Source organism: Oncorhynchus gorbuscha, linkage group LG04 (assembly GCF_021184085.1).
Source record: "Oncorhynchus gorbuscha isolate QuinsamMale2020 ecotype Even-year linkage group LG04, OgorEven_v1.0, whole genome shotgun sequence".
Taxonomy (NCBI): Eukaryota; Metazoa; Chordata; class Actinopteri; order Salmoniformes; family Salmonidae; genus Oncorhynchus; species Oncorhynchus gorbuscha.
The window spans coordinates 56,169,226-56,313,404 of NC_060176.1; the positions used below are offsets into that span (position 1 = coordinate 56,169,226).

A 144,179-nucleotide genomic window follows, 5' to 3' on the forward strand; every position below is an offset into this window, starting at 1 on the left:
CTATCAAATTCTTACAACACTATTTTTGTGGCGTCAAAGCGGGAGACCCTTTTTACAGTAAAACTTCTACTGCAGACTGATAAGCGTAAAGAACACAGCGGGAGTTGTCAGACTGGCAAAAGTAAAAGCAATTGCTCTCGTATCTCAATGAACAACTTCCCCTTGGCTCCAATGAACCCATTACATTTTTCTGTGCTATTTGGCATCATTACGATATGCATTTAAAGGGACCAGCTTCCTGGTGACCCTCTGTGTAATCTATCATCACACAACTGGTGCAGCAATGGGAAATGGCTGCAGCGTACAGACAGAAGGACTGATTGGGCATCAAGCCCACAGAGGATGGAGCCTTGAGAAAAAACAGTCTGCTAAAGATTTTTGACACTCTCTCTGTCTGATTTTATGCCACAGCTAGTATGACAAACAGTAAGGATAATGTAGGTCGACAGCATTACAAAAATGAGCTGTGTACGAATGTTTCTTCTCACTTAGTAATGAGAGGACATAATGCTAAGACCCTTATCTTAACAGCCTTGGTGCATATTATGAGCACTCACATTTCCATCTCTGGTTCATTCAATACCCTAGGCTACCAGCTGACCTGTATTAAGCCCACCTGTCTGCATTGTCATTAGTCTGCTGCTGATAAGACCTTGATTAGACAAAGCGATAAAGGTTTTAGTGACATATAATTGAATTACTACTTTGCAACCATTGGTGTTCTTACCCCTAATGAACATTGGGAAATCCTAGATTGTTCCATGAAGCCAGTTCCAAATCCCAGTGCACCAATTTGTGCCGGGCTCCAATGTCATCACTTGCGTCACCCCAATTGGATAGGAAGGAAAATTGTTTAGCTGGACAAATTACATATTGTTTGCTCCATCTGCATATGAGGGTCTGAATGACAGAACAATGTCAGGGAATCGATCAAATCAACTCATCCTGAAATGTGATTACTGGCAATTCAACCTTGGGATTCCAACCCCATTCTCTCCCGGCTGGAATTTGGACTTGATCTGCATAGAGGACCAGCTCACTGCTTCTGTGTCACTCTGTATTCTGAAAGAAATACTCTCTATTTATTACGGTTTCTTTTTAGAAATGGTCACTTTCTATTCTTTCTGGTTCAGTGGACCTCTCTGTACTGTATGTAGTAATGACTGATGAATGGAGTGGCATGTTTCTGTAGTGCTGTTGTTGTTTCCAGATAATGAGGACCTTTCCCCTGTGCTGCACTGAGATGTCCTGTTTGTATTTTTGGGCTGGCATGCTGTCTGCTCTGCTTTGCTAGCCTCTATAAGGGCTGGGTCAACCACAGGCGCAGAGACTAGCTGTTCTATTTTAGAAGTCAGAAGAACAGGTCTGAGCTCGCCGCCAGCCTTTATATACCATTAGCAATGTGAGTAATGTTCCAAAGCAAAGGGAAGCGGGCTGCAGAGATGCTATCACAGGCCAAGATCTCATGTTTTCGCTCCCCTCTCTCTCACCCCCTCCTGTCTCAACACACAGTAGGCTATAAACCTGGCTGTCTCTTCCTCCTCTGCCATGTCTGAAAACTCCCCACCCCCAGACAACCCAACCTTATGACACCCTCCTCTGTCTCCATTTTACTCTCTCTGTCTCCTCGGTGCAACTCAAGCATTAACTGGCCAGGCCAGATTCTTCCGTGCTTGGAGGTTAACATGTTGTTACACACAGCTCTTTATCAGTCTGACCCATGTTAAAATGCTATAGACAGCATCCTATATATATATATATATATATATAGTATATACAGTGGGGCAAAAAAAGTATTTAGTCAGCCACCAATTGTGCAAGTTCTCCCACTTAAAAATATGAGAGAGTCCTATAATTTTCATCATAGGTACACTTCAACTATGTAAGACAAAATGAAAAAAAAATCCAGAATATCACATTGTAGGATTTTCAATGAATTTATTTTCAAATTATGGTGGAAAATAAGTATTTGGTCAATAACAAAAGTTTCTCAATACTTTGTTATATACCCTTTGTTGGCAATGACAGAGGTCAAACGTTTTCTGTAAGTCTTCACAAGGTTTTCACAAACTGTTGCTGGTATTTTGGCCCATTCCTCCATGCAGATCTCCTCTAGAGCAGTGATGTTTTGGAACTGTTTCTGGGCAACACAGACTTTCAACTCCCTCCAAAGATTTTCTAATGGGGTTGAGATCTGGAGACTGGCTAGGCCACCCCAGGACCTTGAAATGCTTCTTACGAAGCCACTCCTTCGTTGCCCGAGCGGTGTGCTTGGGATCATTGTCATGCTGAAAGACCCAGCCACGTTTCATCTTCAATGCCCTTGCTGATGGAAGGAGGTTTCCACTCAAAATCTCACGATACATGGCCCCATTCATTCTTTCCTTTACACGGATCAGTCGTCCTGGTCCCTTTGCAGAAAAACAGCCCCAAAGCATGATGTTTCCACCCCCATGCTTCACAGTAGGTATGGTGTTCTTTGGATGCAACTCAGCATTCTTTGTCCTCCAAACACGACGAGTTGAGTTTTTACCAAAAAGTTATATTTTGGTTTCATCTGACCATATGACATTCTCCCAATCTTCTTCTGGATCATCCAAATGCTCTCTAGAAAACTTCAGACGGGCCTAGACATGTACTGGCTTAAGCAGGGACACACACACTACGCCGCCAGGGACTCAAATCCTGCAGTGCCAGACGTCCCTGGTGGCGTAGTGTGTTACTGATGGTAGGCTTTGTTACTTTGGTCCCAGCTCTCTACAGGTCATTCACTAGGTGGTTCTTGTGATCATTTTGACCCCACGGGGTGAGATCTTGCGTGGAGCCCCAGATCGAGGGAGATTATCAGTGGTCTTGTATGTCTTACATTTCCTAATAATTGCTCCCACAGTTGATTTATTCAAACCAAGCTGCTTACCTATTGCAGATTCAGTCTTCCCAGCCTGGTGCAGGTCTACAATGTTGTTTCTGGTGTCCTTTGACAGCTCTTTGGTCTTGGCCATAGTGGAATTTGGAGTGTGACTGTTTGAGGTTGTGGACAGGTGTCTTTTATACTGATAACAAGTTCAAACAGGTGCCATTAATACAGGTAACAAGTGGAGGACAGAGGAGCCTCTTAAAGAAGAAGTTACAGGTCTGTGAGAGCCAGAAATCTTGCTTGTTTGTAGGTGACCAAATACTTATTTTCCACCATAATTTGCAAATTAATTAATTAAAAATCCTATAATGTGATTTTCTGGATTTTTTTCTCATTTTGTCTGTCATAGTTGAAGTGTACCTATGATTAAAATTACAGTCCTCTCTTATATTTTTAAGTGGGAGAACTTGCACAATTGGTGGCTGACTAAAAACATTTTTGCCCCACTGTATATATGTGTGTGTGTGTGTGTGTGTGTGTGTGTGTGTGTGTGTGTGTGTGTGTGTGTGTGTGTGTGTGTGTGTGTGTGTGTGTGTGTGTGTGTGTGTGTGTGTGTGTGTGTGTGTGTGTGTGTGTGTGTGTGTGTGTGTGTGTGTGTGTGTGTGTATCTGCTGGGAGGATGTAATGTCATTGGAGGAGTGGATGAGTGACCGACCTTTTATCCTCATATCGTTTTTCGGTGACTACAGCTAGAGATGCAGGTGTCATTTGGTTAACTACCAAGAAATGTGAATCGCTTTTCTAGCTAGCGGCAACGGTTATCCATAGTTAGCATATCTCTTAGTTGTCAATCAAATGTATTTAACGTCGATCAAATAGGGCGGGGCAGGCAGTAAGTTCCCAATCTGTTGTCAAAACGTGGGTTGGGACAAGCATCCATTGTCAGGCAAGCTGCAGAAGGATGAGCAGGCTACTATTGTAGCCTGCCCCTTGTTTCAGTGCAATTTTGACTGCCAAATAGCTTAAAAAGCTTGAGAGGGTTTATCTAATTTTCCCTCATTAGATGTAGCTTATCTCGCTCTGGCTATCATTAGTTGTTGATCTTGTTGTTGTTGATGTGCATAGGCAACTGAGGGAGAACAAGAGTACCTTTTCAAGGTTGTTTGATCACTGTAAAGGACTGTAAAGTTCCCAAATGCAAGAGGACACCAATTGTATTTACATATTTGCAGAAATCTATTCAGGTGTATTTTGTGGCTTTTGAAAGCGTTCTAATGATCTAAAGTTGTGCTTTTGCTACTGCTTATAAACACACATTCCAGTTCAAAGTGAATGATGGCAAGCCCGTGTGACAAATGGCTTATTTGCATATAGGCCTACTGTAACTCTGATAGGCTATGGCATTCCTGTCTGCATAGACTCCAGTCCTGGACAAGTCAGATGTTTTTTTTAGGTTTTATTTACTGCAGTGTCTATTAATTGTCCAAACGCACGGCCGCTTTCCCACTCTATATTGCTATAGAATTTTCACAAATGCCTTACTATACATCATTCCCAAACATTCTATGAATTCATGAAAATGTGAAAAGGACCATTTCTAAGTGCTTTCTTGTCTGATTTTTTAAAGGTGTAATATTCATCCTGGGGTGTGAACAGATTTGAATAAGATGTCATGTTGCTAAAATGCTGTCAGTTCACTTTAAGCAAACACTGTGACCGATATGTATGTTAGATGGGGAGTATTGGTCTCTGTACCAGACAGTTACATAATGTAATGTCCTCCTCTATTCACTCCATGTAGTGGTTAGCTGCAGGCGAGAGCTGAAATCTTACAGGTTCCTGACCAATTCTGCTATTTTTGTGTGTGTGTGTGTGTGTGTGTGTGTGTGTGTGTGTGTGTGTGTGTGTGTGTGTGTGTGTGTGTGTGTGTGTGTGTGTGTTTTTTAACACAGCCATCATTTCCTATGACCTAAAACAGCTTCTGGACATCAGGACAGCAATCACTGATGTTGATTTGGGTGAAAATGTATATTTCAACGAGTCGGGAGCTCTGTATGTTATACTTACCCAGGATCAGGCCCTGATCCCCAGGATCCAAAAGAGGAAGCAGCGGCGAAAGAGAGGCAAGTGAGGCAGCATCATGAATAGACTACGTCGGCGAGCATCTAGACCGCCACTGCCTCTGTTTTGTTGGCAAACATACAATCACTAGAGAACAAACTGGACAAGCTCCAGTCGAGACTATCCTATCAAAAGGACCCTATGTTTTTCGGAGTCGTGGCTGAACAAGGACATGGATAATATACATCTCGCTGGCTTTTCCATGCATCGTCATCATTGGACTGCAGCCTCAGGTAATCTGAGAGGGGCTCTCTAATGTTAAGGAACCTGAGTTAGAATATCTCATTATAAGCTGCAGACCATACTATTTACCAAGAGTTTTCAACTATATTTTTCGTAGCCATCTATTTACCATCACAAACCGATGCTGGTACTTAGACCCCATTCAACGAACTGTATAGAGCCATAAGCAAACAAGAAAATGCACACCCAGAGGTGGTACTTCTCGTGGCCAGTGATTTTAATATAGGGAAATTGAAATCCGTTTTACCTCATTTTTACCAAGCAGGTCACCTGTGCAACTAGAGGCAACAAAACTCTAGATCACCTTTACTCCATGCACAGAAATGCATACACCCTCCCTTTGGAAAATCTGACCATAACTTGATCCTCCAGATTCCTGCTTACAAGCAAAAACTCGAACAGGAAGTAAAAGTGACTCTCTCAATATGGAAGTGGTCCGATAAAGCGGATGCTAAGCTACAAGAGTGCTTCGCAAGCACAGACTGGAATATGTACCGGGATTCATCCGATAACATTGAGTAGTTCATCACATCAGTCACCGGCTTCATTCATAAGTGCATCGACGAAGTGTTCCCCACAGTGACCTTAAGGACATATCCCAACCAAAAGCCATGGATTACAGGTAACATCTGCACTGATCTAAAGACTAGAGCTGCTTCTTTCAAGGAGCAGGACACTATTCCGGACTCGTTGATCAGCATGTCCAGCCCTTATATTTAGCCTCACAATGAAGTGTTTTACCATTTTCTTTTCAGGATAACCAGGGCTACAGGTAGAACACAAAATAATTTGACATAAACAATTGCATTTATGAGTTATATTGACAAAGGTACATGTTTTTAAAGACTGATAAAAAAAATGAATTCATATGAATGCTGTATAAATTGTTTGCTCAGTGGGAAATTAATATCTAACTAGTCAGTAACAACTGTGTGGAGTTTGGAGTTTGTGCTAGTTACTATGTGATCTTATTACAGTAGACACTATGTCCTGGGATTTCCTATGGCCTTCCACAGTATGTAGAAGAACCCCTTACCTTCTAACAAAGCAACCAAAAAAAAACATGTTACTGTGTGTGAGAGTCTCAGCTTAGATAGCTTTGAATAGTTTGTAGCACTACAGACATTTTGTAAAACAAAACTCCGGCCCTGGGCCCCTTTGGGATCCGCCCTCGTCTCACAAACACTGCTCAAGCTCATCCCTTAATCACACAGACTAAATAGATGAATCCAATGGTACATCCAAGAAGTCTGTAGCTCAAACACACCATGTTCAACAATCCTAATTCACGCCAGTGTAGCGGTGGGACTCATTGGATTAAACAGGTTAACATTCAAAAGGCTGCAGGGCCAGACGGATTACCAGGACCCTTACTCAGAGCATACACTGACCAGTTGGCGGGTGTCTTCACTGACTGACATTTTCAATCTCTCCCTGACCCAGTCTGTAATACCTACATGTTTCAAGCAGACCACTATAGTTCCTGTGCCCAAGAACGGCAAGGTAACCTGTCTAAATGACTATCTCCCCGTAGCACTCTGTAGCCATTAAATTCTATGAAAGGTTGGTCATGGCTCACATCAACACCATCATCCCAGACTCCCTGGACCCACTCCAATTTGGATACCGCCCCAACAGATCCACAGATGACGCAATCTCTATTGCACTCCATACTGCCCTCTCCCACCAAAATTGTCAAAGACTCTGGCTACCCAACTCATAGGCTATTCTCTCTTCTACCTTATGGCAAGCTATTTGGTTAGTTAAACCAAATAGCTACCCGGAATATCTGCATTGACCCTTTTTGCACTAACTCTTTTGACTCATCACATACGCTGCTGCTACTTTTAATTAGCTATCCTGATGCCTATTCACTTTATCCCTACCTACTGTATATGTACAGTGCATTCAGAAAGTATTCAGACCCCTTCCCTTTATCGACATCTTGTTACGTTACAGTCTTATTCTAAAATGTATTAAAAATAATAATAATTCTGATTTTAAAAATATCCAATACCCCATAATGACAAAGCGAAAATAGGTTTTACATTTTTCTGCACATGTATAAAAAATAAAAAACTCATAACACATTTACATAAGTATTCAGACCGTTTGCTATGAGACTCGAAATTGAGCTCAGGTGCATCCTGTTTCTATTGATCATCCTTGAGATGTTTCTACAACTTCATTAAAGACCACCTGTGATAAATTAAATTGATTGGACATGATTTGGAAAGGCGCACACATGTCTATATAAGGTCCCACAGTTGACAGTGCAAAAACCAGGCCATGAGGTCGAAATGATTGTCCGTAGAGTTCCGAGACAGGATTGTGTCGAGGAACATATCTGGGGAAGAGTACCAAAACATTTCTGCTGAATTGAAGGTCCCCAAGAACACAGTGGCCTCCACATTCTTAAATGGAAGAAGTTTGGAACCACCAAGACTTATCCTAGAGCTGGCCGCCCGGCCAAACTGAGCAATAGGGGAGAAGGGCCTTGGTTAGAGAGGTGACCAGAGTTTCTTTGTGTAGATGGGAGAACCTTCCAGAAGGACAGCCATCCTCTGCAGCACTCCGGGATTCGTGACACCTAATGGACTTTCAGATCATGAGAAAAAAGATTATTTGGTCTGAATACCAAGCAAGAATACCATCTGAAGGAATCCTGGCAACATCCCTATGCTGAAGCATGGTGGTGGCAGCATCATGCTGTGGAGATGTTTTTCAGTGGCAGAGACTGAGAGACTAGTCAGGATCGAGGGGAAGATGAACGGAGCAAAGTACATAGATCCTTGATGAAAACCTGCTTCAGAGTACTCAGGACCTCAGACTGGGGCGAAGGTTCACCTTCCAACAGGACAATGACCCTAAGCACACAGCCAAGACAAAGTAGGACTGGCTTTGGAAGAAGTCGTCAAAATGTCCTTGAGTGGCCCAGTCAGAGCCCGGACTTGAATCATATCGAACATCTCTGGAGAGACCTGAAAATAGCTGTGCAGCGATGCTCCCCATCCATCCTGAGCTTGAAAGGATCTGCAGAGAAGATTGGGAGAAACTACCTGAATACAGGTGTGCCAAGCATGTAGCATCATACCCAAGAAGACACGGGGATGTAATCGCTGTCAAAGGTGCTTCAACAAAGTACAGAGTAAAGAGTCTCGTTACTTATTGTGTATTTATTCCCATGTTATTTCTCTATTTTTCTCTCTGCATTGCAGTAAGCATTTCACGGTTTTTTAAAATGATGTTTTATTTATTTAACCTGGCAAGTCAGTTAAGAACAAATTCTTATTTACAATGACGGCCTACCCCGGACGACACTGGGCCAATTGTGCGCCACCTTATGGGACTCTCAATCAAGGCCGGATGTGATACAGCCTGGATTCGAACCAGGGACTGTAGTGACGCCTCTTACACTGAGATGCAGTGCCTTAGACCGCTGCGCCACTTGAGAGCCCAGGAGTATATGAGAATATGGTTAATTGACTACAGCTCAGCATTCAACACCATAGTGCCCTCCAAGCTCATCACTAAGCTCAGGACACTGGGACTGAACACCTCCCTCTGCAACTGGATCCTGGACTTCCTGACGGGCTGCCCCCAAGTGGTGTTGGTAGGCAACAACACATCTGCCACACTGACCCTCAACACAGGGGCCCATCAGGGGTGTGTTCTTAGTCATATCCTGTACTCCCTGTTCACTCACGACTCAGTGGCCGCGCAAGACTCCGCGCCATCATTAAGTTTGCTGTCAACACGATGGTGGTAGGCCTGATCACCAACAACAATGAGATTGCCTATAGAGAGGAGGTCAGTGACCTGGCAGTGTGATGATGGACTACAGGAAACGGAGGGCCAACCATGCCCCATCCACATCAAAGGGGCTGTAGTGGAGCGGGTTGAGAGTGGCGAGTTCCTCGGTGTCCACATCACTAAGGAATTCAAATGGTCCACACCCCAACACAGTTGTGAAGAAGGCACGACAACGTCTCTTCCCTCTCAGGAGCATGAATAGATTTAGAATAGGCTGTCAGATCCTCAAAATGTTCTACAGCTGTACCATTGAGCGCATATTGACTACACCGTGCATATAGCCAAGTTATTGTTACTCATTGTGTATTTAGTCCTTGTGTTATTATATATATATTTAAATCGCTCTGAATTGTTGGGAAAGGCCCTTAAGCATTTCACTGTTAGTCTACACCTGTTGTTTATGAAGCATGTGACAAATGAAATTAGATTTGATTTAAATGCCAAATCCCTTCAAAACACTTTGTCTCGCTGCAGCTGCATGTAATTATCATTCCATCGATAACACAATTATGTAAGTGTAACTCTTTTACAGTTTCCTTAACTTAGATTAGTGAGGGACACTTCACCCTATGAATTCCTCAGTATGAACAGAACATTCCCACATACGTTAGAAAAAAGATCTAGCCAACAACCATGCATACTGAAATCTTAGTTCAGTGTTATGAGATCTGTTGAAGTGGGGGTCTCAGTTACAGGCTAGAACACAGTGCCAATGCTAGCCTTATATTATACACCCCCTTAATGAAGACACACATTCATACTGTATGTCTGCAATGGCATGGGACGACTGTACAGGAAACGTAGTTCATCTCACGCAGGGTACCATCATGTGTGAAGTAATTGTCTCTGAATTGATCACTTTTCCCCTGCAGGGCCTTGTCTCCAGTCTAGCCTGGGAGACTGTGGTGGTAAGTCATGACCATAGAGTCAGGTCTGTGGTCTTTTAACACAGCTTAGCATTTATTGTGTGGGTTCCTTTTGGCAGGAGGTCATGTTATCTTTTTGGCTCTTGTCGAATGATCGTGTTGCTCTTTGCTATTTTGGTTCTGTGCTGGGCCGGTTGTGCTATCAGTCTCTGTCAATGCCCCTCGCACTGTCCCTTAATTGGATTTCTCTTTTATCTGAATACATAATCACACTTCCTGCTTCTGCTGCCTCCCGGAGGCTCCTGGAAACTTAGTGTTTGGCCTTTTCCAGCATTCCCTTATCCTGCATGGCCCAATCCCAGCCCCCTCTCCTCTGCCAGGTACAACAGGTCCAGGCTTGGGCTGCAGCCATGAGGTGGTGCAGATAGGGTTTAATGTTATCCAGCATTCAATCATAGAAGAACTACAGTGGTTTCCCACTATCTGGGTGCTAACAGTAGTGGGTGTATAATCCAATGTCTGTCAGGAAGAGCTCTCTAGAGACTATGATTAATGGACTGGCTCTGGGCTTGGAGAAGCGTGTATGATGGTCATCAGCAGGTCTGGAGCTCCAGGTCTATCTATCAGTCATGTGAGGAATTTAAGCCATCAGGACATCAGGCCACGGCTGGACTGTGAGTCAGGATGTTGCTGACTTCACCTTGACCTTCTGTCTGTCTACTGACTCCAGCATGTTTTACATTGATCTACAGGTGTGTTTGTGACAGTTGATCCAATCATATATTGGGAGTCATCTCCCTTCCACATACCTCACAATTTGAGCATTGGTCATGTTGTGCACTGTACCTGGTTGCTTTTTAGAGAGCTTTTATTTTTTGGGTGATTCATTTTTCAATGTATAGAAAAATCATTTTAACGGCCGTTTGAACAGGACGCAAACAAACAGTTATTGTAGTTGTGCAAAGATAAACACGGTCTTAAATGAATGGCTTTGAAATACTTTGAAATGATCCCACATACAATATTTCTATATTCAGGAAATGGACAAGTAGCTGCATCCAGGCCCGGCGGCAGGATTAACTCCGCAAGGGGGCATCAGAAATGACTAAGGGGGCACAACTATCTTCGCTTGCTGCCACCACACGATGGATAATAATTAATAGTACAATTACACACATTGTATTTGCAGCCACGCACGGCTGTCTTGACGCAAGAATACAGGCTACTGCACCGCTTTACAAACATGGACAATTAATAATGTCACAACTTCCGCCGAAGTCGGCCCCTCTCTTTGTTCTGGTGGTGTTCGGCGGTGACGTCACCGGCTTTCTAGTCAACACCAATCCATGTTGCATTTTCGTTTTGTTTTGTCTGTATTACACACACACCTGGTTTCAATTCTCATATCATGTTCCTTATTTAACCCTCTGGCATAAATTTCTGTTCTGTCCGTGATTGTTGGTGTCTTAGTGGTTGTTGTAGGTGTTAGTGTAGTGTATATATTTTCCTATTTGGAATATTGCTTGAATTTTTGTGAGTAAACTCAGTTGTGTTGCTCAAACCTGTGTCCTGCGCCTGACTCCGCTACATCTCTGCACCCAATCGCTGACACATAACCAGCTCGAGAAATTGCAAGTTATGACAACGCTACACAGCTACATGCACAATACCCAACAATGCAATGCAAAACAGTTGCTAAGTACCATAATACACTTCCCCATGCCAATACAATGCATGTCCCATCGCGGAAAGCAAACAATAATGTACAATGCACTACCATGAATTACAATGTAGCTTGGACGCAGTTACCAAGCTGTCTTCCCACAAGAGTGCCATACTACTCCATATGATAACAGAGAAATTTGTATTCCATAGCAATGATTTGTTTATGGCAACACTATAGCTACATTGTTACTCAACCATTGTTCAAGGTTTGCCTACCCTCATCAATGTAATGCAAAGCACCTCTTCTACGATATAGAACAACATCAATCTGATTATGCTGTTAACCAAACATTTCCAATCACATCGCAGAAAACAAGCAGTAGACTTGGCAGCAATGCCAATAAAGAAAATCATGTCTATGCCTATTTCTGACATTTGCCACGCATTCCCAAAAGCTAGCAAATAACAAAATAATACAAGCCCAGGCAGGCTGTATCAGGTATGAAGATAAGACCCAGATGAAGACCACATCGAATAAACAATAGTTTAATATAACAACAGGGGCAGGCAATAGACAGGTCAAGGCAGGCAGGGGTCAGTAACCAGAGGCGGGACAACGGTACCGGGCGACAGGCAGGGTCAGGGTAGAGGCCGCTGGCCTTGTTGAAGGCGGTCTTCCACTTGTCCCCCTCTCGTATCCGCACCAGGTGGTAGGCGTTACGTAGATCCAGATTGGAGAACACAGTGGCCCCCTGGAGCGGCTCGAAGGCTAAGGAGATGAGTGGTAGCAGATGTCATTGAGTCATCTGCACGGGCAGGGTTCTTCTTTGTGGAGGAGAAGGAGTGGACCCTGCGCCAGCGGGAGAGGAAGAGGGGCAGATAAATCCAGTAGCTAGGGAGTCCCCAATGTAGCCCTCCATAGTCTTGGTTTTAGGTCCCGACAGAGAGTACAGACGCCCCCGGGGTGGCGTGGTGCTAGGGAGAAGGTCAATCCAGCAGTCATAGGGGCGGGGTGGTGAAAGGAAAATGGCCTGGGACTTGCTGAACACCTCCCGGAGATCCTGGTACTCCGCGGGAATGGCGGAGAGATACGAAACTACCTCTGAGGACCCAGGAAGATGTCCCGGGGCAGGTTGCGCCGACATCAGACAATGGGCGTGGCAGAACGGACTCCAGCCCATGATGGCACCTGTAGACTAGTTGATGAGTGGGCTGTGTTGCTGGAGCCAGGAGATTCCCAAAACCAAGTCTGGGGGGACTTGATGAGCAGGAACTGACTGGTCTCGCTGTGATTCCCTGACACCCGTAGGTTGATGGGAGTGTTGTTATGGGTGACCCGACCTATAGAGCGTCCGTCCAATGCTCTCACAGCCACAACAAAGGAGAGGGGCTGAGAGGGGATGTCCAGATCGGAAGCCAGTGTGGCGTCCAAAAAGCTCTCATCGGCCCCAGAGTCAATGAGGACCCGGAGTGATTTGGACTGGTTTCCCCATAGCAGAATGACACGAAAGGGGTGCGAGTAAGGGAAGCAGAAAAGTTCCCCATATGGCTCACCAGAGTATTTGCTCTTTTACCAGGCATGAGGACACAAAATTCTCACAATACAGACAGCTCCTTGAGCTGATCCGGTGTTGCCGTTCCACTGGTGACAGCCCAGACCTGCCTAGATCTATGAGCTCGGGAAACAGTGTCTAGTCCCTCCTCGGTGATTCTCGAGGAAGGTCGGGAAATCTCGGGTGCTCTCGGCTACGGGACCGTCGGGGACTTCCAGGATGAATCGGAGGCGAGGTGGAATCCCTGGACATGCGAGTGAAATCCAATTTCCTCTCCATTCGTCATTCCCGCAATCGGCCATCGATGCTAATGGTCAAATCGATCAGGGAATCAAAATCTGTGGGTAACTCCCAAGTCGCAAGCTCGTCCTTAACCTCAGAGACATTTGGAATCCCTCCATCTGCCCAAAAAACAATTCCTCGTGCCTACCAATGGAGGCTCCTTGGTAGGAGATGGTGTTGAGCAGCTGGTCCGTCTCTGCTGGGTCAGTCATGGCCAGTTTGTACTACCAGGGAATCAAAATTTGTGGGTAACTCCCGAGCCGCAAGCTCGTCCTTAACCTCCTCCGAGATGTCGTGCAGGAACATGTCGAACAGCGCATCCGGGTTCCACGCACTCTCCGCTGCCAACGTATGGAAATCCACCACATAGTCGGCCACCGTGCGGGTGTCCTGCCGGAGCTGGATTATCTTCCGGGCACCTTCTCTCCAGGAGAACGGGGAATCAAAGACCTTCCTCACCTCTCCCACGAACCCCTCCAGGCTCGCGTATATGGCCGGCTGCTGTTCCCATAAAGCGGTGGGCTGAATCTCAAAAATGAGGGCACACTGAGCTACAAATGCCCGGCAGGTGCTTAGCTCTCTATTAAATCGTTCCAGAGGAGGTAGCCGGGACTCCCCGGAAGGTGGAGTGGCTGGTGGGGAGGCGGTGCTGGCCGGTGGGGCGACGGTGCTAACCGCCGAGTTTCTGATGGGCATTGGGGTTACCATCGTGGCAGCTGCCCCCCCAAACGACCCACGGAATTCCTCCAGCAGCATGTCCAACGCCCGGTCATGGTGCTCAGCCAACATTTGGAGCCCCTCCATCAGCCCACAAAGCAATTCCTCATGCCTACCAATGGAGGCTCCTTGGTAGGAGATGGCGTTGAGCAGCTGGTCCGGCTCTGCTGGGTCAGACATGGCCAGTTCGTACTATCGGGTATGAAGGTAAGACCCAGATGCAGACCACATCAAATAAACAATAGTTTAATATACCAACAGGGCCAGGCAATAGACAGGTCAAGGCAGGAAGAATCAGTAACCAGAGGGGGGCAATGGTACAGGTCAGCAGGCTGGCTCTGGGTCAGGGGCAGGCAGAGTGGTCAGGCAGGCGGGCTCGGTGTCAAGACATGCAAGGGTCAAAACCAGAAGGGCGAGTAAAGAGAGACTGGAAAGAGCAGGAGCTGAGATACAAAACGCTGGTTGACTTGAACAAACAAGACGAACTGGCAACAGACAAACAGAGAACACAAGTATAAATACACAGGGGATAATGGGGAAGAGGCAACACCTGGAGGGGGGTGGAGACAATCACAAAGACAGGTGAAACAGATCAGGGTGTGACAGGCTGACTCTTCTTACCCAGATTCAAAAGCGTTGCAGCCACCTTGATGCTGTGTTGAACATCCTCAGCCGTCTCTCGTTCCACTCCCTATGGAATTTTCTTGTAAGATCCCTCTCAAATGATAGTTGAAATCAGCTGCACTTTCCCACTTTAAGTGTGCACCATGAATCACCTACTTCCTTCACAATTTCCTCTGTGACTACCTCACTCATGAGCCCAATTATTTAGTTCTGGGTCATGAGATGTGCATGTGACATTGTGGGGAATTGTGCTTAAAAGGCACTAGCAAGTTTTTTGTCTTTCCTGAGCATAAAATCTAACATCGCCAGGAATAGAGGAAGCTCATTGGCAGCAAGACATTTCACAATGTCCACAATCTTTGACAAATACATACGATTTCTTGCAACCTTTGCAGAATACACAAGTGTTGAAATCTCCGCTCCTTGTGAATTCCTTGTTTGTCTTTCTGTCCAAAGTACCATGCATTTTAAATGTTATGTGCTTGATGCGTGGCTCTCTAATCCCATGTTGCTATCAATGGCATATCACCAGTTATTATATCCAGTTTGGGTGAAAGCCTTATCAGCGTTAGAATTGAAGCCGAATTGTTACATTTTCAACAAGTATAGCAGAAATCTGCATCTGCCTTGCAGGAATATTCCAGCCACACACTACAAAATGTCAGTTTTCTCCTACAGTACAGGCAGGTTGGATATTTCCCCAGACAAACCTGTGCTGGCTCCTCATCACTGAGGTCGTTAGGCACTAACAGAGGCATCAGTGCTTGTAATATCCTGGTGGTGCTGCTGCTAGTTTCGGTCTTGGCAGCTGCAGGTCCCTCGTGTTGATTATCTCCTATGTCACCAGGCTGCAAGATAGTTGTACAGGTGCCTTTGCTGCTGGGCTCAACTGCCTTGGCCTCGGTGTTTAGCGTCGGCTCAGCGGCCTTGGCCTCTGGCAGCCCCCCTTGCTCCGATGCTGCCGTGGTGCCCTGGCAAAGGCAATTTCTAATATCCATCATGCTATCAGCTACCTACCTACCTGTTAACATTAGCCAAATTCCAACCAGCTAGGCAGTGCAACTTTTTTTTGTAGTTCTTAACTTTGAAAGTAAACCTAAACGGTCAAATTCACCCCGACTTTCTACTGTGACAGCCAATCAAAATGTGTTTGTTTTTTTCAACTGGTAATGTGTATGACGTATGTATGATGCGTACAAGGCAGTTGCATGAATGAAGCATACACAACAAATCGTTTGGGCATGACGGAGGGAGCAGATTGTGGGACAGAATAGGGATACAAAACTGAGGGGGCACAATATTCCAACTAAGGGGACATTGCCCCCTTTTGCCCCCTCGTGGCACCGGGCCTGGCTACATCCATTTCCTATCTCTACAGTCTACATATTCAGTGATCAACAGTGGAGGTGTACAAATTGATATATTGATTGTTTTCTTTGTGTTTGAGTTTGCTAGGAGAGCGAGGATGGGCAGAGAGCAGATAGTGTACAGGAAGAGTTTGTGGGGCACGGAGACTGGCACAGGGTAATGGGCTAAACTAAGCTGCCCAAGAACAGGGATCCTTTCCCTAAAGTCCTTGAACAAACCACCAGAGCTGCTCTCTTCTCCACAACAGGAACCATATCTTCAACAATCCTCAAACCCACGCACACAATACAGTAATTAATATTATGAATTAAGCTAATGCTGTAAACATGTACTTGCGCCTCAACTCCACATGCCCCCTCGACACTCACCCATTCACCCACTCCCTGTCTGACTGCAGGCATGGTTCATGTACACACTGCACATGTTTTAAATAAATATTCAACATACAGATATGCATAGGTAAGTCTAGGATCAGAACTAGTGATAACATTTATTTATTGACTGTTGAATAACTGCACGTCAAGAGAGATGAGAAGGCATGCAGACAGTACACAACTGTCTGCATGCAGTAGGGAAATCATGAGGTAGCAGTAGGCAGCAACAGAATGTGAAGTCTCACAAAATGATGTGCTGTGTGGGGCAGTGATTGATACAGCTTGAGTAGAAGAGATGGCTGTGCCTATGCTAATTGTTCTGTTTGCAGACTGAAGTAACAAGGCTCAGTGAGATAGTGTCTGAACAGGGGGTTTTCTGATGAAATTAGTTCATAATGGCTGAACAAACAATACTGCACTTATTCCTCTAGCATTATCAGCAATTCAAGATATATCACATGCTGTTTTTATTAGAGGAGACAATGGGAAGTGGGGGTGGGGATGCATGAGGCAATTGTGAACTTGGAGAGGTCTGGGTTTCATTTTGTCAACATGATTGCGGCCATGTGCGGCCGTGACCAATGGCAGCCTGTGGGAACCTGGCCCTAGCCAATAGGAGATGTCTGTATGAGTGTGTGATTCAAGTTAAAAGGCCCCATTCTCTTGAGAGATACAAGTTATGGTTTCTAAACAGAAAAACAAGATATTTGACTTAAACCTATACAATTATTTATAATTCCTGTGCTGATATATTTTGGGCTCAACTGTGCAGTATACATCACTAGTGTAATCGTATTGGGACAGACATTCCATTCTTTTCTCAGGCCCTGCATCTAGTCCCCCCACTGTGTCCCTATGGGTCTGTTCCTGCCACAGAACAAGGCACAGTTGAATCCAATTCAAATACACTGAGTGCTGAACCAACTTAAAGGAATTGGAGCCAGTTGTTGGAGAAATTGAGAGGCCTCAGCCGCTGAGCAGTTCTGCACTAGTCACACAAATAAGGAATAGATGAGTACCTTGCAAGCAGAGGAACAGTGTGGATCAGAGATTTCTTGTGTGTTATTGTTCTACTTTACCTTATTTTACAGTACTATATATTGATATTGATTACTGCATTGTTTGGAAAATAGTTTGCAAGAAAGACATTTCGCTGTACTCGTGACAATAAAGCTTGAAACTAGAACTACAGTGCCTTCAGAAAGTACTGTATTCCAACCCTGTGACTTTTCCCACATTTTGTATGTTACAGCCGGAATATAAAATGGATTAAATTCAGATTTTTTGTCAAGACCTGAAAATGGCCAAAGGCGCTTCTACAAAGTATCGACTCAGTGGTGTGAATACTTGTGTAAATTTCATTTAAAACAAAATTCACATATTTCTAAAAACATGTTTTCACATTGTCAATATGTGTGTGTTGTGTGTTCATGGGTGAAAAGTATTATTATTTTAAAATCCATTTTGAATTCAGGCTGTAGCACAAGAAAATGCAGAATAAATCAAGGGGTATGAATACTTTCTGAAGGTACTGTGCCTCCCCAGGTCAAATTGCATGCTGTAAGGATGAGCAGGTGCTACCTCATGTCAAATGTGTAATTGAACAGGCAGGTGTTACTCTCTGTGTGCTAAGTCTATATATATATTTGTATTTTTTATTGATATAAAATTAGCTCTTCATTGTACTGTAATGACTGTTTCCTAACCAAATACCACAAATACTCAATGCAAGTCAAGTGAAAGGTAACACAGTGTATCACAATCTGCTGTCAGTTTGATCTGGCAATAACAGGCAACTGTCAAGCACTTCACAACAAATCCACTAAAGTGACCATACTGTTTCTTCTGATCAGACAACTGAAGAAATTTTATACAAATCGTGTCTGTGATGAATTATACTGGTCAGTGAAAGTATAATTTTGCATACCAATATTACTTGCTGTGCATCATGCTGTAGCTATATACAGTACACACTCAATACAATATTTTCTTATTTTCATTTTATGGTGTTGCACAAACTTTTGGGCCAAGCAGAAAACTCCCTGGGATTACATAATGATCTGTGCCATTATCAGCAGAGATAATGTGATTACATAATGCTCTGTGCCATTATCTTGGCCCTAGTACTTCTCTGCTCTCCGCTCCCAGGGGCTAGCACTTCCCCATGCTAATTATGGTAATTACTAGACATTTAGACGTTCTGTACTGGCAGTTGCTTATTTGAGGCATTTTAAAAATGCTCTGTGATCACACTCATGCCGTTGCTATCAGGATTACTAAATGTAGACTGAGCAATATGTCAACTTTTTGTTTTGGTTAAAGCATCATGAAGGCTTTGTGGTTAGATAGGTACATTTAATAGTGACTGTTGCTGCCGTTTATTAGACCCAGAAGCATCAGACACTCTTTTAAGGAACTTTGTCAAGTTTAAGCCATAAAAAAGTTTGTTTGACTAGAGCTGTCTATAAGATTATAAATCCAGAAATGCTAATTATGACTCTTTGTCTCCCATTGATATTCGAGACTAGAGGATGGAGTGAAGCAGAGGGAGAGATGTTTCACTGGAGTTTCCTTGGTGTCTGGACAACTGCGGGGCTGTGTGATAGGGAGCCAGGGGCAATAACCTTGGGCCCACTGCCCAATCTCATACCTCTTTAATCCTTTCCCAGCCTGCCTCTGCCCACTATGAATTGGGAGGGTCATTTCAAACAGTCACCACTCACCCATCTGAGCAGAATTGTGATTAATAAGCCACCAGAACCAAAGAAAAGCACAGGGAAATTCCTTCCATGCAGTTAGGTTTAGAGTACCTTGTTGACTAATTAACGCCCAAATAATAACTCCATTCGGCCAAATTGTGTTGACAGTTTGATTCAGTCTTTCATTGTATTGACTGACAGAGACACTAACAAAATCACATATCCCTTTCCCACCTGTAAGAAGTATCGGAAAAATCACCTCTCCCTCTATCTATTGATCAGAGCCAATGCTTGTAATCCATATCTCTCCTGGATCATACCCATCTTCCCTGAAAAGGAAGTGGAGATCATTGGCAAATATCTCCACCAAAGCTTGGAGACACAGGCTGGCTGACAAAACCATAGATCGTCCCTAGGAATTAGTGTGATATAAGAGCCAGTATGGTGGAGATAGATAATAACTTCTCCAGTTCATGCCCTACATTAATCTCATTAGGACACAATCATTTGATTCCTTTCTCTTTAGTAACCAATCCTTTAGTAGTAACTGTCTATGCCGACACTGCCCAGTCAGACTTTGACACAATGACAAGGCATTATGATCTGCAGGTTGGTTTGTTTTATGACTCTACATAAACCTGGTCCAATTGTAAACCAATTTTAAACCTGGTCCAATTTTCCTCAAAAGCACAAGTCCTTAGATTAACATAATTTGTACTAGTCTGGGCCCAGAGCTTTATCATAGAAATTTCTAGACATGCCTGGCCGCTTCCTTACAATCTGATCAGCTTTATGTGTGGAAGGAAACATACAAGACACGGTCTGAGTAAAATCTCCAATATAGCATAGAAATTATCATTTTACCGTCTGGGGCTCGTGCAGACCAGGTTTAGCCTTTGAGTGAGATAGTCAGCCAGTAGTATTTCAGAGGCTGGCTCTGCTGATTGGGACACACTGCCAGTGAGTGAATCTGAGGCTCATTACTCATCTCTGGGCAGCTCAGCTGAATCCTATGGTCTAGAGATCAGATCTAGCGTCAGTAGCCCCGACTCACAATTGGTAGGTGACTGACTGTTCCTAAAAGACAATAATAACAATGTAATAGATCATAAAATCAGCTGCCATTTGGTCCAGGAATGCTTAATGGGATTAGGCACTAGGATAGGAATGATGGTCAACATCTGGCCCTGCTCTTGAAGTATACTGCAAATACTGACACAGCGTGCACACTATTAAGATCTAAATTCTTGGCCCCCTAAAATCTGAACTCAGCCCCTGAGTGAGTTCCAAGAGGTTAAGCATCATCATAAAGCAGAACATAGTATCCTAGGTGACCTCCCCGAGGCCAAGGGCCAATGGCTGTAAATTCAGCCATCAGTGGTTTCAAATGATAGTTTCTATCATCTATAATATGATTATAGTGTAAGATACGATTCCTACACATGCTGAACAGTATTCAGTATGCAAGTATTCAGATTGTCAAAAACACTCAAAGCTTGATGTTGGTATTGAACTCTTCCTCAGTTCAAGAAAAACAAAAAACAAAATGGAAAAAGACCCCTCTCTAATGCATCAAATGTAATACTGGCCCTGAGCAACAAAAACAATATTACCTTTTCAAATTGTATTTAGATCAGAAAGCAATGAATTAAAATACAATAGGCATGAGGGAAATGAATCTCACCACGTCACTGATCACACAGACTTAATCAGTCAATAAAATATTAAAATCTGAATGTGTTTTGTGCACAATATTAAGTGTTAAGAATGGTGCTAAAAAGGTTTTTAATTAGTAGGCTATTAGGCAAATACACATAGTGTGAACGTGAAGAAGCATTTTTATTATACCCTTGAATGAGTTTAATTGTTTCTAAGGTGTGTGGGACAGACAATACGAGACAGATGGGAAGAACAGAAAGAAAATAGCGTTTTAGCTTTATAGGAATACAGGAAGATTTTAGCACTTCTTCCATCTTGGGGTCACACAAGTGATTGACAGATACTGCCATTTAAAAAGCACTGAGCTTGAAATGTATTGTGCACAATGTGCAATGAAAAGGTTCTATATGACTAATGATCTGGAGAAAGAAGGCACAGTCTCTGAAATAGAATCAGAGGGAGAAAGCACCACCTCCTACAGCTTGTTATTTGAAGTCGGAGCTCTGTTTTGTCTGCCAGTATCTTTTGTGTTATTTTTGTGCGTACAATTAATGAAGTTCTAAGTTGCTGGGCTCACAGTATAGGAGCCGCAGTGCCGACATGTATGACACCCCTTCTAATGGCGTCTTTAGTTCACACTTCTCTGCTCATTTTGCAGTAGCTGGTCATTTGTGTTTGTCAACGTATGGTCCTCAGCCAGGTATACAGTGTGTTCCTGCATGCATTCATGGTGCCTCTGTGCAGTTGGACACCCTCCATGAACCTCTTTGCCTCTTCTTTTGTGATGAGAGAAGTTTATGCTTCGTCTGTGACCTCTAGAGGTGAGGACTCTCATGAAGGACTTATCCACACGGTTAACAGCCTGTTTGAGTATTAGGTTACTTCCTGTGCCTCTATAGACTACATTCTATTCCACTCTAGCTGTGGAACACAGGTGTGAATCATTTAATTCTGGGGAAAGATATTTATGTAACCCACAAGGGGCTCGTAAACCGGATCTGTTGCTACTCTGAACATTACTTAGACACATGGGATTAGGATAAAATCACATAACTGTTGATAAAACTACACAGATGAATATCAACAATGCTGGTTTCCACAGTGTTTTATTGCTAGCCTATTCTAGTTGATTTCTTTGGAGAGGCTTGTAACCATGTACTTAATGAAGCCATCCGTTGTGGTCATGTCACCTCATCATGTCCCGGTTTATGCTGCTCTCCAGCCCTGAGGGAGCCACTAGTAAGATCCATCCGGCGTCTTTCCTGCTCCACACAATACTGTGGTATTAGGGTCCACTGAGGTTGATGTATATTTGGTGACATGCCAAAGTCTGACATGCCAAAGGATGGAATGAAAGCATCAGGGATATCTGTATAAGTCACACTGGGGTACAGGCAGCTTTACTCTAAGTAGAGTGGAAACTTTTTGTCCATGTCCCATACCGCGCTCGAACCAGTGGTCATCTGATTGCAAATACACGAGACCGCCCTCCTTGACAAACAAAATGATCTATAGAAAATAATCAAATTTGCTAGCTCCATCAGCAACATTTTAAGCTACAGTTGAAGTCGGAAGTTTACATACACCTTAGCCAACTACATTTAAACTCTGTTTTTTTCACAATTCCTGACATTTAATCCGAGTAAAAATTCCCTGTCTTAGGTCAGTTAGGATCACCACTTTATTTTAAGAATGTGTAATGTCAGAATAATAGTAGAGAGAATGATTTATTTCAGCTTTTATTTCTTTCATCACATTCCCAGTGGGTCAGAAGTTTACATACGCTCAATTAGTATTTGGTAGCATTGCCTTTAAATTGTTTAACTTGGGTCAAACATTTTGGGAAGCCTTCCACAAGCTTCCCATAATATGTTGGGTGAATATTGGCTCATTCCTCCTGACAGAGCTAGTGTAACTGAGTCAGGTTTGTAGGCCTCCTTCCTCGCACACGCTTTTTCAGTTCTGCCCACACATTTTCTATAGGAATGAAGTATAGGATTGAAGCCATTTTGCCACAACTTTGGAAGTATGCTTGGGGTCATTGTCCATTTGGAAGACCCATTTGCGACCAAGCTTTAACTTCCTAACTGATGTCTTGAGATGTTGCTTCAATATATCCACATAATTGTCCATCCTCATGATGCCATCTATTTTTGAAGTGCAGCAGTCCATCCTGCAGCAAACCACCCCCACAACATGATGCTGCCACCCCTGTGCTTCATGGTGGGGATGGTGTTCTTCGGCTTGCAAGCCTCCCCCTTTTTCCTCCAAACATAACGATGGTCATTATGGCCAAACAGTTCGAACATTTCTCCAAAAAGTATGATCTTAGTCCCGTGCACTTGCAAACCTCAGTCTGGCTTTTTTGATGGTGGTTTTGGAGCAGTGACTTCTTCCTTGCTGAGCGGCCTTTCAGGTTATGTCGATATTGGACTCGTTTTACTGTGGATATAGATATTTTGTACCTGTTTCCTCCAGCATCTTCACAAGGTCCTTTGCTGTTGTTCTGGGATTGATTCGCACTTTTCGCACCAAAGTACAGTATGTTAATCTCTCTCCTCAATGGGAGACAAAGAGTCATAATTAGCATTTATGGATTTATAATCTTATAGACAGCTCTAGTCAAACAAACTTTTTTTATGGCTTAAACTTGACAAAGTTCCTTAAAAGAGTATCTGATGCTTCTGGGTCAAATAAACGGCAGCAACAGTCACTATTAAATGTACCTATCTAACCACAAAGCCTTCATGATGCTTTAACCAAAACAAAAAGTTTACATATTGCTCAGTCCTGAGCGGTATGACGGCTGCGTGGTCCCATGGTGTTTATACTTGCGTACTATTGTTTGTACAGATGAACATGGTGCCTTCAGGCATTTGGAAATTGCTCCCAAGGATGAACCAGACTTGTGGAGGTCTACAATTTTGTTTCTGAGGTCTTGGCTGATTTATTTTGATTTTCCCATGATGCCAAGCAGAGGCACTGAGTTTAAAGGTAGGCCTTGAAATACAGGTACACCTCCAATTGACTCAAATGATGTCAATTAGCCTATCAGAAGCTTCTAAAGTCATTACGTCATTTTCTGGAATATTTCAAGCTGTTTAAAGGCACAGTCAACTTAGTATATGTAAACATCTGACCCACTGGAATTGTGATAAAGTGAATTATACGTGAAATAATCTGTCTGTAAACAATTGATGGAAAAATTACTTGTATATGTAGATGTCCAAAACCTACCTACCAGAACTATTGTTTGTTAACAAGAAATTTGTGGAGTGGTTGAAAAACGAGTTTAAATGACTAACTTAAGTCTATGTAAACTTCCGACTTCAACTGTAGCTGAGAAGTGATCTCATGGCACTTTTTTAACAACGTTACACCGGCGTGAACTACACATGACCTTAAGGTATCATTTTCATTGTACTCAGATTTACTGTCCTCAGACAACATCTTGTTGTCATACATGTTTGAAGGGGAATACTGAAACTGATACTAAATGATGAGTAATTATGCATTTGTGGAGTCATAAGACAAAATGGAGAATAAAGTGTCATTATGAAAATATGAAGGCCATTGAAGGACGAAACTTTAATATTTTAACCTTGCTTAAATAAAACAAATAATTAATGGTGAGCGAGTGTTGAGCCTTTTCCTTTTCAAATGTGTCACTGTCAACTAAACCAAAAATCTGTCATTGTTTTTCCAGTGGAATTTGTTTGTGCTTTTAGATGGTTGAAAGCATAGTGATAACACATTGGGAATTCATCAAACTTTTGGCTGTGTTTTTCAGTGAGTGAAGGTAGGTTGAAATCTCAGTGAGTAATGTCTCAACCAAATATGACCCAAATGTCCACATTGAATTATGTTGTTTTGTTTTTTACCTTTATTCAACTAGGCCATTGTGTGCCCATTTGGATGTTGCTTTTTGTCACGCCTTGGTCTTAGTATTTTGTGTTTTCTTTAATTATTTGGTCAGGCCAGGGTGTGACATGGGTTTATGTTGTTGTATTTCGTATTGGGGTTTTTGTATTATTGGGATTGCGGCTGAGTAGGGGTGTTGTATGGGCTTGGCTGCCTGAGGCGGTTCTCAATCAGAGTCAGGTGATTCTCGTTGTCTCTGATTGGGAACCGTATTTAGGTAGCCTGGTTTCGCTTTGTATTTCGTGGGTGATTGTTCCTGTCTCTGTGTAGTTTCACCAGATAGGCTGTAATTAGGTTTCACGTTCCGTTTGTTGTTTTTGTATTTTGTATAGTTATTTCATGTGTCACTTTTTTCATTAAAGTCATGAGTAACCACCACGCTGCATTTCGGTCCGACTCTCTTTTCACAAACGAAGAACGCCGTTACACTTTTGTTGTCATCTAAATGTGATTTCAACCATGTACAACACAGTTCAAATGGGAATACAATGTCACATATTTCGTTTATACAATGTATTGTGTTATCAATGCAATTCATCTTCTAGAGCACAGCCAAATTACCTTGATTGCAGTTGATATTGCATTAAAAGTAGGTACACTACTATATGCATAGTGCAAGTAAACAATGCGGTTTGACATTCTTTATTATAGCAATTGTGAAGATCTCCACATACTTTTCTATTATTATTATTTTTAATGTATTCTGCATTGTTGGGAAGTGATTGATTTGATATCTCAACCTGTGAATGCTATCTTGAAAATGCACGCTTTCTATGATTACATAAGAGGACGTTATAGTTACTGTAACCTCAAAAATGTGGCAATGGATGTGTTACTCTTTTGACCATTTACTGTATTACAAAAGTAATATGGAATATTTGGTTGACAATGCAATCAAATATCGACATTTAACATGTTTTTTTGAATTACTACCTCATCTCTGTACCACACACATTCAATTATCTGTAAGGTCACTCAGTCGAGCTGTGAATTTCGAACACAGATTCAACCACAAAGACCAGGGAGGTTTGCCTCATAAAGAAGGGTGCCTATTGGTAGATGTGTAAAAATAAAAAAGCAGACATTAAATATCCCTTTGAGCACGGTATCAATAGACCCAGTCACTACAAAGATACAGGCATCCTTCCTAACTCAGGTGCCAGAGGGGATTTCACCATGAGGCCAATGGTGACTTTAAAACAGTTACAGAGTTTAATGGCTGTGATGGGAGAAAACTGAGGATGGATCAACAAAATTGTAGTTACTCCACAATACTAACCTAAATGACAGAGTGAAAAGACAGAATACAATTATTCCAAAACATGCATCCTGATTGCAGTAAAATACTAAAGTAAAACTGCAAAAAGAATTGGGCAAATAAATTAACTTTATGTCCTGAATACAAAAGGCGTTGTTTGTGGCAAAACCAACACAACACATCACTTCATATTTTCAAGCATGGTGGATGCTGCATCATGTTCTGGGTATGCTTCTCATCGGCAAGGACTAGAGTTTTTTTAAGGATAAAATAAACACAATAGAGATAGGCGCAGGCAAAATCCTAGAGGAAAACCTGGTTCCAACAGACACTGGGAGACAAATTCACCTTTCAGAAGGCCAATAACCTGAAAACACAAGGCCAAGTATACACAAATCGGCTTAAAAGTCTATGATAAGACTTGAAAATGGCTGTCTAGCAATGATCAACAACCAACTTCCAACGGTAATTCAAGCACTCAGGAGTGTGAATACTTATGTAAATTAGATATTTCTGTATTTCATTTTCAAGACATTTGCAAAAAAATCTAAAACATATTTTCAATTCATTATGGTGTATTGTGTGCAGTAGAGTGAGAAAAAATATATTTAATACTTTTTTAATTCAGGCTGTAACACAACAAAATGTGGAATAATAAGTCCAGGGTTATGAACAATTTTGAAGGCACTGTATCTACTGCTTGGATAGTTTAATCTGAGCCACTCGCTCTTATTGAATTTACATTTTTTGGTTGAGTTGGAGATGTGAATCCAACATATAATTTGTTAACTTGTCGACAAGTTAACAGGCTATTTACTCTATTGCAAATGTTATATTGAATTGTGTTTTGTTGTCAACTCAACCAAATATCAAAATTTAAAGGAGATGAATCTTCTGCTTGGATAGTTCCATCAGTGCCACTGACTTAATCTGTCTTTAATTGCAGTCTACAAATTAATAATTGATATGTTGGATTTAGTCCTATTCGTTAACTTAGATTTTTGGATGAGATGGAGATGTGAATCCAACATATTAATTATTAACTTGTAAATTACATTTTAAATCAACCAAAGCTTGAAACCCTAGGCCTATATGTATTGTCTATTTTTAGTTGAATCTAGGGTTGAATTGAAACAATAAATGTTGATGACTTCGAAATTGCTATATACAGCTGAATTCGAAAATTTACATAAGCTTAGGTTGGAGTCATTAATACTAGTTTTTCAACCACTCCACAATTGTCTTGTTAATTAACAAACTATAGTTTTGGCAAGTCGGTTAGGACATCTACTTTGTGCATGACACAGGCAATTTTTCAGCAATTGTTTACAGACAGATTATTTCACATATAATTCACTGTATCACAGTTCCAGTGGGTCAGAAGTTTACATACACTAAGTTGACTGTGCCTTTAAACAGCTTGGAATATTCCAGAAAATTATGTCATGGCTTTAGAAGCTTCTGATAGGCTAATTGACATAATTTGAGTCAGGTGTACCTGTGGATGTATTTCAAGGCCTACCTTCAAACTCAGTGCCTCTTTGCTTGACATCGGAAAATCAAAAGAAATCAGCCAAGACCCCAATTGTAGACCTCCACAAGTCTGGTTCATCCATACAAGAGTACGCAAGTATAAACACCATGGGACCACACAGCCGCACAACCATGGGACCACACAGCCACACCACCTAACCCTAACCCTAACCCTACCGCTCAGGAAGGAGACACGTTATGTCTCCTATAGATTAACGTACTTTGGTGTGAAAAGTGTGACTCAATCCCAGAACAACAACAAAGGACTTTGTGAAGATGCTGGAGGAAATGGGTACAAAAGTATCTATGTCCACAGTAAAACTAGTCCAATATCAACATAACCTGAAAGGCCGCTCAGCAAGGAAGAAGCCACTGCTCCAATACCGCCATAATACCGCAAAATGGCTTAAGGACAACAAAGTCAAGGTATTGGAGTGGCCAATCCAAAGCCCTGACCTCAATCCTATAGAAATGTGTGGGCAGAACTGAAAAAGCGTGTGCAAGCAAGGAGGCCTAAAAACCTGACTCATTTACACCAGCTCTGTCAGGAGGAATGGGCCAAAATTCATCAAACATATTGTGGGAAGCTTGTGGAAGGCTACCCAAAACGTTTGACCCACGTTAAACAATTTAAAGGCAATGCTACCAAATAATAATTGAGTGTATGTAAACCTCTGATCCACCATGTGATGAAAGAAAGAAAAGCTGAAATAAATAATTCTCTCTACTATTGTTCTGACATTTTACATTCTTAAAATAAAGTGGTGGTCCTAACTGACCTAAAACAGGGAATTTTTACTTGGATTGAAAGACAGGAATTGTATTAAAAAAACTGAGTTTAAATGTATTTGGCTCAGGTGTATGTAAACTTCCCGACTTTAACTGTATGCCTAAATAGTGTTATTGATGGTATATATTTTTTAAGTGGAGGATTCTCAAAAATAATTTCCACGAAAACACATTGGTAGAAGTCAGTGACAAATATCAAAACTAAGCTGGGCTCGGCTAAAACCCTGGATGGGAGAACAAAGTTCAGTTGTACATAGATTATCACGTAGGAGGTGCTGGGCCCCAGCCTAATGTTGAAGATCTAACGTTGTTTCAAAAGTACAAATTCAACATAGACAAACCTTGTATAAACTATGTTGAAAATTGTTTACCAAAATGGCATAATCCTGTGGTTGAAGTTCCACCCTCAAAACAACATCTTATGTTGGTGACTTTTTGCGAAGCCAATGTATTTTAAACAAAGATTCCATGTCACAATACATTAACAAATTACATTGAAACCATGTTGATTCAACCAGTTTGTGCCCAGTGGGATTTGACTCAATGAACAAAGCGAACTAATGCAGTCCCACCATTAATGATTACTGATTAGTGATGACTCTTGTTAGTGATCTTCCATCACAGAATACCATCTGTTTTTAACTTGATTCAACATAAATAGATTGTGCTCTGCCCTTTCGAACATAACCATCCAACCACATTTCTAATCAGGAGCACGTTCTAGATACCACCCCCCCCCCCCAAAAAAAACACCCCCAACCCTTCCTTAAGCAGGGAGCACAGCCCTAATTTAAATCACATTAACGTTTTAGTATTCTCTTCGAAACATTTATGACGACAAGATGTATGAGAACAGAAACTTAACGTAGCACAGATACAGTAGCACAGATACAATGTTAGCCATGAAGTGCTTTGAAAAGCCAGTCGTGGCTCACATCAACACCATCATCCCAGAAACCATAGACCCACTCCAATTCTCATACCGCCACAACAGATCCACAGATGACACCATCTCTTTTTTTCCCACCAATTTCGTGGTATCCAATTGGTAGTAGTGACAGCCTGGTCTCATCGCTGCAACTCCCGTACGGACTCGGGCGAGGCGAAGGTCGAGAGTCATGCGTCTTCCAAATCACAACCCAACCAAGCTGGACTGCTTCTTGACCCAATGCCCATCCAACCCGGAAGCCAGCCGCACCAATGTGTCGGAGGAAACACCGTACACCTGGCGACCTGGTCAGCGTGCATTGCGCCTGGCCAGCCACAGGAGTCACTAGTGCATGATGAGACAAGTATATCCCTTCTGGCCAAACCCTCCCTAACCCGGACGACGCTGGGACAATTGTGTGCTGCCCCATGGGCCTCACGGTCGCGGCCGGATGCAACAGAGACTGGACTCGAACCCAGAATCTCTGGTTTTCTTAAAAAATGTCTTATTTTCTTAAAACTGCATTGTTGGTTGAGGGCAGGTAAGCATTTAATGGTACGGTCTATATTTGGCGCATGTGACAAATAAAATTTTATTTGATAATTGTGTAAGTAAGGTGTTAATAATCTGTATTAATCTCTATTACACACTGAGCCTTGACCATGATCCCAAAGGGGCTCTGTTGTCGAGGTCATCTTTGAAACAATCTGCTATCACCTAAACTTCAGTTTCCCCTGCTGTTCTAAATCTCCTTCTGATCCATCTTCAAACAGACATAGACAAACAAGAAAAATCAATCCCCCTCCAGCTAAGTGATTATAATTGTTTATAGGACTTGAGCTGTGTATGTGCTTACTAGAAATGCTATGATATGGTTAAGTTCTGAAAATAGTTTATTTTTAATAGTAAGTCTTTCTATCATTTCACTCCTTTATCAATTCAAGTGACTGCTATTAATGAAAACACATTTGTGGGACTCTGTGATCTTTTGTAATCTTGATTTTCTCCATAATGATCATGTAATTTCTTATAATACCAGAGTTAGTGATGTCTTGTAAGATTTCAAGCATAAACAGTACTGCGAGGAGCACATGTTTCTATACAGCCATTTGTCTATGGAATAGCCTCCCCTCAGAGATCAAGCAAATAAATAATAGAAACAGCTTTAAAAAGCATGCAAAGTTATTCATTTGGATGAGGTTGTCAACCACCCCACTGTCCCTTTGCCCCCCCTTGTGTTGCTGCTACTGTTGATCAGGTTGTATTTTGTTAGAGATAGGGATGATGTGCAATGAAGTTGTTTTTTTAACAGTTAGGAATGATGTGCAAATGAATTTATATATTTAAGGTTAGGGTGATGTGCAATGAATTAGGTTTTATTTTTAAGGTTAGCGATTGTGCCACTTTTTTTTGCATTTTTAGGAACTTGCAGTCTGGTGCTTGCAATGTTTAATTCTATCTACAGTACCTTAAACCGCCTCTAAAATCTTTGCTTCCATTTATGTAGCGATTTCACCAAACATAGAAATGTTCTAATGAGGCTGCTCTTGAATGGGACAAGATCTGACCCTCACGATGTTGGCTCAGTGGAAAGCCTTTGTTATCTGTGCATGTGATTGCAACCTAACGAAGACTAAAAAGGACTTTGTTATGTGAGCCAGGGCTGATATTGATCAGCAGCTAGGTAGGCAGCTGTGATTGTGGAGTGGAGCTGGGGGGCCAGGGGTGGTCTACATATTAATCACTAACAGAACCTGTGGTTGGGCTGCAGATGGAGAACCAGGGCACTGGCTCTATTTGTTCTCTGTGCATGGCTGATGACAATCGAAGGCAGATCGTCTTGGTATAGGCCGATTTGAGAGCTCCTCACCTCACTGTCTTACTGAAGGCTGTATGCTGGTGTCTATATCCACAGTTTCTGAAGGCTCAGGCGGAGACATGAGGTTACATTACATCAGGCGGCAGGGTAGCCTAGTGGTTAGAGCGTTGGACTAGTAACCGAAAGGTTGCAAGTTCGAATCCCCGAGCTGACAAGGTACAAATCTGTCGTTCTGCCCCTGAACAGGTAGTTAACCAACTGTTCCTAGGCAGTCATTGAAAATAAGAATTTGTTCTTAACTGACTTGCCTAGTAAAATAAAGGTTAAAAAAATATATAAAAATATTTAAAAAATGAACTCAACAGTCCTGTGGAAAAGAGGTCATTATTTTACACTCGGTTGCCTCTCCTTCTGTGGACAGTCTGTTCAGAGCGCCCCACCCTGTGCTTGAGGAGAGGCACATTCCAAAGGAAGTTTACTCTTCCCTTCTTCCCTCTCTCTTCCTGTCCACTCTTTCAGATTTGTGCTGATTGTTGTGGGCTGATAAGAGAATGAGTCGGGGAGACCCCTGGCCTGGCCTGCACACATACAGTAATGGTGTGAACCAACGGTACACTGTTCTGAAGTAAGCCACAATGAATCAATGCACCAAAATAATCTGTGTCTATATTATAAATGAGAGGTTATTGCATCAGCATTGATAAAGAAATTGAATAGTGTTATCAGGGATATCCAAATCAATTCTACCAGGAAGATGTATCAAAATTAAATGGCTGCTATAAGTGCTTACAATAGATAGAATCGCTGTTCTCGTCACCCGTGCTGGCTTTGTCTCAGAGCCCATCTACGCCATCACCTTCCTAGTCAATGCTGTCAGAAGCAGCCCACCAGTTGAGGAAGCATTGTGTGGGTCTAACAACTTGACTCCAGTTTTTACTGGACTCCTGTGACAGAGAGCACATCCCATAGATTGGACCAATAAACATGCACTGACATATTCCATTCACATATAAAATTATTACACAAATATATAAACCACAACTCAGAGTATAAATATTTGTGCAAGCACAGAGCTGTACATCTATTTTTGGATGCAGTGTATTCCCTTATGCACCTTGCTGTTTCTTTACATTAGGCCAGAAAACTGAAGACAGGCCTACTCTACTGTAAAGGAAAACTGCTGAAATAATGTGTAAATTTTTCTGTCCTAACATGTCATTTCTGTGGGATTAGCACTCGGAGGAACAGAGGAAAACTGAGGAATGAACTTCTGTTGACTACTGAGGATTATTTAAAGTATGCAAAACAGAACACTTAAACATCATGGTCTTTCGTTTTATTTTATTTTTTAATGTGACCCCCTTTTTCTCCCCAATTTTGTGGTATCCAATTGTTAGTAGTTACTATCTTGTCTCATCACTACAACTCCCGTACGGGCTCGGAAGAGACGAAGGTCGAGAGCCATGCGTCCTCCGAAACACAGCCCAACCAAGCCGCACTGCTTCTTTAACACAGTGCACATCCAACCCGGAAGCCAGTCGCACCAATGGAGGAGGAAGCACCGTGCACCTAGCGACCTGGTCAGCGTGCACTGAACCCGGCCCACCACAGGAGTCGGTAGTGCGTGATGAGACAAGGATATCCCTACCGGCCAAACCCTCCCTAACCGGACGACGCTAGGCCAATTGTGTGTCGCCCCATGGACTTCCCGGTCGCGGCCAGCTGCGACAGAGCCTGGGCTCGAACCCAGAGTCTCTGGTGGCACAGCAGAAAACTGAAGACAGGCCTACTCTGCTGTAAAGGAAAACAGCTGAAATAATGTGTAAATTCTAGTGTCCTAACATGGGATTAGCACTCAGAGGACAGAGGAAAACTGAGGAATGAGCTTGTTTTGACTACTGAGGATTATTTGCTCTAAGTTGATAAAATCCCCTCAAAAAACCTAATGTAAGTGTACAACACAGTTCAGTCTCTTCCAAAGAGATAGTAACTACTAACAATTGGATACCACGAAATTGGGGAGAAAAAGGGGGTAAAATTCGAAAAAAAAAAAAAAAGAAAGACCATGATGTTTAAGTGTTCTGTTTTGCATACTTTAAATAATCCTCAGTAGTCAAAACAAGCTCATTGCGCCACCCGGGAGGCCATCATCCAAGATGGTGTAGCAGTAAGTCGTCCTGTCGTATCGTCTCTCTGTAAATATCTGTAAATATCGTCTCTTTTTCGTTTTAGATATTTTTCTTCGCATATCTTTAAAAACATTTTGCTAAACCTAAGCTTCCAAATACTCTCCTGCAATCCGCCTCACCCAATGTAGCTACTTTTCCTAAAGTATTTATATTTACTTTGGAACCGGAACCCCTCAACTGAAGCTAGCCAGCTAACCACCAGCTATGCTAGCAGTCTTCAGCTAACCGGTCATCAGCTAACCTTTAGCTCGGAAAGCTCCCGCCAGTTCGAACAACGCGACGCTAACCAGAGCATAACGGACCTATTTATTTATTATCCCCGGATTCCCTCCGCAAACGGAACATTTTTTTGTATATAGACTCCCCTTTTTCTACTGTGTTATTAACTTGTTAATTGTTTACTCCATGTGTAACTCTGTGTTGTCTGTTCACACTGCTATGCTTTATCTTGGCCAGGTCGCAGTTGCAAATGAGAACTTGTTCTCAACTAGCCTACCTGGTTAAATAAAGGTGAAATAAAATAAATAAAATAAAAAATCATGGTCTTTCTTGGATAATAGCCTATGCAATAATCATGGCCTCTAAACCTTCAAGCTGCATACTGGACCCTATTCCAACTAAACTACTGAAAGAGCTGCTTCCTGTGCTTGGCCCTCCTATGATGAACATAATAAACGGCTCTCTATCCACTGGATGTGTACCAAACTCACTAAAAGTGGCAGTAATAAAGCCTCTCTTGAAAAAGCCGAACCTTGACCCAGAAAATCTAAAAAACTATCGGCCTATATCGAATCTTCCATTCCTCTCAAAAATTTTAGAAAAGGCTGTTGCGCAGCAACTCACTGCCTTCCTGAAGACAAACAATGTATACGAAATGCTTCAGTCTGGTTTCAGACCCCATCATAGCACTGAGACGGCACTTGTGAAGGTGGTAAATGACATTTTAATGGCATCGGACCGAGGCTCTGCATCTGTCCTTGTGCTCCTAGACCTTAGTGCTGCTTTTGATACCATCGATCACCACATTCTTTTGGAGAGATTGGAAACCCAAATTGGTCTACACGGACATGTTCTGGCCTGGTTTAGATCTTATCTGTCGGAAAGATATCAGTTTGTCTCTGTGAATGGTTTGTCCTCTGACAAATCAACTGTAAATTTCGGTGTTCCTCAAGGTTCTGTTTTAGGACCACTATTGTTTTCACTATACATTTTACCTCTTGGGGATGTTATTCGAAAACATAATGTTAACTTTCACTGCTATGCGGATGACACACAGCTGTACATTTCAATGAAACATGGTGAAGCCCCAAAATTGCCCTCGCTAGAAGCATGTGTTTCAGACATAAGGAAGTGGATGGCTGCTAACTTTCTACTATTAAACTCGGACAAAACAGAGATGCTTGTTCTAGGTCCCAAGAAACAAAGAGATCTTCTGTTGAATCTGACAATTAATCTTAATGGTTGTACAGTCGTCTCAAATAAAACTGTGAAGGACCTCGGCGTTACTCTGGACCCAGATCTCTCTTTTGAAGAACATATCAAGACCATTTCGAGGACAGCTTTTTTCCATCTACGTAATATTGCAAAAATCAGAAACTTTCTGTCCAAAAATGATGCAGAAAAATTAATCCATGCTTTTGTCACTTCTAGGTTAGACTACTGCAATGCTCTACTTTCCGGCTACCTGGATAAAGCACTAAATAAACTTCAGTTAGTGCTAAATACGGCTGCTAGAATCCTGACTAGAACCAAAAAATTTGATCATATTACTCCAGTGCTAGCCTCTCTACACTGGCTTCCTGTCAAAGCAAGGGCTGATTTCAAGGTTTTACTGCTAACCTACAAAGCATTACATGGGCTTGCTCCTACCTATCTCTCTGATTTGGTCCTGCCGTGCATACCTACACGTACGCTACGGTCACAAGACGCAGGCCTCCTAATTGTCCCTAGAATTTCTAAGCAAACAGCTGGAGGCAGGGCTTTCTCCTATAGAGCTCCATTTTTATGAAACTATCTGCCTACCCATGTCAGAGACGCAAACTCGGTCTCAACCTTTAAGTCTTTACTGAAGACTCATCTCTTCAGTGGGTCATATGATTGAGTGTAGTCTGGCCCAGGAGTGGGAAGGTGAACGGAAAGGCTCTGGAGCAACGAACCGCCCTTGCTGTCTCTGCCTGGCCAGTTCCCCTCTTTCCACTGGGATTCTCTGCATCTAACCCTATTACAGGGGCTGAGTCACTGGCTTAGTGGGGCTCTCTCATGCCGTCCCTGCAGGGGGTGCGTCACCTGAGTGGGTTGATTCACTGTTGTGGTCATCCTGTCTGGGTTGGCGCCTCCCCCCTTGGGTTGTGCCGTGGCGGAGATCTTTGTGGGCTATACTCAGCCTTGTCTCAGGATGGTAAGTTGGTGGTTGAAGATATCCCTCTAGTGGTTTGGGGGCTGTGCTTTGGAAAAGTGGGTGGGATTATATTCTTCCTGTTTGGCCCTGTCCGGGGGTGTCCTCGGATGGGGCCACAGTGTCTCCTGACCCCTCCTGTCTCAGCCTCCAGTATTTATGCTGCAGTAGTTTGTGTCGGGGGGCTAGGGTCAGTTTGTTATATCTGGAGTACTTCTCCTGTCCTATTCAGTGTCCTGTGTGAATCTAAGTGTGCGTTCTCTAATTCTCTCCTTCTTTCTTTCTCTCTCTTGGAGGACCTGAGCCCTAGGACCATGCCCCAGGACAACCTGACATGATGACTCCTTGCTGTCCCCAGTCCACCTGGCCATGCTGCTGCTCCAGTTTCAACTGACCTGAGCCCTAGGACCATGCCCCAGGACGACCTGACATGATGACTCCTTGCTGTCCCCAGTCCACCTGACTGTGCTGCTGCTCCAGTTTCAACTGTTCTGCCTTGTTATTATTCGACCATGCTGGTAATTTATGAACATTTGAACATCTTGGCCATGTTCTGTTATAATCTCCACCCGGCACAGCCAGAAGAGGACTGGCCACCCTACATAGCCTGGTTCCTCTCTAGGTTTCTTCCTAGGTTTTGGCCTTTCTAGGGAGTTTTTCCTAGCCACCGTGCTTCTACACCTGCATTGCTTGCTGTTTGGGGTTTTAGGCTGGGTTTCTGTACAGCACTTTGAGATATCAGCTGATGTATGAAGGGCTATATAAATAACATTTGATTTGAGTTGATTTGCAGCAGGAAAATCTGCATTCAATTTTCTACTCTGTTGATTTCTCCGTTTCCTTTTTCTGAGGTGTGTGTTCGCGGCTTTGGAAGAGACTGAACTGTGTTGTACACTTACATTAGGTTTTTTGAGGGGCTCTTATCAACTTAGAGCATGTCATTGCATTATTACATTTCAAATGTTCTCCTTTAACCTCAAGCACAATATAACTATTCACCATGCCACTCAAAAGGCACTTTATGCAGTGTATCTGTCACCAAGTTAGAAACCAGCTGCTATTAGCCATGCTGTTTCCCCTCTCCCTAAGATTTCAGATTCTTTAGACTCTAAAGGAATGTCAGGTCATGGGCTGTTCCTGTGTAAATCATTAGCTTCTGAAAAATGGCTACACAGTCATTAGAGATTGAACCTCTTGCAGGTGAAGCTCAACAAGTCAAATCCATCTGCTCAAGTATGTGCTGATTGGCCCTGATTTAGAAGCATTGCATTTATTGTATAAATACAGATGTAGAAGAAAGCATTTTGATTTCCTGACAGGGAATAGGTCCCTAAATGATATCAAATCAAATGTTATTAGTCACATGCGCCAAATACAACAGCTGTAGACCTTACAGTGAAATGCTTACTTACGAGCCCCTAACCAACAATGCAGTTTTTTTTAAATACGGATAAAAATAAGAAATAAAAGACACAAGTAATTACAGAGCAGCAATAAAATAACAATAGCGGGACTATATACAGGGGGGGTACCGGTACAGAGTCAATGTGCGGGGGCACCGGTTAGTTGAGGTAACATGTACATGTAGGTAGAGTTATTAAAGTGACCATGCATAGATGATAACAACATTACCCTCTGTAGTGCCTTGCATTCGGAGGCCGAGCAGTTGCCATACCAGGCAGCGATGCAACCAGTCATGATGCTCTCGATGGTGAAGCTGTAGAACCTTCTGAGGACCCATCCCAAGTCTTTTCAGTCTCCTGAGGGGGAATAGGTTTTGACATGCCTTCTTCACAACTGTCTTGGTGTGCTTGGATCATGTTAGTTTGTTGGTGATGTGGACACCAATGAACTTGAAGCTCTCAACCTGCTCCACTGCAACCCCGTCGATGAGAATGGAGGCGTGCTCAGTCCTCCTATTCCTGTAGTCCACAATCATCTCCTTTGTCTTGATCACGTTAAGGGAGAGGTTGTTGTCCTGGCACCACACGGCCAGGTCTCTGGTCTCCTCCCTAGAGGCTGTCTCGTCGTTGTCTGTGATCAGGCCTACCACTGCGGTGTCATCTGCAATCTTAATGATGGTGTTAGAGTTGTGTCTGGCCGTGCAGTCATGAGTGAACAGGGAGTACAGGAGGGGACTGAGCACGCACCCCTGAGAGGCCCCTGTGTTGAGGATCAGCATGGCTGATGTGTTGTTACCGACCCTTACCACCTGGGGGCGGCCCATCAGGAAGTCCAGGATCCAGTGGAAGAGGGAGGTGTTTAGTCCCAGGGTCCTTAGCTTATTGATGAGCTTTGAGGGCACTATGGTGTAGAACGCTGAGCTGTAGTCAATGAGTAGTGATGAAACATAAACATCAAACATCCTCTCTCCAACAGGGCAAACTGTCACGCCCTGATCTGTTTCACCTGTCTTGTGCTTGTCTCCACCCCCTCCAGGTGTCACCCATCTTCCCCATTACCTCTGTGTATTTATACCTGTGTTCTCTGTTTGTCTGTTGCCAGTTCATTTTGTTTGTAGAACCTACCAGCGTTTTGTTACCCTGCTCTGGCCTGTTCCTTGCTCCCGTTTTCTAGTTTCCGGGTTCTGACTGTTCTGCCTGCCCTGACCCTGAGCCCGCCCTGGATTACCGACCTCTGCCTGACCCTGAGCCCGCCTGCTGTTCCGGTGCCTTACACCCTCTCTGGATTATTGACCCCTGCCTACCCTGACCTGTTGTTTGCCTGTCCCTGTTTGAATAATAAACGTTGGTTTCTTCAACACTGTCTGCACCTGGGTCATACCTTAAAAGGTGATAGCAAACAACTGTTACAAAACAACTCAACAACCACCCAGTAGCCTGTTCACAAACAATAGTAATCTAATTTCACATTTTAAAAATGGGAGTGGCTCCTAATCCGTGACTGGATCTTTTATTTCTGAGGCTCCGTAGCCGTGAGTGGATCTTTTATTTCTGAGGCTCCATAGCCGTGAGTGGATCTTTTATTTCTGAGGCTCCGTAGCCGTGACTGGATCGTTTATTTCTGAGGCTCCGTAGCAGTGAGTGGATCTTTTATTTCTGAGGCTCCGTAGCCGTGACTGGATCTTTTATTTCTGAGGCTCCGTAGCAGTGAGTGGATCTTTTATTTCTGATGATCCGTAGCCGTGACTGGATCTTTTATTTCTGAGGCTCCGTAGCAGTGAGTGGATCTTTTATTTCTGATGCTCCGTAGCCGTGACTGGATCTTTTATTTCTGAGGCTCCGTAGCCTTGACTGGATCTTTTATTTCTGAGGCTCCGTAGCCGTGACTGGATCTTTTATTTCTGAGGCTACGTAGCCGTGACTGGATCTTTTATTTCTGAGGCTCCGTAGCCGTGACTGGATCTTTTATTTCTGAGGCTCCGTAGCAGTGAGTGGATCTTTTATTTCTGAGGCTCCGTAGCCGTGAGTGCGCAAATTCTTGAGGGAAATTGGGACTTCACTCATTTCCTCCTGCCGAAACCGGATTAGATACATACCGGTAGTTACAGCAGTTAAATATCCCAAAAATCCTATTCGCAAAGTACAAGCAGAACAAGCAAAACATCAATAGCCACTATAATGTCAAAACATGATTTTGTCATGAGTTCCGTACTATACCATTTGCTTGATTTTGCAGACCCACGACTATGGTGTATCGGCATTAGCTAGCTAGCTAAGATAACAGACGGAACTGTGTTGAACACTTAGCTGTAATTAAATTAGTTTTTTTGAGGGGGTACTTAAGAGGGACCTTTTTTATGATCTCATCAACTGAGGGCATGTCATCGCACCATTACAGCATGTCACATGTTCTCCTAGTCCAATGGAAACCGATAAACCTGCTGGTTAACGGCTAGCTAGATGACCAGTGGTGCTCTAAGGCTCTAATAAGTGCCATCGTACAGAAATAGCAAATAAAATACTGGTTGATGAGCTAGCTAAATTAGCTAGCAAGGTAGCTATGACAGTTATCAGCAGTCTGCATGCATAAATGCTTGACGACACATTGTATCAAAGTCAAGAAGGCATGCAGAACGGACTGCCTCTGGGACTGGACTGACCCATCTACAGTAGCTAGCTAGTAGAGGGGTAGAAAACCAGTACGGTCATATTTGTTCGATCTACTCAATGAAAATACATGTTGCAAAGTAAATACCTGCGTCAAATATATCTCATTGCATTTCATGCAAGTACATACAAATGTTTGCATAGGAAAGGGGACACGCTCAAAATCGAGCTTGTGAAAGGGGATACACCTTTATGATAGCTAGTGACTGAGGAAAACCCTATGACCACAAGATGTCCTCGTATACCCATATTTAGATAAAAACGCACTTGGTGTTTCATCAACACTGTGAGAATGACAAGCCCATTCAATCTATTTTGGGGTATCTATAATAATTGTTGTTTCTTATAGTCAGCTGGTAAGGGCCTAAGTACTTCAGATAATTTGTTTTCATGAATGGTTTCACGTGGGCTTGGTTGCGTCCCCCATCTTAAAATGTAAGAAGGTATTTGATATCACAATGTAGGTTGTATTTCCATTTCGCCTGGATTGCCATTTCTCATTTAGTTAACCCCACCTCAATCCAGAAATGCAAATCAGTTGTCAAATCAGTTTAGAGAAAATACATAGATGTATGCATGTATGTGTCTAATAGATCCACAAGTGTTCTCCAAAATGTCCCAGATATATTAATATACAAATGATAATGCAATAATGACATTTTACACCAGTGTAAAAAACTAGTGGACTCTATCGAGTACTGTTGAAATGAATTTGATTTGATCTGTGGGTATTCAATGACACCTAGTGGTCGGTCGTATGGTTGTTTCTCCCAAACCATCTCCTTGCTGTTCACTGTTTATTGTGATTTGGTAGGTCCCTGAAAACGGTCTCCACTTCTTTCCTGTGCAAGAACTACGAGCCAAATGTCAGAGATGTTGTGGACTAATACGCAATGTATTGAGGGATATACTATATGACCAAAAGTATGTGGAAGTATTGCTCGTCGAACATCTCATTCCAAAATCATGGGCATTAATATGGAGTTGGTCCCTCCTTTGTTGCTATAACAGTGTCGACGCTTCTGGGAAGGCTTTCCACTAGATTTTGGAACATTACTGTGGGGACTTACTTCCATTCGGCCACAAGAGCATTAGTGAGGTCGGGCACTGGTGTTGGGCAATTCGGCCTAGCTCGTAGTCGGCGTTACAATTGATCCTACAATTAATCGTCTAGAATGCCATTGTATGCTGTAGCGTTAAGATTTCCCTTCACTGGAACTAAGGGACCTAGCCCGAACCATGAAAAACAGCACCAGATCATTATTCCTCCTCCAACAAACTTTACAGTTGGCAATACGCATTCGTGCAGGTAGCGTTCTCCTGTCATCCGCCAAACCCAAATTCATCCATCAGAATCCCAGATGGTGAAGATTGATCACTCCAGAGAATGCCTTTCCACTGCTCCAGAGTTCAATGGCGGCAAGCTTTACACCACTCCAGCCGACGCTTGGCATTGCGCATGGTGATCTTAGGCTTGTGTGCGGCTGCTTGGCCATGAAACCCCATTTCATGAAGCTCCCAGCAAACAGTCCTTGTGCTGATTTTGCTTCCAGAGGAAGTTTGGAACTCGGGAGGGAGAGTTACAACTGAGTGTTACAAACAATGTTTTGCTCGCTACGCACTTTAGCACTCTGAAGTCCTGTTCTGTGAGTTTGTATGGCCTACACTTCACAATAACAGCACTTACAGTTGACCGGGGCAGTTATGCTGGGCAGAAATTTGAAGTACTGACTTACTGGAAAGGTGGCATCATATGACGGTGCCACGCTGAAAGTCACTGAACTTTTCGGGTAAGGCCATTCTGCTGCCAATGTTTGTCTATGGCGATTGCATGGCTGTATGCTTGATTTTATACATGTTTCTGTCTGAAATAGCCGAATCTACTAATTTGAAAGGGTGTCCGCATACTTTTGGACATATAGTGTATTTTGTCGTATGTATTTTTTATGCAAATGCAAGATGTATAGCTATTGGAGATGATAACACATATAGCAACTACTTTAATGTGTTCAACATGCTCGCTCATAGCTATGTGAGTTTGTGTACTGATTGTGTACTAACTACTAACTACAGATAATAAAAGATCATTGCATTGCATGAGCGCTGCATATGTGTATGTGCCGGCATTTTTGCCAACAGTCATCCTGGTTGAATGTTGACACAACACCAAAGACAGTCTACCATCTATCTTTGACAAAACTGGTCATGCCATGCATTCAAATTAAGCTAGCTAGCATCCTCTTTGTTAACCGGTATACCTTGCTAGCTAACTTAGCTAGCTCATCAAACATTATTTTCTTTGCTATTTCTGCATGATGGCACTTATTAGAGCCTTGAATCTCATATGGACCTCACTGGCACCACTGGTCATGTAGCTAGCCACATAGCCAGCAGGGTTGCATCAGTTTCCATTGTAAACTTTGTGAACTCAGATAAACTTTGAACTCAGCGCAAGGCTTCATTCACAGAGGGACATCAGGGAATGCTGTGTCTTTGTGTTTACTGAGACATGGCTTAAGGACAATACATTCGACTCTGCTATTCAACCAGAAGGCTCCATATTCCGAATGGATCGCACGGTGGCTTCGGTTAAGAGTCGGGGGCAGGGGTATATTTCATCATAATCAAATCCTTGTGTACCAAAGTTGAAAACATTGCGAGCTCCTGTTAACCCAACCTCAGTGTGTGCTGACCAGCTGGTGGAAGTCTTAGCTGACATCTTCAAGCTGTTCCTGTTCCGAGCTGTAGTACCCACTTGCTTTTAAGGATCCACTCCTTTTTTCAATTTTCACCTAAAATGACATACCAAAATCTATCTGCCTGTAGCTCAGGACCTGAAGCAAGGATATGCATGTTCTTGACACCATTTTAAAGAATACAATTTGACGTTTATGGAAATGTTAAACTAATGTAGGAGAATAACACATTAGATCTGGTAAAGGATAATACAAAGAAAAAAACATGCATTTTTTTGTATTTTTCTTTGAAATGCAAGAGAAAGGCCATAATGCATTATGCCAGCCGAGGCACACTTTAGATTTTGGCCACTAGATGGCAGCAGAATATGTGCAAAGTTTTAGACTGATCCAATGACCCATTGCATTTCTGTTCAAAATGTTGTATCAGGACTGCCCAACTGTGCCTAATCGGTTTATTAATACATTTTCAAGTTCATAACTGTGCACTCTCCTCAAACAATAGCATGGTGTTATTTCACATTAACAGCTACTATACATTGAACAGTGCAGTTAGATTAACAAGAGTTTAAGCTTTCTGTCAATATCAGATATGTCCTGGGAAATGTTCTTGTTACTTACAATCTCATGCTAATCACATTAGCCTTTGTTAGCTCAACCGTCCCGCGGGGGACCCACCAATCCTGTAGAGGTTTTAATTAAAGGAGACCACCATCATCCCAGTGCCCAAGAAAAACAAGGTGACATGCCGTTGCACTCACCTCTGTCATTATGAAGTGCTTTGAGAGGCTGGTCATGGCCCACTTCAAGGCCTGCATGCCAGGCACACCGGACCCACTCCAATTTGCCTACTGCTCCAACAGGTCCACGGAAGATGCCACTTCCATTGCTATTCACGTGGCCGTAACACATCTAGACAAGAGAAACACCTGTGTGAGAATGTTGTTTATTTACCACAGTTCAGTGTTCAACACTATTATTCCCTCCCAAGCTCAACACCAAGATCAGAGACCAGGGTCTGGACACCACCAACTGCATCCTGGACTTCCTAAACGGGCAGACCACAGGGTGTATGGATTGGCAACAAGATCTCCTCCACACTGACTCTTAAAACATGGGAACCCAGGTGTTTGTTTTCAGTCCTCTGCTGTACTCCCTGTTCACCCACGACTGTGTGGCTTTGCACGACACCAACTCCATCATCAAGTTTGCTGACGACACATTGTTCATTATCAGGCTTGCAGCCAATGACGAGTCAGCTTATAGGTAGGAGGTACAGTGCCTTCGGAAAGTAATCACACCCCTTGACTTATTACAGATTTGGTTGTGTTACAGCCTGAATTCAAAATTGATGAAATTATCATTTTTTCCCTCACCCATCTACACACAATACACCATAAATATTTGCAAATGTATTGATAATTAAATACATAAATATCTAATTGACATAATTATTCACATCCCTGAGTCAATACATGTTAGAATCACCTTTGGCAGTGATTACAGCTGTGAGTCTTTCTGGGTAAGTCTCCAAGAACTTTGCACACCTGGATTGTACGGAATTTGCACATTATTCTTTTTTACATTCTTCAAGCTCTGTCAAATTGGTTGTTGATCATTGCTAGACAGTCATTTTCAAGTCTTGGCATAGATTTTAAGCTGATTTAATTAAAAATTATAACTAGGCCACTCAGGAACATTCAATGATGTCTTGGTAAGCAACTCCAGTGTATGTTTCACCTTTTTAGGTTACTGTCCTGCTGAAAGGTAAATGTGTCTCCCAGTGTCTGTTGGAAAGCAGACTGAACCAGGTTATCCTCTAGGATTTTTCCTGTGCTGAGCTCTATTTCTTTTTATTTAAAAAACCTCTCTGGTTCTTGCCGATGACAAGCATACCCATAACATGATGCAGCCATCACCATACTTGAAAATACACTGCTCGAATGAGGGACCTTACAGACAATGGTATGTGTGGGGTACAGAGATAAGGTAGTCATTCAGAAATAATGTAAAAACTATTATTTTACAGTGAGTCGATGCAACTTATTGTGTGACTTGTTAAGCACACATTTTACTCATTAACTTATTTAGGCTTGCCATCACAAAAGGCTTGAATACTTAATGACAAGTCATTTCAGGTTTAAATTTTGTATTCATTTGTAAACATTTCGAAAAACATAATTCCACTTTGACATTAAGAGATATTGTGTGCAGGCCAGTGACACAAAATCTCAATTTAATAAATGTTCAATTCAGACTGTAAAAATTCGGGGTGCGAACACTTTCTTTATTTAGGTGGTTGATCAGCTTTAATATTGCCGATATATTGTGCCTTCTAACAATGTAAATGTCTGCATCTTTTCCAATCCCCCATATATATATATATTTTTTAAAACATTTTAAATGTATTTTTCTTCTTTATTATTTTCCCCAAAACCAGCGATCAAGACGACACACTGAGCATAAATATATATATTGATTGCAATTGTTCCCGAATGAGTGAGCGTTCATGTGCAAAGGATTAGCACTTCAATTGTTTTAATTATCACTTTGTCGTGGCTTCTTAGTCAACCCCCATTTCCCCTTTTGTCTCACAAGCCGCCATGCCGGTTTAGCCCACTAGGGCACATTCTCATTTCATTTAACCACATTTACCTTGTTTGTTAGTTTGTTTATGCATTTCTGTGAATTACTTGGTTAGTAATAAATACATGATTTAAGACAATTGATGTATGGATGACTCATAGTGAAGACTGAGTTCGTGCAGATAACCAACCATTTACGACGTTTGGAATAAACCCTTTGGTATGCACCCTGCTTCGCAGATCCACATGACACGTTCCAATCTGATATATTTTTTAAAAGTGCAAAGCACACTCCTTCTGCTCCTTGGACACACAATAATAATAAACCCACTTCTTGCTATCCCCACTGATGCAAACTCATACAACAGATCTATGATTTTCATTGAGATGTCAAACAGATCTCCCAGATAACACCATCAGTCCAAAACCCTCACTCCAACAATAAAAATTGTCAGAACAAGGTTTCGATTTACTAGATTCCACAACCACTTTACCACCACTTTTACTTATTTCCCTTCTTGTTTGCCACTGTAATTCATTCCTTCTCACTCTCATCACTCGATATGCCAGCCGTTTCTAACAAAACATCCACCATTTTTATTTATTTTTTATTTCACCTTTATTTAACCAGGTAGGCTAGTTGAGAACAAGTTCTCATTTGCAACTGCGACCTGGCCAAGATAAAGCATAGCAGTGTGAACAGACAACACAGAGTTACACATGGAGTAAACAATTAACAAGTCAATAACACAGTAGAAAAAAAGGGGAGTCTATATACAATGTGTGCTAAAGGCATGAGGAGGTAGGTGAAGAATTACAATTTTGCAGATTAACACTGGAGTGATAAATGATCAGATGATCATGTACAGGTATATTGGTACAGAGATATTGGTGTGCAAAAGATCAGAAAAGTAAATACATAAAAACTGTGGGGATGAGGTAGGTGAAAATGGGTGGGTATTTACCAATAGATTATGTACAGCTGCAGCGATCGGTTAGCTGCTCAGATAGCTGATGTTTGAAGTTGGTGAGGGAGATAAAAGTCTCCAACTTCAGCGATTTTTGCAATTCGTTCCAGTCACAGGCAGCAGAGTACTGGAACGAAAGGCGGCCGAATGAGGTGTTGGCTTTAGGGATGATCAGTGAGATACATCTGCTGGAGCGCGTGCTACGGATGGGTGTTGCTATCGTGACCAGTGAACTGAGATAAGGCGGAGCTTTACCTAGCATGGCCTTGTAGATGACCTGGAGCCAGTGGGTCTGGCGACGAATATGTAGCGAGGGCCAGCCGACTAGAGCATACAAGGCAGTGGTGGGTAGTATAAGGTGCTTTAGTGACAAAACGGATGGCACTGTGATAAACTGCATCCAGTTTGCTGAGTAGAGTGTTGGAAGCGATTTTATAGATGACATCGCCGAAGTCGAGGATCGGTAGGATAGTCAGTTTTACTAGGGTAAGCTTGGCAGCGTGAGTGAAGGAGACTTTGTTGCGGAATAGAAAGCCGACTCTTGATTTGATTTTCGTTTGGAGATGTTTGATATGGGTCTGGAAGGAGAGTTTGCAGTCTAGCCAGACACCTAGGTACTTATAGGTGTCCACATATTCAAGGTCGGAACCATCCAGTGTGGTGATGCTAGTCGGGCATGCGGGTGCAGGCAGCGATCGGTTGAAAAGCATGCATTTGGTTTTACTAGCGTCTAAGAGCAGTTGGAGGCCACGGAAGGAGTGTTGTATGGCATTGAAGCTCGTTTGGAGGTTAGATAGCACAGTGTCCAATGACGGGCCGAAAGTATATAGAATGGTGTCGTCTGCGTAGAGGTGGATCAGGGAATCGCCCGCAGCAAGACCAACATCATTGATATATACAGAGTCATCCAAAAAAAGAGTCGAGTCCCGAGAATTGAACACTGTGGCACCCCCATAGAGACTGCCAGAGGACCGGACAGCATGCCCTCCGATTTGACACACTGAACTCTGTCTGCAAAGTAATTGGTGAACCAGGCAAGGCAGTCATCCAAAAACAGAGGCTACTGAGTCTGCCGATAAGAATCTGGTGATTGACAGAGTCTGGGAAAGCCTTGAGCAAGGTCGATGAAGACGGCTGCACAGTACTGTCTTTTATCGATGGCGGTTATGATGTCGTTTAGTACCTTGAGTGAAATAAAATCTCCAATCATGGCTGAGTTGCACCTTGGGGTGACCGGCTAGGAAACCAGATTGCATACACTGTGGAGAAGGTATGTGATCAACGGTGGGATTCGAGATCTAGCTGCCCACTCAAGAAAAAGCTTCAAACTGTAACCAGTGCCTGCAACATGGTTCAGTCTGGGTATTTACAAACAGCACAGGAATGAAATCATCCACATGTCTGTATCATATCTTTACTAACGATGCAGAAATCTGCTCTAAATCAGTATCCAAATCCATCAGATGTAGTGATCATAATATAGTAGCCATAGCCATCAAGGAACACCAAAGTTCCAAAGTGTATAGGAGGTCAAGATGCACAAGATGTTTTGTAGTGATTCCTATGTTGAAGATGTAAATCATATTTGATGGTCTGTGGTGTGTAGAAGCAACCAGACAATGCATTGACGCATTTATGAAATTGCTTATTGTAGTTACTAATAAGCATGCACCCATTAAGAAAATGACTGTAAATACTGTTCATTGAAAAATTGTGAGTTTGAGAGTGATGAGGCAAAAGGAATGGCAAATAAGTCTGGCTGCAGAGATGATTGGCAAACATACTGTAAAATTGAGAAATGTTGTGACTAAACTGAACAAAGAGAAGAATAAATTTGTACTATGAAACAAAGATAAAGTATATAAAGAATGATAGTGAAATCTTTGGAGCACCTTAAATGACATTTTGGCCAAAAAGGCTAACACGGCTCCATCATTCATTGACTCGGATGTCCAAGTCCTCACAAAACCCACTGATATTGCAAACTACTTTCTTTTTTATGTATGTGCAGGATTAGAAAAATCAAACATGACAACAACAAATTCTGAACCTATACATCCATGCATAACTGACCACATTATGAAAGACAAGCACTGTAATGAAAGACAAGTACTGTAATTTTTAAGTAATTGTTGAAGAGGTGAAAACAAAACTATCAACAATGACTAGTCACCTGGTTCTGACGACTTGGATGAAAAATTACTGTGGATGATAGCGGACAATACTGCCACTCCTATTTGCCATCACTTCAATCTAAGCCTATAGGAAAGTGTGTGCCCTCAGGCCTGAAGGGAAGCAAAAGTCATTCTGCTACCCAAGAATAGCAAAACACCCTTTACTAGCTCAAACAGCCGATCAATCAGTCTATTAGCAACCCTTCATAAACTTTTGGAAAAAAATGTGTTTGACCAGATACAATGCTATTTCACAGTAAACAAACTAACATTTTCAGCACACTTATAGGGAAGGGCAATCAACATGTACAGTACTTACACAAATTATTGATGAAATTACTGGGAGCTGTTTTGATAGACTTCAGTAAAGTGTTTGACATTACAGATCATAATCTGTTGCTGGAAAAACGTATGTGTTATGGCTTTATATTCTCTGCTATATTTTTGATTGAGAGTCACCTGTCTAACAGAACAAAGAGGGTGTTCTTTAATGGAAGCCTCTCCAACATAATTCAGCTAGAGTCAGGCATTCCCCAGGGCAGCTGTCTAGGGCACTTACTTTTTCAATCTTTACTAATGACCTACCACTGGCTCTGAGTAAAGCCTGTGTGTCTATGTACAGTTGAAGTTGGAAGTTTACATAAACAAGATTTAATGACTCCAACCGAAGTGTTTCAACCACTCCACAAATGTCTTGTTAACAAACTATAGTTTTGGTTAGGACATCTGCATTGTGCATGACACAAGTACATTTTCTAACAATTGTTTACAGACAGATTATTTCACTTAATCACAATTCCAGTGGATCAGAGGTTTACATACACTATGTTGACTGTGCCTTTAAACAGCTTGAAAAATTCCAGAGAATTATGTCATGGCTTTAGAAGCTTCTGATAGGCTAATTGATATTATTTGAGTCAATTGGAGATGTACCTGTGGATGTATTTCAAGGCCTTACCTTCAAACTCAGTGCCTCTTTGCTTGACATCATGGGAAAATCAAAAGAAATCAGCCAAGACCTCAGAAAAGAAAATGTAGACCTCCACAAGTCTGGCTCATCCTTGGGAGCAATTTCCAAATGCCTGAAGGTACGCAAATATAAACACCATGGGACCACACAGTCGTGATACCGCTCAGGAAGGAGACTAGTTCTATCTCCTAGAGATGAACGCACTTTGGTGCGAAAGTGCAAACCAATCCCAGAACAGCAACAAAGGACCTGGAGGAAATGCTGGAGGAAACAGGTACAAAAGTATGTATCTATATCCACAGTAAAACGAGTCCTATATCGACATAACCTGAAAGGCCGCTCAACAAGGAAGAAGCCACTGCTCCAATACCACCATAAAAAAGGCAGACTACGGTTTGCAACTGCACATGGGGACAAAGATCGTACTTTTTGGAGAAATGTCCTCTGGTCTGATTAAGCAAAAATAGAACTGTTTGGCCATAATGACCATTGTTATGTTTGGAGGAAAAGGGGGGATGCTTGCAAGCCGAAGAACCCCATCCCAACCCTGAAGCACGGTGGTGGCAGCATCATGCTGTGGGGGTGCTTTGCTGAATGAGGGACTGGTGCATTTCACAAAATAGATGACATCATAAGGCAGAAAAATTATGACGTCGACCGCCGAACGCCACCTGAACAAGAAGAGTGATCGACTTCGGCGGAAGTCGTGACATTATCTTTACTATTATTCTGACATTTCACATTATTAAAATAAAGTGGTGATCCTAACTGACCTAAGACAGGGAATTTTTACTAGGATTAAATGGCAGGAACTGTGGAAAACTGAATTTAAATGTATTTGTATGTAAACTTCTGACTTCAACTGTATGCTGATGAATCAACACTATACACGTCAAAATCACTGCAACACTTAACAAAAAGCTGCAGTCCGTATAAGAATGGGTGGCAAGAAATAAGTTAGTCCTAAATATTTCAAAAACTATATGCATCATTAACTAAACCCTAAACATCAACTAAATCTTGTAATGAATAATGAGCAAGTTGAGGAGACTAAACTGTTTGGAGTAACACTGGATTGTAAACTGTCACGGTAAAAACATATTGATACAGTATGTGGAACTGTAGTAGAGTAGTGGCCTGAGGGAACACAATGTGTTATGAAATCATTATGAAATCGTTATGAAAACATTCCCAAACCAGAAACCGTGGATTGATGGCAGCATTCGCGTGAAACTGAAAGCGCGAACCACTGCTTTTAATCAGGGCAAGGTGTCTGGTAACATGTCCGAATATAAACAATGCAGCTATTCCCTCCGCAAGGCTATTAAACAAGCTAAGCGTCAGTACAGAGACAAAGTGGAATCTCAATTCAATGGCTCAGACACAAGAGGCATGTGGCAGGGTCTACAGTCAATCACGGACTACAAGATGAAATCCAGCCCAGTCACGGACCAGGATGTCTTGCTCCCAGGCAGACTAAATAACTTTTTTGCCCGCTTTGAGGACAATACAGTGCCACTGACACGGCCTGCAACGAAAACATGCGGTCTCTCCTTCACTGCAGCCGAGGTGAGTAAGACATTTAAACGTGTTAACCCTCGCAAGGCTGCAGGCCCAGACGGCATCCCCAGCCGCGCCCTCAGAGCATGCGCAGACCAGCTGGCCGGTGTGTTTACGGACATATTCAATCAATCCCTATACCAGTCTGCTGTTCCCACATGCTTCAAGAGGGCCACCATTGTTCCTGTTCCCAAGAAAGCTAAGGTAACTGAGCTAAACGACTACCGCCCCGTAGCACTCACTTCCGTCATCATGAAGTGCTTTGAGAGACTAGTCAAGGACCATATCACCTCCACCCTACCTGACACCCTAGACCCACTCCAATTTGCTTACCGCCCAAATAGGTCCACAGACGATGCAATCTCAACCACACTGCACACTGCCCTAACCCAACTGGACAAGAGGAATACCTATGTGAGAATGCTGTTCATCGACTACAGCTCGGCATTCAACACCATAGTACCCTCCAAGCTCGTCATCAAGCTTGAGACCCTGGGTCTCGACCCCGTCCTGTGCAACTGGGTACTGGACTTCCTGACGGGCCGCCCCCAGGTGGTGAGGGTAGGCAACAACATCTCCTCCCCGCTGATCCTCAACACGGGGGCCCCACAAGGGTGCGTTCTGAGCCCTCTCCTCTACTCCCTGTTCACCCACGACTGCGTGGCCACGCACGCCTCCAACTCAATCATCAAGTTTGCGGACGACACAACAGTGGTAGGCTTGATTACCAACAACGACGAGACGGCCTACAGGGAGTAGGTGAGGGCCCTCGGAGTGTGGTGTCAGGAAAATAACCTCACACTCAACGTCAACAAAACTAAGGAGATGATTGTGGACTTCAGGAAACAGCAGAGGGAACATCCCCCTATCCACATCGATGGAACAGTAGTGGAGAGGGTAGCTAGTTTTAAGTTCCTCGGCATACACATCACAGACAAACTGAATTGGTCCACTCACACTGACAGCGTCGTGAAGAAGGCGCAGCAGCACCTATTCAACCTCAGGAGGCTGAAGAAATTTGGCTTGTCACCAAAAGCACTCACAAACTTCTACAGATGCACAATCGAAAGCATCCTGGCGGGCTGTATCACCGCCTGGTACGGCAACTGCTCCGCCCTCAACCGTAAGGCTCTCCAGAGGGTAGTGAGGACTGTACAACGCATCACCGGGGGCAAACTACCTGCCCTCCAGGACACCTACACCACCCGTTGTTACAGGAAGGCCATAAAGATCATCAAGGACATCAACCGCCCGAACCACTGCCTGTTCACCCCGCTATCATCCAGAAGGCGAGGTCAGTACAGGTGCATCAAAGCTGGGACCGAGAGACTGAAAAACAGCTTCTATCTCAAGGCCATCAGACTGTTAAACAGCCACCACTAACATTGAGTGGCTGCTGCCAACACACTGTCATTGACACTGACCCAACTCCAGCCATTTTAATAATGGGAATTGATGGGAAATGATGTAAATATATCACTAGCCTCTTTAAACAATGCTACCTTATATAATGTTACTTACCCTACATTATTCATCTCATATGCATATGTATATACTGTACTCTACATCATCGACTGCATCCTTATGTAATACATGTATCACTAGCCACTTTAACTATGCCACTTTGTTTACTTTGTCTACACACTCATCTCATATGTATATACTGTACTCGATACCATCTACTGTATGCTGCTCTGTACCATCACTCATTCATATATCCTTATGTACATATTCCTTATCCCCTTACACTGTGTATAAGACAGTAGTTTTGGAATTGTTAGTTAGATTACTTGTTGGTTATCACTGCATTGTCGGAACTAGAAGCACAAGCATTTCGCTACACTCGCATTTAACATCTGCTAACCATGTGTATGTGACAAATAAAATTTGATTTGAATCTGTTGTGAAATGTCATGTAATGTTTTTAATTGTATAGAACTGCTTTAATTTTCCTGGATCCCAGCTTAGAGTTGTTTTTGTCTTTAGCTAATAAGGATGCAAAATGTGGCAGGGGACCAAGCTTTCAGTCTGTTTTCTAGGAGTGTTTGTGCGTGCCTCCGCAATGTAAGTTGGGACCTTATATTGTTGGGGATTGTTTAAGATGATTAATACATGCTCCTGAAACCTTGCTAGTGTCTGTTATCTTGTTACATATGTACATTTGTTCTGTCGCCAACTGGTAGCATTGTTAACCTGTTTAACTTATGCATGTCATTCAATTACAGAATTTCCAGCCGCTAACTACTGCTTGTAGCTAATATCACAAGTATTAAGTGCATGTTTCAGCTACTGAAAAAGAGTGTGTTATATTCAAGCTAAAGTCAGTTAAGTTCAGGGATGCAAATGGCCGAGTGCCCAAAAAGGTAACACTTTTTTTTAGTTGCACTGAATAATGCAAATAAAAATCCCTGCTAGGGGGAAATGCAGGCTTTAAGTAATTAAACAACAAAGAACGTGATCTTCATGATCAACCTCTGTGTGTAAAATAAAAAGTGGTTAATGTGACCCTAACTCATCAGCTAAAAATGTAAAGAATGAAATGTTATTTGTTGCCTAGACTTTACTGCAAATGACAGTCAAGACTTCAGAGAAAACAATACACTAATATTGCAGTTAGCCATGACAGCCTTTAAAATAGAATGCTTGTGACCACACACATAAATATTGCAATTGTGAAAAAAACATCTTAAAGTAGAAATTGAATGAAACAAACATTCTATTCTATTTTTGCTCTATTATAGTGGCCACTATAGACATCGATGAAGGCTACATGTGTGCAAAAATAACATTCACTGAGTAAAAAAAAAGTATAATCCCGCCTCACTCACACACAACTGTTACTGTCAAATTCAAAACAACAAAAACAATATATTTGGGCTGCACTGCACATTATTACATTGTACACTTTCTGCCTGTGGACATCTGTTCTACAATGTGCCAGCAAAAGTGAGAAAGAGGGAAAGTGTGTGGTGTTCCTTTCACTTCTATAGTGGCATCTAGCTTAAGACAGGCCCAGCTCCAGCTACACTTGATCCCCGAATCCACATTCTGAAAATTAACCACATACCGTAGAGGGAAAACATTAGTTAACAGATAGTGGTTAGTTCGTTTGCTAGTTAACATTTCACACAGATCGCAAGGGTCCAGTAAGTTGGCCAATGTTGCTCAACATTTCTCTGGCTAGCTAATGGAGAAATCGATCCAGCTAGCAAGATACTTAATGCTAATACTTGTTCCACAACACTTTCTCCCTCACCTCAAACTTTCCAAATACCAGTAGTGTTTTGGTTACAGCTCATGAAGTACGCTTCTTCACCTTCTCACCCCGGTCAGGCTTCTCACCTAACGTTACCTCTTCATTATCATTTAGGGGACGCGCTGATGTAACTGTCAAGCTTACTTTCCAGAGGGCGTGCTGATACTGTATCTAGTAAATTGGTTGTCTCTTCTTTCTTCAGTCGCGTGCTGCGCTGCGTCTGTTATGTAAACAATTGGCTGAGCGTTTGCTTATAGCCAGTAGTGATCCCCCCCAAAAAACCGACCCCCACCTTATTGGGTATGCATTGTCCTATCCCGCCAGGCTTAGAGCCCCCTGCCATACTAGGCCCTAAATGAGCTACGCCGTCTGTTGGTCTGCAGTCTCCTGCCCTGCTTGCAGACCCATTTCTTATTGGGGAAGCAGCGTCCTAGCCTGCCGGGCTTACAGCCCCTTGCCCTGCCAGGCTGTAAATTAGGTGCCCTGTCTGCAGTCTCTGGCCCTGCACGGATCGCAGCCCCCTGCCTTAGTTGGTAGACAGTTGCCTAGCATGTCAGGATTAGAGCATCCTGCCTTACTAGGCCCAAAGTTAGCTACATTAGGCTTGCTGTCTCCAGACACCCATAGCTCCCTAGGTTCTCAGTCCTCCGCCCTCTTCAGCCCTCAGTCCCTTGCACTAGGTCATCAGTCTCCAGTTATACTGGGTCTGCTGTCTCCGGCACTATTTGGGCCCTCAGTCCCTAGCCCAGGTGGGCCATCAGGCTTTTACCCGACTAGACTCAGACTTACCAGTTCCTCTAGTAGGCCCAGAGCTCTACTGGTTTTCCTGGCAGGTCTAGAGTCAGTTTTCCTAGCAGGTCCAGAGTTACTTTCTATGATAGGTCCAATTGTTATCAGCACTATGCTCCCAGACCTCACCCATTCTAGCGTTTCTGTCTCCAGTTTAAGTCGGACTTATACAGTGCCTTCAGAAAGTATTCATACACCTTGACTTATTCCGCATTTTGTTGTGTTACATCTACAAACAATACCCCACTTGTGAAAACTCTTCACAGTTGTGATCTGTGAGTGTCACTGAGTAGGCTGATACCCCATTTCATGGACCCAAATCTATAGGTAAGGCCGTACATTGCAATATGAATGTCCAATATGCACAATAGATTCAATTGTAACTTAATTTCCTATTAATGAACCCAATATCCAGGTTATTGTAGGTACATTGCAATATTAGTATGCCCCCAATGCAATTCTAAAGTCTAATACGCCCTTACAAAAAAGATTGCATTTCTAAAACTGCAGTAAAAGTGCAGTAACTGCAGTTGACTGTGGTATTTTGCATGCAGTAATTGCAGAATAACTGCAGCGTACTGCACTAGTGTACTGCAAAATTACTGCAGTAAAAAAACGGTGTTATTTTGGATGCAGTATTTGCAGCATCCTGCAGTTATACTACACAATGACTGCAATCTTTTCATAAGGGCATCCACAGTACGATTTTAAAATATTTTTTGTTGTTGGTCAAATTAACTAATTGTCTTTTGTTGAATTTATATAACACCATTCCAAAATTGTTTAGCATTATCTAGTCAAATTGGGTCATGATTCCACAATGTTTAACTGTTTGCATCAGTTTCAAAGGGGGAGCCTTTATTTTGAATGCGACCCGCCGATTCCACAACATACTTTGTACGGACTACAATTCCCTGGTCTCATTTAGGTCAACGTCACTCAGATTAGTGTATTTATTTTTATTTTCAAAATTTAGCATAGTACACGGTCATTCGCGACGAAGAACCAAGTAAAGCTAGAACGATTTTTTCAGATATTTCGAAGGTGCAAATATTATCTACGGTGTCACTTGCCTGATCTAAAGCCCTACCGAATCTAACTGACAGTAGCGCCGATCTGCACATTTTGTCATTGACGTTGCGCCCAGGCAGATCAGTTGTTGTCCACGGGAGTAAAGCTGACTATGAATTAGTAGCTACTGGGACACCAACGTAGGTCAGCTAATTAGCCAATGCTCGAAGAGAAAGCAGGGAGTATTCAGGAGTCTACACCAAGAGCTCTGGAGAAACGGGTGAAATAGCTAGCTAAATGCCTTTACGCTGAAAATGGGTGATGACGTTTGTAAATACGCTGGCCAGAGTAGCTAGCTAGCTTAGCAGTTTGCCAACACAACTGTCAAAGCCAGCTAGATAGGGATTTATTTGCTACCTATAGCTAACTGATTGTCCATTGCTAATGTTATAGCAATAACCTTAGTTAATAGCTAGCCCGTGTCAACGCATATGCTGATAGTGAGTTAGCTAGTTGGCTATTTAGCTAGCTAGCTATTATGACAGTCGACACCTTGATAGCTAGCTAGCTAGCGCCTGGAAATCGAACGAGGGGGCTCTTCAATAAGATAGCTAGCTTGTTAACTAACCTAAATTGGCTACGGTCATTAAATTATCCAAATCGAATAGCTAGCTAGGCGTTCTTGTGGATAGGTATTGATTGCAAACCAATCGGCACTTGGCTTTCACCACCGGAAAATGAAGAAGTTCTTCGATTCACGCCGGGAACTTGCGAGTTCCGGGCCTGGTTCTGGAGCAGGTGGCATTGGGTCGAGCAGCAGCGGTGGCAGTTTTATTGGACGGGTTTTCACCATTGGACGGTATCAAGTGACCGTTGATGAAACTGTTGCTGAAGGTGAGTAAACGTTAGAGTAATTGATCAGCTATTCAAACATTGCCCGATATCACTAGTGCCAAGTTGGAAGCAAGTTTGGGTTAGAAGTAAGTTTACCCTGATAACGTGCAACCTGGTTTTAGTACATTTAAAACATAATAATTCTGTACGTAAATCGAGACACCTCATTTACGATATGTAGCGTTTCGTATGGTATGTATTAATTTACAGATCTCCATCCATTTCGCATAATACATTACGAATTTTCAAAACTTACAATATGTTGTGAATGTGCACAACGTATATATGTTACGAATTCCACTTTCTGGGTTAAGGTTAGGGGAAGGGTTAGCTAACATCCTAAGTAGTTGCAAAGTAGCTAAAAAAAATAATAAGTAGTAGTATAAAAGTTGCTCCGCTGCTAAAGTTGTCTGTAATGAGATTCGAACACGCAACCCTTGGGTTGTGAGACGTTCGGCGTTATACGCCCACCTATCCACCCCAATCAAACAGTAACCTTCTGTCTTATGTAACCATACATAATGTAACATATACGAATTTCAGTGTCCCAGATTTAAAAATATATATTACCTTTTATTTAACTAGGCAAGTCAGTTTAAGAACAAATTCTTATTTTCAATGACGGCCTAGTGGTTAACTGCCTGTTCAGGGGCAGAACGACAGATTTGTACCTTGTCAGGTCAGGGGTTTGAACTTGCAACCTTCCAGTTACTAGACCAACTCTCTAAACACTAGGCTATCCTGCCACCCTATGAGACCAGGCTGTGATATGGCCTCCATCCTATGATCGCAATCTAACATAAACTCACATTAGCTGCTTTTGTTTGCAAATAGTGGAATAACAGATTGGCTTTGATTTGAATTCTTGGCGATATCAAGAATTCTGTCATCATGGTCAATAATAAGGACTTAGGCTAGCCTATGCCTGGGGGCCTTGGAAAGTCGGGTATGGTATGCAACAGCTGTGAGCTCCCTAAAACAGCTGTGGTGTCACTGGTAGTGTCAGGATTAATTTGGAATGTGACCACCAGACGGATGGTGATAGGAATCTAAAAACTGGACAGTCTCCATCCTGAAGCAGATGAGGCATCTAGGGCATGGGCAATGTTGTATCAAGCATTTCTATCATTCAGGATTGTCCACCTGGTTGGTCTTTCACAGGAGGAACATGGCCCTGGAATTGGTATCTCACCTCATCATAACTGACATACATTATAGGCTAACATTTCTACCCCCCACCCCCATTCCTCAAGAATGGAGGAACAAGGTATTAATTTAAGTCTGCTCAGACATTATTACCTTCTGACTGAGTCTCAACTCTTCATGACAAATGGAGGGGATAAAACAAGTGGGATTATACATGAGGGTATCAGTACAATTTGCTACATGAGGACTGTAGGAGCCAAAAGGGTCATATTGTTTCCAATTAATTTCTGTTGTATGTTTGTTCACCATTAATCTCCAGTCAATGGGGATGGAGAATACACTTAAAAGGCATAGATGCTCCAAGGCCTACTGGGAGTGACTGGAATGTCAGCACACAGTGGGGAGGTCTATCACTTTAAGGCAATAAATCAGCACATGTTCCACACAATACATTATCATTCAGATTAGATTGGGAGAGTTGTGTTGGTTTGGCCTCGCGGCTTGTCTTTGATCACTGACTTTTGTGGGTGTGTGCATTTGCTTCACAGGGTTGGTTGGAACATAGCTCAAGAGGTAAGGTGTGTCAATGTTCTCCTTCACATGATGTTGATGATCATCTGGTGTTGTCATTGTCATTTCTTAATATGTTTGGTAGACCAGAATTTGAAGTCATGATGAGGGGCCACAGTTGCTCGCGGGAATGCGTACATTTTAGTGCCCCCCCTCTTTACAGTGGAGATACTTTTTTGTATGTTTTAGAGTTCAACTCAAGCAATTCTACACATTTTGCCATGGGCTAATCTGGATTTGGTCCTATGTAGCAACATTTGGAATTGTGTTTTTTACATTGAATAAAAGTAGACTATGCTGGATAATGGTATATCAATGGGAAAGTAATTCTGCTTTGAAATCTGTCACATGCACAAGATACAGAAGTTGCAAAGGGTACAGTGAAATGGTTACTTGTGTAGCAATATCAAAAATGGAACGTGTCTAGATAAAATATTTTATAATTATTAAATTACGCTTACACAGGTGCACTTTTCTAAATTGATGGATCATGTGAAAGAAAGGCTACCAGCCACATCTAGCTAGCGTAGCACCCCGTATCATCGGAATATTCAACAGTGTTTAAGAAATATATTACCTTTGTCGTGTCTGTGACTATCATTAAATGTGAAGACTTAATTTATCAAATAAATTCTCTGTTATTATTAAATGTATCATGTAAACTTTAACTAGGAAGTTGGGACACTTGTTTAGTCTCTATTTCCCGACTCGACTCTTAATAACCTCTTAGAGCTACCCCATACTTTTTTCAATTTCCGCCTGAAGACATACCCAAATCTAACTGCCTATAGCTCGGGCTCAGAATCAAGGATATGCATATTCTTGATGTCATTTGAAAGAAAACACTCGAAGTTTGTGTAAATGTGAATTGAATGTAGGAGAATATAACACAATAGATCTGGTTTAGATAATACAATGATAAAACCAAACGCTTTTTCATTTTTATTGTTGTATCATCTTTAAAATGAACAAGACAAAACAAACATTCAGATAGGATGATGGGGACAATTTCAGTGAAAAACATATGAGGGCAACAGTACTTGTGCAAAGTTTCAGAATGATAACTTCCAAAATGAGTGTGCTATATGACATTTATCATGAAGTCACCCAGGTGTCCCACACAAGTAGCCCAAATGTACCCAAGTGGCCAAATTGGTGAAGTTATACATTTTGAATGGAATAACTATATACAAAATACCAAAATGGTATTCTAAAAATATATACATTTACAAAATAACACTTTCAATATTTGGAAGACCCTCTACACAATATTGTGCTGCTGATGCCAGGTGCCATAGCAGTCTCTTTCTGCTGTAAAGCAGAGGGTCACCAAGCATGTGGTGCAGGTGACGGGGGACTTCATTTTTCAAAGAACAGAGCGACGCCTCCATGCTGTGCCCTTTTGGCCCTGAGGCGCATCCATGCCTGCAGAAATACATTTGGGAAGATGAACACCACTTGTGGCACGAGCTGGATGAACCAACTTCAGTGGGGGATGGACACCTTGGCACTGGGGGCTCCCATTCGGAGTCAGTGTCACTCTGAAAGAAAATATTCAGTTAGAATAGTTTCACATATGAGCCCTGTATCAACAGGTATAATAAACAGATATATGGAGAGTACAGGGAACATAAGGTTGAATATATTATTATAGACCTTCTAGATCTACTGCCATTTATATTATGACAGACCAGCTAGATCTACTGTCTCTATTATATTATAACAGACCATCTGTATCTACTGTCTCCATTTCACTTTGGCCATTGTTGTGGGCCTGCCCTCCCCTCAACAGCCTCAAATAGGCTATTTCATTCTACAAATAATATTTTATATTATTAATTTCAAATAACGGCATTGGTATGAGAAAAACTTACCAGTCCAAAATGATGTCCTCTCCGTTCAAAAATATTCCTCCATTTGGGAATCGCTAAATGAATCGTCCTCCAATAATCTCTGTCTCACTTTTGGAAAAGTTCAGTTTCGTGTGTGTAGTTACATTGAATGTGTCGTTGAAAATGGAGTGAGACGGAATTCATGACACAAGCGGTTCACAAAATGTTTCGTGTTGGGCTATAAAAATGGATTTTATCAAACAAAATACCATTCACTGTGTAACAATGAGCATTGGGATTGCAAACAGAGGAAGATCGTCAAAAGTAAACAATTTATTTTATTGCAGTTTGTGATTTTGTTATGATATTTTTAATCAGCCTTCCATTGATTATTAATTGTTACCTCATTAGTCTCGTTCCAAGCGTCATAAAATTATTGGTTATCTGCACAAACCCTAGTTTCCATAATGATTCAGCAATATACAAATTGGCTTAATTATTTATTAACTAACTAAATAATCACAGAAATACATAACAAACCGTAGATATTGGTTACTAACAATGATAGAAAAGTCCCTAGCAGGCTAATCCGATATGACGAGATTTTTGGAAATTAAGTAGTCAATGTGTTTTTTTGTTTGGCATACAGTAGTGGCAAAAAGTTGAGAATGACACATTCATTTTCACAAAGTCTGCTGTCTCAGTTTGTATGATAGCAATTTGTATATACTCCAGAATGCTATGAAGAGTGATCAGATGAATTGCAATTAATTGCAAAGTCCCCCTTTGCCATGCAAATGAACTGAATCCCCAAAAAACATTTCCACTGCATTTCAGCCCTGCCACAAAAGGACCAGCTGACATCATGTCAGTGATTCTCTCGTTAACACAGGTGTGAGTATTGACAAGGACAAGGCTGGATATCACTCTGTCATGCTGATTGAGTTTGAATAACAGACTGGAAGCTTCAAAAGGAGTGTGGTGCTTGGAATCATTGTTCTTCCTCTGTCAACCATGGGTGCCTGCAAGGAAACACATGCCGTCATCATTGCTTTGCAGAAAAGGGTCTTCCCAGGCAAGGATATTGCTGCCAGTAAGATTGCACCTAAATCAACCATTTATCGGATCATCGAGAACTTCAAGGAGAGCGGTTCAATTGTTGTGAAGAAGAATCAACTCCTAAAGTTCATTCAGTTGCTGGATCGGGGCACTACCAGTACAGAGCTTGCTCAGAAATGGCAGCAGGCAGGTGTGAGTGCATCTGCACGCACAGTGAGGCGAAGACTTTTGGTGTCAAGAAGGGCAGCAAAGAAGCCACTTCTCTGCAAGAAAAACATCAGGGACAGACTGACATTCTGCAAAAGGTACAGGGATTGGACTGCTGAGGACTGGGGTAAAGTCCTTTTCACTGATTAATCCCCTTTACGATTGTTTGGGGCATCTGGAAAAAAAGCTTGTCTGGAGAAGACAAGGTGAGTGCTACCATCAGTCCTGTGGCATGCCAACAGTAAAGCATCCTGAGACCATTCATGTGTGGGGTTGCTTCTCAGCCAAGGGAGTGGGCTCACTCACAATTTTGCCTAAGAACTCAGCCATGAATAAAGAATGGTACAAACACATCCTCCGAGAGCAACTTCTCCCAACCATCCAGGAACAGTTTGGTGATGAACAATGCCTTTTCCAGCATGATGGAGCACCTTGCCATAAGGCAAACGTGATAACTAAGTGGCTCGGGGAACAAAACATCAATATTTTGGGTACATGGCCAGGAAACTCCCCAGACCTTAATCCCATTGAGAACTTGTGGTCAATCCTCTAGAGGCGGGTGGACAAACAAAAACCCACAAACTCCAAGCATTGATTATGTGAGAATGGGATGCCATAAGTCAGGATGTGGCCCAGAAGTTAATTGACAGCATGCCAGGTTGGATTGCAGAGGTCTTGAAAAAGAATGTTCAACACTGCAAATATTGACTCTTTGCATCAACTTCATGTAATTGTCAATAAAAGCCTTTGACACTTGTAATTGTAATTATACTTCAGTATTCCATAGCAACATCTGACAAAAATATCTAAAGACACTGAAGCAGCAAACTTTGGAAATTAATATTTGTCATTCTCAACTTTTGGCCACGACTGTACATTTTAAAGTGATAGTCAAAGCATTATCCTGTTACTGTGAAATACTTACTTACAAGCTCTTAACCTGTTAGTGATCCCTTCGCGCGCAAATTCCTTTAGCGGGATCGATTTGACAATATCCAGTGAAATTGCAGAGCGCCAAATTCAAACTACAGAAATTTCAAGATTCACGAAAATAAGTGTAATACATCAAAATAAAGCTTAACAACGTGTTTATCCAGCTGCAGTGTCAGATTTCAAGAAGGCTTTACAGCGAAAGCAGACTATGCGATTATCTGAGGACAGCGCCCCGCATACAACACATGAAAATAATTTTCAACCAGGCAGAAATAACATTATAATAAATGCCTTACCTTTGAAGATCTTCTCAAATGTCTGTGACACAATGAATGGTCGTTTTGTTTGATAAATTCCTTTATATCCCAAAATGCCTATTTTATTTGGCACGTTTAATTCAGAAATACACCGGTTCCAACTTGCCCAACATGACTACAAAGTATCTAAATTACCTGTAAACTTGGTCCAAACACCTAAAATGTAAATAATTGATCAAATTTAAGACAGGATAAACTGTTTCCAATATCGGATAAAAACAACGTGAAGCGCATTCCAGTTCACACGCACCAAATAGTAGAGTCCACCTGGAGTGACACTTACAAAGAACAGCCATTCTACTTCACTTCTCAAAAGAAAAACATCAAACAATTTCTAAAGACTGTTGCTTTCTAGTGGAAGCCATAGGAACCCAACCTTTTGGGTTTCACCTGCCAAATCAGTTATGTTATACTAAGACATTATTTTAATGATTTTTGAAAGTTTTTAGAGTGTTTTCTATCAATCTACCAATTATATGCATATACTAGCTTCTGGGCCTGAGTAACATGCAGTTTACTCTGGGCACGCTTTTCATCCGGTTGTGAAAATACTGCCCCCAATCCCTAAGAAAAGCCAACAGTGCAGTTCAAGAAGAGTTAAGAAAATATTTACTGGTACCGAGTCAGTGTGCTGGGGTACAGGTTAGATGAGGTCATTTGTACATGTAAGTAGGGGTAAAGTGACTGCATAGATAATAAACAGTGAGTAGCTGCAGTGTACAAAAGGCAGGTGGGGGCTCAGTCAATGTAATTAGTCCGGTGGCTATTTTATTAATTGTTCAGCAGACTTATGGCTTGGGGGTAGAAGCTGTTGAGGAGCCTTTTGGTCCTTAGACTTGGCGCTCTGGTACAGCTTGCCGTGCGGTAGCAGAGAGAACAGTCTATGACTTGGGTGACTGGAGTCTCTGACAATTTTATGGGCTGTCCTCTGACACTGCCTATTATATAGGTCCTGGATGGCAGGAAGCTTGGCCCCAGTGATGTACTGTGCCGTACACATGACCCTTTTGTAGCGCCTTACGGTCAGATGCTGAGCAGTTGCCGTACCAGGCGGTGACGTAACAGGTCAGGATGATCTCGATGGTGCAGCTGTAGAACTTATTGAGGATCTTGGGAACCATGCCAAATCTTTTCGGTCTCCTGAGGGGGAATATGTTTTGTCGTGCCCTCTTCATGACTGTCTTGGTGTTTGGACCATGATAGTTCGTTGGCGATGTGGACACCTAAGGAACTTGAAACTCTCGACCCGCACCACTACAGCCCCGTCAATGTTAATGGAGGCCGTTTCGGCCCGTATACCATTCTTCTTGATTGATGCTATTGGCTCAGTGTGCTGCTGTCTGCATTGTTTTCTACACCATTAACCCATTAGGCTGCTTTGCTCTCCACACCATATCCCTATGCTCTACACAGTACTGTCCTGTCAATGAGCCATCTACACCCACAGTCTAGTCTGCTGAGCCCGACGCTGTGTCCCACAAACACTAATGCTCTGCTTTAGAGACAATGCTACGGTGATCCACACGACCATGGTCAAAGTGAATTTGCCATTCTGTCAACTGAGGGCCTGTTGCTGAATAATAGATGGACACCATGTGTCGGTCCGTACCACCCCTGGTTGAATGCCTGGATATCTTCACTTTCAGTTCACAGCAGGCTTAGGACTACTCCTCTATGAAAGTGAGTGTGTCATTCAGAGGAGACAGTGACACATGGGGGTTGGAAGACAGTCAAAGCACAGTAAAATCACTCAGTATAACTAACTGGATAACTTTCTGAATATTCTCAAACCATGCATGAAGAGGCTGCCTATGTGGTTCACTGGCCAGACCAGTGGGAGAACCAGCTGAGATGACCCTCTCCCTCTAACCACTCTTGCCCTCCATTAGAAATCACACATTTTGACGAATGTTATTTAATGTTTTTCCATCTATACATTTTTCTGGCTGTAGATTTGCTTTCCTTTAGGCTATTTTTGTTCAGCTGGTTTTGAGGTATTGCAGGGTCACATTTGCAGGATATGTGAAAGCAGTTTTGCCCCTGTTCTCTCAGCAATCCCAAAACCAGAAGCATTTAGCTGCAACACTTTCTCTTTACAGTATCAACAAGGTGGGTAATTTCCTTCAGTTTATAGGCGTGTAACGTTACTGCTGGTATGGTAACACTAGCCCTCTACTACTGACATTTTCATGGCGGAAGCCTGCCTGTCCCTCTCACTCCACTGTCAGAGAGCGCACACACAAACCACTGGGGCATGCTGGGGAAACCAACTGTCTTTCATTTTTCGAATCATCAACGAGTATCAACTGGCGCAAGATGGTTTAATATAATATTAATGCCTTCTGGAGACTCGACAGTGCCAGTAGAATTGTCTTCTCCATGCAGGATGCAGCATAATGCAGACGACTCAGCGAGCATGATAATTAACCATGTCGTAGTCGTGTTTATTTATAGTTTGCTGTTTGTCGTCACTGCAATGGAGCTTGTCTATCATTGTTTCCTGAACTGTATACCAAAACACTTAAGGATACATAAAAAAATGTATTTGTGTTTGGTTGAGTGGACAGCGGGGTATTATACTGGCTGTCATCAGTGTTAAGGGGGAATGTTTATAATGTAGTTGTTATTGGCCTGTCCAGTCTGGTGAAAGTCAATGTGCTGCTTTCAGCATGTTACTTAAGAAGGTGGTTAATCCCTCTAATTACACGTAGGTGCCTAAGATTAGACGGTGCAAACTAGCAGTGGTTTGGCAGGACAAACCCTACGTCAGCTCAGACGGGACCACCCACACACACACCATGTTGTGTGTAGGTCTACATGTTTGTACTTTCTCCCACCAGGTATTCTGATATTAACTTTGAAACAGGGTCAAGATAGGCTTTGCTGGATCCACTCTATTTTGCATATATTTGAGTTGATAACAGATTTAGCTTGGCCCTCCACTGGTCGTATATTTAACATTCTACTGAGTGTATAGGCCACACTGATTATTTGAACTGAGTCTCATTGTACAGCATTAGCTCCTATCGAACTGAAGGCTGTGGTCCAAAGCCTCTGATGATCAAACCCCAAACAGACAGATCACGTGGAGGGGAGCTGTCCTTGGCTTAGTGATGTGAGGCAGGCTGGATGACTCCGCCCAGGGCATGGCTCAGCGCAAGCAGCTACAGACAGCATGCTGGAAGAGCACAAGGCTGGCTACCAACAGGCCTCTCTGAGAAGCAGAAGCAAGCTCCTCTAATAGGCCTGACTGTGTTTGTTCCAGTGAGTTCACTGCAGGGTTGAAATGCTTTAGGCCTAGCTGTGTCAGCAGTGAAAATAGACAAGGAAGCAGTTGTCCAGTAGCCTAATGCTCTCAAAGGCTTGATTTAGACCTCACTTGTTGTACAGGCTGCAGGTGCTCTGTAGTGCCTTATCTTCTGCATTCAAATGTACAGCCACCTCCCAGTTTGTATTGATTCTTCCCAGGGCATGCAGGCCCCTCTAAATAATAATCTACAAGATTCAGGAGGACAGACGAGCCTTGTTTCTGTGGTTTAGGGTGAGGTGCTGAAATGCCACTGCAGTACCAAGCCACCTGCACTGGAAAGTGTCTGTGTTTATGGTGCTTGTGTGTGTGCAGCAGAGATAAGAACCAATACGAAATCAATCTCTTATTCAGATTAGTGAAACTTGGTCCTGGCCCATATCCGTTTCTGCTCTGATCAGAACCTGGAGGTGCTTATTTAGCGTAGTGCATGTTAATGCAGCAGCACAGCAGAGCTCCCAACCAACCCTTCCGAGCATTAGCTCAGCTACTACTAGCCTTCTTAATCACAGACACACATACTACTCACACCTTACAGCATTGTGCTGCTACAACACTGCAGAACCACCAATCCTTCAAAACACTAGCTCTGCATCACTGACATAAATGCACTACTATTACCTCTCTTTGAACAATGTGAGATAAGTCTAGCTGACATACATGCACAGTATGTTACGTTCCAGACAGTGCTTCTACTGAACCCTGCCCATCTGATGGAATTATTCTTTATGGAGGTAAAGGCCAGCCCCCTTGCTGTGTGTGAAAGGTGTGTAGATGAAAGAGCCTAGTGTTGTACCACACATGGAACAAAGCAAGCCAGCACTGCCTCCTTGTTCAACAGAAACAAATAGTGGGCACAGCCAGCCACATACACAATCACTAGTGGTTTTGTGCGTCTGAATTAGCAGGTGAGAGAGATGGAGAGACCAACATAAGGGCCCTTTTGGAGCCTTGCCAGTTGCCCTGTGTACAATGTTCTTCTAATAGCCAGATGATGGAATCTCACATTCTTCACTGTCTCCAGTCAGTGCTGCTGCTCCAATACCTCCAGTCTGTCTGCTCTACTGCTGACTCACCCAATGCTATTTTGAGCCGTCCTTTATCACAGCTCCCTCTGACTGAACACACATTTCACAACTTATCTTCCCAGCTAACTTTGCCACCCCCACTGTTTATCCAGGGTCATGGTGTGTTTGAGTGTGTGTGTGTGTGTGTGATTCTGCTCACAGTCAGCCTCTCAGCAGCTAAGATTCATTCATTGAGGCTGAACAGAGAGCCTGGAGGAGGCTGACTGTCTGACTGGGCTGATTCAGTCGCTGACATTTGTGAAGGTCAAAGCTCCTTTGGCTTAAGGGGGAGCCAGTGTCACGAAGCGAACATTTGTCGCAACGTATTTAGCCATTTTCATGTTTATTGTATTCCGTTCTTGTTAAATTGGCTGACATTGCAGCTGATTTCATTGGTGACCTGTGCTAACCAGTCACAGGTCAATGCAGAAATGTAAGCATCCTCTGCATTCTTTCTTACTCTCTCCCTCCACAGGAGGCTTTGCCATTGTGTTCCTGGTGCGGACCAACCAGGGGGTGCGCTGTGCTCTGAAGAGAATGTACGTCAACAACGAGCACGACCTGCAGGTCTGCGAGCTGGAGATCCAGATCATGGTGAGAACAGGCTCTGGGCTGGAGCCCTGCTTAGTCTGTCACTCAGTCCAACGTAGAATGCACACCTAGCTCATAGCTATATGCTGAGGCTCTTAGACAAAGGGGGCTAAGGATTGTGTGGTGTCACTGACTTGTTGGAAACCACAGGATCACTGTGCTTCTGCTATAGTGAAGTGGATGTAGAACCATAGAGCAACATTACACAAATTTTTATTCTGGAAGAGGTGATATGGGAGTGTGTCAATTGCTGACTATGGAATGGGAGGGTTGACAAGACTAACTTAAACATATACAGAGAGGAGATGGAGGGAAGGAGCAGGAGGGTGGGTAGTAATAGTTTCATTCTTAGTCCAGTTGGAGCCTGCTGCTGAATATGTTGAATTGCCATTCATGCAGCTAAACTCCCCCGCCCCCTTGGGCCACCATTGCCTAACTGGAGGCCATGCTGTAAGATAACTAGCCCCTGCAGCCACACCCTGGGGGGCATAATTGGTACAGGATGGCTATCATTATTACTTCAAGCCTTTTGGCAGATCCTCATAGGCAGTGATCTGGAGCAGAACAGTACACTCAGTCAGTCCAGAAAACAAACAAAGATCACCATTGTTATGGCAGCCTGTTTGAACTTGAAAGCCAACCAGAGATGTATGAGGTTCTTTATATTCTCTAAAATATTAACCAATTGTGTGTGTTCAGAGGGACCTCGTGGGCCACAGGAACATTGTGGGTTTCCTGGACTCCAGTATAACTGCAGTGGGAGCAGGAGATGTCTGGGAGGTCCTCATCCTCATGGACTTCTGTCGTGGTAATTCTGCTCCTCTTTCCTTCTCAAGCGCTTTAGTGGTTTCATTAGTGCACAAACCTCATACCTATTTTTTTTCCCAAACCTCAGTTATTTTTTCCCAAACCCATTGTAAGTCCTTCCTGGTTTGTTACAGGTGGTCAGGTGGTGAACCTGATGAATCAGCGTCTGCAGACAGGCTTCACTGAGCCAGAGGTGCTGCAGATCTTCTGTGACACCTGCGAGGCCGTGGCCCGACTCCACCAGTGCAAGACGCCAATCATCCATCGAGACCTCAAGGCACAAGCACTTGTCTTCACACACACACCCTCAGTCTGCACTTTACTTACACTTTAATGGCCTCATTGGCATTATCATGGCCTTTTTAATCTGTTTTTCTTTAATACATGTCCTAGATGCATATGTGTGTCAGCATGAAGTGAGACATGACGTGTATAAATATGTTAAACGCTATTCAAAGATCGTCTCAGGAGTCATCTTTGTGTCTATTTTCTTTGCAGGTGGAGAATATCCTGCTCCATGACCGGGGACACTATGTGTTGTGTGACTTTGGCAGTGCCACCAACCGCTTCCAGAACCCTCAGACAGAGGGCGTTCCACTGGTGGAGGAGGAAATCAAGAAGTGAGTGATTCTGAAGAGCTTCACCTCAACTGGAATACTGAACTCATGAGTGGTTTGATAGTTTTAGTCTAGTGAACCAACAAGTACAACAGGTTGGGATATGGTGAGTTTAACTGTGCCAAGTGAGACCTGTTGAGGACATTTATCTGTGATTGAAGTCCTTCCAAAATTGATGTGCTCCTTTCCTTTGTAAGGTACACTACTCTGTCATACCGAGCCCCAGAGATGATCAACCTCTATAATGGCACGGTCATCACTACAAAGGCAGACATCTGGGTGAGTTGGCATGCTGCTATATCACCATGACATTGTTCGCTAAAAAAGGATAACCTTAATATACTTTCATTTGACAGTGTTTATGAAATAAGAACATTAATTTGCTGTGACCGTTGCCAGTTTAGACCTCGCCGCTCTTGGTTGTATCTCTTCCATACAGTATTTCGCATTATGTGGTGGTACCATTTTGGAGGACTTTCCACGGGTTGGACCAATCAAAATCAACTTGATACTCTTGTCATTTTCATCGGCTATATTGGGGATCAATCTACTTTGGGGGGAGGGACTTTTCTGTGCCAATTTTAAAGGGAAAGACTCAGAAATACACAATGAAAACAGGAACAGATTATCTTTGTGGAGGGTGGATAATGAAATTCAGTCTGTTAGCTTTGTATATAAATATACAGTACCAGTAAAAAGTTTTACTATTTTCTACATTGTAGAATAATAGTGAAGACATCAAAACTATGAAATAACACAAGAAATCATGTAGTCTAACCCGTTAAACAAATCAAAATATATTTTAGATTCTTCATAGTAGACACCCTTTGCCTTGATGACAGCTTTGCACACTCTTGGCATTCTCTCAACCAGCTTCACCTGGAATGCTTTTCCAACAGTCTTGAACGATTTCCCACATATGCTAAGCATTTGTTGGTTGCTTTTCCTTTACTCTGCGGTCAAACTTATCCCAAACCATCTCAATTGGGTTGAGGACAGGTGATTGTGAAGGCCAGGTAATTGTGGAGGCCAGGTCATCTGATGCAGCACTCTGTCACTCTCCTTCTTGGCCAAATAGCCCTTACACAGCCTGGAGGTGTATTGTGTTTTTGAAAAACAAATGATAGTCCCACTAAGTGCAAACCAGATGGGATGGCGTATCGCTGAAGAATGCTGTGGTAGCCATGCTGGTTGTATGCCTTGAATTCTAAATAAATCACAGACAGTGTCACCAGCAAAGCACCATCACACCACCACCTCGCTTCACGGTGGGAACCACACATGCAGATATAATCTGTTCACCAACTCTGCATCACAAAGACACGGCGGTTGGATCCAAAAATCTCACATTTGGACTCATCAGACTAAAGGACGGATTTCCACTGCTCTAATGTTCATTGCTTGTGTTTCTTGGCCCAAGCAAGTCTCTTCTTATTGGTGTCCTTTAGTAGTTTGTTGGCAGCAATTTGACCATCAAGGCCTAATTCACACAGTCTCCTCTGAACAGTTGATGTTGATGTCTGCTACTTGAACTCTGTGAAGCATTTATTTGGGCTGTAATCTGAGGTGCAGTTAACTCTAATGAATTTATCCTCTGCAGCAAAGGTAACGCTGGGTCTTCCTTTTCTGTGGCCGTCCTCATGAGAGCCAGTTTCATCATAGCGCTTGATGGTTTTTGCGACTGGACTTGAAGAAACTTTCAAAGTACTTGAAATGTTCTGGATTGACTGACATTCCTGTCTTAAAGTAATGATGAACTGTTGTTTCTCTTTGCTTATTTGAGCTGTTCTTGACATAATATGTACTTGGTCTTTTAGACTTATTTGTTATCTTCTGTATACCACCCCTACCTTGTCACAACACAAATGATTGTCTCAAACACATTAAGAAGGAAATAAAGTCCAAAAATGAACATTTTAACAAGGCACACCTGTTAATTCAAATGTATTCCAGGTGACTACCTCATGAAGCTGGTTGAGAGAATGCCAAGAGTGTGCAAAGCTGTCATCAAGGCAAAGGGTGGCTGCTTTGAAGAAGCTCAAATATAAAATATATTTTGATTTTGTTTATCACTTTTTTTCCTGTGTTATTTCATAGTTTTGATGTCTTCACTAAGATTCTACAATGTAGAAAATAGTTAAATAAATAACTTGAATGAGTAGATGTGTCCAAATGACAAGAGTTTGGGACATGGGGTTTGGACAATTTGTTTTTCAGATGCAATTCTCTATCGAATGGACATATTTGTATAAGTCTTCAATGAATGAATATTTTTATGGTTGAACACCCTACACTACACAGTTGGCTTGATGCCAAGTTAATACAAGGTGTGCTGATGCTCACTGTGCTGTGGTTCTGCAGGCTATGGGATGCCTGCTGTATAAGCTGTGCTACTTCACCCTGCCGTTTGGGGAGAGCCAGGTGGCCATCTGTGATGGCAGCTTCACTATTCCAGACAACTCCCGCTACTCCCCGGACATGCACTGCCTCATCAGTGAGTAGCCATCCTCCCCATCACCTTATACTCACTGGTCCATGTGTGTGTGAGCGAGTCTAGGCTCTGCCCTTGTTTTCTGTCTCCTTTTTTTCTCTGTGCCATTTCTCTTACACAGTCCCAAGTATTTTAGTCCAGTGAGTGACATGTATTCGTATCATCATTACCAACCATGTGTTTTCATCAGGATACATGCTGGAGCCTGACCCTGAGAAGAGACCAGATATCTACCAAGTGTCCCACTTCTCCTTCAGGCTTGCCGGGATAGAATGCCCCATCCGGAACGTACATGTAAGTCACCTCACCATCAGTAATGACAACTGTACTAGAAAATCTCCCTGGAGACAAAGGTTACAACCAAATATTTCAAAGGGTCATAAAGTTAAAAGGTCCTCTACATTATCTGAATTGTTATCTTGCCCGTTTCTAATGTCAGGTGTAAATACATCATTGAAAGTAAGAGATATGTAAGGCACTGTACTAGAAGTTACTTATTTTTAAACGTAAGAAGCTTTCACATTTTATTAAGATGTTTTATTAATGTCTTATGGTTTTGGAAAGCAACATAAGTGTAGTGTAAAATGCCAGACGATGGGGGAGCAGGGAGCTTTGTGATTGTTGCCAGTTGACTGCCCTCCATCCCCTAGGCCCCTTTGCTATGCATTGATGGTGCAATGTCAGCACTCAATCATCTGACACAGCACATTTCAGACCACATTCCCAGAGAGGCATCAAAGTGGACATTCAAAGCTGATTCATGAAATCTGTTACTGATCATTGAATTGCTGCAATCATGTGTCATGCAGAAGTTTATAATGATAAAGGGTCCTTGTTCCTGCTCTGTGACCGAAGGAAAACTTTTAAACTAGAAATGTGAGTGAAGCTTATTGATTTTAGTTGGGTAGGTTATCCAAGCATAGTACTCTAACTCTTTTCACCTTCTCAGAACTCCCCTATTCTTACAAAACTCCCCGAACCAATCAGAGCCAGTGAAGCTGTGGCCAGAAAAAGTCAATCCAAAGCCAGGTGAGTGAAGAGCATGAGTATCTGGGCTTTTTTTATAGTTAAATATGTCAAGCTCCAGCAATGATAACCTTTCCCCCTCCAAGGCTCACAGACCCTGTCCCCACAATGGAGACCTCCATCGCACCCCGTTCACGCCCCAAAGCTGGAGGGACCCAGCCCACAGGCATCCTGCCCATCCAGCCAGCCCTCACCCCACGCAAGAGACCCAACGTGGCTGCAGGAGGGCCCCAGCCCATAGGTACGCATACAGTACACTATCTATACCACCTCTGCTTCTCAAAGCTTGAACCGTAAGGATCTGATGTGTGAGCTGAGGCCTGCTAGCAGTGACAGTCTCTTATCCTGTAACAAAGCACTCACCAATATGGGCATCCTGCATTGAAATGTCCCACATCTTTGGCTGACATGGCCTTGTAATCCCAGTGGTTCAATTTATTTGTCCAGCAGGATAAGGTTTGAATTAATGAGCCCTTGGTGACATTCATAGTCTATCTGTCCATATGCTTGTATGGAGACCGATAGGAGCTTCAAGCTTGTCTGTTTCAGTCCCATTGTTATGAAGTCATCCTTACACTTGAGCTCCACTACATATTGCTTTGCCATCAGCGTCGGTTCAATGTGACGTATTACCTACTACAGGGCCATGCTTTAAGAGCGGAGAGGAGCAGAGGGGAAGGGCATCTTATTCTATTTTCCCCTACTGTACCATGTTCATTGATTATGCAGAAGTACAATATCTTTGGTCCAGGTTTTTTTGCAAATACTCATTCAATTGTTGCTAGTGGGTGTTAAGAATCCCTTTTGGCCCGACAGTCTAGGGGGGATGGTAATGAGACCCGTAACATAACTCATGCAAATTATTATTGTGACAAAGTAAAAGTGTGCACAAAATAACCACGACAACAGAAATCTACCGTCAAACTCTAGGTTTATTTATAAACACACGGTAATGGGGGGAGCACGAAAAGGGGCTGAGCTGGACCCAAGGAAAGAAACAATAAATATACAAAAACACACCCCTAAGCTAGACTAGCCTACTTTAACAGCTAACTAACTAACCAAAAATACAGTGGGTGGTCCGCCCAGTTCTACCTAGTGTATTTAACAAAGTTCACCTACGGGTAGTGTATGCCCATGGGCGACTTGTCTTGGTTTCCCCTTTTCCCACCAGCAAACAAACAAACACCATAACCAAAAACAATACTCACAGGTGATGACAAAGTGCTATGGAGGTGCTTTAAACAAGAGGTTAAGACACAAAGCGAGAGTGAAACACAGAGACCTACAGACATGGCATTTACAGAGAGATTGAGCTAGATATTGAGCTCTCGAACAAACAAATGATGGGGTTTTTAAACCATGGGGAAGGAACTGTGATAGGAAGTAGGAGGTGTGTCTTCTGATTGATGATTGATTGTTGACTGATTGGGGAGTGATGGTTTTCACCTGTGAGGGGAGAAGGAGAGAAAAGAAACACACACACAGGATAACTGTATCCGTAACAGTGGGGTTGTACTGAATGGTCCTGTACTGATGCTTTTGTTTACACTGTGAACATAGTCATTCTAGCTAGAGTTTCTACTAGCTAGTATCTTCTTGACGTCATAAATCTGGATAAAAGCCTCTGCTAAATGACTAAAATGTCAAATAAGCAGTGATGTATAGTCAAGGCCATATACAACCACAATCAACTTTATTTCAATTCACAAGATGGAATGAACACGTGCATCAGAGAATTGAACCGCAGCGATTCTTGAGCTTGGACGCTGCCATTGGATGTGACTCAACGCGAGCGCGACATCGGCAGTATAGCAGCTTTCATTGATTTCAAAAGAAGCATTCCCTCAATGGCTGATGGCAATGCCAGCTGTCCAATGGCTGTAGTTTAGCAGGGCTGTTACAAGATGACCATCTTCACTGTATTACAGGTGTTTTATCCGCCGCCCAGCCTGCTGCTGCTGTCCAATCGGTTCAGCAGGCACCTGCTGCACAGGCCACATCCCCACTGGCTCAGACCACCTCTTCGCAACCCATGGCCACGCCCCAGCACCAGCAGGGTCTCTTCATGAAACAGCAGGCAGCAGCCTTTTTCAGCCCACATCAGCAAGTCAACCAGGTGGGCATATCTCATATCAGTCTGCTGAAGGAACTATATATTACATTGTGTTGACAATCTTGTTGCCATTTGCCAATAATATGAAGTAATTTCACAATATTCCATTCACTTTCTCTAAATAGTATTAGTTGGAGACTCCTTGGTCATAAACATGGTCCCCTGTATGCTCATGTTGTGTATGTAAGGACGACATTGTTTGTTTTGTATCCATTTATTGTCTTCCAACTTGTTTCTATACAGAGTGCACTTTTATCAGGACCTCTGAATAACCTTGCGGTTTTGAATTAAATTGAATCAAATGGAATAACTTTGACTTTGCAGAAACTTTCCTCTGATCTGTTAAACCAGTTCACTACATGTAAATACTGTAAATGACAAATTTCATGAAAAATACAGGGCTAAGATATTTACATGTGGCGAACTGGTTTGCACTTCTCAGAGCAATAACTCATCCCAAATGAGACAGTAGGGAGAGGTTTTCCTGAGCACTGGTTGTGTTTTTCCCACTCCTGTCCCTAAGCAGCATCAGCTGGTGCAGACCCTCTACAAACGGCAGCAGCCTCCCATGCCGGCCCCCCAGAGCTCTGTGGCTGTGCAGCCCAAAGCTAATCCTGTTGCTCCTCTGCAGCCACCAGCTGGCCCTGTGCCCCCCTCCCCCCAAACAGCAGCTCCCCCTCAGCCTGCAGCCACAGGACCTCCCCCTCAGCCTGCAGCCACAGGGCCTGCTGCACCTGATTCCGACTCTGACTGTGACTCTGAGCCCACGGTAACCTCCCTCCCCTCTGGCAGCTTGCTGGTCTTTGGGACAGGGGGGCTAACGGGCCCTGTCCTTCTGTCTGGGGCCTTTGAATCTAGCTAATCACCTAACACGGTCTTTTTATACATTCTACATTTGAATTGGATTAGTTCCCTTTAAAATAACTGCATGTTTTATTGATCCATGTCAAAACATTTAGAAATATTTGCTCTTGGATTTGTCCTGTATCCTGTAAACATCAGGGCTGCAATAAGGTGCAAACAAACAATGTAAAGACTGTCATCTTTTAATATTTTTAGTAGTTTTTTCTAACATCAAAGACAGATATTTCATGCTTTGCGTCGTGTTCAAAGATATTCAACCAAAAAGATGAGTTTTAGAAGCTGTCTGGCTGCTTTTCCTTTCACTATGGTTAATGTCTAAGGCTGTCATGAAACATCTCTGTCCCTGGAACCTGTCACCACTCAGTTCTGTCTCTTGATTCCTGTGTTTTGTTATTTATTGTTCTGAATCTTCTAAATCCAATCTCTCAACAACAACAAATATAATCAATAACTGATCATCCTCAAGACCCTACATTGGGTGCTTTGCCACTAATCAACCATGTCTTTTCACTAACCAGTAGAAGTTGTTTCAATGTGGTTTTGCAATTGTTCTGTATTTTGGGATGCAATGAAATAATATCTTCTCTTAGAGAATGGCTAATCAACCTGTATCACCTGTAATTTTCTTCCTTCTCTCCCTGATTTTCATATTCCGTGTGATATTTTTCCTAATCTTCGTGAGTCTTTCCTCCCCAGCCTCTGGCATCTGGCCGTGGGCTCCACAAGGTTGGCTCCCTGACACCCCCCTCCTCCCCAAAGATGGGCCCCCGGGGTGGCCACAGGCGCATACTGAGCGATGTCACCCACAGTGCTGTGTTTGGGGTCCCAGTCAGCAGGTCCACCCAGCTACTGCAGGCGGCTGCAGCCGAGGCCAGCCTCAACAAGTCCAAGTAAGCTGAATGAACTCATCTCAATGAACTAACAATCAACTGTCCAATTATTCTACTGACACAGAGAGTGAGATTCAGGCCAAAGAATATACAACAGGCAACTGTATAAACATCCCCTTTATAGCCCAGTTTAACACAGGAATAAACTGTCTATTCAATCTACAATTAACTCAATAGACTTTTAATTCACCCATATTTGCTTACATGCTCTTATTTGCACAGACTCATTTGTACCTAAGATAAATGAGATGGATGATTTCCTCTGTAACCTTTGTGTTTCCGTATGTGTGTTGTAGGTCAGCCAGCACCACCCCCTCTGGCTCCCCCTGCTCCTCCCAGCAGAGTGTGAACCAGCCAGGTGAGGGCGGTGCCCAGACAGCTCCCTTTGCACCGTCTGGCAGCTGGAACCCGTTTGGTGACGACAACTTCTCCAAGCTCACTGCTGAGGAGCTACTCAACAAGGATTTTACCAAGCTGGTCGAAAGTAAGACCACAATGCCCAATCTGCGTATACACATCTGCAAGTGCAATGGATAGGTGGTAGATAGAAAAAAGCATCACCTCTGTTCATTTACCTAATTGTGTATGTCTTTATGACAGCTACAACAGGGGAGAGGGCCAGCCTCTCCACAGAGAACCTCATTCCAGGTCTGCAGCCTGTCTCTGCTGCTGGTGCTACAGGCAAGGCTTTCCCAGGTAAGGCTGTCCATGTTTTCAACAGCTTCCCTCCCTCTCTGTGTCATACCTACGTTATTATCCCTCCCTCATCTCTACATATTTCCCATGAGGTGTCCTCATGTGTTTTTAGGAGTTGGCTTCGTCTCTAAATCTTTAAGACAAATGTTTTCTCGATTTTTCCTCATTTACAACGTATTAATATCGGTTTGTGTAGTTGTTGGTCTAGCTTCTGTAACTTTGTAGCAAGTACGGTGTGCTTTATGTTGCGTCATGATTAGGTGTCCGTATATATACAAATCAGCTGGGCTTGACATTCTGGACCCTCTATTTCTGAAACTGTCCGCCGCCATTGTTGCAACCCCTATTACCAGCCTGTTCAACCTCTCCTTCGTATCATCTGAGATCCCCAAGGATTGGAAAGCTGCCACGGTCATCCCCCTCTTCAAAGGGGGAGACACCCTGGACCCAAACTGATACAGACCGATATCCATCCTGCCCTGCCTATCTAAGGTCTTTGAAAGCCAAGTCAACAAACAGATCACTGACCATCTCGAATCCCACCGTACCTTCTCCACTGTGCACCTCCGAGCCGGTCACGGGTGTACCTCAACCATGCTCAAGGTACTAAACGATATTATAACCGCCATCGAGAAAAGACAGTACTGTGCAGCAGTCTTCATCGACCTGGCCAAGGCTTTCAACTCTGTCAATCACCATATTCTTAACGGTAGACTCAGTAGCCTCAGTTTTTCTAATAACTGCCTTGCCTGGTTCACAGTGTGTCAAATCGGAGGGCAAGTTGTCCGGTCCTCTGGCAGTCTCTATGGGGGTGCCACAGGGTTCAATTCTCGGGCCGACTCTTTTCTCTGTATATATCAATGATGTCGCTCTTGCTGCGGGCGATTCCCTGATCCACCTCAACGCAGACGACACCATTCTGTATACTTCTGGCCCTTCCTTGGACACTGTGCTATCTAACCTTCAAACGAGCTTCAATGCCATACAACACTCCTTCCGTGGCCTCCAACTGCTCTTAAACGCTAGTGAAACCAAATGCATGCTTTTCAACCGTTCGCTGCCTGCACCCGCACGCCCAACTAGTATCACCACCCTGGATGGTTCCGACCTGGAATATGTGGACATCTATAAGTACCTAGGTGTCTGGCTAGACTGCAAACTCTCCTTCCAGGCTCATCTCAAACATCTCCAATCCAAAATCAAATTGAGAGTCTGCTTTCTACTTCGCAACAAAGCCTCCTTCACTCACTCCACCAAACTTACCCCAGTAAAACTGACTATCCTACCGATCCTCGACTTCGGCGATGTCATCTACAAAATAGCTTCCAATACTCTACTCAGCAAACTGGATGCAGTTTCACAGTGCCATCCGTTTTGTTACTAAAGCACCTTATACCACCCACCACTGAGACCTGTATGCTCTAGTCGACTGGCCCTCACTACATGTTCGTCCAGGTCTTCTACAAGTCCATGCTAGGTAAAGCTCCGCCTTAGCACGTAGCACGCGCTCCAGCAGGTGTATCTCACTGATCATCCCTAGAGCCAAAACCTCATTTGGCCGCCTTTCCTTCCAGTTCTCTGCTGACGGTGACTGGAACGATTTGCAAAAATAGCTTTTTATTTCCCTCACCAACTTTAAACATCTGCTATCTGAGCAGCTAACCGATCGCTGCAACTGTACATAGTCAATTGGTATATAGCCCACCCAATTTACCTACCTCATCCCCATACTGTTTTTATTTTATTTTATGCTCTTTTACACACCAGTATCTCTACCTGCACATGTTCATCTGATCATTTATCACTCTAGTGTTAATCTGCTAAATTGTAATTATCCACTCCTATGGCCTATTTATTGCCTACCTCATGCCTTTTGCACACAATGTAGAATGTAGATTAGATTTGATTTATTCTACTATGTTATTGACCTGTTTATTGTTTACTCCATGTGTAACTCTGTCTGTTCACACTGCTGTGCTTTATCTTGGCCAGGTCGCAGTTGCAAATGAGAACTAGTTCTCAACTAGCCTACCTGGTTAAATAAAGATTAAAATAAATATATCGGTCCTAGAGACATCCAACTGTCCTGTGTTCTAGAAAACCCTTCTAGACAATCAGAAACTAGTGTTCAATGTTGTTTGTTGTGTTATCCTCAGCTCTGTTGTCCTTAATGACATCTTGTTGACTTCAATTAGATCAATAACTGTTAAAAAAAAATATATAAACAAATCAACATCCATCCTCCCCCTATTCTCATGATAGCTCTCATTCTTTCTCTCTTTCTCCCTGTGTGATGTTAAGCTGAGAGATCTGCTGACATCCTGAGTTTGGATGCAGGCTCAGAGATGTTGAGTGGCCCGGACCGCTTTAACACACACTCCCTCTCTGGCACCCCAGGTAACGCCCTTTCCCAGCATGCAACATTGTTGTGGAATGAAGTGGCAGCTGTCTTTTTCAATTCTTGCACATAGACGTTCCTGAGACATTCATGTTGGTGGATTGTATACACTACATGGCCTAAAGTATGGAAACCTGCTCGTCGAACATACAAAATAATATGAATTTGTTCCCCCTCTTTGCTGCTATAACATCCTCCACTCTTCTGGGAAGGCTTTCCATTAGATGTTGGAACATTTTTGCGGGGACTTGCTTCCATTCAGCCACGAGCATAAGTGAGGTCATGCACTGATGTTAGGCAATCATGCCTGACTCGCAGTCAGTTTTCTAATTCATCCCAAAGGTGTTCGCTGGAGTTGAGGTCAGGGCTCTATGCAGGCCAGTCGACAAACCGTTTATGTATAGACCTCGCTTTGTGCATGGGGACATTTGTCATGCTGAAACAGGAAAAGGCCTTCCCCGAACTACTGCCACAAAGTTGGAAGCACAGAATTGTCTAGAATGTCATTGTATGCTGTAGCATTAAGGTTTCCCTTCACTGGAACTAAGGGGCCTAGACTAAACCATGAAAAACAGCCCCAGACCATTATTCCTCCTCCACCGAACTTTACAGTTGGCACTATGCAGTCAGTCATGTAGTGTTCTCCTGGCATCCGCCAAACCCAGATTCATCTGTCGGATTGCCTGGTGGGGAAGCGTGATTCATCACTCCAGATAACGCATTTCCACTGCTCCAGGGTCCAATGGCGGCAAACGTTACACCACTCCAGCCGACGTTTGGCACTGCGCATAGTGATCTTAGGCTTGTGTGCGGCTGCTCGGCCATGGAAAACCATTTCATGAAGCTCTCGGCGAACAGTTCTTGTGCTGACGTCGCTTCCAGAGGCACTTTGGAACTCGGTATTGAGTGTTGCAACCGATTTTTGCGCTACGTGCTTCAGCACTCTGCAGTCCCTTTCTATGGGCTTGTGTGGCCTACCACTTCGTGGCTGAGCTATTGTTACTCCTAGACGTTTCCACTTCACAATAACAACACTTACAGTTGATCGGGGCAGCTCGAGCAAGGCAGTTTTGATGAAAGGTGCCATCATTGAAAGTCACAGGTCTTCTTCAGTTGGTGCGGCAGATAGCCTAGTAGTTAGAGCATTGGACTAGTAACCGAAAGGTTGCAAGATCGAATCCCCGAGCTGACAAGGTCAAAAATGTTGTTCTGTCCCTGAACAAGGCAGTTAACCCACTGTTCCTAGGCCGTCATTGAAAATAAGAATTTGTTCTTAACTGACTTGCCTAGTTAAATAAAGGTAAAATAAAAAAGACCATTAACAGTATGTTTGTCTGTGGAGATTGTATGGCTGTGTGCTTGATTTTGTACACCTGTCAGCAACTGAAATAGCCTAATCACTATTTTCGAGGGATATCCATATACTTTTGACCGTGTAGTGTATGTCCTATAGCTCATGTCCTTTTAAAGCCATTGTTTATATAATGACTCTGAGATGACATGGCTTTGCTCTGTCATGCTATTGTTCCTGTCCTGTTAGCACAGTAAACGCACTCATTGATTCCCTTTCGGCTCCTATGAATAGAGACGGGATCGCCTCACACTTGTGGACCCGTGCCTCTAACTGCACTGTTGCCTGCTTACCAGAAGGACACATTCTACTTTATTAATTGGATTGCTGTACTGTAGCCTACCTCTGGGGGTGCCGGCTTCAGAATGCCCTTGTCACTGAGAAAAGTGGGAAAGTTTCCCATCACATCTGAGCTCTTCCTTCAGTTGGTAGTTGACTGCTTTTCCAAATGGCACAGGAGCCATACTGTCTTAGCTCAGTCTGGTCTGTGCAAAGGCCCACAGAGTGGCTCCAGTGACAGTCAGTCAGTGGGGACTGAGGAGATAAAAGGCAGCCTGTGGCTGTTACATAAGCATGGTGTGGTTAATCTTCTCTGTCCTCTCCCCATTCACACATTCTTCTACACAGTGTTCTCTATCCATCAGTGCCCTAAGGAAGAGTCAACAACAGGAACTGCATCACTGCTTTTGTAACCTTTATTTATTCGACTAGACAATTCAGTTAAGAACAAATTCTAATTTACAATGACGGCCTACATCAGCCAAACCCGGACGACGCTGGGCCAATTGTGCGCCGCCCTATGGGACTCCCAATAACACAGCCTGGATTCAAACCAGGGTGTCTGTAGTGACGCCTCTAGCACTGAGATGCAGTTCCTTAGACCCCTGCGCCACTCGGAAGCCCAAATGTCTCTGTTCGGAGAGCACTGCACAGTGTCTGCAGAAGTTCACATAACCACAGGCCAGATGTAAGGACCTCCAAGCCTGTTGCGCCACAGCATATTTCAGAAGGGATGGTCCTATTGTCTAGTTATTCAATTTTCATAATGTCATTCTTAAAGGGGATTAGAACGAGAATCTGTTTCCTCACAGATCAGTGCATGCTGCTGTCTTATGGTGCCAAACGAGGAGTACACCAGAACCATACATCTAAATATGGCTCTGGAATGCACAGCTGTTGTCATAGCGGTTTGTTAGCATTGATCTATGACCTTTATCCCTTAGTGAAGGGGGCAAATGGGCAGCTGTGCTGTGTCATGTTCTGAGCCCACACCCCCTGCCCAAGGTCCTCTGTCCCCCCCATAGCAGCCAGTCACCTGTAAGTATGTATGGAGAGGAGGTTTTGACCCAGAAGATACTCCGGCACGCATGCACCTGGTTTGCACTCAGGCTGTTTGGATGTACTAACCTGCTGGAGAGGCACATATCCTGAAGACAGTTCCCCTGCTTTGTCTGTGACACACCTGGCACACCCAGCAAAGCTGACTTAATAAGGATGTCATCCGTCCAATAGTGCTGGGTGATCCAACACTTTTTCAGTGATGAAAGTGAAGAGTCATGTAAGGACAGTCAGTGATGTCGGCCTAGTCTGGAACGGCGCTATGGTAGCTAACCCCTGGTATGTTTTTTTTTTTTTGTATAGGCTGACATTTTGCTCTTTGAGACTGTTTGGCAATGCTTGTCTGCCATATTGAAATGAATCTGTCAACTAATGACCAAATACAGATGAGATAATGACACTAGCTGCTAGTTGTTTATCTTTGTCTGTTTGATTGGATGGATTTGTGTTTTGATGGTTTAAGACGATCAGGGTACACACTCCCTTTTGAAGGCATGTTTCGCCGCTTCACTACCAGTTTGACATGAATGGTATTAATACAGTGGGCCCAGCTGAAATAAACCTGTCCTCTACTCAAGCATGTTCTGTGATCTCTAATATCACACTAGGGTTGATTTTATTTTTTTTCCTCGTCTTTTTTTTATGCCCCTCTGCTGAATAGGAAAGAAAGAGGGACATGGCTGCCTTATGGCAAAACATGACGCAGCCAGTAGAATAATGGCATCCAATAACTAACCGTTACTACCCCTTGTGAGCGTTACCCTTTACCAACTAATGCTCATTTTGATAGCATAATTAATTACCATGTTCTAAGTGGTACCTAAATGAGCCTTCATCTCTTTTCTCCTTCTACTCCTATTTTGCTTATGCAAATTCTCCCTTCCTTTCCTCTCTTTCTATGCCTTTCTCACTCCTGGTCCTCCCTCTCCTCTTCCTGTCCCTCTGTTTGGATGGCTCACAGAGAAGCTGATTGAGGGACTGAAGTCCCCTGAGACTTGTCTGCTGCTCCCTGACCTTTTGCCCCTGGTTGACCCCTTCAGCAGCTGTGGAGAGGGCAATAGCAATGGTATCAGGCTATCCTGTTTGCATGCCTGTCTCTCTCCTTCCTGTATCCTCTCCAGATATGAGAGATGTTTCTGGTTGTTTATGAACTCCTATCAGTCTCATATACTTTATTACCTGGAGCTTTTTTAATTCCTTCTGTCCTTCTCGTTCATTTCTTTATCCGACCATCTCTCCTGTTCCATTTTCAGCTGCAGCTAAGGCTGATACGTATGTGGACTCTCTGATCCTGGGTCTGGACACAGCCTCCGCCAGCCTGCAAGGTTAGTTTTTACCACTCCTCTGTATCAGCCTTGAATTATAGGTAGTGTTATTACATTATTGCCATACATCAGTTGGCGTGCATCAATGAACACTCTGTGTGTGAGGTCTGTGTGTGTGCTCTGTGTGTGAGGCCACAATGCATTGGGATAACACAGAGGGATTTGCCTTCACTAAGATTGAGTGAGTGTTATTTCTGCCATCAATGTCATACCGGCATATCAGTCTTGATTCAGGAGCTTAGTTGTGGTTTCCTTTGTTTTAACTATTGCTTGGTGTTGAAAGGATCGGTTCATTTATCAGTAGCCTGCTCAAACATGCCCTGCCAGGCTGTGCTGACAGGTTTGCTTGCAGCAGAATATGATTCCCTGTCACCAGTTTTTTTTTATTGCTGTTCATTAACGAGACTGTCTGGAATGGTTGTGACAGCGAGCGTCTCGGTTTATCGCAATGAACCGTTACTATGATGTACTCTTAAGGGTGAACAGGAGAACATTTGCAGTGCACTGTTGATTAGCAGTGCTGTTCTGCTCCAGATGAACATGAGAAAAGTGTGAATGTTTGTGTAATGGATGACATTTCCGACAGCCAGTGAAAATAGGCTGAAGCTGGGGACAAGGCAGCTACTGCTGAGCAATAGAGTATGTCTGCTGTCCCTGGGTTTGACCACTCCAGATCATTCAGTGGGCAGTTTTATTTTGCTCAGCTTTTGGTTGTAGTGGAAATCTGCTCCACTAGAGGACACTAATGGACCATGGTCCTGTCATTGGTCCAACTACTACATACAGCACAGTACCATTACTAGTCTGGGGTTTGAGCAGGGTAGTACTTGGAGGATAAATTTATATTAGGAACACCTAATATTAAGATGCAGCCCCCATTTTTCCCTCAGAACTGCTTCAATTTGTCAGGGCATGGACTCTACAAGGTATCGAAAGCGTTCTACAGACATTTACATTACATTTAAGTCATTTAGCAGACGCTCTTATCCAGAGCGACTTACAAATTGGTGCATTCACCTTATGACATCCAGTGGAACAGTCACTTTACAATAGTGCATCTAAATCTTAAGGGGGGGGGGGGGTGAGAAGGATTACTTATCCTATCCTAGGTATTCCTTAAAGAGGTGGGGTTTCAGGTGTCTCCGGAAGGTGGTGATTGACTCCGCTGTCCTGGCGCCGTGAGGGAGTTTGTTCCACCATTGGGGGGCCAGAGCAGCGAACAGTTTTGACTGGGCTGAGCGGGAACTGTACTTCCTCAGTGGTAGGGAGGCGAGCAGGCCAGAGGTGGATGAACGCAGTGCCCTTGTTTGGGTGTAGGGCCTGATCAGAGCCTGGAGGTACTGAGGTGCCGTTCCCCTCACAGCTCCGTAGGCAAGCACCATGGTCTTGTAACGGATGCGAGCTTCAACTGGAAGCCAGTGGAGAGAGCGGAGGAGCGGGGTGACGTGAGAGAACTTGGGAAGGTTGAACACCAGACGGGCTGCGGCGTTCTGGATGAGTTGTAGGGGTTTAATGGCACAGGCAGGGAGCCCAGCCAACAGCGAGTTGCAGTAATCCAGACGGGAGATGACAAGTGCCTGGATTAGGACCTGCGCCGCTTCCTGTGTGAGGCAGGGTCGTACTCTGCGGATGTTGTAGAGCATGAACCTACAGGAACGGGCCACCGCCTTGATCTTAGTTGAGAACGACAGGGTGTTGTCCAGGATCACGCCAAGGTTCTTAGCGCTCTGGGAGGAGGACACAATGGAGTTGTCAACCGTGATGGCGAGATCATGGAACGGGCAGTCCTTCCCCGGGAGGAAGAGCAGCTCCGTCTTACTGAGGTTCAGCTTGAGGTGGTGATCCGTCATCCACAGTGATATGTCTGCCAGACATGCAGAGATGCGATTTGCCACCTGGTCATCAGAAGGGGGAAAGGAGAAGATTAATTGTGTGTCGTCTGCATAGCAATGATAGGAGAGACCATGTGAGGTTATGACAGAGCAAAGTGACTTGGTGTATAGCGAGAATAGGAAAGGGCCTAGAACAGAGCCCTGGGGGACACCAGTGGTGAGAGCGCATGGTGAGGAGACAGATTCTCGCCACGCCACCTGGTAGGAGCGACCTGTCAGGTAGGACGCAATCCAAGCGTGGGCCGCGCCGGAGATGCCCAACTCGGAGAGGGTGGAGAGGAGGATCTGATGGTTCACAGTATCGAAGGCAGCCGATAGGTCTAGAAGGATGAGAGGAGAGAGAGTTAGCTTTAGCGGTGCGGAGCGCCTCCGTGATACAGAGAAGAGCAGTTGGCCCACAGGCATGCTGGCCCATGTTGCTGCCAATGCTTTCCACAGTTGACAAGTTGGCTGTATGTCCTCTGGGTGGTGGATCATACTTGATACACACAGGAAACTTTTGATTGTGAAAAACCTAGCAGCGTTGCAGTTCTTGACACAAACCGGTGTATCTGGAACATTGTATGATAGTAGGTGCCAAGGCACTTAAATATTTTGTCTTGCCCATTCACCCTTTGAATGGCACACATACATAATCCATGTCTCGAGGCTAAAAAATCCTTCTTTAACATGTCTTCTCCCCTTCATATACACTGATCCGATTTTGAAGTGGATTTAACAAGTTTCATCAATAAGGGATCATAGCATTCACCTGGTCAGTCTGTCATGGAAAGAGCAGGTGTTCTTAATGTTTTGTATACTCAGTTTATAAGAGGAAGCTCAAATTTACTTTTGGTCTGAACTTTTTTCTGTGGGAAGAGGGTGAGCAAGCTTATTAACCCAATGCTTTTTTTCCCTGTTTGGGCTAATGGCCTGTTTACTTTCTTTACTTTTTCCTCCCTACATCCTGTGCCCTGGCCTCTCCTCCCTCAGACCCTCTAGCTGGGGAGGACTCTCTGCTGGGCTGCTCTCTGCTCTCTCACACCTCCACCCCTGGTGTTCAAACTGTCTGTGTACCTCCATCCTCCTGCTCCTCTGCCTCCTGTCTGGATGAGCTGGCTTCTGTCTCATTTGGCACTGCCCAAGCACCTGCTGGTAAGACCCTCTCACCAGCTGTCATATACTGTACACTGAGTGTACAAAACATTAGGGACACCTTCATAATATTGAGTTGCACCCCCTTTTGCCCTCGGAACGAACAGCCTCCATATGTCAGGGCATGGACTCTATAACGTGTCAAAAGCGTTCCACAGGGATGCTGGCCCATGTTAACTCCAATGCTTCCCACAGTTGTCAAGTTGGCTGGATGTCCTTTGGGTGGGGGACCGTTCTTGATACACACAAACTGTTGAGCGTGAAAATCCCAGCAGTGTTTCAGTTCTTGACACTAAAACATGTGCGCCTAGCTACCATAATACTACCATAACCCATTCAAAGGCACTTACAAAAATTATTTTGCAGCGTTTGCACAAGGTGCTTAATACATGAATTTGGCACTCTGAAATTCAACTACTGGAATACCTTGAAAATCAACATTTTCTCAAGTTGGTACTTACAAAGTACTTTAATGAAAATTAGATGAAAACATACAATTATCAATTATGTTAATATTAAAAATATTAGAAAATGTATTGGTCGTGCAAATTAATTTCCAGGCAGTCTGAGTTTTATTTCCTCAAGTTTTGCACTCTAGTTGCCAGGAGAGCTCGCTTATTCTACCTATACTGCCACTCAGCCAGGCAGGTACAGAACTGACTGATTAGGTTCCACCAAACGTCACATCAATAGCTAAAATGCTTGTCAAATGTAAAGTAGATTCCTCAAGTCTGGCAAAACTCATTCATAAACATCAACATCCTGCCAGACAGAACCAAGGATGTAGTGGAGGGTGAGGGTAAACACCGTTTACTTACCTTTATATTTGGGAAATGGCGTTTAATCTCCCGGATTTGCCTTGTTAGCAGTGCGTTCATTCACTACTCTGTCCAACGGGAAACTCCACCTATGATGTATGATGCCGAGAGGTGAAACGAACTACCTCAGCCCAGACATAGTGGCAAGTAGCAGAGGGACGCCGCTGATAGTGGGAATTGTTTTAACATCCCTTTACTCCTGCCGTGTCAACAGACATCTCCCCCCCCCCCAGTGTACAACTGGTAAATAGTCGCTTATATTTCAGTCAGGTGTCTAGCTAGCTAGGTAGTTTAAAGGCTCTGGCTATTAGCCAGGTAGCTAGCTGGCTAGAAGGATGAAGTTGGAAGCTAATGTTGAATGAAACCTGACCTCAGCAGGGGTAGTTGACTGAAATTAAGCTAGCTATAATCCGAAGATGGTCTACTTAAAGTTCTCATAACAAAATACCTTTTCTTTATAGAGTAGTGAGACAGACAGTGGTGTGTCAAGCTGCAAAGGAGATCCACAGAGAGGGGGAAGCATTGAAGCAAGCAGGGAGAGAGGTTAGTAGTACAGTGGTCCGGGACCCATGTGGGGTGTAAATGTAAATTGTGTCTTTTGATTTTATCAAACGCACAATTTAATTTTCTTCTCTCTAATGGGTATAGAATTTGTATTCTACGAATGGTATATTATTTGAGTCTACGAATGGCTTTTTACACCATCAAAATTCACTTAAAGACTATTTAATAATATGTATACTGAACAAAAATATAAGTGCAACAATTTCAAAGATTTTACTGAGTTAGAGTTCATATAAGGAAATCAGTCAACATCATCAGTAATGACTTACCACTCATATAGTAAATAAAGTGAAACCCGTATTATTGAGTTGTACCTGTAAGGTAGTGATAACTGCGACTAGAAACCATTGCATAATAGGAACTATAACAAATTGATGATCCTTGAAAGTAAATATTAGTGCTTGAAAAAGTACTTGAATTTGACTTGTACTTTATATGAATCCTGATCTTGCCCATTCACCCTCTGAATGGCACCCATACACAATCCATGTCTCAATTGTCTCAAGGCTTAAAAATCCTTCTTTGACCTTTCTTCTCCCCTTCATCTACACTGATTTGAAGTGGATTTAACAAGTGACATCACCTGGATTCACCTGGTCAGTCTGTCATGTTTTGTACACAGTGTGTTACCTGTGTGTAAACGCCCCTCAGCAAGTCTGACCTCCGACTTATGTTCAGCCAAAACTAAACCTCACGCCTGCAATATCTCTCAGCTTTAACGCCCAGTCAAAACACTAAAATACATGTTCAAAGGAAAGTGACCTTTGAATGTATGATGTTAAACTATCATATTAGTAATATCAAGATAAGCCAACTGACCTGTCGGCAGCCTGTATCAACAGCCCTTCATAGTTCAAACAGTGAGGTATTAATTTGTAGCGCTATACAGCAGCCACAGCATTGTGGGATCTTCTGCAGACCCTTGACTCATTTACAAAAGCCACATCAGATGCATGGCTTAGTACTAACGTTGTGACTGCTCTGGCCGCATCTGTCTCTGTACTCCCTGCACCCTCGCCCCACTCGCACTCTTCTGGGCTGCGCTAACCTTCCCCCTCCATCACCCCTTCACCTCCTCTCCTCCACCTGCAGACTCTGCTTACCTCATGTCGGGCTTCCAGCCACCCGAGGCTGGGGAGAAGGGCACTGAGGACGAGTTTGACCCCATCCCTGTGCTCATCTCCAAAAACTCCAACAACCAAGGTATGTAAGGTAGACCAGCAGAATGTAGATAGGGTATGGATCCACACAGATCTTCTGAAGACCAGAGTACTGTTCTGTGTGAGTGGTCTCCCTCAACCCATATAACCCAAGGTGACCATGAATGAGCACAGACATCGCTGAGAAGACCCTAGCTAACAACTTAGTTCATCACTTACACCTGATGAAAGCGACTATAGCTGGATTGTGCTGTAACCTTAGCTAGCCCTCATCCTAGCATGCTCTCACATCTGCGGGTTTCTCTTAGCTTTCTCTCATTTCACTTTTCATTGGTTGAACGTTGTCAATAAGAATTGGCAGTTCTGATCAAAGGGAGGCACCGTTCTGCAGTTGTTTTGTACAGTCTGTCAGAACAGAAGCACCAAAGGCAGTGCTTGAAGGAGTATTTCTTCTAGAGGGTAGGACGACTTACAATATGTCCTCCCAGCACGCTTTCCCTGAAATGCTGCGGCTGCATATAGATAACCTCAGCTTACTTTCTGTATATTTCTTTTCTTCTCTTCCCTGTCCCTCATTCACCCCTGTCTGCTCCTGTCATTCTTTCTTCTATGCTCTCTTTCACCGATTCTCAATGATTTACCATTATATGTTCTGGCCTCCTGTTCTGTTAAATTCCTTCTCTAAATATTACTCTCACTCCCGCTCGTTCGCCTTTCTCCCTCTTCTCTCTTCCTTGCTCCCCCCATGTCCTTGTCTCCCTCTCTCTCTCTTTCTGGCACGTTTCAGGTGGTCACTCGCGCAGCAACAGTGGCAGTTCAGAGTCCAGCATCCCCAACATGGCCCGCTCCCTTCTGCTGGTGGATCAGCTCATCGACCTCTAGGGGTTGGGAGAGAGAGGTCGAAGGGGCAGTGTGCAATCGTAACACGTAGGGGATGGAGAGGGGGCAGCAGAGGCACATCTGTAGCACCTTGTGAGGTGAAATGGACTAGTGAAAACTTTCTCCGGTGTGCCTCCTTGCCCCCCCCCACCATCTCTTGCTTGCCTGATACAATGGTGGCCGTTGGCATTCCCATGTTGGTGTAACAACTTTGCATTAACCCCCCCACCCTGATTGTCTGCTTCGGTCTTGGCTGCACTAGGGTCATTATCACGCTTTCAACAATCTGTCAACATTCCTAATTGTCCTTCCATGCAGATTCAACCCCACCTCATGCACATAGTGCCTGGCTTGCCCATAACCCGATTTGTCTTTGTTGGGTTCTACAATGTTTGATGACTTATACCATCCACCCCTGGCATACCTATTTGTCACAGGTCTGACCATGTAACACAACTGTACAGTGATTCTAGCTCTCCTGGTTATCTGTATGCACTCTTCCTGTAGCAGCTATGACCATGTATAGTCTACAGAGCAAAGCAGTTGCCCTTAAGAAAAGCATATGCTTACTGAACTATCTAGAGCTGCTTGCATTGGGCATACAGGGGGGACTAATAATGACTATAAGCTGTCAGTCCTTGGTCTTCTGCGGTGTGTTTAACTGTTATCAAACTGCTGTGATCCACTGCTGCCCCCTGGGAATGTTTGGCAGTCTGTTGTAAGATGTCTGCCATTGTAAGCTCATAAGCGCTTGTGCACCGTTACATCTGATCTCTACAGGCGTCGCCAGCTGCCCCCAAACTGGAGCTGATATTCAGGTCTGGTACAACAACCATCTCCTTTACTGTGCAACCATGTTTATCTTGGCTGTGCTTTATGTAAGAGCTACAATCTGTTTATCTGAAGGTTTCCTGGGATTATTGTTCCTGTGCTGTGAATTTCCTGTATCCTCCTTTAAGATTATATTGAGCTGGTGCATTTTTTTTCCCCCTTCCACTATGCCCTTACGTCTAAGAATTGTCTGGAAAGGTTGATGCAATTGTGGTATTATTCTAAATGTGTGTGATTCATTTGAATGCCCTAGTCTTTTGATCATGTGTATTCCAATAAGAACTTTATTGGGTATATTTGGGTTTGTTTGTTTCTATCCCCGGCACATTGGCAAGGTTAGCAGTCTGCGATAGAAAGAGGGTGCCATATTGAGTATGGGAATAAGCATGAGAATAAGACTCGCAGGTACAACAGAAATGTGCAATGGTTATTTAATGAGTCGGTTGATATTCTCCAGTGAGCCAGCAGAGCGAGAACTAGCTGCAGCTTGGGTTTTGTCTGTCTGCTTGTGTTGTGCTGGTGTAGCCATACAGTACAGGCAATCCGTTTCTCTATTTGTTCCATGTGCCTCTGTTGCACATGTTCGTAATCATTCATATCCACCTCCCTTTTGTCCGATCTACCCATCCATCCATACCACACAAACACACACACCTTGATGTTGCTTGCCTATGATGTAATGTCCAACTTAAATCTGGACAACTCCATTCCCCACCAACTCTTATGTATATAAAACCACTGTTTCATGTCCTCATTCTCCCTTTAAAAATGTACTGTAACTACTACTTTGAAAGTGTTTTAATATTTAAAAAATATATATGTTATGAATAAATGTGACTATTGATAGTACTATAGAATGAATGTATGAAGTGAGTCAATATGAAATATATAAAGTTCATAACAAGTACATATACTTGAATGAAAAAAATGTATTTCTGTGTATTATTTATGAAGCTGTATTTTAAGAGTACTACCATCCTGTCCCTCCATTTTGTTCACAGTATTTTTGTCTATCCTTCTTGGTCTTGTGGAAGACTATTTAACTATTAGCATAGTTAAAACCATGGGGCTCGTTTCGTCCCCATCTTAATTTGGTTGTGTTTCTGAGGATAGCTCTGTGCTTGTTACTTACTGTACCTTATTGAGGTATTGTCATCACACCTCATCCCTGGTTTTGACTTTTTTCTAGTTTGATTTTCTTTATCTGAGCTGTAGTTTATTTAATAGCTTGAAGGGAATCTATTTCTTCAAACTGTTAGAGCTGAAAACCGGGTTTATGACAGAAGGTTCTTCCTGATATCTGATATTCCTGATGTCCCTTATTGTCCTACTCCTTTACTGTTAACCCCTAAATGTATCACAAAAGCTATCTAGCCGACCTACTTACAAGTTACAGTGCAATTAGTATAATTTGTTGGAAACTGAACAAATGTATCTTGACTCATCTTTATCCTCCTCCCAGCAAGCATAATCAGTGGATGTGATGCACTACATTGTACCCACCCTTGATTGATCTTCTGAGGCATATCAAAATGATACAATATTTCCGAAACTCAAATGCAATCCCGTATAATACATGTCAAAAAGGTGTTTCCATACTTGGAAGGTATACAAAGCAAAATGATACATTTCCGTTGATGTTACTGCTAGTATCATTGAGATAAAATGTTGTTTTACCCCTCCTCACCAAACCATATATTGTACAGAAATTGGCCTGTGGAATCTGAAGTGTGTGGACAGATAATCAGTAAAGCTACTCTTGTTTCTTTTTTATTCATTTTTCTCTCTGATCTACTTGTTGTACAGTTCAGTCTTCTGCAGGTTTTAGTGTAGCTAACCTATGCAATTCTACAGTAGTGCTCATATTGTTCTTAGACACCACAGTGTTGTATTCAGTAGAGGTCTAGCCTTGCCAGTAGAGTTTCAATTGTGTTGCTGTGAAACGGCTGTACCTAGTGTGTTTGCTAGGGGAAACGGTGACAAGTATAATTTGATTAGATGTAAACTGTTGACATGAACCGCAAATGTTAATATGTGAAAGCTAAGAGTTATCTAGTGTGTACCTTCTATTTTATGAAATAAGAAAAAAAGAAAACAAAGGGACCTTAAATAAACATGTAAATGTGGACATAACTAGTCTTCTTGGTGTCTTTCAGTTCACCAGTAGGAAATGTAGTTCAATATATGCTAGTGTTATGAGATGATTGGACGAGAAAGTAGCTATAGGCACAGTATGCATCCTTTGGCTGGTTAACAGTCTGTTGCTTAGTCACACACCCACATAATTCACTTCCCTAACAATGTCAAGGCTCACACTTCAGACAGCGAATGCTGTCAGTAAGGAAGCTCATAAATGCGGTAATGGCTTTCAGAGGCCTCCGCGTTTTGAAACAAAAATAAATCATTTTGCCCTATTGATCGAAACACAGTTCTCATTGACGCTACAGTATGGAAGTGCCCAATTACACTATTACCCTATTACACCTTGGTGCTCACTCAGTTAAGCAACTAACACACTTAATTAACACACTGCACTCTTACATGGGGTTGAGGGCTCTCACTGACTAGAACTCACACACCTAGCTTCTTGCCTTTCAATCCAGTGGGAGGTTGAGAAGCTTAGAGCTACAGTTCTACCTCTTCTCTTACTCACACCCTGCCCAGCTCTTTGCCTTCTGAATGACTTTGAACTTTGCCCTACAATGGCTGCCACTAACCCTATACCTCTGGAGCTGTCGGCTAACTCCTGCTACCTGCACTACCAAGGTAAGACTGCCCCTGTTTCTGCCCCCCTCTCTCTTTGTTTCTGTGTCTGCTCCTGTGAGTCCTCTCACTCCTTCTTTCCATAGCTCTACTTCCTTCTTATCAAGTCCCTATATATTTATATAACTTACTAATTACAACCCTAAATCTGACATCATTACTTGCTCTGTAATGGTACATGGAATTGTTTTGATGAGGTATTGAGTGTATATGCTTAGAGAATGTTGCAGGTCTGCTGAAATCAATTAATGGAAACAATATTTTGTTGTGGTGATGGTGCTGAATTGTGTTGTACAGAGTAGAACATGTTGTGTATTTGATGTGGTCGTGCTGGCTTGCTGCTGTTGGACCATTGTGCTGTTATTTCTGTTTCCATGGTGTTTACTTGTTTGCAGTAGAGCTGTAGTACTTGTCATTTTTGGGATTGACCTAATTGATGGTCCATTAGACCAAAGGACCACAGACCGTAGTGTTCAGAGCTGCGAGAGGTTTCTCAATGTCAACTCAGTTGCTGTATCATCTTGTCTCCATTTACACATCTCAAGTCTTATCCATTACTCTGTGCCTTCTCTCCTCTGCAGAGCTGAAAGGGGTGAGTAATGGTTACGCTGTGCTGGACGAGGGGGGTTCTGAAATTGAGCTGCCTGGAGAAGGTCACAGAGCAAACAAAGGCTGTATCCACTCCAGTGATGATGATGAGGAGGAGGAAGATGAGAGAGTGAAGGAGGAGCAGGGCAGGAGGGCCAGTGAGAGTGACGTGGTTCATGACTGCAGTGGCTCCAGACCTTTGCTGCTGGATTCAGATGAAGAGGAGGAGCAGGGGTCTGAATTACCCCTCCCATCCTCCCAGCCATCCCTATCACACCCACAACTCTCCACTTCCTCCCACCAACCTACCCCATCCCTCTGTGCCCCATCCCTGAATCACTCCCACCAGATGCCACAGCAAGCCAGGGTGGTTGAGGTTGTCCCTGATGTCTTCTTCAAATCCCCCTTCAGGATTGAACAAGAGGAGGCAGGCGACGTGTTCGCAAATGCCCCCTTCCAACGTCCCCCTGTTGTGGCTCAACAGCATCCAGACGTCTTCCTGCAGGCCCCCTTTGTGAAGCCCAAGACCCAGCACCTTCACCCAGCTGTGGTTCACCCTGTGGCCCCTGAACCAGCCCTCTTGAGCCAGGTGGCCACACAGCCTTTCCGCCCACAGGCCCTGGCCAAGTACTCCCGACACTTTGAGGGCCCCTTGCCTCACCAACCTGTGACAGCTCAGAGGGTGGTGTCCAATGTGAGCAGGCAAGCTGCTGTGGGCCCCTTAAACTCCTGGACTTCAGAGGTGAACTCAGTAGACCCCTTTGTCTCTGCGCCCTTTCACATCAAGGCCCCACAAGAAAAGCCCTGAAAGATCCCATCCTTCCCTACAGGGAAGCGGAGCCAGCATTGGAGCCCACACCTGTGCACACTACACTAAGGCATACACACTGCATGCTGTCACCTGCATCGGGGCTGGACTGCAAGGCAGCATAGAACTCTTAAGATCTTGTCCTTACAAACTTCGATCATTCTAGATATTGAGCAAGGTCATCAATGTGTTTTTTTGCTGCAGTAGAATTGAGGTGGGTCCTCATTTATAAATGCTGTGTATACACAAAATATGCCACAAAACATGCATGCAGCAGTTGAAGAAAAAGTTGTCATTTATAAAAACTGGACTTGACGTGAGAATGTGATTATCCTGCCTCCATGCGTATGCAGTTTCAAGTGGTTGAATTTTTGCAATGCAATTAAATAGCATAGTAGCCTTGTGCATGAATACAGTGGCCTTCTGAAAGTATTCATACCCCTTGACTTATTCCACATTTAGTGAATTATGTGAAGCCTGAATTCTAAATGGATGTTTACCCATCTACACACAATAACCTATGACAGTGAAAACATGTTTATAGAAATGTTGCTTATTTATTGAAAATTAAATACATAAATCTCATTTACATAAGTATTCACACCCCTGAGTCAATACATGTTATAATCACCTTTGGCAGTGATTACAGCTGTGAGTCTTTATTAGTAAGTCTAAGAGCATTGCACACCGTAAATGTACAGTATTTGCACATTCTTTTAAAATTATATTGTTTGGTGATCATTGCTAGACAGACATTTTAAGTCCTGCCATAGATTTTCAAGCTGATTTAAGTCAAAACTGTAACTAGGCCACTCGGGAACATTCAGTGTTGTCTTGGCCTTCTGAAAGGTGAATTTGTCTGTTGGAAAGCAGACTGAGTCAGCTTTTCCTCTAGGATTTTGCCTGCACTTACCTCTAGTATACTTTTATTCCCCAAAACTCCCTAGTCCTTGCCAATGACGAGCATACCCATCATGATGCAGCCACCACCATGCTTGAAAATATAGTCATACTCAGATGTGTTGTGTTGGATTTTCCTCAAATATAACGCTTTGTATTCAGGATATAAAGTAAATTTCTTTGCCACATTTTTGGCAGTTTCTTGCAAACAGGATGCATGTTTTGGAATATTTTTATTCTGTACAGGCTTTTGTCATTTAGGTTAGTCTTGTGGAGTAACTACAATGTTGATCCACCATGCTCAAAGGGATATTCAATGCTTGTTTATTTTGACCCATCTACCAATAGGTGCCTTGCTTTGCGAGGGATTTTAAAACCTCCCTGGTCTTTGTGGTTGAATATGTGTTTGAAATTCACTGCTCAACTGAGGGACTTTACACTTATCTGTATGTGTAGTGTACAGAGATGAGATGGTCACTAAAAAAAATCCTGTTAAACTATTGCACAGTGTGAGTCCATGGAACTTGTGATTTAAGACTATTTTTATTTAGGTTGCCATAAAAGAGATGACTCAAGACATTTCAGCTTTTCATTTTTTTATTAATTTGTTAACATTTCTAAAAACACAATTCAACTTTCACATTATGGGGTATTGTGAGTAGCCCAGTGAGACAATCTCAATTTAATTAATTTTAAATTCAGGCTGTAAAATAAAATAGCCAAATGTGGAAAAATTCAAGGGGTGTGAATACTGAATTCTGAAGCACCTGTATATAATAATACTCAAATTCATATCAAAAACAGGTAGCTAAATATAACAAGATACAGTAATTTGTCATTAGTGAGATGAGCAAAAATCAATTTTCTTTGCATTCTAAAATAATTAGAAAAGTAATTTTTCATTTCCATGATCATTTCATAATTAATTCCTCACCTTTTCTGACTAATGGCTTCATATCCACAAAATTGCCTATAGGCAAGTTATTATAGGCTACAATTTATCCCATTTCTCAGTTAATTAAACCCACTTTACAATAGTAAATAGATTAGTTATTTCAAGTATTTTGCTCTATGCAATCCGACGTGAAGCTCAGTTTAACGGTAGAAGAGACGGTTCCTTTTCCATTAACGTTTGTAGGCTACCTCTGAATACTGCGCTGTCAAATTTCTCGGGTAGACATATCATTTATAAACATGCATACACCGAGTACACAACATTAAGAACACCTTCCTAATATTGAGTTGCACCCCCCTTTTTGGTCTCTACAAGGTGTCGAAAGCATTCCACAAGAATGCTTCCCACAGTTGTCAAGTTGGCTGGATGTCATTTGGGTGGTGGACCATTCTTGATACACACGGGAAACTTGAGTGTGAAACCCAGAAGCGATGCAGTTCTTGACACATACAAACCATGTCTCAAATCCATCTTTAACGTGTCTCCTCCCCTTCAGCTACACTGATTGAAGTAAATGTAATAAATGACATCAATAAGGGATCATAGGTTTCACCTGATCAGTCTGTCATGGAAAGAGCAGGTGTTCTTAATGTTTTGTACACTCTGTGTATAGGCTTATCATAATCATTGCAGAATACATTCCTTACCTTTTCTGTCCAAGTTGAGTTCACATTTCTGACACAACCATACAATAAATGCATTTAAACGCAGTTTTACACAATTCCTGACATTTAATCCTAGTAAAAATTCCCTGTTTTAGGTCAGTTTGGATGACCACTTTTATTTAAAAAATGTGAAATGTCAGAATAGTAGAGAATTATTTATTTCAGCTTTTATTTATTTCATCATATTCCTAGTGGGTCAGAAGTTTACATAGACTCAATTAGTATTTGGTAGCATTGCCTTTAAATTGTTGAACTTGGGTCAAACGTTTCGGGTAGCTTTCCACAATCTTCCCACAATAAATTGGATGAATTTTGGCCCATTCCTCCTGACAGAGCTGAGTCAGGTTTGTAGGCCTCCTTGCTCGCACACACTTTTTCAGTTCGGCCCGCACATTTTCTATAGGATTGAGGTCAGGGCTTTGTGATGGCCACTCCAATGCCTTGACTTTGCTGTCCTTAAGCCATTTTGCCACAACTTTGGAAGTCTGCTTGTGATCATTGTCCATTTGGGAGACCCATTTGCGACCAAGCTTTAAATTCCTGACTGATGTCTTGATGTTGCTTCGATTTTATCCACGTAATTTTCCTCCCTCATAATGCAATCTCTTTTGTGAAATTCACCAGTCCCTCCTGCTTCAAAGCACTCCACAACATGATGCTGCCACCCCCGTGCTTCACAGTTGGGACGGTGTTCTTCGGCTTGCAAGCATCCCCCTTTTTCCTCCAAACATAACGATGGTCATTATTGCCAAACAGTTCTATTTTTGTTTCATCAGACCAGAGGACATTTCTCCAAAAATTACAAGGTTTGTCCCTATGTGCAGTTGCAAACCGTAGTCTGGCTTTTTTATGGTGGTTTTGGAGCAGTGGCTGCTTCCTTGCTGAGCGGCCTTTCAGGTTATGTCGATATAGAACTTGTTTTACTGTGGATATAGATACTTTTTTGTACCCGTTTCCACCAGCATCTTCAAAAGGTCCTTTGCTGCTGTTCTGGAATTGATTTGCACTTTTCGCATCAATGTACGTCCATCTCTAGGAGACAGACCATGTCTCTTTCCTGAGCGGTATGACCGATGCGTGGTCCCATTGTGTTTATACTTGTGTACTATTGTTTGTACAGATGAACGTGGTACCTTCAGGCGTTCGGAAAATTCTCCCAAGAATGAATCAGACTTGTGGAAGTCTTTTTTTTCTGTCTTTCTGATGTCTGTGCAAAAGAATATAGCCACAGGTACACCTCCAATTGACTCATTATGTCAGAAGCTTCTAAAGCCATGACATAATTTTCTGTAATTTTCATAGTCAACTTGGTGTATATACATTTCTAACCCACTGGAATTGTGATAGTGAAATAATCTGTCTGTAAACAATTGTTGGAAAAATTCCTTGTGTCATGTACAAAGTAAATGTCTTAACCGATTTGCCAAAACTATTAGAAATTTGTGGAGTGGTTGGAAAAACAAGTTTTTAATGACTACAACCTAAGTTTATGTAAACTTCCGACTTCAACTGTATACTGAATATCCCGTTCTGGGCTCAACCGCTCAGATTTGACCCTCTGCTCTTATACTTAGTCCATTTCCCATTGCTCTGAGATGCCCAGTAAGAATTCCCAATGACAGCTCTGGTCTCAGGGTGATGAGAGGAAGGCCTCCTTTAGTGGTTCCTCTGTGTCTTTACTTCCAAAATATCAGAAGTATATCTGATGAGCATTTTAGCCCATTGAGTGATGTACACTTTTTTTACTAGGTAGGTTAAATGTACCTCTAGCAGTGCGGTCATATTTAATAATGTATTATAATGTTAATCAGATGCTGGAGTGTTTGAGTTTTAGCCTTTTTTTGATCCTTCACTGATTGCTATCTTAGTCACTGTTAGTTGTTTTACATGGTCACGTGACTGTCAGTGCTACAAAAGTCAGCCTTATGTATCTACATGTAGGGCATACAGTACAGAACATACCTTAGAGGTGAAAGGTCAGAGTTTCTCCTTACGCTTGTCCTTTCTTGTGGGTGCCTCTGCTGTATTTGTTTGTTGGTTTACTTTAATTTTGGACTGAGCAGGTTGCTAATGCTGTAGAAGTGAAGCCTTAAGTCCTCCACTCTCACAATCGGCACTATCGGCAAAGTCACTCCCAATCAGCACCTCTGCTTCACTCCCAATCAGCACCTCTGCTTCACTCCCAATCAGCACCTCTGCTTCACTCCCAATCAGCACCTCTGCTACACTCCCAATCAGCACCTCTGCTTCACTCCCAATCAGCACCTCTGCTTCACTCCCAATCAGCACCTCTGCTTCACTCCCAATCAGCACCTCTGCTTCACTCCCAATCAGCACCTCTGCTTCACTCCCAATCAGCACCTCTGCTACACTCCCAATCAGCACCTCTGCTTCACTCCCAATCAGCACCTCTGCTTCACTCCCAATCAGCACCTCTGCTTCACTCCCAATCAGCACCTCTGCTTCACTCCCAATCAGCACCTCTGCTTCACTCCCAATCAGCACCTCTGCTTCACTCCCAATCAGCACCTCTGCTTCACTCCCAATCAGCACCTCTGCTTCACTCCCAATCAGCACCTCTGCTTCACTCCCAATCAGCACCTCTGCTTCACTCCCAATCAGCACCTCTGCTTCACTCCCAATCAGCACCTCTGCTTCACTCCCAATCAGCACCTCTGCTACACTCCCAATCAGCATGTAATGCTACGTTCACTGGAACTCTGTACATTTACAATCATGTTCTCAATCCGCACTTCTACATTATACCTGCACTTGAGTCACCGATTCAAGATTTGTAAATGTGATGTAGTTAAGCCTTGTTCACACTGCAGGACTTAATGCTCAAATCGTTTTGGAATACGGACTGTCCAAACAGCAAGTTACAAGTGACCATGTGTTCAGATAAGTCATTTCCTGACATGGCTATGCAAGTGTGTGAGTGCACAGTGTTATAGGGTGATTGGTGGTGCTCATGCTTCTATCACTCAGAAGTTATGTAGCAAGCTAAGGTGACAACAATAGATGCAGAAAAGAGATCAATAGAATTCGACCAAGACAATGGAAAACTCTTAGGGGGGTTGCCGTGGGGGAAAGATCCCACACTTTATTTTATTTATTAGGATCCCCCTTAGCCGACGCCAATGGCAACACCTAGTCTTACTGGGGTCCGACACATAACGAAAAAGCCATTAAAATGTACATACATTTAAAAACATTAACATGTAGTGTGTATCAGTTACACACATGTCAGTACATACACACAAGTAGAATCACCTCATTTACTGCATGTAAGCCTGCCATTAACATTTCCCGTTGCTTTGAATGTTAATCATAATGTAGGAATACTTTTAGAGCTGCAAAGGATATAAGATGAACCAACTTTCAAAACAAGTCCTTTTTGGCTAGCCACAGCAGTCAGCTAGGTAGCAGTTTAGCGTTCTAGTACATTCACTCATTTGTTTGTAAACAACAAGCTAGTTAGCTACCACATTCTTGTCATGTCAACAGTAGCTAGCAAGTAACAAGATATGCCAAATAACAGTAAAAACCACTTGATGGCAAATTAGATTTGACCGTTCTGACTTAATTCGCATGGACAGGAATCAGATTTGTATCTGATTTCAAACCACCTACAAAGGTGTTTTCAAATGTGGCTTGAAATATGATTCCATGTGCTTTTTGGCTGTTCAGACTGCAGGAAAAATAAAAGATTAGAATTGGATATGCTGAAAAATAGGATTTGAGTCATTTCAAACTACCAGTGTGAACAAGGCTTTAGTTTAGACCGATGGCACCTCACACTATTTATACCTTTAAGAATCAGCACCCCCTAGCAGAACATACCAGAATAACTACAACCCTTGTCAAGCACCTCAAGCAAAACACAGTTGAACTGTAACTTTCACTTGTGGCGTCAGACACCTGCCTACACATGCTCAGAATACACATCCAAGTAAATGGTCAACACATGGTTTCATCATGCTCTTCTACACCAGATTTTGCATTCCTTCTGTTTTTGTTTTCTCCATAGCCATATGAAATGCTGATATGGTCTTCTGCTGACTATTCAATAACCTTGAAGCACTTTTCAATGTTTGCTATCCACGACTCTGCATATTACCTGGTCATGGTGGGCACCAATAGAGGTTTTAAACTACTTGATCCAAAGTAAGAACCGCTGTCTTAAAATTAGTTGTTAATTATCTGTTTTATTACTTTGTACAACACTTGTACATGTTTGTTAATCTGCAGTGCAAATGAAGAATGCACACTGCATCAGCAGTAATAATTTACTCGACAATAGTTTATTTTAGCAACTATAGTATTTACACAGTAGCATGGATAGGAATTAGCTTGCAAAAAAACAAATAGTGTGCCAGAAGTTAGATATTGTAATTTACTCTGCCAATTGTCCATATGGTTGGTCATTGTGCAACAACAAAAAACAAACATCTAATAGAACATACATTTAAAGACTTTCCAAACGTGGGTATGTTGTAGTAGACCCGCTTACCTCATGTCAAAATATAATTCCTGCAAGTGCACCGCCACACTTGCACACAAAAATAGCATGAACTTGTGGGCAACTTTATTTTGACATGAGGTAAGCAGAGAGGAACTGACCTCCAAGGAACTGCACGGATCTACAAAGACCCACGTTTGGAAATGCTTTTTAATTATACGTTAAATTCATGTTATTTAATTTAAAGACTATACCTACCAACAATCGACAGAGTAAGTTGAAATTGAATTTTATTTAACTTCTGTCTTCCGGCTGACTAACATTTGTTTGCCAGCTAATTGCTATTGTGTGAAGTTTAGTTGTTAAAATCGTTCTTTTGTATGTCAATTCCTGAACATAATATCAAGTCTTTGACTGTCTTTGATTTATGACTGACTTGTATAGGAACGAATAGTGGCTGATTTATACAGCAAGCCTCACCTGCTGAAACCTAAAAGCACCCATATCAAAATACTTGTCATGCAAAGCTTGCATTTGATGAACACGAATTTGTTGTATGTCCTTATGTAAAGATAAATAAATTAATGCAAAGCAAGTCATTTTAATAGTTTTAATTTGTTGCATTTGTTTATGATCATGAGACACACCCATATGTAATGAATGTTATAAGATGCACCTTTCATCTACCTTGTGGTTGTGTATCATTATAGGAAGGCAATACACAACATTTAACATTACATTTAAGTCATTTAGCAGACGCTCTTATCCAGAGCGACTTACAAATTGGTGCATTCACCTTATGACATCCAGTGGAACAGTCACTTTACAATAGTGCATCTAAATCTTAAAGGGGGGTGAGAAGGATTACTTATATCCTAGGTATTCCTTAAAGAGGTGGGGTTTCAGGTGTCTCCGGAAGGTGGTGATTGACTCCGCTGTCCTGGCGTCGTGAGGGAGTTTGTTCCACCATTGGGGGCCAGAGCAGCGAACAGTTTTGACTGGGCTGAGCGGGAACTGTACTTCCTCAGTGGTAGGGAGGCGAGCAGGCCAGAGGTGGATGAACGCAGTGCCCTTGTTTGGGTGTAGGGCCTGATCAGAGCCTGGAGGTACTGAGGTGCCGTTCCCCTCACAGCTCCGTAGGCAAGCACCATGGTCTTGTAGCGGATGCGAGCTTCAACTGGAAGCCAGTGGAGAGAGCGGAGGAGCGGGGTGACGTGAGAGAACTTGGGAAGGTTGAACACCAGACGGGCTGCAGCGTTCTGGATGAGTTGTAGGGGTTTAATGGCACAGGCAGGGAGCCCAGCCAACAGCGAGTTGCAGTAATCCAGACGGGAGATGACAAGTGCCTGGATTAGGACCTGCGCCGCTTCCTGTGTGAGGCAGGGTCGTACTCTGTGGATGTTGTAGAGCATGAACCTACAGGAACGGGCCACCGCCTTGATGTTAGTTGAGAACGACAGGGTGTTGTCCAGGATCACGCCAAGGTTCTTAGCGCTCTGGGAGGAGGACACAATGGAGTTGTCAACCGTGATGGCGAGATCATGGAACGGGCAGTCCTTCCCCGGGAGGAAGAGCAGCTCCGTCTTGCCGAGGTTCAGCTTGAGGTGGTGATCCGTCATCCACACTGATATGTCTGCCAGACATGCAGAGATGCGATTCGCCACCTGGTCATCAGAAGGGGGAAAGGAGAAGATTAATTGTGTGTCGTCTGCATAGCAATGATAGGAGAGACCATGTGAGGTTATGACAGAGCCAAGTGACTTGGTGTATAGCGAGAATAGGAGAGGGCCTAGAACAGAGCCCTGGGGGACACCAGTGGTGAGAGCGCGTGGTGAGGAGACAGATTCTCGCCACGCCACCTGGTAGGAGCGACCTGTCAGGTAGGACGCAATCCAAGCGTGGGCCGCGCCGGAGATGCCCAACTCGGAGAGGGTGGAGAGGAGGATCTGATGGTTCACAGTATCGAAGGCAGCCGATAGGTCTAGAAGGATGAGAGCAGAGGAGAGAGAGTTAGGTTTAGCAGTGCGGAGCGCCTCCGTGATACAGAGAAGAGCAGTCTCAGTTGAATGACTAGTCTTGAAACCTGACTGATTTGGATCAAGAAGGTCATTCAGAGAGAGATAGCGGGAGAGCTGGCCAAGGACGGCACGTTCAAGAGTTTTGGAGAGAAAAGAAAGAAGGGATACTGGTCTGTAGTTGTTGACATCGGAGGGATCGAGTGTAGGTTTTTTCAGAAGGGGTGCAACTCTCGCTCTCTTGAATTTTGCTTACATAAAAATACAAGGACGGTTTCCGCCCTCAGCGGAGTTTAAGGAAATTGAGTCACTGTTTAGAAACATCACAAACATGGTGACTTACAGGCAGGTCAGGAGGTTGTTGGGTATTTCTCTAAGAATTTCAAGTCTAAGTTTTCCTCTCTGTGGATTCGTTGAGTACTGAAGATATCTATTAAGCTGTAGGAATGCATGTTTTCACGTTATTTCTATCACTTTGTGTTCCTCAACTGATAGTAAGTAAGCCGCTAGCTAACGTTAGCTAGCTATAGGAGCTCTTATCATTTTCATAACCCACCGCATAAGGAGGTGGTTCTGATTTGTACGTTTGCTTCAAAACCACTAAAGGATTATGGTCTGTGAAGACCAGTATAGGCAAGGCACTGGGGCCCACATATACTTCAAAAAACTGTAAGGCTAGCAATGAAGCCAGCATCTCTTGTTCAATGGTGGAGTAGCTTGACTGACACGAGCTGAACTTACGGGAGAAGAATCTGACGGACCGATCGACTCCCTCATCTTCCTGCAAAAGAATTCCACCCACCCCCACTATACTAGCGTCAACCTCCAACTTAAAAGGCTTATCAAAGTTGGGGTGGCTAGCACTGGGACACTACAAAGTAGCGCTTTGGCAAACTCAAAAGCATAGTTACAGTCCTGGTACCACTTAAATGGTACTTTGGGACTAAGCAGCAATGTATGGGGAGCTACTACCGTCGAATAATTCTTGAATGTATCTAGTACCCTACCATCCCCAGGAATCTGCGCAACTGGCGGCGAGTCGTGGGAGCAGGAAAAGCAACGATTGCTTCCACTTTGCCAGTTACTGGGCACACTTGACCACGCCCCACCTGTTTCCCTAAGTCTCACAGTAGCCTTCCCAAACTCCAAATTGAGGGTTAAAAAAGCATTCTCCAACCGCTGAAACACACTTTTCAAGGTGGTGTGATTTATTTTTTATTTCACCTTTTATTTAACCAGGTAGGCTAGTTGAGAACAAGTTCTCATTTGCAACTGCGACCTGGCCAAGATAAAGCATAGCAGTGTGAACAGACAACACAGAGATACACATGGAGTAAACAATTAACGAGTCAATAACACAGTAGAAAAAAAGGGGAGTCTATATACAATGTGTGCAAAGGGCATGAGGAGGTAGGTGAATAATTACAATTTTGCAGATTAACACTGGAGTGATAAATGATCAGATGATCATGTACAGGTAGAGATATTGGTGTGCAAAAGAGCAGAAAGGTAAATAAATAAAAACTGGGGATGAGGTAGGTGAAAATGGGTGGGCTATTTACCAATAGACTATGTACAGCTGCAGCGATCGGTTAGCTGCTCAGATAGCTGATGTTTGAAGTTGGTGAGGGAGATAAAAGTCTCCAACTTCAGCGATTTTTGCAATTCGTTCCAGTCACCGGCAGCAGAGTACTGGAACGAAAGGCGGCTGAATGAGGTGTTGGCTTTAGGGATGATCAGTGAGATACACCTGCTGGAGCGCGTGCTACGGATGGGTGTTGCCATCGTGACCAGTGAACTGAGATAAGGCGGAGCTTTACCTAGCATGGCCTTGTAGATGACCTGGAGCCAGTGGGTCTGGCGACGAATATGTAGCGAGGGCCAGCCGACTAGAGCATACAAGTCGCAGTGGTGGGTGGTATAAGGTGCTTTAGCAACAAAACGGATGGCACTGTGATAAACTGCATCCAGTTTGCTGAGTAGAGTGTTGGAAGCAATTTTGTAGATGACATCGCCGAAGTCGAGGATCGGTAGGATAGTCAGTTTTACTAGGGTAAGCTTGGCAGCGTGAGTGAAGGAGGCTTTGTTGCGGAATAGAAAGCCGACTCTTGATTTGATTTTCGATTGGAGATGTTTGATATGAGTCTGGAAGGAGAGTTTGCAGTCTAGCCAGACACCTAGGTACTTATAGATGTCCACATATTCAAGGTCGGAACCATCCAGGGTGGTGATGCTAGTCGGGCATGCGGGTGCAGGCAGCGATCGGTTGAAAAGCATGCATTTGGTTTTACTAGCGTTTAAGAGCAGTTGGAGGCCACGGAAGGAGTGTTGTATGGCATTGAAGCTCGTTTGGAGGTTAGATAGTACAGTGTCCAATGACTGGCCGAAAGTATATAGAATGGTGTCGTCTGCGTAGAGGTGGAACAGGGAATCGCCCGCAGCAAGAGCAACATCATTGATATATACAGAGAAAAGAGTCGGCCCGAGAATTGAACCCTGTGGCACCCCCATAGAGACTGCCAGAGGACCGGACAGCATGCCCTCCGATTTGACACACTGAACTCTGTCTGCAAAGTAATTGGTGAACCAGGCAAGGCAGTCATCCAAAAACCGAGGCTACTGAGTCTGCCGATAAGAATATGGTGATTGACAGAGTCGAAAGCCTTGGCAAGGTCGATGAAGACGGCTGCACAGTACTGTCTTTTATCAATGGCGGTTATGATATCGTTTAGTACCTTGTGTGGCTGAGGTGCACCCGTGACCGGCTCGGAAACCAGATTGCACAGCGGAGAAGGTACGGTGGGATTCGAGATGGTCAGTGATCTGTTTGTTGACTTGGCTTTCGAAGACCTTTGATAGGCAGGGCAGAATGGATATAGGTCTGTAACAGTTTGGGTCCAGGGTGTCTCCCCCCCTTGAAGAGGGGGATGACTGAGGCAGCTTTCCAATCCTTGGGGATCTCAGACGATATGAGAGGTTGAACAGGCTGGTAATAGGGGTTGCCACAATGGCGGCGGATAGTTTCAGAAATAGAGGTTCCGGATGGTCAAGCCCAGCTGATTTATACGGGTCCAGGTTTTGCAGCTCTTTCAGAACATCTGCTATCTGGATTTGGGTAAAGGAGAACCTGGTGAGGCTTGGGCGAGGAGCTGCGGGGGGGGGGGGGTGGAGCTGTTGGCCGAGGTAGGAGTAGCCAGGCGGAAGGCATGGCCAGCCTTTGAGAAATGCTTGTTGAAGTTTTCAATAATCATGGATTTATTGGTGGTGACCGTGTTACCTAGCCTCAGTGCAGTGGGCAGCTGGGAGGAGGTGCTCTTGTTCTCCATGGACTTCAGTGTCCCAGAACAGTGTCCCAGAACTTTTGGGAGTTGGAGCTACAGGATGCAAACTTCTGCCTGAAGAAGCTGGCCTTAGCTTTCCTGACTGACTGCGTGTATTGGTTCCTGACTTCCCTGAACAGTTGCATATCGCGGGGACTATTTGATGCTATTGCAGTCCGCCACAGGATGTTTTTGTGCTGGTCGAGGGCAGTCAGGTCTGGAGTGAACCAAGGGCTGTATCTGTTCTTAGTTCTGCATTTCTTGAACGGAGCATGCTTATCTAAAATGGTGAGGAAGTTACTCTTAAAGAATGACCAGGCATCCTCAACTGACGGGATGAGGTCAATGTCCTTCCAGGATACCCGGGCCAGGTCGATTAGAAAGGCCTGCTCACAGAAGTGTTTTAGGGAGCGTTTGACAGTGATGATGGGTGGTCGTTTGACTGCGGCTCCGTAGCGGATACAGGCAATGAGGCAGTGATCGCTGAGATCCTGGTTGAAGACAGCGGGGGTGTATTTGGAGGGCCAGTTGGTCAGGATGACGTCTATGAGGGTGCCCTTGCTTACAGAGTTAGGGTTGTACCTGGTGGGTTCCTTGATAATTTGTGTGAGATTGAGGGCATCTAGCTTAGATTGTAGGACTGCCGGGGTGTTAAGCATATCCAAGTTTAGGTCACCTAACAGAACCAACTCTGAAGCTAGATGGGGGGCAATCAATTCACAAATGGTGACCAGGGCACAGCTGGGAGCTGAGGGGGGTCGGTAGCAGGCGGCAACAGTGAGAGACTTATTTCTGGAGAGAGTAATTTTCAAAATTAGTAGTTCGAACTGTTTGGGTAGGACCTGGAAAATATGACATTACTATGCAGGCCATCTCTGCAGTAGACTGCAACTCCTCCCCCTTTGGCAGTTCTATCTTGTCGGAAGATGTTCTAGTTTGGTATGGAAATCTCTGAATTTTTGGTGGCCTTCCTGAGCCAGGATTCAGACACTGCAAGGACATCAGGGTTAGCAGAGTGTGCTAAAGCAGTGAGTAAAACAAACTTGGTCCTTCTGTAGCTCAGTTGGTAGAGCATGGCGCTTGTAACGCCAGGGTAGTGGGTTCGATCCCCGGGACCACCCATACGTAGAATGTATGCACACATGACTGTAAGTTGCTTTGGATAAAAGCGTCTGCTAAATGGCATTTATTATTATTATTATTATTATTAACTTAGGGAGGAGGCTTCTGATGTTGACATGCATGAAACCAAGGCTTTTTTGATCACAGAAGTCAACAAATGAGGGTGCCTGGGGACATGCAGGGCCTGGGTTTACCTCCACATCACCTGCGGAACAGAGAAGGAGTAGTATGAGGGTGCGGCTAAAGGCTATCAAAACTGGTCGCTTAGAGCGTTGGGGACAGAGAATAAGAGGAGCAGGTTTCTGGGCATGGTAGAATATATTCAGGGCATAATGCGCAGACAGGGGTATGGTTGGGTGCGGGTACAACGGAGGTAAGCCCAGGCACTGGGTGATGATGTTTGTTGAAGGTTGTATCTGTGGACATGCTGGTTGTAATGGGTGAGGTCACTGCATGTGTGGGAGGTGGGACAAAGGAGCTATCAGGGGTATGAGGAGTGGGACTAGGGGCTCCATTGTGAACTAAAACAATGATGATCAGACCAAGCAGACGAATGAAACACCACATCGTCAAGGTAAGCAGTACATTTGGAAACATCTGCGAACACAATGTTAACTGGGCACTGAAAAGTAGCAGGTGCAATACACATTCCAAATGGCATCACATTGTATTGTACGACATTATCAGGTGTAACGAAAGCCGAGATGTCAGAAGAGGCACCTGCCAGTAACCTTTTAGCAAATCTAATTTATGCAGCAGAGCCAATTCTATCAATGCAGTCATCCAAGCGTGGTAGAGGAAAATAATCAGACTTCGTAACGGCATTTACACGACGATAGTCCATACATAAGCGGGACATACCGTCAGCCTTAGGAACGAGAATACACAGGGAACTCCAGGAGCTGTTACTGGGTTTTGCCATGTCATTCTGTAATAAATAAGCTCACTTTTCATTACCTCCCTTTTCTTAGCATTAATCCGGTACGGATGCAGACGTATAGGAGCAGCATTCCCCACATCCACGTCATGTTCCAAGATGGATGTGCGACTTGGAACGCCCTGAAACACATTGAGAACTATTTATCAATAGGATAAGATCATTAGTTTGATTGTTATCCAAATGTTGAATTTGAGAGGTTAACTTTTTCAGCATCGCTGAATTATATAAGCATTACACTGCTGTAATGTATGGCGTAACTCCAACCCGTCCTCCTTATCCTCTTCTTGGTCCCAGCCAGGCTTCAGCACTACCGCAGCCACACTGGAGACGGAGCGCTGGACCTGCTTACCTGAGGAGCTGTCTGGAGAGTTACGTATATAATATGCTTTCAGCATGTTAACATGACACACATGGGAAGAACGCCTACGATCTGTGGTCTTTATCACATAATTGATGTGACTGAGTTACTTTTCCACAAGATATGGCCCAGAAAAATGTGCCGACAGAGATGAGCCAGGGATTGGCAACAAAACTACAACTTGATCCCCTGTTGCAAAAGAACGGCCAACAGCATCTTTGTCATAATGTAACTTCATGCGGTTTTGAGACGAGGAGAGAGACTTTTGGGCTAACGCACATGCGACGTGCAGTCTCTCGCATCTTACTGACATAATCCAACACATTTTTAGGGGTGCTACTAGGTGTAGGAGATAGGATATGCTCCTTCAAAACTCTTAGCGGACCCTGTGGGGTGTGTCCAAACACAAGGTCAGCAGGGCTGAACACTAAGGACTCCTGTATTGTTTCTCTGATAGCAAATAGGACAAAGGGCACCCCCTTATCCCAATCGGTACTGGTATCCATGCAATACTTGCGTAGCATCGCCTTTATCGTCTGATGCCAGCATTCGAGGGCCCCTTGACTGGATGATACGGACTGGAGACCTGATGGGAAATACAGTGTCTTTAACACATTTGAGAACAGTTTTGACAAAGTTGGTTCCCTGATCAATTTGGATTACTTTAGGGAGTCCAAATGTTGCCCAAATGTTGCACTATTGCCTTCACCACAGTCTTAGCCGTTATAGTACAGAGAGTCATAGCCTCTGGGTATCGAGTAGCACTGCACATTGTTAGTAAGAACTGGTTACCTGACCTGGTTTTCGGCAACAGACCTACACAATCGAGTATCACTCATTCAAACGGTTCCCCCACCACAGGAATCGGGCAGAGCGGCGCACGAGGAACTGTTTGATTTGCTTTCCCAGTGAGTTGACATACATGACATGTTTTACAAAAGTGGACAACGTCAGACTTGAAACCCAGCCTGAAAAAATGTCAAAGGACTCGGTTATAAGTCTTTGTGATCCCCAAATGTTCGGACCACGCCTGGTCATGGGCGAGTGACAGCACGTGCTGTCAGAACGGTGTAGGAACAACCACTTGACACACTTCACTCCAGTCACTAACGGTGTCATGAGCTGCCCATTTACGCATCAAAACTGCTGCTTCCATAAAGTAGGCGGTCTCCTTAGTTTTTGCTTCCACAGTGGAAATTACCGAAACAAAACACTTGTGAAGACAATGTCAAAAAGGAGACATCAATCACTTTCTCGGGTTGAAAGACAAAAGAATGTCATGTAGTTGGTGAGCGATTTTGCTTTCCCCTGCCTTAGTTTTTACAGGGGTAAAAACCATCGGCCTTGCAGAAGGAATACTCAGTGCATTGTCTTCTACTTCAACCTTCTCAAAAATGGAACTAGTCAAATCCACCACATCTCCTAGCTTGTGAGATTGTGCCCTTGTTAAAACACAAGCAAGAAAAACATGGGGAAATGCTTGAACCAATTTATCATCTGTAGTTTTGATTTCTGGGTTGTCTACTACCTCTAACACAGGAGTGATGTTACCACCAGCGATATTGTTTCCTAGTAGCAATGTGACTCCTTTTACTGGCAGTGTAGACACTACACCAACATGGAAATGTCCTGATACCAAGTCTGACACTGTGGATCCAGTGTAATGGTACATTTACATTACATTTAAGTCATTTAGCAGAGGCTCTTATCCAGAGCGACTTACAAATTGGTGCATTCACCTTATGACATCCAGTGGGACAGTCACTTAACAGTAGTGCATCTAAAACTTAGGGGGTGGGGTGAGAGGGATTTAACCTATCTAGGTATTCCTTAAAGAGGTGGGGTTTCAGGTGTCTCCGGAAGGTGGTGATTGACTCCGCTGTCCTGGCGTCGTGAGGGAGTTTGTTCCACCATTGGGGGCCAGGGCAGCGAACAGTTTTGACTGGGCTGAGCGGGAGCTGTACTTCCTCAGTGGTAGGGAGGCGAGCAGGCCAGAGGTGGATGAAGCAGTGCCCTTGTTTGGGTGTAGGGCCTGATCAGAGCCTGGAGGTACTGAGGTGCCGTTCCCTCACAGCTCCGTAGGCAAGCACCATGGTCTTGTAGCGGATGCGAGCTTCAACTGGAAGCCAGTGGAAGAACGGAGGAGCGGGGTGACGTGAGAGAACTTGGGAAGGTTGAACACCAGACGGGCTGCGGCGTTCTGGATGAGTTGAAGGGTTTAATGGCACAGGCAGGGAGCCCAGCCAACAGCGAGTTGCAGTAATCCAGACGGGAGATGACAAGTGCCTGGATTAGGACCTGCGCCGCTTCCTGTGTGAGGCAGGGTCGTACTCTGCGGATGTTGTAGAGCATGAACCTACAGGAACGGGCCACCGCCTTGATGTTAGTTGAGAACGACAGGGTGTTGTCCAGGATCACGCCAAGGTTCTTGGCGCTCTGGGAGGAGGACACAATGGAGTTGTCGACCGTGATGGCGAGATCATGGAACGGGCAGTCCTTCCCGGGAAGAAGAGCAGCTCCGTCTTGCCGAGGTTCAGCTTGAGGTGGTGATCCGTCATCCACACTGATATGTCTGCCAGACATGCAGAGATGCGATTCGCCACCTGGTCATCAGAAGGGGAAAGGAGAAGATTAATTGTGTGTCGTCTGCATAGCAATGATAAGAGAGACCATGTGAGGTTATGACAGAGCCAAGTGACTTGGTGTATAGCGAGAATAGGAGAGGGCCAAGAACAGAGCCCTGGGGGACACCAGTGGTGAGAGCGCGTGGTGAGGAGACAGATTCTCGCCACGCCACCTGGTAGGAGCGACCTGTCAGGTAGGACGCAATCCAGCGTGGGCCGCGCCGGAGATGCCCAACTCGGAGAGGGTGGAGAGGAGGATCTGATGGTTCACAGTATCGAAGGCAGCCGATAGATCTAGAAGGATGAGAGCAGAGGAGAGAGAGTTAGCTTTAGCAGTGCGGAGCGCCTCCGTGATACAGAGGAGAGCAGTCTCAGTTGAATGACTAGTCTTGAAACCTGACTGATTTGGATCAAGAAGGTCATTCAGAGAGAGATAGCGGAGAGCTGGCCAAGGACGGCACGTTCAAGAGTTTTGGAGAGAAAAGAAAGAAGGGATACTGGTCTGTAATTGTTGACATCGGAGGGATCGAGTGTAGGTTTTTTCAGAAGGGGTGCAACTCTCGCTCTCTTGAAGACGGAAGGGACGTAGCCAACGGTCAGGGATGAGTTGATGAGCGAGGTGAGGTAAGGAGAAGGTCTCCGGAAATGGTCTGAGAAGAGAGGGGGGATAGGGTCAAGCGGGCAGGTTGTTGGGCGGCCGGCCGTCACAAGACGCGAGATTTCATCTGGAGAGAGAGGGGAGAAAGAGGTCAGAGCACAGGGTAGGGCAGTGTGAGCAGAACCAGCGGTGTCGTTTGACTTAGCAAACGAGGATCGGATGTCGTCGACCTTCTTTTCAAAATGGTTGTGAAGTCATCTGCAGAGAGGGAGGAGGGGGGGAGGGGGCGGAGGATTCAGGAGGGAGGAGAAGGTGGCAAAGAGCTTCCTAGGGTTAGAGGCAGATGCTTGGAATTTAGCGTGGTAGAAAGTGGCTTTAGCAGCAGAGACAGAGGAGGAAAATGTAGAGAGGAGGGAGTGAAAGGATGCCAGGTCCGCAGGGAGGCGAGTTTTCCTCCATTTCCGCTCGGCTGCCCGGAGCCCTGTTCTGTGAGCTCGCAATGAGTCATCGAGCCACGGAGCGGGAGGGGAGGACCGAGCCGGCCTGGAGGATAGGGGACATAGAGAGTCAAGGGATGCAGAGAGGGAGGAGAGGAGGGTACAAGTACGGTTTTTGTCTCTATACCCTATAATATGACATGCGAGCCACAATACGTTTCAGGAGACCAGGGTAAAGCATCAGTAACGATTACTGACTGCGCCGCCCGGTGTCGCGTAAGATTTGTATGTGCTTTTAATCTGCTTGTTCTCCAGTTAAGGAAACACAACTGGCAGAGATAGCTCAGTTGGTAGAGCATGGCGCTTGTAACGCCAGGGTAGTGGGTTCGATCCCCGGGACCACCCATACGTAGAATGTATGCACACATGACTGTAAGTCGCTTTGGATAAAAGCGTCTGCTAAATGGCATATATTATTATTATTATTATTATTATTATAGATAAACGGAGCATGGATGGGATCCGGTTTCCTAAATGCTGAATCAATAACTCTGTCCAACGGACGAGCCAAAGACTGGACTAAACCCACGCTTTTCAATTTAGGGGATGGTGACAGGGACTGTGTTGGTGTATTTTTCAAAAACCGGGCAGTCTGCAATCATTCGACCTTTTTGGTGACAGTAAAAACCTTCACTGATTTTGTGAAAAGGCTTAGGGTCGTCGACGGAAAAGCGACCCGATCGAGGCACTGATGTAATCATTCAGCCTTCAAAACGAAGTGCACCAAAGACGGTCTTGTGTGTCAAAGCGTACTCATCTGCCAACACTGCTGCCTGGGCCACTTTCTGTTCATTTAAATGAACTACAATTCTATCACGGAGGTTGCTTTTAAAATCCTCCAACAGCATCAACTCCCGAATATCAGCAAAGGTGTTAGCTTTGCTGGCTGAACCCCAGCGATTACACAGAGACTTTGTCCCTAGAAAACTCAACAAAAGTACAGTGTGTATATACAGTGCCTTTGGAAAGTGTTCAGATCCCTTGACGTTTTCCACATTTTGCTACAATAACCTTATTCTAAAATGAATGAATTAAATAAAAATCCTCAGCAATCTAGACCCAATACCCCGTGATGACAAAGCAAAAACAGGTTTTGAGAAATTTCTAAATATAAAACTATTTACATACAGTACCAGTCAAAAGTTTGGACATCTACTCATTCCAGGGTTTTTCTTTATTTTATTTTTACTATTTTCTACATTTGAAAATAATACTGAATACTTCAAGTATGAATAGATCAAGTTACTACACAAATCATGTAGTAACCAAAAAAGTGTTAAATAAATCTAAATATATTTTATATTTGAGATTCTTTGCCTTGATGACAGCTTTACACACTTTGCATTCTTTCAACCAGCTTCATGGGTAATCACCTGGAAGGCGTTGCAATAAACAGGTGTGCCTTGTTAGGTCATTTGTGGAATTTCTTTCTTTAATGCGTTTTGAGCCAATCAGTTGTGTTGTGACAAGGTAGGGGTGGTATACAGAAGATGGCCCTATTTGGTAAAAGACCAAGTCCATGTTATGGCAAGAACAGCTAAAATAAGCAAAGAGAAACAACAGTCCATACTTAAATTAAGACATGAAGGTCAGTCAATCTGGAAAATGTCAAGAACTTTTAAAGTTCCTTCAAGTGCAGTCGCAAAAACCATCAAGCGCTATGACAACTAGATCCCATGAAGACTGCAAGCGGAAAGGAAGACCCAGAGTTACCTCTGCTGCAGGGGATAAGTTTATTAGAGTTACCAGCCTCAGAAATTGCAGGCCAAATAAATGCTTCACAGAGTTCAAGTAACAGACACATCTCAACATCAACTGTTCAGAGGAGACTGTGAATTAGGCCTTTGTGGTCAATTTGGTCAAATGTGGTCAAATTGCTGCAAACAAACCACTACTAAAGGACACCAATAAGAAGAAGATACTTGCTTGGGACAAGAAACACGAGCAATGGACAATAGACGGGTGGAAAATTTTATATTTTTGGTTCTGTGTCTTTGTGAGACGCAGAGTAGATAAATGTATGTGTAGTTCCCACCGTGAAGCATAGAGGAGATGTGATGGTGTGGAGGTGCTTTGCTGGTGACATTGTAATTTATTTATAATTCAAGACACACTTAACGAGCATGGCAACCACCATTCTGCAGCAGTACGCCATCCCATCTGCTTTGGGCTTAATGGGACTATCATTTGTTTTTCAACAGGACAATGACCCAACACATCTCCAGGCTGTGTAAGGGCTATTTGACCAGGGGAGGCCGTGCTGCATCGGATGACCTGGCCTCCACAATCACCCGACAACAACCCAATTGAGATGGTGTGGAATGAGTTGGACTGCAGAGTGAAGGAAAAGCAGCCAACAAGTGCTTGGCATACTGTATGTGGGAACTCCTTCAAGACTGTTTGAAAAGCATTCCAGGTGAAGCTGGTTGAGAGAATGCCAAGAGTGCAAATCTGTCAAGGGAAAGGGTGGCTCCTTTGAAGAATCTCATAAAATGTGGTTACTACATGATACCATAGGTGTTATTTCATTGTTTTGATATCTTCACTATTATTCTGCAATGTAGAAAATAGTAATAATAAAGAAAAAAATGTGTCAACTTCTGACTTGTACTGTAAGTATTCAGACCCTTTGCGCTGAGACTCCAAATTGAGCCCAGGTACATCCTGTTTCCATTGATTTGGAAAGGTACACACCTGTCTATAAATGGTCCCACAGTTGGTGCATGTCAGAGCAAAAACCAAGGAACCTTCCTGAAGGACAACCATCTCTGCAGCACTCCACCAATCAGGCCTTTATGGGTGTGGCTAGATGGAAGCCACTCCTCAGTAAAAGGCACATGACTGCCTGCTTGCAGTTTGCCTAAAGGCACCTAAACACTCAGACCATGAGAAACCGGATTCTCTGGTCTGATGAAACCATGATTCAACTCTTTGGCCTGAATGCGAAGCATCACGTCTGGAGGAATCCTGGCACCATCCCTACGGTGAAACATGGTGGTGGCAGCATCATGCTATAGGTATGTTTTTCAGTGGCAGGGACTGGGAGACTAGTCAGGCTTGAGGCAAAGATCAGTGGACCAAAGTACAGAGATCCTTGATGAAACCTTGCTCCAGGGTGCTCAGGACCTAAGCCTGGGGCGATGGTTCATCTTCCAACAGGACAACAACCCTAAGGATACAGCAAAAACAATGCAGGAGTGGCTTCGGGACCAGTCTCTGAATGTCCTTGAGTGGCCCAGCTAGAGCCTGGATTTGAACCTGATCGAACATCTCTGGAGATACCTGAAAATGGCTGCACAGCGACGCTTCCCATCCAACCTGACAGAGCTTGAGAAGATCTGTAGCTCAGTTGGTAGAGCATGGCGCTTGTAACGCCAGGGTAGTGGGTTCGATCCCTGGGACCACCCATACGTAGAATGTATGCACACATGACTGTAAGTCGCTTTGGATAAAAGCGTCTGCTAAATGGCATATATTATTATTATTATTATAGAAGAATGTGAGGAAGTCCCCAAATACAGGTGTGCCAAGCTTGTAGTGTCATACCCAAGAAGACTCTAGGCTGTAATCGCTGCCTAAGGTGCTTCAACAAAAAACTGAGTAAAGGGTCTGATTACTAATGTAAATGTGATGTATATTTTATAAATTCGCTAACATTTCTTAACCTGTTTTTAGTTTGTCATTATCGGGTATTGTGTGTAGATAGATGAGGTAAAAAAAAGAAAAAAAATCATTTTAGAATAAGGCTGTAACAAAACGTGGAAAATTTGAAGTGGGCAGAATACTTTCCGAAGGCACTGTCTGTTCTGTAAGTATATGTTTTCATGAACTGTTCCCTTTGTCTTCACAGCAACCTCAGATGATGATGATGAGGTGATTACTATGATCAAAGAGCATCTGGATACCCGAATCAGGTATTATTAGTTGTTCTATTTAGCCTTTTTCTGACATCTCCCTGTTCTCAGAAGTGTCTCTTTGCTCATTGCAGTATCGGTATTTATCAGGCTTAACTCATGTGGCTTCCCCCAGGCCCACAGTGCAGGAGGATGGTGGAGATGTCCTGTATTGCGGCTTTGAGGATGGCATTGTGAAGCTGAAGCTGCAGGACACCTGCACCAGTTGCCCCAGCTCCATGGTCACACTGAAGAGTGGCATCCAGAATATGTTGCAGTTCTATGTCCCTGAAGTGGAAGGGGTAGAGCAGGTTTGTACCCTGTACAAAATAACTTGCCTGTCGGTCCAGTTCTCAATTTCACAAGTCTAACCTAACATTTCATGTTCTTTTCACAAGACCAACCTAACATTTCATGTTATTTTCACAAGTCCAACCTAACATTTCATGTTATTTTCACAAGACCAACCTAACATTTCATGTTATTTTCACAAGACTCATTTCATGTTCTTTCCCAGGTGAAGGATGAGCAAGAGGAAGTTGTCCAAGGCTGAGTCCAATGGAATTGACTGACTTTACAGACATTCTTCTTACCCTCTCCCCTCCAGCACCCACTCCTGACTCCATCCTATAGTTGATTAATGAGCATCGTAGAGTCCTGTCTAAAGCACAGCAGTGGTAAAAGAAGAACTGCAGGGTTATTTGGAGAGATTTCTCATTGAACTTCATAGCAATTCTCAGAGATTGTCAGCTGTTAAGTCATTCTGGCTATGTGTTTCAGTGGGTAAGATGTACTGTCTTTGTCCTGCTGCTTGCTTTGATAGGCTTCTAAGGTGAAGGATTCCAGCTTGTCTGACGATTCATTTATTACAGTTTCTAGTATTATCACACCATATAACTCAGTAAGTATTGGTTATTACAGGCCCAATGCAGCCGTTTGTATATGCTTATCACCTCATTTCTGGGTAACAATTAAGTACCTTACTGTAAAAGATTTCCATTCAAATGGGCAAAATAGCTTTTTAGCAAAAAACGACATCAAGTAAGGATTTTGCAAAGGGGAGAATGGAGAACTAGCTGTCATTGTCAGAGAGGTTTGTAGCTCTTTATTGGTCTATTAATTTACCGCATGGTGATGTCACCATGGAAAGCAGAAACTCCCACACATGCAAACCTGCTGTTTAGAAAGTCCTGTGTAGATTGTATTTTCAACCAGCAGCTATCAGGAAATAACACTGATAAATTGTTTCACTCCTTTACAGTGTTTGGTTCATCAGCTGTTGTTCAATATATACATTTGGACTGCACTGAGCCTTTTAAAAAGCACAACTCCATCCATATACAACACAAATGTGCACATTGTATAATGTAAATAAATAAAATGCATTGAATTAAGTATGAAATTATTTTCTTTAAAATGTAGTTCTTTCTTGAACTGCACTGTTGGTTCAGAGCTTGTAAGTACGCATTTAAAGTCTACACGTTATGTTCGGCGCATGTGACAGTTTGATATGATTTGAAATTGCCAACCAAATAATCTGTCAACCTGACAGGGAAATGGTGCACAGATGGAGTATGGTCTGGAGGAAAGCTTGAGTTTGTGTTGGTTTTTAACTATGTTATTATTATGTGAATGTATAATAAGCAATTAAAAACACCTCTATAAATTATACATTTTTGTTGGGAATTTATCATCCACTAACACATCTCTGTCCAGTCCACGGTCTGTTAAAATAAGGTAGATCTAAAGTAACAAACAAATATGGTGACAAACATTTTATCAAACTAAACTGGGAATAAATATGGTTATTTTGAATAAATACAGTTAGTACTAGTAACCACAGACATAAACCCCACCTATTTCAATGTTTTATTTTTAAATGTGATTTTAAAACTAACCTTAACAAACTGCTAATATTATGCCTAACCTAAACCTTATATTAAGACCAAAACAGCAAATGTTAGTTTTCATGATTTTTTTACGATAATATAGCCACCAATAAATATTGGTTGGTTGGTTGACACTTCACAAATGTACTTTCCATCTCCTTTTTTAAAATTATTTTATTTATTTATTATTATTAACAACAAATCAATACAGAGAGGGAACACAAGTATATATAGATTAATGGACAATTGACCTAGGGGGTACACTATCACATTACACAAAGACCTTAAGGGACATGCATACACTTACAATTCTAATAGCTTTTTTTGTTAGTAGAGTATTTAATTGTCTTAAAATACAGTTCAATGTATTTTTGTAGGGTAAGAAAGTGTTTTTTTGTTTGTAAATTTACATTTGTGAATATGGAATTTGGCCAAAAGAATAATGAAATTAATTAAATAAAAATGTTTCAGCTTATTTCTATCGTAGGTAAAAAATTCAAGCAGAACATCTCTCCACAATAGTGTAAGACCTTCATAAAAGTGTTCAATTATAAATCTACTGATGTCTTGCCACAGTTTTCTTACATGAATACAATGCCAAAAAAAGATGCAACACTGTTTCTGGGTGGTCATTACAAAAGGAGCCATTTGAGTTGATGTTTTCCTTAAACTTCTTCATATAGTGGTTGGCAGGATAATATTTATGAATAATTTTAACAGAAACTTCCTTAATTTTGTTAACAAGTAGGTATGTGTGTGGCAACATCCAAACTTTTTTCCAACAGATATTATCAATAAATCCATTCCAATAAGGTATAGATAGATACAAAGATGACATAAGGTATAGATAGATACAACATCCTGCTGAAACAAGGTTCGTATCGCTCTGTTGTTGAATGGACCAAAAGAGAAACAAATCTTTCCTACTGATGAGTCAACAGGGTCAATAGAAGGTAGGCTCTGAGGGTCAGGTCTTGACACGTTCCTGAATAATAGAGCAACACATGAGGGAATGGCATCTAAAACAATTGTAAAATCTTTAGGTGTTACAGGGACCTTGTAAAGTGATAAGAATTCCTTATAACTGAGTAAAAGACCCTCTGCATTTACCAGTTGGCTCACCAATAGGATATTATTTCAGAAACAATATTCTAAAAACAGTATTTTTATAGTATTACAGTATTTTTATACAATATATCCCGATTATTCCATATATAATATATGTGTGGAGAAAATGTGTGTTTATAAATTCAAGAAAACATGCCGATGAAAAGCAGAAAGTTTCACTGGAACTTATATTATAATTTCAAAACAACATGAAGTTAAGGCCACCAAAGGTAGATGAGGAATAAAATTCCAGATAGAAGTGGGTCTTCTTAGGAATTATTTTATCCAATTGACCTTAAAATTATTATTTATGGTAGTAAAGTCCAGCCCACCATTCTCATAAGTGTTCATTACAACAGTTTACCTAATGTAATAGGTACGGTTTCTCCACAGAAAGTTGAAAAGCATCTGGTCTATCTCCTTGCTTATTTAACTGTCAAGATATAAAGATAGAGCGCCATATGTTAGTCTAGAGATACCTTCAGCCTTGGTTATTAGGACTCTTCCTTTTAAAGATAAGTCCCTCTGTAGCCATTGATATAGCTTCTTCTGGGGATTTTTAATAAGAGGGTTAAAATTTAGTAAGCCTCTAGACTCCTGATCCTTTTAATGGTTATGCCTAAATATGTAAGTTCTTCTTTTACTGGAATACCATAATATGTATGGTTATAAGACAATATACACAATATTTGACAGCCATGAGTTCACATGTATTAATGTTAAGATATAGACCAGACGCTTTGGAAAAGGATTGTATCATATTGATTGATATGGGAATTTGGTTAGCGTCTTTCAGAAAAAGTGTAGTATTGTCAGCCAGCTGGCTTATAATAATTGATTTTCCAGCTATTGAAATACCTTGTACAGGACTATTATTTAAAGAATTTGCAAGAAGTTGGGTGATTAATAAAGACAGGTACGGAGAGATAGGACAACCTTGCCTAATTCCTCTCTTTAACTCAAATCTAGGTGAGGTGCCATATTTCAATTTGATAGAGCTGTTATCATTTGCATAGAGTCTTAATAGCCTTACAGAAAAAAATCCCCAAAGCCAAGTCTCTCAAGGGAGTGGAAGAGGAACTGATGCTCTACTGTGTCAAATGCTTTATAAAAATCTGAGTAGTCCCCCCAGGGACGGCACGAGTTTCAACTGGCCTGGGCCCTAGGACCATGTCCCAGGACTACCTGACATGAGGACTCCTTGCTGTCCCCAGTCCACCTGGCCATGCTCCTGCTCCAGTTTCAACTGTTCTGCCTTACTATTATTCAACCATGCTGGTCATTTATGAACATTTGAACATCTTGGCCACGTTCTGTTATAATCTCCACCCGGCACAGCCAGAAGAGGACTGGCCACCCCACATATGCTCTCTCTAATTCTCTCTTTCTTTCTCTCTCTCGGAGGACCTGAGCCCTAGGACCGTGCCCCAGGACTACCTGACATGATGGCTCCTTGCTGTCCCCAGTCCACCTGACTGTGCTGCTGCTCCAGTTTCAACTGTTCTGCCTTATTGTTATTTGACCATGCTGGTCATTTATGAACATTTGAACATCTTGGTCATGTTCTGTTATAATCTCTACCCGGCACAGCCAGAAGAGGACTGGCCACCCCACATAGCCCGGTTCCTCTCTAGGTTTCTTCCTAGGTTTTGGCCTTTCTAGGGAGTTTTTCCTAGCCACCGTGCTTTTACACCTGCATTGTTTGCTGTTTGGGGTTTTAGGCTGGGTTTCTGTACAGCACTTTGAGATATCAGCTGATGTACGAAGGGCTATATAAATACATTTGATTTGATTTGATTTGACTAGTCTGACATTGTTAGAAATATGTCTGTTCCTCATGAAGACTGTGCTTCATCAATGATTGCATCCAGGACTTCTTTAATTATTTTTGCAAGTACTAAGTACTATCTTATAGTCATTATTAAGAAGACAAATTGGACACCAGTTATCGATGAGCAGCACTTATTTTTTAAGCTTAGGTATCAGTGTTATTAACCCCTGACTCATTGTAGGAGGGAGAACATTGTTTTTAATACTCTCTAAAAAGACTTCAAATAGGAAGGGAGCTACTTGTTCAGAAAATCATTTGTGAAATTCTGATGTAATTCCATCAACACCTGGTGATTTGTTGTTCTTTAGATGTTAGATGTCATCACACTGTTTAGATTCTATATCACTGATAGAGTGAACATTATTCAGTTAGTTAAAAAAAAACATATCTGTGGATTCCTGACTGTACGTAGAGCTATACAATTTTCTGTAAAAATTGCTACAGTATTTAGCGATTCATTTTTGGTCATCTGTAATAACACCATCAATGTTTAACTTATGGATAGTGTTATTTTTAGAGTGAAATTTCTCAAGTCTAAAGAAATAGGATGAATTCTGTTCTCTCTCCTCAATCCATTTTTCCAAGATCTAATAAAGGCTCCTTCTGCTTTTAATCTATATATATTATCCAGTTTATTTTGTAACTTAATTAGTTCCATCCTTCTCCTCCCCGAGAGGCTGGCTGGGGACATCTGAGAAAGGGAAGTTATCTTAATGATCACCTTTTCCTCCTCAGCTCTTCTGGTCTAAGCAAGATTACTACCATATTTTCTAAGGTATTTGGACACCTCAAATTTAAAGAGCTCTCAGTTCTTGCAATAAGATTTTTCTTCACAAGCCCTTTCCCATAAGTGTGAGAGCAGATCTTTAACCTCAAATTTAACTATATCATTTTTTAATAATGAGCTATTTAGCTTCCAGTAGGATGCTCTACCATGGTTAGTATCAGGGGTAAATATTTTGATATCAATGTAAATTGCCCTATGGTCTGTGAGGGGAGTAGTACAAATATTTGTAGTAACACACTCACTACCAATACATTTGGATATAAGACAAAAATCTATTCTGGATTGTCTGGAACCTGTTTTGTTACTCCAAGTGAATGATCTGTCGGCCGGAAACCTCTCTCTCCATATATCAGTAAGATCAAACTTTTCCATAAAAAGTATTAAACCCAAATTCTGATTGGTTAGCCTACCTGGGGGCCATCTATCAGTTGAATTATCTATAGTAATGTTAAATTCCCCTCCTATCAATAATAATGAATAGGGAAATTTAGATAACCAATGAATGTTGTTTCAATATGTTTCTCTATAGATTCAAGCAACTCATCATTCTCATGTTTGGTGTTGTACCCGTAGAAGTTGACAGTAATGAGCGTAATGTCATTGTAACTGATCACAAGACAAATAAAGTGACCAAAGGGGTCACATTCCGAGTGTAGAATATTACCACCAAAGGTATTTTTAATTGTAGTGACACCAACGGAGCGTTCAGATCCATGGGAAATCAAAATATCGTTGCCCCACTGCGACCTCCAGAAGTTGGCATCAGCCGAAATTGAGTGAGACTTGAAAAAAGCAAAAATCTGTTCGAAATTGTTTAGCAAATAAAAATAAGGCCTTGCGCTTCACATTGTTTTGTAACCCCTAGCATTAAGAGAAACTATAGACAAAGACAAAACAACAATGATTATATAAAAGTATAAACTGTAACAGGATGAGTCAAAGACGTAGGAGCAGTGAACATAAACGATAAGGAACCGAGATCTGCACCATTTAGGTCAATTTAAAGTAAAAATAGCTTATTCCATAAACTTTGAGCTAGACATTATCAGGCTATCCGAGACTTAAAACCCTCTTTAGTGTAATCGGGAACTATTCTGAGAAATAAAATACAAAATAATAATTTAAATAAAAGGGTACCTACTATTTTAAGTGCATATGAAAACTCATCATAAAAAAATTGAATAAAAAACGTTTTACATATACATGTTCCTAAGACCCTTTTCACTTGGAAATAAGTATTAATAACTAAATAGAACAATACCCATGTAAAATCAGAGCAGACCTGTATGCCCTTTAAAACAGTATCTTAGTTACTGTATACATAAAAAGTAAATACAGCTTTCAGTCTTCTTCGTAAGTTTGTAAACAAAATATGTCTTCATACAAGAACAAATTAATCAATTGAAGTATCTGAGTATTCCGAAAAATAGTCACCTGATGCTTGTTAGGTAAACAATATATGGAAAATGAGAACAGCATGGCTGAAACCAACAATCTGTTCCTTCTGGTGAGATTCTGGGGAGAAATACTTTCCATCTCCTCACTCGCGCCCATGGATATCCTATCTCCATCCTCCTGCTACGTGAGTGCTCCCATCCAAGGCCATTAGACTGTTAAACAGCCACCACTAACATTGAGTGGCTGCTGCCAACACACTGTCATTGACACTGACCCAACTCCAGCCATTTTAATAATGGGAATTGATGGGAAATGATGTAAATATATCACTAGCCACTTTAAACAATGCTACCTTATATAATGTTACTTACCCTACATTATTAATCTCATATGCATATGTATATACTGTACTCTACATCATCGACTGCATCCTTATGAAATACATGTATCACTAGCCACTTTAACTATGCCACTTTGTTTACTTTGTCTACACACTCATCTCATATGTATATACTGTACTCGATACCATCTACTGTATGCTGCTCTGTACCATCACTCATTCATATATCCTTATGTACATATTCCTTATCCCCTTACACTGTGTATAAGACAGTAGTTTTGGAATTGTTAGTTAGATTACTTGTTGGTTATCACTGCATTGTCGGAACTAGAAGCACAAGCATTTCGCTACACTCGCATTAACATCTGCTAACCATGTGTATGTGACAAATAAAATTGGATTTGATTTGATTTGCGTCGGAGGTAAAAATCGGGATTGACAGCCGTTGCACCAATAAGGGAAGCCTGCTGAGGCTACTTGGATCCCATTCAGTGGATTTAAAGGGGGCGGGACCATCTGACTCATCAGATGAGGAACTGAGCTGAGCCTGGTGTAAACTAGCTGGTTTGCAAGAGAAGCGCTGACATGTGTGGTAAGTAACGTTAGCTAGATATAATAAATTAAATAGGTGTACATTTGCAACGGTTTACACATGCAATTTGTGAGATTAACACAGAACTGGTTTTGGGGAGATGTCAATGTTTTCAGTCAGACAGCTGAGCTTCCATCTAAAGAAAGAGAACTTAGTTTGTTTGCCAGACAAAACAAATTACTAACATCAAATTATTGAGTTCATATCTTTTAAGTGAACTTGTAAATGGGCTAGATCAGATGTTTTATAGCTAACAATGTTGTCAGACAAATTGTCATGAGGGCGACTAAGCGTTTTGATGTGTATAAACCGTGTGCTACACACCCATTTCCAATAAGTACCTAGCTAACTTAGCGTAGCTAGCTAACGTTAACTAGCCAGCTAGCCATTGCTAGCTACTTGACAGTTTATCGCTCCATAATTCCTCTCATTGATGTTACCGTATGTCACGTTATACTCTATACTTGGATTCATTAGCGACCATTGGCTAACTACCCTTTTCATCAGGTTACATACTAGCTTGCTACAGGACTGACAGAACGCACGCACGGCGCAAAGTTTCATTCCTTGCTAGAATATAGACCACTACTGGTAATGATGATAGACAGTGATTATTCCACATCGATTCGAATGATGTAGGGGGATTTAAAATGATGGGAAGCTGTTTTTACTTTTCTAACCTGTCAGTGTCTGAATATTAGAATAGTGATGGATTAGTTCTCCCCTCGTCTCTCATCTGCTGACTCTACAACAAGTTCCTGAAGCGCCCAGCTCTGTTTTGCAGAACCAGTATAAATAGTGTGGATGATTCGCTTTTTAGGGGTGGTGGGAATTTAGCACGCTGAACTCCATTAGTAGAAGAGACAATCAGACACTGTCGTCTCCGTCAGAAAAATTCCCCAAATAGATGCTCCTTATACTGAACTGCTGCAGGCTAATTCCTAAGGAAATAATGGTGGTAATGCTGATATGCACTGAGATTTTTATGAGAGCCTTATTTTTCCTAGTCTAACTTCCCCGATTCCCCCCACCTTCCTAGACCCCCCCACCTTCCTAGACCCCCCCCCACATTATCCTAGACCCCCCCCACTTTCCTAGACACCCCCCCCCACTTTCCTAGACACCCCCCCCCACTTTCCTAGACACCCCCCCCCCACTTTCCTAGATCCCCCCCATTCCATTCCCCCCACCTTTCCTAGATCTCGCCCCCCCCCCCCCCCCCCCCCCCCCAATGCAATGCAAGAGTCTGGGTATCCATTTGGTTAGCTGTTCAGGAGTCTTATGGTTTGGGGTAGAAGCCTTTTGGACCTAGACTTGGCGCTCCGGTACCGCTTGCCGTGTGGTAGCAGAGAGAACAGTCTATGGCTAGAGTGGCTGGAGACTTTAGCAGTTTTTAGGGCCTTCCTCTGACACCGCCTGGTATATAGATCCCGGATGGCAGGAAGCTTGGCCCCAGTGATGTACTGGGCTGTCCGCACTACCCTCTAGAGCCTTGCGGTTGGAGGCCGAGCAGTTGCTATACCAGGTGGTGATGGTATGTAGGCCAACCTCTGTTCAGCCAGGCATGTCTGTAATAAATGGCACTGTTTTCATTTGGTATCAGTCTTCTAGGATGAGTTCTGAATTGCACAAAAGCATAGCCTAGAGCACCTGATCCTTCTGTCAGCATATTGCCCTAACACTAGAACACCCTGTTCCACTGTGTCTCCCACTGTCCATTTCTCAAGGTGACTTCCCTGTTTCATGTAAAAATTGCAGATAACATCCAGGGCAGGCTGTGCCCTCAGGAACAGATGGGTGTGTGAACTACTCTGTAGTTACACACAGAACCATTGTTTCCAATTCCTATATGATGATAAATGGCACCAGAGCATTTTAAAATGTTTTACTTGTGTTAACGTTTGCAACTTTTCACGTGTAGAAATCCTTGGGGAAGCTGTTGCTGTGAATTGAAGTGAGACAATAATTGAACTGCCTGCAGATTACATCAGCTAGGCTAGCTAGCCAATGGAACCTTCAGCGTTTCTGACACAACCGGCATATATGAACAGAAAGCATGCATGCTTTATTTGGTCTCTATTGACCTAATCACAGACCACCAAAAGCAAACAGTAATACCCACTATTAGGATTTGTTCACTTAATCCCTTAAAAGAGTTGTAGTGAAATTCCTTTGTTGCAAATCATTGTTTGACTTCATAGTTGAAATCTGTCTCCCTGTTCCTTCCTTCTGTCAGGAATCTTTGCCTATCTGAACTACCATGTGCCACGGACTCGCCGGGAGATCCTGGAGATCCTCCTTAAAGGCCTGCTTCGTCTGGAGTACCGTGGCTATGACTCTGCCGGTGAGATGAGACGGCTTGTCTCAACACACTGTCTGCGTCGGTCTGTCTGCATGTTAATTAGCTGCCTTTCCCTCTCACTGTAGGCAGGCGTCAGTTATTCTGCTAACATTAAGAACAATGACTGTCCATTGGCCTCACTGTATGCCCTTGTCTTGAGCAGGCCTGTCAATCTAATCACGCTTACATTGATGCTCTGACTGTTATCAAACAGTAGCATGTGTAAGATAACTGCTACAAAATCACACAGAGGCATATTTGTGTACTCTGTAGCAATAAGACTATTTTTACCAGGTGTTGGAATTGATGGAGGGAACGGCAAGGAATGGGAGGCCAATGCCCGGTCTATTCAGCTGATCAAGCAGTCGGGAAAAGTGAAGGCTCTTGACGATGAGCTCACAAGTAAGACTTATACCCGTTGTCAGCAGTAAGGATGTTTACTGAGTAGATAAGTGGATTGTACAGAAATAAATGTCTACAATACCAATGACTCAAACCTACTTTATGTTGGGCACATATCAGTTGATTTTGAGGCTTCCCTTTCAACAGTGTTTGTGTTGGTCCCATAGAGCAGCAGGACATGGACATGGACGTGGAGTTTGATGTCCACCTTGGCATCGCCCACACTCGCTGGGCTACCCATGGTGCCCCCAGCCCTGTCAACAGCCACCCACAAAGGTCTGACAAGAGCAACGGTCAGTACCATAGACATTTCTTAAACTTGTAGGACTATTAGGGCCTCTTTCCTGTATAGGCATCATTCTGGTAGATGTAGTGGTCTCACGTTGACTGACTATATAGAGTAATGAGGAACGTTTATTATTATTAAAGTGTATATGTGTATTATTATTTTTTTAGAGTTCATTGTCATTCATAATGGAATTATCACAAACTACAAAGACCTGCAGAAATTCCTGGTGAGCAAAGCAACATTTCAACATTTTTCCCAAGGCAGTCGTTTTCTTTCATTAGCCAAGGCTATCAGTGAGATTTCCATGACTGACTCTCTCCCATTTCACAGGAGAGCAAGGGTTATGAGTTTGAGTCTGAGACGGATACAGAGACCATTGCCAAGCTGGTAAAGTACATGTATGACAACCGTGAGAGTGAAGACCTCAGCTTTGCTACTCTGGTGGAGAGAGTGACCCAGCAGCTGGTAGGAGCCTGTTCATCTACAGAGCAGACTGTCCAGAAACAAGGCCCTCTGACCTGTCTTGTGATTAACATGGTTTTATCTGGTCTCCTAGGAAGGAGCGTTTGTCCTGGTCTTCAAGAGTGTCCATTACCCAGGAGAGGCTGTAGGCACCCGGTACACTGCTACTGCATTTCTACATACTCCTTGAGTTGTAAAGGAATAATATCCATTAAACATGCATCTTTTAATTTGATGTAATCATTGTACTTGTTTATATGTAAATAGGAGGGGAGGTCCTCTGCTTATTGGGGTGAAAAGTGACCACAAGCTGTCCACAGATCACATTCCTATCCTGTACCGATCATGTAAGTTATTAGTTAACTGCTCTCTATCAGTGAGTCAGAATGGAATATGAGCAGCTGGGAGCTGTTTTATGTCTAGTACACTACTGTATCTCCCCAGCTGGTAAGGACAAGAAGGGCTGCCCCACCCTGCCCAGGATGGAGCAGGACACCTGCCACACGCTCTTCGCTGAGGAAAAGAAGTCTGTGGAGTACTACTTTGCCTCTGATGCCAGGTCAGACTCCTCACCTTGTTGTTCTCTATATTACTCATATCCCACTCATGCAACGTTAGATAAACTGTACTTTTAGAATCACTCTAGACAATTGTTTGGTGACTGTTTTCTCCTAGGAAAGTGGGAATTAACAACATCATTAACTTGGATTCACTGTTGCTCCGTTGTCCTGGCAGCGCGGTGATTGAGCACACCAACCGTGTGATCTTCCTGGAGGATGATGACGTGGCAGCAGTGACGTCCGGACGGCTCACCATCCACCGCATCAAGCGTACAGCCGGAGACCACCCTGCCCGCGCCATCCAGACCCTGCAGATGGAGCTGCAGCAGATCATGAAGGGTGAGGGGGAGGGTAAGGGCTGGGGGTACAGCACTGTCATGGGTCAACCCTCTGTAAAGATGTTGATGGTGCTACTAGGACTTTGAGAACCAAAGAATGGCTAGAAGTGCTGATTTATCTTTGGCAATACAGTCAGAATAATTTCACTATACAAGGGTCATATTTACTGGGGGCGGCATAATGCAACAGGAATTATTCATTTAAAAAACAAATTGGTAAATAATACTTTCTTGTTAAACGTGACTCTGTAAACGGATAATGTTAGCTGGTCCTGCTGTTGGACGCACTTGTTGCCGTATCACCATGTAGGCTACATTTTCTACTGTAATTGGTCAATAACGATGGCAGTGCTTGAAAAATGGAGCATAATCCTATTTTCTCCACCTTGGCTGAGTGGCAGCCACAAGCACACCTTTAATATCAAATGCGTGTGTTGCACACACCACGTGTACACAGCCAGGTGTTTATGGGTTTGCCTGGCTGACATCAAAGGTACTTTAGGGGCTCAGACACCCTGGCCCCAGCATGGAGATCACATCAATCGCCAATGTAGAGTACAGTACCTGGGTTATTAGCAGGACTTTATATTGAGCTTGCTGCTCCACATGTCTCCAGCAGAGGGTGCTAATACACTACCAGTCAGTTTTAGGAGACAAGCCTTTGTGGTCCTATCATTAAAGCCTCTGCCTCCATCGCTCTCTCCTCAGCCTCGATTCCAGGAGCTCTGCTGAAATAAACTTAATTCATATGACCTAAATTTCTGTCTCCGCAGAGGTGGGCTGCAAAACCCTCTCGTATTTCATTGTCACAAAGGGCCGTGTGAGGAAACGACAATCTCCCTGTAGGCTCTTGCTTATTTTATTTAGTCAAGACATGCCTGATAAATGTCTGTATTAAAGAGCAAGGTCATTTATCTCCTGTGTTATTTACCTCCCAACAGCAATAAAAGACTGAATTAGAGCACTAAACAAGATGTTTTCCAGACTGGCTTCCTTTTAGTACTAATTATGCGTCAACTGTAACCTTTACAAAATGCCTAACACTTTATAAAAATGCAAAGTCAACAGGCTTTAAGTGATGTTGTTGAGGACTCTGATCTAATGTTTTTTGGAACATTTTTCAGGGAACTACAGCTCCTTTATGCAGAAGGAGATCTTTGAACAGCCAGAGTCTGTGGTCAACACCATGAGAGGAAGGGTCAACTTCAATGACAACACAGGTGAGATGACCTTTCCTGTGTAATAGTCAAGTCACAAAACACTCCAATTTGCTGCACACTATGCCCCTCTCATGTCTGTCATTATACCCATCAAGGTGGTATCCTCATGATCAATATCTATCTGAATACATACCAAGAAAAGGGACATGATCACTGTACTTTGATTGTTTGTATCCTTAGTAACCCTGGGTGGACTGAAGGATCACATTAAAGAGATCCAGAGGTGTCGACGGCTCATCCTCATCGCCTGTGGCACCAGCTACCATGCTGGGGTGGCGGTGAGTAACTGATGACCTTTTCTATAAGGCAGGAATGATATCACCAGCATAAAATGGAGTCAACTGGAGCCTAAGGCTCCAAGATAGGGAAAAACAAGGACACGAGTAAGTTCTTACTCTGGTTTGTACATGGAAACATGTTTTTCAGTGTGGATGTCATGTGTGATCCAGTGCGGATCTTTCCCCACAGACTCGCCAGGTACTGGAGGAGTTGACAGAGCTGCCTGTTATGGTGGAGCTGGCCAGCGACTTCCTGGATAGAAACACACCAGTGTTCCGTGACGACGTCTGCTTCTTCATCAGCCAATCAGGTGGGAGGATCGCTATCTCCTCAAGGACCTGAACATTGCTTCTTTGTCTGTACTCATTTCCCCACACAATACAGCTTCAGCAATGTCTCATACAAGTACATGCTCAGCCCAATGACAATGCACACAAAGCAATTGCTTTCGCTCTTCATGTATTGATGCTGAACGTAAAGACCTGATGATATCAGTTATTGCGGCCTATAAAATCTGATATTGTATTCAGTATATACACATAGTCCAACCTGTTCCAGTATCTATCCTGAGTGCTGATTTGCATTGCTACCTTTTGTGTGCAGGCGAGACTGCAGACAGCCTGATGGCCCTGCGCTACTGTAAGGAGAGAGGAGCCCTGACGGTGGGCGTCACCAACACAGTGGGCAGCTCCATCTCCAGAGAGACAGACTGTGGGGTGCACATCAACGCTGGGCCAGAGATAGGAGTGGCCAGCACCAAGGTGAGGGGACCGGCTCGCTGCTGCTCTGTGTAGCACTTCTCCTGACTGATTCTTTTCCCATACTGACTCGCGTAGTGTACTGTCCTGTAGACACTCAGCTGTTGGAACAGGAGACCTTTCCATTCACCATACTCTGCTCTCTCAACTTCTTTTACTTCTGTGGTGGGTGGAAAAAATTCCCTTCAGGATAGCCTATTAGGGCGGGGGAATTCCTCCTATCCCTCTCCAGAGTGTTTCAGTTGGTCAGACTGCAGTAGGGTTGTTGGAGATGAATGGAATGGTCTCCTTCCTAATTAGGCAGAGCGGCGTTACGAAGTACAGAGGCAGCTTCGCTTTGGCTTGGTCTATATAATCACCCGTGTTTACTTATTATTGCAAGGACATGAGGTTCACTCCAATATGCTTTGCTGGTGGTATCTGTATAGTTAAGGCAAACCCTGAAGCACTTGGATGCTAATTTCAATACATAGAACATGTGGTTAACCCCTCTCTCCCTTGAAATTAGAGAACTTCATCTGAAATTAATGTCTGGATCCCTTTGTAAGAGGTTATTTAAACTGCTATATTCCACTGCTCTACACAGAACCCATAGTGCCTGATATTCTCATCTTTATTCTTGTAAAAAGTAAGGATCCATGGTTTCCCTCTACTATGAGCACTGATCCTACAGATTGCCAGAGTGGGGTTGCAGATGACTGGAGTGAGTTCCACTCAGCAGCTGAGGAGGGTGGGGGGGGTAGTAGAAAGAGTCCGGTCCCTCCCTGCTCTGGCTCTCGGGCTTGGCTCAGGGACCCTCCGGCAGTTCCAAGGCCCCGGCACAGCGCAGAAAGCCTGGCGAGCACGCCTCAACGACGCTGTCCTTTACTGCTTGTCTGGCCCACGCACAGCACATCAGAGGACATTATGTATTTCACCCTCTGCTCAATACACGCTCCTGCTGACTCCGTTTTGTATCGTTTCATAATATTATTCAGATGAACCTTCTGGGGGACATTAAACTGGATGACTCTGGTGATGTCTGTCTTGTTTTCAGAATTGGGGCTCTCCGCAACTATGCCTGCTAAACAAGGTCAGGGAGAATGAAGGGGATTTCTGGAGTTGAGACGGCACCACGTCTTGAATACGCTTCTCCCCCTTAGCCAAACAATAGATATTGAGGAAGGGAATGTAAGCAAATGAGAGCCATCTGTGGTCTTTGTCTGAATTGAACCTGGCGCATGCTTGTACCCTTATATAAAAAATAAATAAAAATAACTGCTCATCATGCCGTATTGCCTGAGGAGGATGTGTGGCACATTTGAGGCCTCTCGGGGACATGGTTTAGTCAGTGTGTTTTCACAGGCTAGCGTGCGCCTCTGTCCTCTTGACATTCTGGATGGAGTGATGGGTTTTAACCGGATTAAATGCACTGCCACAAATCTGAGTGGATGGCTAGGACTGTCAGTTGTGAGGGACTGTGGTTCCAGTGCTGTCAAGGAAAATAGCTGTGTGACGGTTTTACAACCATGCCTTTGGCTTTAGATCCATCAAACTTATTTCTACAGCCCTTCTTACGTCAGCTGATGTCAAAGTGCTGTACAGAAACTAGAGGTTGACTGATTATGATTTTTCAACGCCGATACCGATTATTGGAGGACCAGAAAAAGCCGATGCCGATTTGTCTTATTCATTTATTTGTAATAATGACAATTACAACAATACTGAATTAACACTTATTTTAACTTAATATAATACATCAATAAAATCAATTGAACCTCAAATATTTAATTAAACATGTTCAATTTGGTTTTAAAAAATTGCTCAGAACATGAGAACATATGAAAGCTGGTGGTTCCTTTTAACATGAGTCTTCAATATTCCCAGGTGAGAAGTTTTAGGTTGTAGTTATTATAGGACTATTTCTCTCTATACCATTTGTATTTCATATACCTTTGACTATTGGATGTTCTTATAGGCACTATAGTATTGACAGTGTAACAGTATAGCATCCGTCCCTCTCCTCGCCCCTACCTGGGCTCGAACCACGAACACATCAACAATAGCCACCCTCGAAGCATCGTTACCCATCGCTCCACAAAAGCTGTGGCCCTTGCAGAGCAAAGCTTCAAGGTCCCAGAGCGAGTGACGTCCCGATTGAAACTCTGTTAGCGCGCACCCCGCTAACTAGCTAGACATTTCACATCGGTTACACCAGCCTAATCTCGGGAGTTGATAGGCTTGAAGTCATAAACAGCTCAATACTTGAAGCACAGCGAAGAGCTGCTGGCAAACATACGAAAGTGCTGTTTGAATTCATTCTTACGAGCCTGCTGCTGCCTACCACCGCTCTTTCAGACTGCTCTATCAAATATCAAATCATAGACTTAATTAACACACAGAAATACGAGCCTTAGGTCATTAATATGGTCAAATCCGGAAACTATCATTTCGAAAACGAAACATTTATTCTTTCAGTGAAATACGGAACCGTTCCGTATTTTATCTAACGGGTGGCATCCATAAGTCTAAATATTCCTGTTACATTGCACAACTTTCAATGTTCTGTCATAATTACGTAAAATTCTGGCAAATTCGTTCGCAACGAGCCAGGCGGCCCAAACTGCTGCATATACCCTGACTCTGTTGCACAGAACGCAAGAGAAGTGACACAATTTTCCTAGTTAAAATAAATTCATGTTAGCAGGCAATATTAACTAAATATGCAGGTTTAAAAATATGTACTTGTGTATTGATTTTAAAGAAAGGCATTGATGTTTATGGTTAGATACACATTGGTGCAGCGACAGTGCTTTTTTCGCGAATGCGCTTGTTAAATCACAGTAGGCTAAGATTCAATGATAAATTAACAGGCACCCCATCGATTACATGCAACGCAGGACAAGCTAGATAAACTAGTAATATCATCAACCATGTGTAGTTAACTAGTGATTTATGTTAGTTTTTTTAACAAGATACGTTTAATGCTAGCTAGCACCTTACCTTGGCTTCTTGCTGCACTCGCATAACAGGTAGTCAGCCTGCCACGCAGTCTCCTCGTGGAGGGCAATGTAATCGGCCATGATCAGTGTCCAAAAAATGCAGATTACCGATTGTCATTCCTGATTAATCGGTCGACCTCTAACAGAAACCCAGCCTTAAACCCCAAAAGGCAAGCAATGCAGGTGTAGAAGCTATTACGACCGAGTCCAGTAGGTCCGTCAAATGGCTTGGGCTCTTGAATGTTGATTTTTAGAAATCCTAAACTGGTACGGAGAGCCTTCTAACATATGTGTGAGTGGTGGTGATACTTTTCAGAAGCGTGAAAAACAAGCGCATCATGGTTCTACTTCTACTGTAGTTGGGGCTGACTGTTTCTTTGCTGTTTTGTTAGTAATAATAATTTGGTGGGGGCTTATACTTGTGCAATTGAAATGTATTTTTTTTTGCAGATCCCAACTCCCCCTTAGACACCGTTGGGCGTGGGATTATGGCCAAGGTCTGCCATTTTATAAACTGTGGCCCTGGAGCAATTAGGGTTAAGTGCCTTGCTCAAGGGCGCATAGACAGATGTTTCACATTGTTGGCTCTGGGACTCAAACTAGCGACCTTTCGGTGACTGTCCCAAAACTCTAACTGCTAGGCTACCTCCTGCCCTAGTGTCTTATTGTCAGGGGATGTGTTCATCTGTAGTGTTGCCAGATTGTGTCCTCATAAGACTGTGCTAGCTCTCCCCTCTCCAGTCCTGCAATAGAGGCCTGATCTGTGTCCAGCCCATCCTGCAGCCCAGCTGCTCCACTTCTCATCTGTTGCACATTATTACTGTGGAGCTGGCAACCAGAGCAGCCGGACAAGCCTCTTCTCCAATAACTGTACTGCAAAGTAACCTTGGGATCAGGCAACCTAGGCCCTTTGCTAAACGAAGGGTTCTGCTGTCTCTGGCCCAGGATGGAGAGAGGGAAGACTATGATTCCTTTTGTTTAGAACCAGAAGAGAGCATTAATAAGCATGCATTATGTCTGGCTGTGTCTGTTTTGCAGGCCTACACCAGTCAATTTGTGGCTCTGATCATGTTTGCGCTGTTGATGTGCGACGACAGGATTTCCATGCAGCCACGGCGACGTGAGATCATCCAGGGCCTGAGAGTTCTGCCAGGTAGACCAGACCCTACACACATCTACCAAGACATTGCACTGTGCTGTTAATGACCATAAACCTTTGTATGTGATGCTCAAAGGGATGTGTAGATTATTCGACACACTGACCTACTGGAGTATAGACCACAGTAAGTAATGGTCACAGTCAGCGCAGCCAGAGCGAGGGATGGGAAAGCAGAGGCCTGTAGTGGGTCTCCTCGGTCTGTCCTATTGCTCCAACTGGACTGTTTTTGTTTGAACAATATGCATTGTCAGAGAGCTAATGCAATGACTGTGCTGTGGTGGTATCCTTAGAGAGGGAACGAGAGTGTACAGTGGGGAGGCTTCAGCAGCTGGATCTGTCCTGACTGTTTGCCCTGACACACTCCTCTGGACCCAAAGCCTCATGTTAAATGTTCTCCCTCCTCTCCCTGACCCAACCCCCCCCATTGACCCCAGTCTCCAGGACCTGTTAACATTGGTCTGCTGATCTGTAATAGGATGGGTGTTACTGTATTGTCTTTCATCCAGGAGTTTGGTTTGATGAAATTGATTTTCTGACATGTTGTTCTCCCAAATGTACCGACCAATTGAAGAGGAATATTTTTCAGGGGGTATCTCATTTCATAACCTTGGACTAAAATTACTCATTGTTATCCTCTTTGTACCTGTCTCGCTATGTGTTTACCTGCTGCTCCTCCTTCCCCCCCTCTGTGTCAGATCTGATAAAGGAGGTGCTTAGTCTGGATGATGAGATCCAGAGGCTGGCAGCAGAGCTGTACCAGCAGAAGAGTGTTCTCATCATGGGCCGAGGCTACCACTATGCCACCTGCCTGGAGGGAGCACTGGTCAGCATGCCCACCTCGATCTCCGCCTCCTGAAACTTAACGTTGTCTCTTCAGAACTATTCTACAGGAATCTCCACTCCACTCACAGATTATGATCCGTGTGTTAAGATACTTCACGAGAAGATTGGCCCAGAGTCGTTTCACTTTCCAATAGCCCACAATAATTGTTCTGCCTCAGCCTCACGCAAGACCTAATGGAGTCTAGCCTGCTGGAATTGTGTTTTTAATCACAGCAACTAATTAGACTGATTTAGAAATGTCTCTGCATAATTGCAACCACACTCCACACTATTTAGGGTTTCTTCAAGTTCTGTTGACTGCCAATCCTCCAGTATCTGAGGCACACAGTGTTTGGTCAGGGTGCTGTGCTCCTGGATCTATTCTAGTGTTCCCTGGTCAGTCTACTGTTCCCTTTAGAATTTAAGAAGATAAGATATACATACTCAACTTATGTTGTGTTGGCATGGTGTTTTTCTGAGGTTGTGTGTCCCTCAATGTGTATGGGAATGTGGTTTCCTATCTGAATGAGGTGTTGGGTGTGTCGCTCTCTCCAGAAAATCAAGGAGATCACATACATGCACTCAGAGGGCATCCTGGCCGGGGAGCTGAAGCACGGGCCTCTGGCCCTAGTCGACAAACTCATGCCCGTCATCATGATCATCATGAGAGACCACACCTACACCAAGTGTCAGAATGCACTGCAGCAGGTGGTGGCCCGTGCGGTAAGAACTGACGCACGATATCTCAACACCATTTAGCTTTCCACCCCATCAACTGTTGAAAGGTTGGAACCACAGTAAACCATTGCCAATGACGTTATCTGGTTGTTAAACTCACTTTTTAATAAACTTTTTTGATATGTGATATGTCTGCTAGCTGTTGTAGTGACCACCTACCTCCCAGGTTAAAAAGAAATATAACAACTCCAAGACATGGATATTAAGTGCTTCATGCACACATACTTTACACATTTGATTTGTTTTCACAATGCAGTAATATCAAATGGTCCTCACATTCACCACAAAGTGCAAGGGAGGAGTTATTTTCTACATGACATCACCACTCTCACTAATCTACCACAGATGTGGACTTAAGCTTTGGGTTTGAGACATGAGTCAACAAAGCTATTATTCAAGGAAGGACCAAAGTTTCACATTTCAACACAACTCCAGGTTAAAGGTTATGACAATGTTGTGCTAGAAGCATAATGCCTTTTGTTTGGTTTACAGGGCCGACCCATCGTGATCTGTGACAAAGATGACTACGAGACTGCCAAGAGCTCGAGCCGCACCATCAAAGTGCCGCACTGTGTGGACTGTCTGCAGGGCATCCTGAGTGTCATCCCCCTGCAGCTCCTCTCCTTCCACCTGGCTGTGCTCAGGGGCTTTGACGTGAGTACTGCACGGTCACTGAGTTGGGTTCTTACTGTAGGCATTCATAATGGGGAGCTAATTTCTTAGGGTTGTGTCTTGGTAAATGTAGAAATGTCTGCCTCTTCTCTTCCAATACAGGTGGATTGCCCAAGGAACCTGGCCAAGTCTGTGACTGTAGAGTGAAACGCGTCCTTTTGAAGATCCAAAAACCCATTTCAGAAACTTTCCTGTTTTGTGTGTCATTGCTCTTTTTAATGCAATTGTTACTCTGGTACACTAAACATGTACTGTATCTGTCTCTTTTCTCAAAACGCACATCTGAAGACATTGTTACATCATTATTTTTTGGGGAGGGTCCGTGGTGGGAAGGGTTGGCAGTAAATGTTGGCATTTGGGTGCTACCATGGGTTACTGGACTGTAGGCAGTTAATGATCCAACTGAAGAAGACTGAGCTGTATCCATTTTGGATGATACACAACAGTGCTCATAACTTAAATGTTGGATACTTGCTGCTGGTTTTACATTTAATTCAGCTGTTGTCAAGAGTCTGAACATGAAAATCTTACTGAAGTTACTGGTTATTTTGGTGTTTCATTGATGCAATAATTTGGTCTGTTGAGATCTGTTTTCTTTGGCAGCTAGAGAAACATCTGTCGTTTGAAATGTTTATCTGTTACGCTTGTGTGTGTTGAGTAAATTATTAAAGGGGCAGTGCAGTTAAGTCACATCCTTTATTTTTAAACACAGGTAGAAATGACACATTGTTAAAATGAAAACACCCTTTTTGGGAAATAATGCCTGGAATTTCAGCTTGTACAGGGGAGCTGGAACCTTTTACCCACATCACGATCTGATTTATAATAGAGCAATTACTGTTTAAGGGGTGGGCTCTAGACCAGCCAATCAGATATATAAATGCCCACACGATCAGACTTAGCATTTCAAGGGCCAATGGAGGCTCAGGGACGTAAATGATAAATGTGATTTTCATTAAGTACATTGTCTAATAAATCAGTGATTGATTTAAAGCATGGGTGCTTTAAATGTTTGAGCTATGGACCTGACTACATCGGAAGGGCTTCCAAGAAGGTGTCGTAAGTCATGCTTTAGTCTACTGACCTGTTCCAGAGACCATCGAGAACTCTCCATTGTTATACTCAAAATACCATTACAAATCAATAGAATTTGTCTCCTATGCAAGTTTTGAAGGTGTTAAGGGCAATATGAAACTTGCTACAGACTTGCTTGTGTTCACTACTGTGCACCTATTTGTTTTGAATCATTGGTTAGGTTACAAAAGCAACTTGACAATGATTCACTTATTGTGTTTTGACAGACATATAGGAGGGTTAAACTCTTGCTTAAACCAAGTTGGTCGTCTGAATAATTGACTGTCCTGGCATAATCATGCGTCCAGTAAAATTCTAAGTCAATCAATTTCCTGAAGATGGACAATGAAGACTAGTGGACCAATGATCAACATTCATTACTCTGTAGGCATATGTTACTAGCATTGTGACTTGACAGTTTAGCAATATTCAACTCTTCTGTTCTTGTTGGCCCATTTTGTTGTTGTTGCTTTGTTACCCGGCATCAGTTTGGGTCTCTGTTTTACAATAACTCCTTTTACAAGAGAAATTGAGTTGCTGATGAGCGTAATCTGCACCAAGGTTTTGTCGACCCCATGCCCTGCCACCATACCAATTTGATTGCAATATTGGGACCATGGTTTTCTTTTCAATTTAATGTTTTTGTATACAGCAACTTATGTTCAAGAGGTCTCTGTACTATGGGTTATGCTATCAAAACACCATGCTATGTTCATTTAGCTTTGAGTAAACAAAGGTGTGGTGTTAGATGCTGTTGATAGGGGTTTGTAAGTGCTCTGCCTACAAGACACCTACAGAGCAATGCAGTAAGCCTGTTTGACTATGTAGCTGCTGTTTTAGAACTTAACATGTCAGCTGTGTGCTTTCCCAAATGTGTCGTTATAAGCCAAGGAGTAAAGCAGTATGCTCGTTTGAATTTCAAAAGGGTCACTGACAAAACTCGAGAGGTTCTTTGCTTATTTGTATTTCACCTTAAGATCTTGCAATCAGGCCTTAATTACCTGAAAAGGGGGTTTCCCAAAGTAAAGAGTTACCCGTCTTTGCAACTGTTTTCATTGTATTACATTTACTGAGCCCGTTGTATCTGCCTATGTTGAAAGATCCTAGCAAAGACCATGTTTTACACTGGAGGTGCTTTAGTAACTGAAAAATGCAGGCCTTTGACAGGCTCAGACTCGAAGTATGGACAAGGCACCTGGAACATCTGTTGGAAACTTGTGGGGCTCTATTATGACAGTTACAATAGTGTCTAGTCGCTCTGGATAAGAGCGTCTGCTAAATGACTTAAATGTAAATGTAGTACTTTACTTTCACTGTCTTTTTAAAATGGGCTTTGACAGTGTACAGTTGGATTAATGTCCCTATCTCATCCATAAAATTGCCATTATGGCAGATACTGTAACTTGCCAAGATTTCCAAATATGCAGTTGGGCAATGATTCAACTAAGAATTAAGGAAACATTTTAATAGTTAATATGCCAGTTGAAAATAAACACTTGAAGGGAAGTTGACGCAATAGTCCTAGGATGCACAGTTCCTTAAGGATGTTACAAGAAAAGCATTACTCAAGTTACTTTACTGGAGGAAAAGTCATTTAAACGATATTCATTCAAGACAAAGTGGTCAGGTAAAGATGCAAAGAGCCAACTGGGACAGAAACAGGAGTGTTTTCTTTAGGAGGAACTGCTGAGAGAATAGCACTTCCTTGAAGCAATGAATCAAGTCCCAACTGAAGGCGAGTGCCTCTTCAAAGTATCCAGTGAGAGTCCTGATGGTGAAGAACATTGGTCTCACGTACCCCCGTAGAACCAACATGGCGGAGACACCTGGTGCAATGCATCTGTTGAAAGCCAAGATGGCGGAGCAAACTGACAGGGAGCACTGACAAAGAGTTGAACAAGCCTGCAGAATTGATTGGGTGGTCTTGAAGTCTTTCTCAGTTTGGCCAGTTTTGGAACCAATAGCCTTGGAGGTATAACAGCGATCATTGACACTTGAACACACATTTATGTCCTGATGAGAAATGACAACTGACAGCATCAACCTAAAGGCTGTGTTGAACTTCAGTATGGCTGAAAGAAAACATGCACAGCAGTTGGTAAAAACAAGAGCAGCCTCCAGAATTGTTTCATTGCAATGGCTTAGTGCTAAAATGGCCTCAAGTGCAGGAGTTGTGCAATCACTAAAGGCAACCATAGCCTTATACACGCAGCCAAAAAGTCTAAATCCTCTAACCACAGTGAACATTGTTGAAAATATGTTTTAGTCCTTTAAGATATTTCACTGTCAAAAAGACGACAGCAGGCGTTGTAAACGTCCTTTGTTGTTACGCACCATTTCAGTGTCATACCATCATTTTTTGCTTAAGCGTTCAATTCTCTGGGTTTAACAGTCCTCATTATAAACTCACAAGGCAAGGCTTCTAATATAGGGACAAACAGTGCAATTACCTCTGATCTTGAATAACTATCAACAGCTGCTGCAGCTGCCACACCTAGCCAAGGGTGCATCTCAACAGTTTAAAGTGGCTTCCTCTCCTTGCCTCATTTCATCCATCTGCACTAATTTCTTCTGCTCATTATGAAGACTAGTGTATAGTCCATTGACAGCTTTTGTTGTCTGTATACTGTTGATGCCTACTCCTATCAGTTTACTGACTGGGTGTGTTCAACTAAGGAGTTTACCGGAGCATTTTGTCTTACAGCAGTAATCGGTTGACTTTTATCACAATTGAAGAATACTTGACTGTCATTTAGATCCCAGAAAGAATAACCAGATGCTTTCTACTGGATTTACTGGGTCATAATGTTCTTGAGTCATTATTTGCCTTCTGTTGAATCCAGTGTGAGGGGCCACCAGATACAGCATTAACCGTGCTTTATAGATGGATGAGGGCTGGCCTCCTTAGGACGACACAGTGAATTTGAACACTATGTCATAAAGGCTTGGAAGAAATAAGGAGTGGAAAGTGTGCAACTTCTGCCAAGACATTTCTTGCATTGTGTTTGGCTGCTATGGAAGGGGTCAATGAAAGCAGCTGAGCATCATATTTCCTTTCTCTGTGATCTGGGGACATAAAGGATAATATTCTATATACCATTTAAAGCAACCAAAGCCTTGTGTCTATAGGTTGTTTGTTCTGAGTTATTTGGTTAATACATAGTAATATTTGGTATATATTTATTCCTCAGTTTGAGGATTCAAGTGAACAATTGTTTTATTTGGTCCAAATGTCCCCTATAACCCTCCCACTATATACCCAAAACACAATTATGTCATGTATAATTAATATTGGCACGCCTTTCCTCCAGCCTTTCCAAATTTCCTGCAGATTAGATGATGTCTAATATTTTCCTAGATAGCTCACTCCATTTGTAGATGTGACATAATTCAACATATGAACATCTGGATGCTGTTAGCCACGAAATCACATTTTTTTCTTCTATGATTGAGGCAGGGAGGTACAGTCTGTGCACTGTTAGTAAATGGTGCATAGTTGGTGAACCCAGTGACTCCAACATCCTTAACAACATTAGGGGCAAGGTATTCAAAAGAAAGGGGCTGAAAACGTATTGCTTCAGTGATGTCTAACCAGCTGGTAAATGTAATGTTTCTCTTTGTATGCTTTTAGTTTTGAACATTTTTAAAAGTGGCACTGAAATAGGTCCACTAATAATGGCATGTGGATGTCTTCCAGAATGAGTTTGGAGCATGCCTATGACCGAGCTGGGTGGGATTCGGGGATAAGAGGGTGGCTTTATGAAATGTGAGGTAAGTCTACTTAATCTCTTTACAAGTGTCTGGTGATGTGTTTAAACTATGGGACATTGCCTGTTTGCATTTTGTCATTAGGAGCCCCATGAAGTACATCGAAATAGTACATTTCACAGGGTCATGAATTGTATCAATCTGCTTTAAATCAGTGTTTTTCAATTCAAGACTTTGCTCTCGCTGCTTCAAATGTCACAAAGAAGCATTGTACTACACTGAGCAAATCAAACATTAGGAACACCTTCCTAATATTGAGTTGCTCCCCCCCTTTTACCCTCAGAGCAGCAAGGTGTTGAAAGCGTTTCACAGGGATGCTGGCCCATGTTGAATCCAATGCTTCCCACAGTTGTCAAGTTGGCTGGATGTCCTTTGGATGGTGGACCGTTCTTGATACATGCAGGAAACTGTTGAGCCTGAAAAGCCCAGCAGCATTGCAGTTCTTGACACAAACTAGTGTACCTGGCACCTACTACCATACTCCGTTCCAAGGCACTTAAATCTTTTGTCCTGCCCATTCACCCTCTGATTGGCACACATACACAATCCATGTCTCAATTGTCTCAAGGTTTAGAAATACTTCTTGAATCGGTCTCCTCCCTTTCATCTACCGTGATTGAAGTGGATTTAACAAGTGACATAAGTAAGGGATCATAGCTTTCACTTGGATTCACCTGGTCAGTCTATGTCATGGAAAGAGCAGGTTTTGTATACTCAGTGTATGTGTGCATAACAACAAATCATAAAAAAGACTCAATTTGAAAAAATTACTTAAAGGATTCAATGTTTACTTCATAAATTCTAAATGACAATTGGTTACATAGCAATGACAGCTAAATCTGTACTTGCTTATACTGCCTTGCTTTCCAGTCTCCAGGCTACAGTACACTTATTTTGACCTGAGAGCCTGGCAGGTGCATGTAACGTCAATACGTCTGTAATGAAAATAGGATTCCTTCACAAAGGAACACAGAGAGTGACTCCACTTCAAG

At 43.1% G+C, this 144,179-nt stretch overlaps 3 protein-coding genes across 22 annotated transcripts; all 3 read left to right on the forward strand.

The window, feature by feature from the left end:
• Positions 1 to 55,657: 55,657 nt before the first annotated feature.
• On the forward strand, positions 55,658 to 97,597 carry LOC124034327 (AP2-associated protein kinase 1-like). Of its 20 annotated transcripts, XR_006838557.1 has the most exons (23): positions 55,658 to 56,646; positions 67,560 to 67,678; positions 68,375 to 68,483; positions 68,617 to 68,759; positions 68,981 to 69,102; positions 69,297 to 69,378; positions 71,461 to 71,593; positions 71,781 to 71,884; positions 72,540 to 72,619; positions 72,703 to 72,857; positions 74,548 to 74,735; positions 75,259 to 75,501; positions 76,293 to 76,486; positions 76,783 to 76,970; positions 77,087 to 77,182; positions 79,484 to 79,579; positions 83,231 to 83,335; positions 83,523 to 83,594; positions 86,459 to 86,620; positions 88,564 to 88,598; positions 89,095 to 89,205; positions 89,950 to 90,859; positions 94,217 to 94,353. XR_006838557.1 is itself a non-coding variant. In XM_046347378.1 (22 exons), the coding sequence occupies exons 1-22, from the start codon at positions 56,490 to 56,492 to the stop codon at positions 94,220 to 94,222; spliced, it is 2,700 nt and encodes an 899-aa protein (XP_046203334.1). In that variant the 5' UTR covers positions 55,658 to 56,489; the 3' UTR covers positions 94,223 to 94,360. The 20 variants fall into 20 exon arrangements, 18 of the variants coding, with proteins under 18 accessions (XP_046203334.1, XP_046203330.1, XP_046203332.1 ...); XM_046347378.1 differs by lacking the exon at positions 89,950 to 90,859 and having other exon boundaries at positions 94,217 to 94,360; XM_046347374.1 differs by lacking the exon at positions 94,217 to 94,353 and having other exon boundaries at positions 89,950 to 94,210.
• A 19,432-nt stretch (positions 97,598 to 117,029) lies between these two features.
• LOC124033312 (NFU1 iron-sulfur cluster scaffold homolog, mitochondrial-like) lies at positions 117,030 to 118,995 on the forward strand. The gene is made up of 3 exons (XM_046345303.1): positions 117,030 to 117,401; positions 117,517 to 117,691; positions 117,898 to 118,995. The coding sequence occupies exons 1-3, from the start codon at positions 117,370 to 117,372 to the stop codon at positions 117,931 to 117,933; spliced, it is 243 nt and encodes an 80-aa protein (XP_046201259.1). The 5' UTR covers positions 117,030 to 117,369; the 3' UTR covers positions 117,934 to 118,995.
• Positions 118,996 to 125,208: 6,213 nt separating this feature from the next.
• LOC124034329 (glutamine--fructose-6-phosphate aminotransferase [isomerizing] 1-like) lies at positions 125,209 to 139,338 on the forward strand. The gene is made up of 19 exons (XM_046347381.1): positions 125,209 to 125,324; positions 127,561 to 127,668; positions 127,960 to 128,067; positions 128,235 to 128,360; positions 128,524 to 128,582; positions 128,687 to 128,821; positions 128,913 to 128,974; positions 129,086 to 129,165; positions 129,263 to 129,377; positions 129,554 to 129,717; positions 130,841 to 130,936; positions 131,117 to 131,214; positions 131,405 to 131,525; positions 131,819 to 131,976; positions 135,993 to 136,107; positions 136,809 to 136,936; positions 137,491 to 137,658; positions 138,166 to 138,327; positions 138,448 to 139,338. The coding sequence occupies exons 1-19, from the start codon at positions 125,318 to 125,320 to the stop codon at positions 138,490 to 138,492; spliced, it is 2,055 nt and encodes a 684-aa protein (XP_046203337.1). The 5' UTR covers positions 125,209 to 125,317; the 3' UTR covers positions 138,493 to 139,338.
• The last annotated feature ends 4,841 nt before the right edge of the window (positions 139,339 to 144,179 follow it).

Coding starts and splice junctions, on each gene's coding strand:
- LOC124034329 (XM_046347381.1), top strand. Junction 129,378..129,553: donor TACTTTGCCTCTGATGCCAG/GTCAGACTCCTC, acceptor TTGTCCTGGCAG/CGCGGTGATTGAGCACACCA. Junction 138,328..138,447: donor CTGTGCTCAGGGGCTTTGAC/GTGAGTACTGCA, acceptor CTTCCAATACAG/GTGGATTGCCCAAGGAACCT.
- LOC124033312 (XM_046345303.1), top strand. CDS start 117,370: ATGATCAAAGAGCATCTGGATACCCGAATCAG. Junction 117,402..117,516: donor CATCTGGATACCCGAATCAG/GTATTATTAGTT, acceptor GGCTTCCCCCAG/GCCCACAGTGCAGGAGGATG. Junction 117,692..117,897: donor AAGTGGAAGGGGTAGAGCAG/GTTTGTACCCTG, acceptor GTTCTTTCCCAG/GTGAAGGATGAGCAAGAGGA.
- LOC124034327 (XM_046347362.1), top strand. CDS start 56,490: ATGAAGAAGTTCTTCGATTCACGCCGGGAACTTGCGAGTTCCGGGCCT. Junction 76,971..77,086: donor TTTTACCAAGCTGGTCGAAA/GTAAGACCACAA, acceptor TCTTTATGACAG/CTACAACAGGGGAGAGGGCC. Junction 83,595..86,458: donor AGCCTCCGCCAGCCTGCAAG/GTTAGTTTTTAC, acceptor CTCCTCCCTCAG/ACCCTCTAGCTGGGGAGGAC.